We start from the raw sequence: 144,179 nt of genomic DNA, 5'->3' as shown, positions 1-144,179 counted from the left end.
TAACTGTATTGTTCACCATCCCCTTAAAAAGGGAGACAAGTTCAATGTCCAAAATTTATATAAGTAGGATTAAAACTTTAAATTCATCCTTCTTCTCGTAAAGGCTTTATTGAGTTACATAAAATTATTGGTATATTAGTGTTTGTCACTTGAATTTTTTAATTAAGGTTTGAGGTTTAATTTTCGACTTGAGCATGAAATTACAATTGAAAATATCATTTTATTTTAAAATATGTCGATTTAGTGGGAGGAGAATTCGTTAGGTGTCAAACAAAAAATCCCAACTATCCTTAATTACACAAAAAAAAAAGACTTTATTGAGTTCCAAAAAAAATCAATAGAACTTGTTCACATTTGATTAAATTTTTTTTTTATAACTTTTTAGATAACTCATATATATTAAATTATTAATTGTGTTTTAATTCAAACAATGTATAAAAATTATGAATTAAATTATATTTTTATTTAAATATAAAATTTTAACTTAGTAGTTTAAATATCATTATAATTTAAATTATTTAACTATTAAAATATCTAATTTATATTTTTAATAAATTCAAAAGAAGAGAGATCAAATTATTTAAAGAGTTAATCTTCATCTTCGTTATACATTTTCTTCTAATGATTCTAACTAGTAGCTCAGCATTTAACTATTACAAAATAATAATATTTATAAGAAATTTAATATTATTACCATAAAAGATATTAAAATATTCAAAATTGATCAAGTACATTTGATTAATTTTTCTTCCTGTTCTTAGTCAAAGTTTGGCCAATACAATAAAGCAACAATTGATGCAATAGGGTGATATTGAAAGGCATTTAACTCATTTGGAGAGAAATATTGCAATATTGAAATTGTAATAATTGATACAATAGGGTAATAATTTAAAGTAATTCAACTTATTTATTACAAATGTGTAAATTTAAATTTTGAAATGAATTAAAATTTTTACCATTTTAATTTAAATTAAAACAAATAAATATTTTTTTCACCATATATTAACTAAACGTTTTATTTTGCATTAAAAAAAGGGTTGGAACATTTTTTGGGTACAAAAAAAAGGTTGCAAATTAGTTTCTTAGTTAGAGTATATTAACAATTTATATCATTTATGTATTTTAAAACAATTTTTAGGTATGAGTACTTGTTAATTTACTCTGACTAAAAAATATGTACATTAACAAATCATTTTTATTATATTGAAAGTATAAAATTATTTAATACCTGTCTTTTAAGTTTATTAAAGTATTTAATAAAACATTTCTTTTGAGATAGAGATTCCTAAAAAATTTAATTTTACACTCTTTTATTACAAATCACTAAAATGAATATTGCCCCTTTTAATAGAATATTTTCTATAAAATATTTATAATATGTTTTGAAAATTCATTGAAAAAAAAATATTTAAAATATGATAATTATAACTATTAATTTTTTAAAATCACATTGAAAATATGGAACAATGTACACTATTAAAAGAAAATCTGAAAAAGTAGACACTATTAAAATATTGAATATCTAGCCATTGGAAGAAGGATGGTATAAATTCTAGACGTTGGAGTGCGATTGGGACTTGGGAGTCTTCCACATGAAGATATGTAAGAATAGCATATTTGCAAAGACGCAATAGCCATGACGTCACCCTATCTCTTTGACAGCGTCACTTTACTTTTTCTTTTCTAAAATCATCATCTTCCAACCAATCTCCAATTCCCTCTTTACCCTCAAAATCGTACCAATACCAACAATTTATTCAAGTTGAATTTTAAGTAATTTGTGATGCTTCGAGTTTTTTTATTTATTAAATTAGTTGTTTTCATTTTTGTTTTCCCAAGTTGTCTGGTTAACATTCCTTTTTCTCACTTTTTTTAATCTAGCTTTCTCAAGAAGGATTTAATTATCTTGTTTATTAATGTTCAATTGAGACTATATATATATATATATAAGAAATAATTATTGATTGAATTTTATTTATTTTAAATTAAACTTTAAATTATTCAGTGTTTTTCCTCCTGATGACCCAGAAAGTTAAGAAAATAAAATAAAACACTTACTATATAATGAGGGTGACATCATAAACCATTTGTTAAAGCAACAAAACTTAAAGATTAATGAAAGTCTTAAAAATTAATGATGTATGGTATAAAATCTTAATTTAACAATATTAACATTTTGGAGAGTTTGTCTTCTTTTTTTATACGTTGCTTGTCTTCTTTTAGAATAGCTAAATATATTTATTAGCTTAAAATGTTTGAGAAGTGATTTCAAAAATTATTATTCAATTTTCTATTATACCGTTTATTTATATTATTGATTAATTTTCTCATTACTTAAAAATCTTTATTTTTCTCTCTAATTCCACGATAAGTTGTGGAATATTAAAATTAGATAAAAATAAGAACATAATAAATAAATAAATATTAATATTATCTTAAATTATTTAAATGACACAAAAAATCAGCACTTGTAAGAAACAAAAATAATATTATTTATGATTATTACATTTATGAAACAACATTTTGTGGCAAAAGATTAAAGATTTAACAATTCAGTGGCCAAAAAAGAAGGGAGGTTACGTTAAAACAAGGGAGTAAATTTACTTTTTACTCCAAAAATTGATTCATACTAATTACCAAACTAAGAATACTTTTAATAAAGATGACATTAGTTGAGCAACCAACGTTGCACACCTTTTTTTTTTATTTTAGAAATATCTCTTTTATAATTATTGACCCTTCCTCTTTGGAGATTGGAATCTACTCACAATAAAGCAAGGAAGGAAGAATTCTTATCATCATAGTTAAATCAGTCATGATTATTATTTTTTCTTCTTGTAAAAATTCTTATTTGAGAAGCCAATTTTGTTTGAAACATAGTATTATTTATCATTCAAATCCAGTTTATATATCTTTTATCACTCACTAACAAATTGATTGAGATCTCTTTCTCTCTCTCTATATATATATTTAATGATGTTGAAGATAAATATATTTAATGTTTAATTTTGACATTTCATAGTATTGACATGAATTTTACATTGAAAGGTACTTACACGTACAGGTAATTTACATAATCCATAAAAATTAAATACCTTTTCCTTAACTACATAATTGTTTTTTTTCTTCAGAAAGTCAAAAATTAATCTTTCATAAATTACATATTTATGGAATAAACTTATTTGTTAACCATCACATACATTAATTATAATACCATTTAGTTGATTTATATCATTAAATATTTTTTAAGAAAATTACATGCTCATCAAAAAAATCATTATTAACTATCGTAACTAATAGATGAGAATGCTAAAATATTTTTAATTATGTATAAAAATTATTAAATAATATAGTAACACATCAGCGCACCATTAAACAAAACTACTATAATAAATTACATTTAAAGTAACAACTTTTTTTTTATGTGTACCAAAAGAAATAATATAATTGGTCAACAGTCTTCCCACGTTACTCACACATGCAAAAACAACAAGCAAATGCACAAATTAATAATAGCAACATTTTTTAAAACTCAATAATAGCAACATTTATTGTATTGTAAACATTTTGGATATTTAATAAATTGGAAAGAATAAGAAAATGAGTCGTCTAAGTGACAAAAAGGGTAAAAATTAATTCATATCTCGTGGACCAAAAAAACCCTGTATAGTATGTAGTCCTTGCTAATGCTATTAATTGTGATTTGGCCTTGTGGGATCTGAGTCACCATCATCGTTATGGAAGTGGAGAAGAGGAAGAACAAGAGGGTCATGAGAGAGGAAGAAGAGAGTGAAAGAGTGAAGAATAAGAGATTAAAGGGTGTAGAAGAAGAAGATGGTAGTGATGGTGTTCCCACGGAGGAGGAGGTGGAAGAGTTTTTTGCCATACTAAGAAGGATGAGGATGGCCGTCAAGTACTTTGACGACAAAGGGAGGGGCGGCAGGGAGTGGAGGGAGGCCCTCGAGACGGCGGAGCTCACGGTGGACCACCGCCACGACGTCGCCGCCGGCGAAGAGGATGACAAGCCAAAGAAAAAGGGTGGAGAGGTAATTATCAATGAGGGTTTTGACTTGAACGCCGTCGCGCCGGAAGCCGCTGAGGGCGGTGGCGCGTAGAGTTAATCAGCGTCTGGGACGCACGCGCCGTCGGTTTAACTGCTGTAAACTGAAGGTTTGTGTTCCTCAAACATGTTAAATTAGTTACCTGGTTTTCTCCGAACAAGAAAAAGAAAAATGAATCTACATGTCTCCCTCTCTCTCTCTCTCTCTCGTTGTTCTTTTCGGAATTAATTAGGTTGTAATAATAATAACAATATAGGAGGTTAGCAGTGCTATTGATTGACGAAATCTTAAATGAAACACAAGTTTGCTATTAACTGTTGTTCTTTTTCTTTTCTTTTTTTTCCTGGTGGAAATGACACATTTTTCCTTCGTGTATCTTCGTATTGAATTACCTTCTCTCCCCCATATATACAAATTGAAGGAGCCTATTTCCTCTTACGATATTTTTCTTCAATTTTTAATTTGTTAAATGAAGAAAAAAAAAATGTTCCTTTTTTATATTTGAGATATTGAAGCATTGTTGATACAAATTTGCATCCCCTTTTTAAATTTGTTGATTATGTGTATGGTGCGATAAATAGAAATCAATTGGATGGATATCAACGTGAAATCATGAAATGGAAATTCAAATCATAGTCTAAAGTTTTGTTTTATTGTATGTGAATAAGGGCAACATAAAAGCTCTATGCCCTTGTTGGTTTGAGCGAGATCAAATATTGAGTAAGTTTTTGTTTGACAATAGAAGGGGAATATATTGAGAGAGATGTTACCAACATAGAGTTAGATTAATTTGATAGTAAAAAAAATCATAAATTTAATTTTTTATTAATAAAAAAATTAATAATTAATAACTAATGTTTATCGATAAAAAATATATGTTAACAGAATACTCTCTCAGTGTAAGTCATATATTTTGCAATTTGCATGACGCTTGGAAATTGGAATCATATTCGACTTCACCTCTGTGCTCTTATAAAAAAACCAAAAAAAAGAAAAAAACTTCACCTCTGTGTTGATTGATTGTCTTTTTCAGTAGGATTAGGTGCAGGTCCTCTAGAACTTTTACTTTATTGAATCGTGGTCATTGAGCCGTGAATAATTTTAGGTGACGTTTCTTTGATATTAAAAAAGTAACGTGTTATATTGTGTTTAAAATTTTATATGAAATTATTTTTATAATGTTATAGAAATATAAAGATAAAATATAACTGTACAAAGTGGAATGTGATTTGACTTTTCAGTCCTATTTGGGTTTGTCAAGATGGGTAGGGTTGCTTAGCAGACTACAAAATGACCATAAAATAAGTCAAATCGAGATGATTCGAAATAGTATTAAATATTAACAATAAATATTATACAGTTGTTAACAGTAGAATATTATATATTCCAATTATTTATATTAAGGCTATCGTCCACGAATCTACATGAAAAATTAATCGGAAGTTAAAAGTTAAAAAATTAATAGTTAATTTTTTTTAAGTTAATTTATTAAATTATAAATATTCAATAAAAATGTGTATTGAAGTAATTGAAAAATATAAAATAATATATTTTTAAAAAATTAAATAAATATTTTAAATATAAAAAAATTAAAAGATAAGATTTTTTAAAATATTACTTATAGTTTAAAAAAACACTAGAACTGATCAAAAAACTTCTTTAGCAAAGAGGCAAACAAGTTTTTAAATTATTAAAAAAATTATAAACTAATTCAAATCACTTGTCGAATATAATCTAAATGTTTTTATTGAAAAAAATGTTAAATGTTTATATATGGCATATAAAAAAATGTTTTTTGTTTATGTTAGAGACCACTTAAGAATCAAATCCACTTTGAATATTTTTTGTTAAGCCAATAACGTTCACTTTAAGTTCATATATCATTCAACATCTTAATTCAAGATTTGGATTAAAATCTTGAAGCTGAGGAGAAGGATTCTGGTATGGGTGGTGTTGGAAGGGAAAAGAGGACCAAGAATACTGGATCAAAGTACTAATTGATAAGAAGCTAAAAGCTATACTAACCTAGATTACTGCAGACTACCACTAAAACTATGAAGATGAACATTAATATTTTCCATACCCATCTAGTATTTTGAAAAATAAAATACAACTTTTTTTAAAAAGATGAAATATTTCATTAAAAAAATTAGAATAATCACTAGAAGTGATCATTCAAATTCAAAATTTATACAGGGCAGAGCTACTTATAAAACGATCATCTAAAACCCTTGAGCTACTTATTTTTTTTCATCTTTTGATCCATCATACTTTCGTAGTCACTTTTTTTTTTCCTAAGGAACTTGAACCAAGATCTTAAAGAATCAAATTTAGTTTCACTTGAAGTCGAGTTTTTTTTTCTGAAAGATTAATATTAATTATTAATTTGTTAATTTTTATTATTGAGAGAAATTCAAATTCATGATATTTTTTTCTATGTTCATCTTTCAACCACCAAGTACCTTGAGTTATTTACATTGATTATTTTACATTTGATTTTTTGAAATTCAAATGAACAAGAATTGGTGTAAATTTTTAATTATTTTTTTTGCACAAACTTGTCACATTAATATTTATGTTACTTTTTGGTATTTTATATTTTAATATTTTTTTATTTTGATATGTGAAGTTTTAAAAATTTTATTTTGATCATTTATGTTTTTAAAGATTTTATTTTAATTTTTTTTATTTTTTGTTAAAAATATTAACATTATGTTACTTTTTAAATTTGAAATAATTAATATAATATAATAAAAAAAATAGTTGCCATTACCTGCTATTATATTAAATTCATTATTTTAAAATGATAAATAGTAGTAGTTTCTAACAAAGCAAAGTCCTTTAGGAGACACGTGAAATACATGGACATAATGTTACATTTATTGGGGAGAAAAATGTTGGATACGTTTAAAGCGGCGTACTGAACAGTCGCGCATATCCCTCAAGTCAATCTAGTCATCACTTTGAATCTGGTTTAATCTTATTTAAATTTAAATAACAAAAAATTTTAATTGTTCATTTAGTTCTTATAATTTTAAAATTTATTTTTTTTTAGTTTCTAAAGTTAATAAATATATTTTTTAGTCTCTAAAATTTAATAATTAAATTTTTTAATCTTTGAAGTTTATATTTTAATTCAAGGAGTTAAAAAAATTTAATGATAAAAACGTTTTGAGAACTCAAATGTAAACTTCAATGATTATTATTAAACTAAAATTGATAAGTTTACAAATTATAAAAACTAAATGGATAATTAAAGTAAAAATAAAGTTTAATCAATGCCTTGTTTTTTTTACTATGTATAGGTTGGTGTTAATATTAAAATGACGTCATCTTCATACGAATATATTATATTTTTAATTAATTAATTTTTAAAAATACCGATCATTTATACTTTATTTATTGGTTTTTTAGGTTAATTTATACTTTATTTATTTGTTAAACATAACAAATTTGATGTATGATTTTCATTAATCTGTTTTTCTTATTTTTGTTTCACGTTCAACTCTTCCTTTACCGTCCTCTCTCTCTTTTTCATTGTCAACATAGGATCTCTTCAACATATTTTTTTTTTAATCATTTTTCTTATTAAATTTGATTTATCTACTCACTTATATTTTAAACTAAATTGAATTAGAAGATCTGACAATACTTATATGTGTCATATTTGTTCTTAATTTAAACAATTTTGGTCTCATCTTATTATAATATAATTCTAATCAGACCTGTTATTCCCCAAAAGAGGTCTTCTTTGTCCTCCATCTACCATACGCAGGAAAAGTCCAAAGTGAATCCTAAGAAATAGTGAACCTTCATAGGATTTTTTTTTGTAGGCGTAAAGAATGAGTTTATGACAATAATTAATGTAGATTGCTTGATAATTTAAAAGATTAGTGTATTGATATAAGATCTTCACATGAATAAAATTAATTTATTTAATAAAAGAATTTGTATTCGATTCTAGTTATATATAAAATTTTCTTGAACTAACTGTAGATTCGCATCATAAATAAGATTAATCTTTGAGTTGAAGGACAAAGGTGATATCTGATGTAAGACAAAAAAAAATATATAGATTGGTTGTTCAAATAATTTATGGTGAACTAATGTGCTGTGACCGTTGGATTCATTGATTGAATATTGAAGGGTAATGATGCATTAGGGGTAATATGTTATGTTTTGAACGCAAATCTGAGCACGTCGTTGGTTTAGCTTTTTTGAGGCAGGTTTTATACTATAAACGAATGTGGATGTTTAAATTGATTAAATTAATAACTTATATGGAAGTTTTGAACCAGAATCGAAAGAGTAATATGAAGATATTGGGCTGAGTCCGAAATACTTAGTACAATAATCGAAGTTAAACCCAATGTTCTCGGCCCAAATAAAAGAAAAATAAAGAAAGGCTATCACTGACTACAATTTAGGGGTTGGCTTATTCATGGATCACTGGTGCATGTTGATGCTGTGACTTGGTGTTGAAAACGTTATTAAGGTGCAAGATTATTAGATTAGTCTATGTCCCATAATGTGTGATGTGTGATTGCTACGATGGAAGAGTGTGTAAAAGGCCAAGAAAATAAAAGAAATTGAGTGTTGTGTCAATAAGAGCTGCGTGAAAGAGAGGTTGCTGATTGAATGAGAGAGTTGATGATCGATGGCTCATGTGAGCCTACTTGAAGGTGAATGTGTGTGCTAGAACATCCTCTCGAGTTTTGTCGGAGTTTGTCATTGCTTATGATACTATTTAGGAATTTGGTAGGATGTAAACTATTTATAATCATTTTATGACATGACCCGTTGGGATCTTAGAGCCTACATTAACAACATGTTGGTTTTCCTTTATGATTGAGACTTTACCGTGTTTAGTTTCTACACTTTATCGCTTGTTTTGCTTTCTGTACTTTTTATTTTTATTGTGTTGACTAAATTATTCTTAATAAATCTCAACACTCTATTCCTCAAATGTTTCAACCCTATATTCTCCTTTCCTCCTCACATGTCCCTTCTCTTTTCTGCATCATCCCTTCCGTATCTTCTCTGCACGTTTAAAGGTGAAAGTAGAAGTCATATCCACAATCAAAGACGTTGAAGGTGTTTTGTCCATCTATGCACATTTTTTGTGAAGGTTGAAGGTGTTTTGTCCATCTATGCACATTTTTGGTGAAGGTTGAAGGTGTTTTGTCCATCTATGCACATTTTTGGTGAAGGTGGGTTGACGAAGACAAAAATCAAAATATTATTTCAGAATGGATTTTTTATAATACATGTCCAATCCAAGAATGTATTTAAAACACCTATTCCTGTTAGAGTTTTGTGGTCTCAGTTCCTTTGTCTCACATCGCTTGGTTTGTAAAAACTTGTGTCTCATTAGTGTTATATATAGAGACACCTTGTAAGCTTTAAAATATGCAAGTAATAAAAAGTTCTCTTAGTGTAGTCATGGACGTAAGTACATACATTGTGTGCTGAATCACGTTAAAACTTTGTGTTTTCTCTCTTTTTTCCTTATTCCTTTCTCTTCTTCTTATTGCTCTATACTAACAACAGGTATCAGAACTTTTGGTTACTCCACGGGATTTCCTTAGTTTAGAGGAATTAGTGGGAGTCTTCTCAGTTTAGAGGAGGCAGTGAGAGCAATGGCATTAGAAGAGGGGAAGGTGAAGATCGAGAAGTTCAATGGCAGAGATTTTAGCTTTTGGAAGATGCAGATAAAAGATTATCTATATCAGAAGAAGCTGTATCAATCCTTATCAGGGGATAAGCTAGATGACATGAAGCAAGAAGAATGGAACTTGCTAGATCGACAGGCTCTTGGCATGATCAGATTGACATTAGCCATGAACGTCGGGTTCAACATCGTAAACGAGAAGACTACTACAGGCCACGATGGAGACTTATTTTTGTTGAAGATCTTGAGATCAGAGAATCCAACATATATGTTGACTAAAGCTGTTACAACTGACAAGATGAGGCTTTGCATTGCCTCAGTTAGCCTTCGAGGATAATTAAAGATGAAGGAACACACTAGGTAAAGAGTCGATGAACTCATTTCTTACAAGGAGCTGCTAGAATTTGGAACTTAGACCCCAAGTGGGAGAATTATTAGAGTTTTGTGGTTTTAGTTCCTTTGTCTCACATCGCTTGGTTTGTAAAAACTTGTGTCTCATTAGTGTTATATATAGAGACACCTTATAAAAGTTCTCTTAGTGTAGTCGTGGACGTAAGTACATACATTGTGTGCTGAACCACGTTAAAACTTTGTGTCTTTTCTCTTTTCTCCTTATTCATTTCTCTTCTTCTTATTGCTCTATACTAATAATTCCAAATGATAAAATCTAAAACACTATTCTGGAATGATTATTCCAGAACACGTTTGGGGATTTACAAATATTTTATGGAATATTCATTCTATAATTCACCTTTAAATCTGAAATGTGTTCCAAACTACTTATTCTAGAAAACAAAATAAAATCAAAATTCTTGTATTATAAAATGGATATTTCATAACACGTTTAAGAATTTATAAGTTTATATTTCATAATACACTTGTAAATCTAGATCTTAACATAGTACTTATTCCATAAGTCAAAAAAATCAAAAGTTATGAATTATGAAATAGGTGTTTCACAACACATTTCCATATATACAAGTGTATTATGGAATGGATATTTGATAAAAGACCAGAACATCCCCAAATGTGTTACGGAACACCCTCACCAGAACTCAACACCCAGCACCCATTTTGTAGAAGCCGAACACCCACCCCTAGTGGACCACAACAGACCATAATGGATTTACCTTCACTGGATAATTGTATCTACACAATAAAAATGGAAAGTGTAGGAAGAAGGTGGAGAAAGCAGAAAGTATTAGCCGGAGTTTGCATATGGAAGCCCAATAAGCCCATTTGAACTTTTCAGAGTTCACAAATCATAACCCAATTCATAAACCCAAAGTTGCATGAAATTTTGCATTCTTCTCTATATGTTTCCAACGGGGAAGTTCCGGATTAATTCATTCCATTTCCTTCTCTCTTTTTTTCTATGTAGAGTGTTGTTTGTTCAAAATTCGTTCTAAAAATAAACTCTCACTTCGTACACTTGTTGTGATCCTAACAAATATTACTTTATCAATAAGGAATATGTGTTTTCAGCATCATTATAATTGCATCTATAGTATAATGTGTTCTTCGATGGCAGATTGCATATTCGAAGGTGTGGACTTTATTTTCAGTAAATAAAATAAACCACCCATTTAATCCCTCAAGTATTATTCTTTTTCTTGAATAGTCTTTAAAATAATAAAATTATATAAGCAGACCCTAAAGATTTGAGTATTCACCAATTTAGTTCTTTAGTTGATATATTTTACTAACATCCAAAAATTAATTTGAACAATTTTTGGATATTTGAGAAATTAAGTAGTATGATTTATAATATTTAAGAGATTACTTATATAATTTATTTATTTCAAAAAATATTTAAAGAGAAAAATACTAATAATTTAGGAATGAAATTAATATTTGTTTGAATATATAGCAATTTGGTTTTCGCAAAGGTACGAGGTGACATATAAAGAAAAAATAAAGTGGAACAACAAGGCTAATACCCAATGAAAAAAATAATAATGTTGAGGAGGTTGTAGTTTATATGTACAAACAATAAAGTTAGGATAATCATTAGAAAACTCAAAAAAATCTTTATATTATTAATACATTGACTATTTTCTCTATACATAGTATTATTATATTTTAAACCCTGGACTTATAATACGGATTCGAAGAGAGTGGTTAACAACAATACCTTTGACGTGCCATGCATTGCATGCATACACAATATGCTGCTTGCAATTTAATTTTATGTTTAATTTTAATATATTTTTTATGTAAATATTTTTATATTACTAATTAATTAAAAAATCAATTTAAATATATTTTTTTTATAAGAATTAATAGTTTTAATTATATGATTATTTATAATTTAATGATATTATAAAATCATTTTATTGTTAACATATTTTTTTTGGTAATTATTCTAAAAATTACCAATTTATAAATTTATCAACGTGTAAAAGTTATTATATCATTAATATTTTTATGTATAATGATGATAATAAGAACCAAACATAAATTTTCTGCTACTATTTATGTTATTAATTACTAATTATTACTACTATATTACTAATATATTTTAGTTAAATTCTGTTTTTCTTTATTACTTAAAATATGCATGTTGACGTGGGTTGTTTATCGGTTCATTTATGTCAACTTTAATGATTCCAGGGAACAACTCGAGGTGACGTAAAGATTAGAAGCATTCATTCCAAACAAAAGGAAAAGCAAAGTACTTTCTGCCCTTAAAAAAATTAAATAATGCCCCAGAAATTTTCTTTAGTTATTTTGTACTATGTTTTTGTAAAACATCATAGAAGAGATAAGATCATAGAACACCTCAAATAATTCGGCCAAAGAAAATATTTTTTCTCCCATGCTGCAATTAATATTATTCCGGTAGTCAGGAAGTCACAAAATCTTTATTAGTCGACATCACAAATTATTTATAAATATTTTTTTTCTCAATCTACTGCAATGTTTTTTATAAGAATAAAATCATGATAATTTATTGAATACATAAACCAACAATTCATGAAAACTCTAACCATGCCTATGAACTTTTCTAACTAAAATATAAAGATTTTATACGAATAATATATTAAAATTAAACTGGTGTGGAGGGAGGAAAAGTCAATGGCTGGTTTCCAGTGCATTATTGCATAAGATGATTATTAGTCAATAGAAAATCTATTTCCTCTATACACACTTACGTGGGATACACTAGTGTGTGCGTGTGTGGTAAAGTCAAATGGTTGATTGCTAATACACTACATAATATACTTATTATATAGTCAATAGAAAATCTAGTTTCTTTACACGATTACTAGGATACACCAATAATAAATATATTACAAGAGACAGAGAGAGGACGTGATTAAATGATATTAGTTGTTAATTATTATCAAAAGAAAAAATTAAAACTATCGATTTGATTGTTGAATTTAAAGTTTTTGTAGAATAAATCAAATTAAAAAATTAATTAACACATCATTATTTCACTTTATTTTAACATATGTACTATGCTTTTTAAAATATCAATACTTAACTATTATTCATTTGTATGCTTACAGATATTTAAATTATATAAATTTTTATATACATAATCATAATAATAAAATATCACATGATTTAACTGTTAGAATAATAAAACTTATGTCTAAAAAAATATTTTTCACTAAATGTGTACAGTTTGCAGCTCCTGAATATTGAGCACGCTATTTCTAACCTCTTAAAAAATTTAAACTGTCTTTTCTATTTATCTCGCCCTTAATTATAGTAGCTTATTTCATGTTTTTCTCTCTCTTTTCATCATTCGTAGAATGTAAGTATTATGTATTTAAGAATTTTAAGTATGAATAGCATTAATTTTTTCTAGAAGGAGGAATTTTTACTTCTATTTTTTTACTGTAAATTAAGTAAAATAAAAATTATATTTCAAAAGGAGCAAACATTTTCAGTAATTTCGAAATAATGAAAACCAAGGAAAATTAAGATGTGGTTTAAAATCAAATCTAGCGTGAAGAAATGAAAACTGAAAGAAAAATAATGGCTTTAAGACCTTTGATGGATATAGAAATTCTCACATGACTTTCAATTATATCCAAAAAAAAAATATTTTCAGTCCCTCAATTTTAATAATTATTGTTTTTAGTTTTTAAATAATTTTAAAGCAATTTTAATTCATATTTTTTTTTCTATTGACGTGACAGAAATGATCTATTAATTTGATGTATTAGCTTAGTGTCAAAATTATGAGTAAATTATTTATTTGTTAATTTTAGTTTCTCAAAAAATAATTTTTTTCAACTTTTATTGATTTTAGTTATTCTCATTAATTGTTAAGTGTTGATATGATAATCATACAACTTATAAATTTAATTATTAATATGATGTAACAGCCACATCATAAAACATTATTAGTTTAAGATATTTTTTTAAAATTTTCAGGCGCTACAAGTTTCCATCGCCTTATCGCATGGCCTTCTCCCTGTTGGATTGAGACTCTTAAAGAATATCACTGTTATAATAAGTATTATCTAAACTCTACACATTATTGTCCGTAAATTTTTTAAGAAAAAATCTTTCATATTTTATTAATTAGGGTGAAATAATGGGGTTCATGACATATGATTAGTAGTGAACAACTAAAGATGGAAAAGAACAAATTGTAAGACGTGGGCCAAGTGTTATTATTATGATATAATAAGGAACCAAGAGGTGCAATTGGAAGCACCACTACCCTTAAAACAAGATAGGGTCTCTTTGACTCACTCACCATCTATATTGTTGGAAAAAAAAAACTCAAATCTCTATCAACTAAAAATAAAGTTAAATTAAAATATAAAAATAAGAAATAATTCTCATCTTTTAAATTAATTTTTGAGATTGAAATATATCTATAGTCACATTCTTAATATTCTAGAACATGTTGTATTGTGGATTGTGAATTGTGATGCAGCTGAGAGGTAGTTTGGCCGTTGCAGTGCAAGTGGAAGGACAATCCAACGCACCAAAGTGTACGTTCTGTTTTTTACACGACCATTGGGAAAGCGATGGAGTGAAGAGAAATCAATCAATAAACTAGAGATCCTAAAAACTACAATCCTATAAAATATTCCACACAATTTGACACTTATATTCTTTAAACATAAATTATAATTCATCTCTAATTTAAAAGTAGATTTGTATCTAAAATCATTACTTTACACTTATTTGTGCTGATCTAATGACAAGAAAATTAGTTGTGTTAAAATAGAAATTTCATATTTTCTATTACACACACACAAAAAAAAATAACAAGAACTACAAAATGAGTGTATCGACTTACATATAGTTATTTTACTTTAAAATTTGGTCCCATGTTTGTACTCTTATTATATAAATGTGATAGATGTTGTGAAAGAGAGTTTTATGGTTTAAAATAATCTTACTTGATTTGATAAAAAATATTTTCAATGAAAAAAATTGTATGATTTCCTAGAGAAAAAAAAATAAAAGAAGAGTTAAGAAATATTCTGTAGTTCTGGGTTCAAACCTTATATTAAATACTTAAAAGGCAAAATTTTATCATCTAAAATAATAACCTTAAATAACTCAAGCAAATTTGATCTTAAAAAAAAAAAAGAAGAGAGAGAGTAAAAAGCTAAGAAATGTGTGGTGCATGATTGTAGTTGTGGACATGTGCTAATGGAATATGCATATGCAATCTTTCTATTTTTTTTTATCTGAAATTGCAAGCAAAACCGAAAGATGTTGTGAGGCCCACTTATTTTTGACATTATTAGCTGAATTGACTACCCCAACTAACGCTTGCTTGCTGCACCCTCCCATGCCTCCTTTAACCAAATATGCATCTTGGGGTTGACAATAATAGATATCTTTCTTATTCTAAAATTATAAATGCATTCAGAGAGATATTTCAATAATGACTACTTCCTAATCTTGTATAACATATTGGATTTTTTATGTGGATCCCACAAGTTAATTTGTCTCTTAAGATGCTTAGCTGCTAAGTTGTACCACTCAAATTTCTATTTTTAAAGAAAAGGAAAATTCAACTTGTTTTTTTAATTCTTGGTGCCCGCGGATACTAATTTAACTAGGGGAGGGAGTTTGTTGCCTCTTGTCATTCTTGGATTAATATTGGAAAAAGAGTAATATTAGCAACATGTTTTTTTTTTATTTCTAACACATTATTTTAAACGTACATTTTTTTAATAATTAGATGGAATTTTTTAAAAATAATAAAATTTTATGAATATCATGTTATAATTAATAATTTTCTCTCATAATTGAATAAGTTAACTTTTTTTAGATGATAAAAAAAATTAGGTGAATTGTGTTATAGGATTCATTAAGTTCAAGACAAGAGTAAAAATAACATATAAAACACTTACAAATTACTCATCAATAAAATCTTCACATTAATAGAAGTCGAATTCACATAATTATAAGATGTGAGTTCCTTTCTTACTAATTTTATCAACATTTTGTAGGTAATAAGTTGACTATTGGCCTAGAAGAGAAATTAGCTATTGTATAAAATTTAAATGTAGTGATATTCTATTATTCTAAAATCTCATTAATTTATATTTTTTATAGTGTCTTTTTTCTCTCTTTATCTCTCTCTATGTCTACTAAATAATGGGTGTCTATATATCCATCGTTTCCCTAAAATTTATCATTGCAAACACTTCACATAATTTAAAGGAAAATATTTTATAAACACCTATTGTGCTATGGTACACTTAGGAAGGGAGAAGAAAGAGAGATAAAAGATATATGCTTGATAAAATTTATGATGTGACGAGAAAAAAAGAGAAAAATAAATGAAAGATATTGAGAGAATATTTAAAATAGAAGATGCTCATGTATCATTATTCTAATTTAAAATAAACTTATTTAAATCCGAATTCAAATAATTACATGGTATGGGTTATTTTTATATAATTTGTTCAATAAGTAGACTAACGTATACAAAACAAATCAAACTTCTTACAACAGTATTTATTGTAAAAATTATAGAAAAATAAAAAAAATTAAATTATGAGCGACACAATTTTGTTATATGTATATCAATAATTTTGATTTTATAATTTTTTAACCATCACTCTAAAGATATTAATTAGTATTTACTTAAAACTAAGCACTTTGAAGAATCAAAATCTGGGTTACTCAATCAATTGATTTAGTTTGTATTAGCTGAAAAAGTTTGATAAGTCAAACAAAATGAACCCATAAACACACATAGGCCTAAAAACAAGTAGATTTGATTATTTTGTGTGTACTAGTCTAATATTTAAATAATTTGTGTCGGCACTTGGCAGAAGACGTGATACAATAGGGAACAGCGACCGTATCTTAAATTGAACTTTACATTTTGATTTTCCCTAAAGAGAGTTATACACCAAACCAAACACGTCACCCCCAGAAACTTCAATTTCATTATCGTTCCTGGTAATGGCAATTTCAGCCGAACTCTAGGGGTATATTCGTAGTTTGACATGACATATTTCAAATATTAATTGCTTTCAAGAAAATGTGCCTTTTTAGGGCGATTTAAACTTAGTTTTTTCTTTCTTTCTCATATTCGTAGTTTTTCTTTTCTTTTTTGAGACAGATATTCGAAGTTAACTATCACACGTTAGAGATATTCTTTCAAAAATTTGATTCGGCGTATTTTCGGACAGATTCTATATATACTTTGAATTATTTTAATTTGACCAAATAGTTTATACTTTTTTAAATAATGATTTTTTTTAACAATCTCTGTATGTTTTAATATCTAATTTGGATGAAAGCGTTTTTAAGAGTTGATCTTTACCAATGGCGTTTTTAGATTTTTTTTTCAATAAATTTTTTTTTAATCTTTTGTCTTTTTCATATTCATTTTTAAATTAAAATTTGATATTTTTTTAAAAGAAACTATCAATAATTAAATATTCTATCTTAATATAAATCATTTATCATAAAATTAAAATACAATTTGTATAATCAAAATATTTTTTTTTACAAATTTTAATTATAATATAATTTATACTTAATTACGTTTGTAGTTTTTGAAATTAAGGATAAATTCATTTTTGGTCCCCAAATTGAAAAAAGAAATCATTTTAATCTCTACAATAAATTTATTAATGATGTTTACTTTTAGGGACTACAAAAACATATTTTTGATATTATAGAGACTAAAATATTTTTTTTACACTTTGGGATGATAAAAATATATTTGTCCGAAATTTTATTGACTAAAAACATAAATAAACTTATAATTTATATATTTTAACATTACTTTTATTTTTACTGATAAAATTTTATATAAGATAGTATTATAATTATGATAAAAAATTATATGATATATTTTAAAACATAATTTTACCATTACTTATTTTAGAATTTAATTATCCATAATGTATAAATTTATACATTTTTTAAAATATAAATTAATTCAATCTTATTCTACACAATAACGATTTTAATCTAATCGGATATAAATAAATAAGTTTAATAAAAATTTTAAGTAGAACATAGTTTAAATAAAATATTTCTCATAACACCTTTAATATTTTCACTTGAAGTTTTATTTTTCCAAAATAATCTTCGTTTAATTGAAGTTGCATTTCCAACAACATTTTCTTTTATGTCCTATATAATTAATTTAGAGGATACTTTAGGAAATTAACTATTTTTTTTATAGGTGTGTAATTCAATTTTTTTCTTATATGTTAACTCAACATTTAAATATACTCATTTTCATAATTTTTAAAAGATTTAATTAAGTAATTTTTGAAAAATCAAGGGGTGAGAAACCGAGAAATTTATATTAATGAATATGTCATCTAGCATGTGAAATCTGTATTATCTGTCATCTATGCATACATTTACATGAGTAGTTATGTGAATGAATTTGATGTTATATCTTAATTTAAAATATTTTAAAATTTAAGTTATAAATTTTTTATTCAATGTTCAATTTTTTCTATTTGATGTGAAATTTTTTCATGTATCTAACACTAATCCATTAAAATTTATGAAAATAACTAATACATTATATCATAGGACACATTGACTCAAAATTAATTTTTCAATCAGTTTATATGCGTGATTCTACTCTTAAATAAATTTAACGTTAAAGAGTATTTTAATTTGATTTTTAACCATGCAATGTGAATGAAAACATGCAAGCAATCTTACCGACGCTAACCTTTTTTAATTACAGTAATTTGTTTGTCTTCGTAGTGAATGCCATCTCAATTACTGACAAGTCAATATCACCAGCACGTGACTCTGGGTCATTTCTGTACAGGTGTTATCCTCTGGCATTTCCTGTCATAAACTTTAATTTTTAAATCTGTTAAGAGTATTTTTAATTGGTGTAATTTGTTTTTTTTTTATTTTTTTAATTAATTCTCACAATGTTATAATATATAATTAGACAACTCATATATACTTTATTTTAATAATAAAAATATTTTTAAAGTTTATCTTTTTAATCCTTATGATTTCATTTTTTTTTTAATTTTTGTCGTGGTAAATTTTTAAATTTATAATTATTGTAAATTATATTTGTTTTATTTTTTCTTTAAGTATTTTTCTAAATCACTTTTTTAACGTTACATATTATTTAAATCATTTTAAGGATAAAAATAAAATAAATATAATTTATAAAGATTCAAATAAAATAAATTTGGAAAGATAAAAATAAAAAAATCAAATTACAATAACTAAAAATATTTAAATATTTTTAAAATTTTAAAAACTATTTCTTATAGAAATAATGATGTTTAATTTTAAACAATTCAACGTGCTAACGTATATTTTTTACAATAAAAAAAATATACAGCAATACCTTATAATAAACAATCATTAAGTAGTTAACGTTGGAGATACTCTAAAATCACATTGAAAATATTTGTAATTATTAATAAAATACTTCAATAAATGATGAACTATATTAATAATAAACGACACCATTATGAAAAATAAATATTTCAAAATTTTATGAAAAATTATAATCACATCCGCCACTTTATGATAATGAAATTCCAAGTTATAAATGATGTCATCTAATAAATATTTTTATTAATAATGCCACTAAATAGTAATTAAACGATACCTCAAATACCTATATATATATAATGGTATGGTAAAGCTGAAAACCTCAAACAACTATATTAAAATTAAAAATTAAAAATTAAGGAATTGGATAAAAATGATTAATGCGTTAAAATTAATATTGAATCATGTAGATAATAATTGAGTTCATTTTTGATGAAAATAATTCTTAATTAAATTTTACTTATTTTTTAATTAAATTTTGGATTAATCAGATTTTTTTTTCTTAATGAATAAGAGGATTATTAAGAAGAAAAAAAAGACTTATATGAAAACGTAAGCTATGACGTTTTTATATAAATTATAAATTTATGACGACTCTAAATTTTTAGTAATACGTATATCATATAATAAATTTTTAGTATAAATTATTAATTTTATTATATATAAAAAAATCATCGAAGAAATATTAAAGTATTCATACACGAGTAACACGACGAACACGATACGTGCTTTTTTAAAAAAAGATCTTTGTGATTTATTTGCTAAAAAATCGACCTTTTACAAAATTATGAAAATTAAGCTTACGCGTGTCTTGAGTTAAATTTATTTTAAGGGATATTTTTTTATTAATTTCTTGATAGAATTATTTTTTACATTATACACTAAGTTAGTATTGACAAAATAAAAAATTGTTTTGTTTTGTTATATTTAATAGTTTAAACATGAATTTAATCCTCGTAATTTTCTATTTTTTTAATCTCAGTCCATGTAAAATTCTAGTTTTTCACTTTTCACAATGGTAGTTAAATGAAAAATTCAGTTAAAAATATAAAATATAAATTTAATACATAGTTCAAAAATTTAATTAAAAATTACTTAAATAGTTTTTTATGCATACTTAAATAGTTAAGGACTTATGTACCCAAAAAAAATGTTTAAGGACTTACATAATAATTTAAAATGACAAGATAATATAAAAATCTGGTTTTAAAAGTCCTAATCGTAGTTTGATTTGATTTGAGGGTTCAGAATGCAAACACGTCACCACCAAAAAAAATCGTTAAGGTCCTTAAGGAGGTTCTGTCTCTCCTAAACCATGCATTGAGATTGAGCAATTAGTTTATGCAGTTAAGTAACATATGAGATGGAATACCAACATTTGATATATAATTTTATTATTTAAGTATGTGATTATGAATTTAATTTCTGATTCTTTGATATAAAAATTGATCCGTTAAGAAATATCATTTTTTAAAATAAATTTGAGTACTTTAAAGATTAATAATTGACTTTGGCTATTATTACATTAGTTAAAAAACGTATGAGAGAGAATATTTTGGAAAAAGAAAAGTAAAATTGTATTTTTTTTCCTTTTAGTTGTTTTTAATTTTTGATTTTTATCTTTCTTTAAAATTATTGATATATTTTGTCTTTCTTCTTTATTCAATTACATAATTTTGGTTCCCAAATTCAGATTTAGACGTTGATTGTTATGCATAAACATTAGGATCACGTGTTGTTATAATCTGATTTAACGATAACTCTCACATGTTATGTTTTTATCGTTCAATCAGAATGTGATTGATAATCAACATTTTTGTATAACAGTCAATGTTTAACTTTAAACTTGAGGATCAAAATTATGTGATTTGATAAAAAAAAAAAGATAAAATACGTGAATAATTTCCGAGAGCGAGCAAGATTGAAATTGAAAACAGGTAAATTTGCAATTTTATGAAAAAGAAAAGGATGGAGTGCGATGCGAGGGAAGCGGTTGGCACGTGTGAAGAAAAGGGCTATGAGTTGGCGTCCTGCATGGAACGAAGCCGCAGATGCCGACTCGTGTGAATTGCGAAAGCCGCCACGAAACGAAGGATCTTGTCGTATTTATCTTCTAGGCTATTATCAGCCATTGGATTTGGAGGAACGTGTAAACTATTGTGGCCTAGCTCCAACACAACCTTTGCACACGGTTGCGTAAAGCTTTTGTTTTCTTTACGATTTTTAAATTTTAATAGACTAATAAAGCATATTTTGAAGTTTTAACCGATTGAATTTTTAGTTGAATTATTCCAATAGTATTTTAGATTTATTCTTAACGAAAATAATTTTACTTAGAGTCTTCTCTTACAAATAAATAATAAATAGATTTTAGTAAATTTGTTACTGAAAAATATGATATATTTACATATTAATTAATGAGCTTATAACTAACTAAACAGAAATTTTTGACTGCACAAACCTATCAAATAAAGAATAGTTAAAACTACACAATCAAATTACATTCAAGTTATGTTTCACAAGTTATTTTAGTTAATTTTTGTTTTTTTAATAACCGAAAACCTTCTAGTGACTATTATTTTAAATTATATTTTTTAAAATGTTAATTTCTAATTTTTACGATTTCTTATTGTTAAATGATGGTGTTATAATGATAAAAAGTGATGATATTATATTAAATATTAATATTAAAACTCTTATAAATAAGTCAGTCTAAACTCACAATAGCCTGTCCAACTTAAATAAAATGTATTTTAAAATTTCTAAAATTGACTTTTTGTTAAATAGGTAAGGATAAAATAAGCTTTGAACGAATTATACGGTAAGTCGTCGGCAAAGAATCTAATATATTGTCAATTCTAATAAAGTAATATTTTAACTTCCAAAAAATGTTTGATTCAGTTTTTTTTTTCTCTTTTCAAAAGAATAAAAGTTGCAAAAATGAGACAAATACTGAAGAAGTAGAAGAGTAAACCAGCAAAAGAAGAAGAGTAGTTGCACGAAATTTATGAAACCACATGCATTTACTCAATTGGTTGCATTTTTTTTTCAGGGAATGGTTAGATGGAAATCATGTGAGATATTAGTAAAAGGCTTTTTTTTTTTTTAGTGCTATAAACTAATCAAAGGACTAATATTCTCCCAAAAATAATTGATGGGAGGAAATTTTTAGTAGTGGAGCGGTTAATTGTTAGTTTTCAAGCCTAGACTCATTAGTACAACTTTTCTTTAATGTGATTGCTATTAGGAATAGTTTGGCATAAAAACTTCAATGATGCAACTGCCAGAAAACTCTTTAAAATCTTCCATTTTTTTTTAAAAAATCAACTAGAAACCTAATCGAGGGACAAAAATCATGATTGTTATAAGCAATAAATTCATCTTTCATGCAAGCTTATGTATGCAAATAACATGGAAAATATAATACTTCTATTTTGTAAAACCCATCTTAGTAATTATATACTTAAAATCAATTTTGATTGCAAAATTAAATAACATTATATATCAAATCAAAATAAGAAAAAATAAGTGTCAAAATTGATTAACTCTATTCAAATGAAAATAGTTATAAGAATAAAATAAAATAACCAAAATTACAATAGAAAACTAATTAAAATATCCATATATAATTATATAATTAAGATTAACTCACACTTCTACTAAGTATTACTTTAATATATGGGTGCGAAAAAAGAATAGTTGTATCCTTTATTAGCTTACAATGTACTACAGTACAAGAGATCATATTATACTTACTTTTGTCCTTAAAAAAAGATTATACTTACTTATTTTCTTTCTCAATTATGTAACATCAAAATAGTTAAATATAATGGTTGTGATATTTTCTTCTTCTTTCTTTGAGTTTTATAAATCTGTTGATTTATAAACTTACAATAAATCCTTAACCACGTGCTTGTCCAAGGTACGACTAATCAAACATTTTATCTTATTTTTATAAATAAAATATCAATATAAATCTATTTTAGAATAATTTATCGATATGAAACTATATTAACTATTTATGAGTTAAAATTAATAATCTGATATAAATTTAAGAAAAACATGGAACGAGACATATTCTTTAACATGTGTTACATTTTCATTAAATCTATTGATTAATTTTGATATGTAAAAAGTGACTCATGTCATAAATTATTTTAAAATAAAATCGTATTTATATTTTGTTGATAACTAATTTAAAATTATCAATCACTCCAAAAGATATTATTTAAAAATTTCTAATTAAATTGAAATAATCTTATATAAATTGATCTATTCAAGGAACAGAAGAAAATAACAAACAATGACATTGTCGATCTCAAATATTATAAGGAAATAAAATGGTATGCAATGAACATAATTACGAAGATGTCTAAAAAAACATAATTATAATTTTTTTAACAAAAATATTAAAATATATTTTCGTGTTACGTATTAAAATGAAGGAAATATTATTATTTTGTGTTTCACATACCTTTTCAACAAAATTTATTTTGTATTCATGAAAGAAAGCAATTTTTTTTGGTCTGATCATGACTGATTCTGAAGTATTTACAGTATTTTTTGTATTGACTAATATTTATTTTTTCGACAATTGTCCTAATCTATTTTATTTTTTTTTGCAAACAAATTGGTCCGTGGTTATTCTAATTTTTTTAGAGAATCTTTTTTAGGTATCTCAGTAATATCAGTTAGAAATGAAAAAAGTTATTGATACAATTAATTTGTTATTTAAGTTTCTTAATTGAGGTTTAATATTTGGTTAAGAATAAAATTGTAATAAAAAATATCACTTTATTTCAATATTAACGGATCCCGGCCGTGAGAGAAAATTAGTTGAATGTTAAATAAAAAGTCCAAATGATTAAATAAAAAGAATACTAACTAATTTTTTCATATTTGGTTTAACAAAAATATTAGATTTAGTTTGTTATGTGTTTTATGATATTAAGGATCTATTTACTATCAAGTTAGATAGAATTAATTTCAAGAAAAAAATTATATTGTTTAATTAACCTTAGAACTTAAAATAATATCAATTACGCAATTTATATTAAAACATGTCTGATGACCAGATAAATTAATTCTAAATGTAACGAATAGGCCATAAAAGTCACACAACGAGGGTAAATAATAAAAAAAGAAACGCTTAGGTCGGTTGCCTATTTGGTTGTGAGGATGAAAAAAAAAACAAATTATATTAACACTTTCATATTTTTTTGGATTGTACACGATATTTTTTTCTTATTTAACGTTTACCACAATATTTTCAAACAATTAAAAAATCATTGTAACTATAAAAAGGTTTCCATAAGTCATATAATATTTTAAACATAAAAAGTTTAATATATAAATAAAAAGTGATATTATACGCAATTAAAAGGAACTTTTAAGACGTGTTTGATTTAAAGAAGAAAAATAAGAGACAAATTTTTAAATTAAAATAAAAGATAAAAGATATAAATTTGACATAATAAAATACAAAATTTATTTGATATATTATTTCTATTACTCTTCCAAAACCAGCCAAGTAGAAACTAGTCTGGAGTAAATTGAGTCCATGTTACTATCACAACTTGATAAAACTGACACGTGAGAAAGGAATTAAAGGAAAAATACAAGAAAAGTAGCTGGCCGAAAATCAATGTTGGATCCAAATCAACGTCAAAGTAAACCAGATCAGATAAAACTGGCAAGAGAAAAAGCCAAACAATTGGTGGTTCTAACACATAGTGTGTTTGGATCCGTGTAAAAAAAACGTGAATGAATCATAATATGAAATTACAGAGAGTAATTTTTATTTTATTTTAGAGTGTGTTGGGATGAAAGAAGTTAAAATGTTGAGAAATTTTAAATTTTTAAAATTTTAAATATTTTAATTGAAATTCTTTTATTTTTAAATTTTTGTGTTTTGATAAAAAAAAATTAAAATTATGAAGATGAAAAAAAAAATGAATGAAAAAAAGAAAAGATATAATTATTGTGTTAGTTATACGTGTTCCGTTCAGACCTTATCCATGTTTCCATGATATCATTGTTTATGATTTATTGAAGAAGTAAGTAAAAAGAGAATTTCAACTTCTCACCTTTTAAAAATAAATTGAAATTCCAGACTTTTAATTGTTTAAAATTTTATTTTAAAATTTTAAATTTTTCACAACAAAACATCCCAACAATAAATTCTAGATTATCAGAAATTCAAATTTTCTAATAAATTTATTTCCTCCATTAAAATTTTCTCTATTCAAAGATACTATTCTTAACTAAAAATAAACGTAAATCTTATGGGACGCGACCGGCAACCAGCTAACAATCCAATACCCATCTAGTATTACTTTGAAAAACATGCAACCTTCTTTTTCCTTGCCTTGCGTTTGATTAAAAAATAAGCAATAACTTGTCAACACAAAGCCATATCTAATCTTTTTCAAAAAATATTAAATAAATAAAAGATAGCAAAACGAAATCAATCCAAGCCAAGAATCTACAATAAAAAAAAGTGGTAAGTTAAAAAAAGAAATAAAAAACACACATGATGTTTCCTATGTACGTGGTCCCCCCACCGGACTCCAAACCGCTATTAACTTTAGTTAATTGCCAGAAAAGAAAAATCCGCTGTCTCCAATAATGGCCAACGGATCTCTCACGCTAAAAAGGAAATTTAGAATCACACACACAACATTAATTTTTAACTTTTATCGCTATTTTATTTCGTGCAGCTTTTTTAGATATTTGCAAAATTTTAAAAAGATAAATAGTATTTTTTTCTTAAATGTATAAATCAATAACCGTTTGATCTATGTAAGAACGTAGGATGAAGATTTTAATTTAGTTACTGAACATATAAAAAGTGCATCAATTACCACTCTTATATTTAAATAAAAAAAATCGTGATGCAAAAAATAAAAAACTCCTGATAAAAAAAGTGAACACGCTGACTTGGTAGAAGAAACAAAATACTTAAGTGTAATTAAACTTTACATCAATAAGTAATTTTATAATAAGTCAGAAGATGAAAATTAAGAATATCTTATAACTCTAATAAGAAATCAAATATAATTTAATTAGGATGGTTAAAAAAAAAATATTGAAAAAAGAATAGTAGTATTGTATTATCTTTGTCAAAAAGAAAAAACAAGAAAAGAAAGAACGAGAGGCCCGTGAAAGAAGTTGTTTTTATTATTTTAGCGATATGCACGCGCCTGTCACCATCTGGCATTACGAATTAAAGCAAACAAACCCTAACCCACTTTTCTTACCATTATATATACCATTCATCCTTTCTCTTTCCTCTCACCCAAACACTTCTCTTTTTCTCTCTCTACACTCTATTCAACCCTTCACATTTTCTCTCTTCTTTATCTTAAATTACTTTTCCATGGAGGAAAGCAAGAAACGAGTCCGGGACGAGTCCAGCTACTCACCCGAGTCCCAAACTCAGCTGGTCGACTCTCCCGAGTCTGAAAGTCAGCGGGTCGACTCACCTGAGTCTAAGATTCGTCGAGTTGACTCGTCCGAGTCTCAACTCGACTCGGTCCTTGACTCGGAGGTGCGTCTACAAGACGACATTTTTAACATACTTGACGACGCCGATAATGTGCCTGAGCGTGACTCGGTGCAGGGTCTTGACTCAGTGATCAAAAGCTTCGAAGATGAGATAAACGCTCCTGGTTCGGATTCTGGTTCGGGTGACCCGACCCAGGAACCAGACTCTGGGGAGCTACAATCTAACTTGGGGTATCTTCTAGAAGCCTCTGACGACGAACTGGGGTTGCCGCCGACGGTTGTTGACGGTGAGGAAACGGGTCGGGTTGGTCCGGAAATGACGGAGCTTGCCAGGTTAATGGGTTTTGAAGATGATATACCCAGTTATGATGCATTCGGGTTTGGGTCAGGGTTTGCGGCGGAGAGTGACGGCGGCGCCGGAGGTTTTGTGACGGTGGATGGGTTGTTTGACTATTCGGACCCGGCGGCGGATGTTTTGTGGCGGTCGGAGTCATTACAAGCTATGTAGGTGACCGCGGCGAGATTTTGCGATGGTTTTGGCAGAAGGGTGCGTAGGGGTGGAAAATGTAAATCTAGGAAAATATTGGGGTTAAAATAGGAGGAGGAAAAAAAAGGGTAGGGTAGCATAGAAACGTGGTAGGTAGATGTGAAAAGTTGTAGGGTTTGTTGTTTTGGTTTTTTCGTTGAATTCAATTGAAACAAACTGGACTACTTGATGAGCCGTTTCAGTTTTGTTTTGTTGCTTCATTTTCTTGCATGGTAGAACTTTTTTTTTTATATATTTAATTTATTTATCGTTCAAAATCTTTTACATTTAAAGGAGTGCTTAATGGTTCGGAAAAAATATCCTCTTTATATATAAAATAAATACTCTTTTTTCATTATTAAATTTGTTAGACGCCTGATAAATTAGTCTCATTATTTTACACATGGTTGCCTTAATCCTGCATTTAACTACTATTACTATTTTGATCCGAATTTAACATTTTTGTCTGTTTTAATAAATATATATTCTTTTCATTTTGATAGAAAAAATAATTGATTTAAATTAATATTGTTTATATTTTTTGGCCTAGACATTTTGGCTTAGAAATTAATATTTTTCAACATTGTCACATGAAAAACATTATAAAGATTTACTATTATTTAATTAAAAATTATTATGCCATTTAATAAACAAGCATCATATAAAGTACAATTAATAATTCTTATATTGTTTTACAAATAATATTTTAAATGATTTTTAATTAATTTATAAGATAAAAATATTTTTTTAAAAATAATTAGTAATAAAACTTTTACTATTTTGATACCTTAATATACGTAGAGAGTCAAGTCAGAAAAAGAATCCAATGTTAAAAAATCCGTATCATCAATCGAGGTCATTCAATATTACACTTTGTTTTAAGTTGTTTGGTTGAGGGAAAAAAAAATACAAGAAAGGAGAGAGAGAAAAATTACTTGATTGATATGAGTGTAGAAAAAGAAAGGATATTTTTTTCTCTTTTCTTATTTAACTTTAGTAGAAATGATGGATAAAAAATGTATAAAATATGCTTTCAACATAAAAAAAAAGAATCTAGTCAATATACTAAATAAATTAGGCTCTCAATACTAAAAAAATAAATAAATTGTAAGCAGGATGAAAAAGAGATTTAATGAAACGATTAAGACATCTCAATGTTTATCTCTCAAAAAGTATTTCACAACAATTATTTATTATTCGTTTATAGGATTTCCTCATTTTTCAAACCTGTGAGCTTTGTCTGAGCCTGAATAGACTTGTTAAAAGAATAGTTTGTTGTCCTTGGAGTAGCAATGAAAAACAAAACTTGAAATATTGCCTAGAGAAGCAAGTGTTAAAAAAAAAACTTGCTTACAATTAAAAGTAGAGATTCCTATAAATTTGTATTAGTAGAAATTGTTGTAGTTTTTAAGTAAATTATGAGAGAAAATCATTAAATGAGAAGTGTGACAAACCAAAATTAATGATTTTTTTATAATAAATTTCAATAAGAGATTATTAAATTATGTTAAAAATAAAATATTAAAGAAAGAATAACTAACATTTCTCTTAAGATAAATTGTTATGTGTGTCTTTTCTTCCCTTGTTACACTAACAATGAAGGGAATTGAGGATGTATGATAAACATTTTTTGTTTTATCTTAAAGATTCTTATGAAAACTAAACATCATTTATTAAACAATACACTGGTTTTGATGTATTGTAATTCGGAACCTTGGTTAAGCTTACAATTTGTTTTTTTTTCTTCATGTGTTTGTTAGAAAAATATTTTTCCAAATATTTTGAAAATACAACTGAACCCCTTTTATTGTTTTATTTTGCATGTCTTTACAATCTGGTATTTGAGTGTACCTTTACTAGTTGTGCACTTTCCAACATTAATGGAGAAAAGTCATTAAAAACTTCATTGTAGAGAACATTAATCAGTGGATCGTTGAGGGAGCCTCCACCACAAGGCCTCAAACTTTCTTTGGCTAGGACTACCTTACTAGTAAGACTTGATGAAAATGGTCAACTAATCTATATCAGGTTATAATGAAGGGAGGTTTTGAACCTCCTAAGACTGCTTGAAAAGTTCTCATTATAGTATTTTATTGGATTTAGGATGATATTGACAAAATGCAACTCAACGCAAAGACTAGATATTTGATCAAGTGCCTCCTATATATCAAGATAAAAATACAAGGTATTTGGTTGCAAGGATTCTAAGGAAATGTGGAACATTTTAGCTTCCACACATGATAGGGCAAACAATGTATATAGAGAATCAAAATCGATCAATCCTTTGAGGTGATACAAGTTATTCAAGATGATTGAAGGAGTGACTATAGTCGAAATGGTTGGATGATTTCAAATTGTCCTCAATGATTTTAGAGCTAAGAGGAAGAAGTACACCGTAGAAGAAAATAATATAAAATTTCTTAACAATCATCTTTAAAAAGAAAGACTCTAATATCGCAGTAATTTAAAAAGTTTAGGATCTTAAATCTTTGAGATGAATGAGTTGTTTGGATCGTCACATACTCACGAACTTTATTTATATTAAAGAAATGTTGTAAAGAAGAATACATTCATTTCTCAATTTATTTCTTTAATTTTAAAAAAAGATATAAAAATATTATATAAATATTTTCCTCTCTTAATTTAACTATAAAAGATGTAAAGTGATTTTACCCTAATCACGCATATTTTTTAAAACTAATATTCTCTTTGAAATTCCCAAGCACACTTGTTTAATAAAAAATTAATTACTTTACATTAATTATTAAAATTTTATGTATTTTTTCTACTCATTAACTATATATCTATGTATACCTCTTCTGGAATCAGTTATAAGTAAAGAAAAAATATTTCTTGAAAGAGAGGAGAAATAAGTAATTAATAATATAATATAATAAAATGAAAATAAAGAGAAAAGATAGTTATTGATTCAATATTTAAATTTTTTGAATATGAAAATATTTAAGTTTTTTTCCAAATTAACTTATGAAATGGTTAAAATCAGCTTCTCTGATAGACATTTTATAAATTAGCTCAGGCATAAACTAATTTGTATTTGTGAATAGCTTAATTTGTTTTACGTTCTGTTACAAATGCTTATTAAGAATTTTATAACACCCTCTTAGCCTAGATGTTTTATTCCAAGAGAACTGTTCTTGGGAGGTAATTTTGCATGAGCAAAATAAGTTAATTATAGATGACAAGGTCGGAGTATTAAAAGAAATTGTATATTCAAGACTAAGACTCAAAATTTAGATCACTAATTAAGTTGGATTAATATAATTCCATGCTCACTGAAGTTGCAGATAGTTTTGATTATGTAGTAGTGGTAGAAGGGATTATGATCTGAATTTTACATTTTAAGAGAATGGTGTTTTTTCGGATCTTAGTTTTGTTGCATCAATTGAAACAAACTAGAATCCTTGGTGAGCCGTTTCAGCAAAAAGAATCCAATGTTAAAACATCCGCATCAAAAAAATATCCAGGTTATTGAATATGAACAGTGGGCATGAAAAAAAGCCTGAATTACACTTTTTTTTAAACCTTTTTTGGCTATGAAAGAAATTAAAATTAGAAGAAAAGAAAGAAAAGTGAAAAAGCTAAAACTGAGATAACTTTTTATTTGTTTGATAGGAAAGTAGAAGAAAATTAAAAGAAAGAATAAATCTTTAACTAGGTAGAAAATGATGGAAAAAATGTATATTTATATAATTTTTGGTGTGAAATATGATTAATCATGGTGTCGGCTAATATCAATGAATTCCCACGTAGCAATTAACTCAAGAAAGAAATTGTGTTACAGATCACATTAAGGTCCTAATCACCCTATCCCCAAAATTGAAGGAGATCATGGGTCTCATGGTTTTAACCACTTATCTCATCGTGAACGTTGCTTCCCATGTTCCCATAAGCTATATATATATATATATATATATATATATATAAACGATTAAAACATTAATTTTAGTCATTGCTGTTAGATGATTATTTTTATGATTTTATTTATTTATGAATCTTATACATAAATAAAATGTTGATTACATATATGAATATAAGTATATAGATATTCAGTGAATGAAAAAATAAAAATAAAAATTGATGGGTATGAAAACGGATATTATAACACCCTACCTAAATCCTACCGATTATCGTTCCTATTCATTATTGGATACCAACTCATTGTCGACCATCCAATGTTGGCTGTCAATTTCTTATCGACTAAACTGTTTTGGTGTGAACAATAATACATGAATATTCTTAAATTAAAAAAAAATGTAATAAGAAAATAAAATATGCTTAGTAAAAAAATACACCTACTCATTACCCAGAATAAACTAAAACATGAATGATAAAAAAAATTAAAAAATATTTTAGAATCTCCATCTCTTTTCATAAATTGTTCTCGTGTTTTGTCAACAATGTTTTTTCTTCTTCTTCTTCTTTTTATCATATGATTATCTATCATCATTTATGCCCGTAGTTAGAATCTCTATATTAAAGATTCTCATAAAAACTAATCATCATTTGTTAGACAAAACGTTAATTAGTTTTGATCTATTGTATTTCTGAACCTTGGTAAAACTTACAGATTGTTTATTTTTCAATATGTAAGTTTGGAAAAGAAGATTTTCGCAAAGATTTTGTAAATAGAATTGACCCATTTTTGTGTTTTCTTTTGTCTTTACAACTTGGCATCAAAGTCCAGCATTAAGTAAATTTTAATTTCTTTAAATGTGATTAGTATAATTAAACAGTATAAATTATCTTTTTTAATTAATGTAAAAATTAATTATTGACTTACTTGCAAATTTATCATCTGACTTTAAAAATTCTGTGAATTTTATTACTTAAAATTTTAATTATTATGCATTTTATAGCTTTTGATGTATAAAAAAAAGTTAAAAAAAAATAAAACTATATCATTTTATTACCAATGTGACGATAAAATGGTATAAAATTTGTAACATGAAGAAATTTGTAATTTTTAATTACACAAAAAAAAAATCAGATTAAAAAGTAATTGTTGGCATTGACAATTTTTAATTCTGATTTAACATAAAAAAGAAGACAAGACAAGAAAAGAAAATCCTTGTGGATAGGATGCAATGAAAAGAGCAAACGTTGTTTGTTGGTGTGTTAGGCACCACGGAGGCATATCATCCTTATCATCATCTTCATAAAATTATATCTTTTGCGCGCATTCTCATTCACCAATGGCGTTCACCGTCGCCATTGGCAGTGGCGTGGCTATAATCCCCTGCGGCAACACCACCACCGCAATTCCTTACACCCGTGGTGGTGGTCACCGAACGAGAAGAAAGCTCCATCTCCATGTGGCGCGCGCGAAGAAGCCCCTGAACGGCGACGGCGTTTCCATTTACACTGAGCTCCTCAAAACCGAAGTTTCCGTTTTCGAAAATAAGCCCCTTGGCGACAACGATGCCGCTTTGAAGTTCGTAGAGAAGATAGACCGTCAATTTCAATACCCCGATTTCTGGGAAGGATCCCAGTGGGACTGGTTAGGCATCTTCGTCAAGTTTTCCCCAATCATTGGCGTCGCTGTTGCGGTATAGTGTTTTTTTTTTGTCGGCAAATGTTAATTGTCAGTACGGTTTGTTTTTTGTTAGTGGGGATTCACTTCTTCTAATTCTTGTTATTGTTATTGTTGTATTCCTTATACAAGTAGAAATGGATTAGGGAGTTATTAAGTTGTGTTTCGATAAATTTCTCAACAAATACTTATTATAAGTAAAGATTTTCTTATATATTAACTTATCCATAGGTTAAAATCAACCTCTGGAGAAGCTATCTGAAAGAGCTCTGGAAATTAACTTATGCATTGACTAATTTTGATGGTTCTGTACATAAGTAGAAATGGATTAGGGAGCTCTTAGTTGTAGATGTTTTATGTTAAGAGAACATACTTGTTCTTGTGAGACAATTCTGCTTGAGTCAAGTTAAATAACTGTACTGTAGATGACACAGTCTCAGTATTTAATGTAATTGTACATTTAAGACTCGAACTCTGGATCACTAGTTAAGTTAGAACAATTTCATGCTTGTTGAAATTGTAGATGCTTTTGATTATGTAGTAGTGGGAAAAGCGATTATGATCTTAATTTTAAATACTAAAAGAGAATGTTGTTGTTTTTACTCTTAGTTTTGTTGCATCAGTGTCGTGTTTGCTTCCTGTGCGTTTTGCTGCATTGACTTGCTTCTGATTATAAAACAATTTCTGTTAATTTAAGGGGTTGTACGTTTTAGCAGAGAAAATCAGGCCTTAATTTTTTCTGGGTGGTATCGAGTCAAACACTAATATCTCAATGTAATGAGATTTGTTTAGGTGATTGAGCTCTTCTAATTGATGTTATTCCATACACAGGATGAGACTCTTAATTTATTTACAAAATTTTGAAGCCTTCTTTGTTTTATTTTTTGAAAGAAAGAAAAAAAGTTAATGGAAATGGGGTTAGTTCTCACAAAGTGGGTACTAGGAGAACAGTGCGGAGTCTTGTCTGGAAATTTTGAGTGTAGTCTAGTCTCGCAATTTACACGTTGATTCAATCAAGGCTTTAAACGTGTTTATGTTCACTGGGATTGTAGGCATGTCTTGCTATCTACGGTTGCTTTACATTTCATGAACCACCAAAAGAAATGAGGGAGGCTGCTGAAAGGCTGTATTCTGTGCAGTCCGGCGTGGAGTCTAGTGCAGAGTCCGGTTTGGAGTCTAGTGCAGATTCCAGTGTGGAGTCCGGTAAAGTTATTGAAGAGCCTGATGCATATGACTCAGATGTTTTTGATTCCAATCCAACAGAGGTAGCACCTAGTTTGGAGTAGACTCTCCCTAGATACACTGCAAATATACCTTATTTTTAGCATTTAAACCCAGGTGAATGGATTCAAACCTTTACTGCAATTAATTTTTAAGGCAATGCTTCTGGTTACATGTAAACCCTCTTAAAGTGTATCAATTTTGAGACAGATCAAGGGAATTAGTTGTATGTGTAAATGTATGGTAGTTATTCGTTGCCCTGCATCTGATTACTCATATGTTGTCGTCAATCTTGTATATCTGTTCTAGATCAGAACTACTGAAATAGAATCTTTTACATACATACATAGTTCAGGGTAAAGGTTGAGTTCCAATCGATACTGGTTTTGTTGAACTAGAATTATGTGTTACCATCTCCTTCATTTGGTATAGAATTTTGCTATAATTCATTAAGTGTGAGTAGGAAATTGATAGTTAATCACACGATGATTGATTGTTTGTTTATAATATAATGACAACTAATTGTTACTTGGAGAAAAAGTTCATGAAGGCACAAGGGAGGAGGAAAAGTTGTTTTTTAATGTCTAAATAATAATAATAATAATACCTTCTATCAGAAAAGATGTTTATTTTTTTTACCTAAGAATGATAATCTAATCCGAACTCCCAATATAAATGACACTGCAAAGTTAACTTGAATAAATTTGTCAATCCTAGCCTGTTTACTAAATCACAATGAGGGAACATATGAAAACTAATAGTAGTACAGCACAGATGGGAACAATAAAATTGCTAAAGTTGGACCAACAACAAATCTGTTCCCTGTCTTCAAGTTAGTGGCTTTGCTACTTCCAAACCCAATCCCCATCATGATTGGTCTTGGTGGCACCGAAAATGAGGGAGAAGCTACAGATTCAAAAGAGAGATCATAAGAAGCATGATTTAATTTCAAGGACATTGGCAAAGGAAATTATTAGTAAGGAACATATAATCCGCGTTGCAATTAATATGGAAGCTAACCTAGCTTTTAAAGGTTTATATTTTCCATTCATTTTGAAACCTAAAGTTTCTCGTACCAATACAGAAGTCAGAGGAATGGATAAATGAGAATGGAAAAAGAGAGGTGATTGTTTACCAATAACGGTGGAGTTGTTCTTTGTCCCAAAGGAAACTTGTGATTGAGGAGAAGTTGCAGGCATATGCACTTGTTCCCCTGTGGCACAAAAAATGAAGGGAGAATTGATTCAATACTAAAACTACAAAACTCCAGAAGTTAGTAATTAATGTACACAGAATAGGCTAAGAACAAGAATGTGAAACCGGTAGGTTTAGAAATAACATGAAAAATCAAGCACAGGATACACTTTTGAAACAAGTCAATTATAAACAAATGCTAGATAGGTTTTAAGATTGAATATGACAGTTTATGTAACCTAAACAGGCCGACATATTGGCATTAACTTGAAGGGAGCAAAGAGCTGGCAGCTGCAAAGCAAGTGTTCTGTTGATAGGGAGAGACCTCAAGTTAGTGCCATTGAGAAAGAGGCACAGACAATGTGGCTCTTGGCTGTAGAGTTGCTTGAGGTTGCCACAGCATGCTGACCCTGGAGAAGGGGAAGTACCCTGCACAAATGTTGTGCAAGGAATAAGGAGAAGGAGGCTTGGTGTGCATTGAGCTATGGTGGGGCTTGAGTCTTGTGAAAGTATGTTGGGAAGATGGGAAATCAACAGCAAGAGAATAATCTGACACAAAATAGGAACAAAAAATAAATATTTAGGAGAAGCCATCATGTAATGTGATCTTGCGGTGATGGGGAAATATTTACCCAGGTGTCTAAATAGAAAATTGAGTGTGAGTTATTACATGCATGGTATGTGAGTTTGATCTGTAACATGTATTTCTTGTTTCTTCATGTGAAAAACTAACTCATTGAAAAGCTTAAAATGTTAGGTAAAGATACAATAGTTTAATTTTCATGATCTAATTTTTTTACCCTACCAAACCAATTAAAAATAACTCCATATATAACTTTTAAATATAGTAATTACAAAATTCAGCAGTTTTACTATAAAGTTTTCTCAATTTTGATTATAAGATATTTTGAATACAAAATAAATAAATAAACAATACAAATACTCACAACAATCCTCACTCTATCCCTACCTTTCCCCCTTTGTATTTACCTTCCTTCCTGTGCACAATTAGCATGGTATACTTCCAATTCCAAGATAAAAATGTTTCAGTTGTTATTGTTAAAATGAAAAAGATAAGAACATAATTGTCAAATCTGGAACAGAAATCAAGGGAACCCGTTCACAGGGTCCCTGGTTGGACAGCTGATCTGGATAGAAAAACTGCCTCTACCATAATAATAATAATTAATCTAAAAAGTACAAAAAAAATAGCGGGTTGACCAAATCTTGTTAAAAACTAGCATTCCTGGTTCGTATGGTAGTTGATGGAAGTCCGTTCCATAATGAACCCGGTTCGGATGCTGGTATAAAAAAAGATCTTGTTAATAAAAAGGTCACAAGATAGATACACATTTGTTTATTGAACGTTGAAATGCTGGGTAATAAACCAAAAATAAATAAAATCTTGCATGTTAAATAATGATAATTTCACAACACAAGCACACGATTTGCTTTATATTAAATTTTTTTGCAGGCAGAACACTTCATTCTAGCAGAAGTAAGATCTTTATGCCTTTTTTTTCAAAAGAAAGTGTGCTCTTCCTTTGTTGATGTAGTGGCATGGACAAAACGGGAACAAAGAAGTCGAGAATAATGTGACATAGTACGCTACATTTGCCTTCCTTGGCAGACCTATAGACACAAAATGAATCAGATTCAGCAATTAAAAGGAGCATCAATGCCATCAAACGGAAATGCTAACCAGCTCATTATAAACCCTTTTTGGCTCTCAAAGTTTTGATGTTGCTTGCCTTTTAAGATTCACTTTGCCTTTGCTAGCTCACTCATACTATTTTGGATTTTCAAATTCCTGTTACTATCTCTCTCTCTCTGATTGTTTTCATGACAGTGAAGGCAAGCTCTAATCATCATCTTTTGGTTTTTTTAATTTAGTTCTATAAATACCATTCGAATCATTTTTGTTTTCTTTGGTTTGCAGTACTTTTGCATGGTGATGAGGATCAATATTGATTGTAATGGCTGCTACAGAAAAGTGAAGAGAGCCCTTCTTGATATGCCAGGTTAGGCATCATGCATGGATCATCCTTAATTAATTTCTGCAATCTTATAGTTCTGAAATATAGAATTAAATTGTAAACTATTCTATATTTCTTTGACTATGCTATATATTGTTTTCTGCAATCTTATAGTTCTGAAATATAGAATTAAATGGTAAACTATTTTATATTTCTTTGACTATGCTATATATTATGCTAGAGTTGGATACCCATCTCCTAGAAAAGAATCAGACAAGGGTAATTGTGTGTGGAAGGTTCATTCCACGGGATGTTGCAATCATGATAAGGAAAAAAACTAACCGTAGAGTGGAGATATTAGACATACAAGACCTGAGTGAGAGCAATGCTGAAATGGAAGACCAGAAACCAATGACCAATAATTGGACACTTCTAACTACTCAGAATCAAATGGAAACATGTCTGGCTTGAGAGAAAGAAAGAATATTGTCTCATATTTCATCCATATATGTATCCACAAGTGAGTATGTGACTTGTACCATTTTTTTTAAGTATTCCTCACTACTAATCATTGTAATAATTCTAGACATTACTAACTTATAATTGCATCTATTTCTGTGTTTGATTGTAATTTCTTTATCAACTAAAATATTTAACATAGTATTTTAAAATTTTTTTATCATTTTTCAGGAAAATATAATTAGGTAGCTTTTGAATTAGGTTGGGTTTTAAAAAAGAGGAGTTACTGATGTACAAAAGTTTTGCCTGTGAAAACTAGTTGGAAAGTATCGTTATACCATCGATCCTTTTTTTTTGGCAACTCAATTTTTTAACATCTATGATTTATATATTTTTTCTTTTACTTTTTTTTTTGCAAGGATTATTATTTTCTTACTCAATCTTTTTCCCCCAATCTACAAGGACCACAACTTACATCGCTCGCTCCCCCTCTTCATATTCATCCGACTCCATTCAATCACCTGGTAAATTTATAACAATTGTCTCTTTTCTTCCCTTTTTCTCTTTTGTATGCATGTAAAAAGATACTTATCTTTTTAGCTTCGTACGTGTTAACGAAAAATTTTAGTTCCTATGTTAGGTTTTAAGAATCTAGAGACTTTAGAAAGGCTAAGAAAGAAAGAAATATAAAAGCTGGCTTCATTTCTAAATCCAAAAGTGAAGAAACCTGCTCCACAACCGCGTAGGCTTAAGCCCAATAACTCTCAACATATATATTGGCACAACATCAATGCCTTTATTATGCTTTATATTTCAGCCACGTATATGAGAACCCTTACATTACATGCATACATTTTTTATTCCTCTATATAATATACTATAACCATATACTATATCCTCCAAGTACATATGTAGCAAATTTATTCAAAGACAACAATATTATATATATACTATATGCATGCATGCACGATGCATCTACTTGTCACTGTGTCCTCCAGGAAGCTTCTCCTTAATCTTGTCCAGTATCCCTTTCTTCTCGTGCTGACCACCATGAGATTGCTCATGCTGACGATGCTCCTTCCCATACCCTGCTTCAGTGTGCGCACCCCCAGTGTTGATTCCATAGCCAGTTCCACTTCCATAACCAGTGCCACCAGCTGTTCCATAATCAGTACCACCAGTGCCTCCATAACCGGTGCCACCGGTGTTTCCACTTCTAGGACCGGCTCCTGTGTCCGCGGTGTCGGTTCCATAGTAAAGGCCACCTGTATTCCCATGCTGCCTTCCAGTGTCACCAGCATAACCACCGGTAGTCCCATGTTGTTGGTTATGGGTGTCTATCCCGGGATTGACACCAGTACTTCCATGATGTCTGTCGGTGTTTAGGCCATAAACACCGGTAGTCCCATGATCTCTACCAATGTCTATTCCGGGATAAACACCAGTAGCATCATGTTGCTTGTTAGTGTCACCGTCGTAACCACGACCAAAATGATGTCTACCGGTGTCTTTTTCGGGATAGACACCAGTAATATCATGTTGCTTATTAGCGTCATCATTGTAGCCACCAACACTTTTGGTGGCTACATAAGTGACACTAGTGGCATGAACCGGGTTGCCATATTCGTCAGTTTGCCTCTCAACATTGCCATACTCGTCGACCTTGCGACCCTGATCATCGTAGTGCTTCTGATAACTTGCCATAGTTGTTGTTGGTTTTGGTTATAAGGAGTAGTTGTGTGTGATGTTGGATGATGAAAGATGGATGCAAGCACGGGGTTTATATAGGAAACCAAGCATAAAAATCCGGTGAAGGAGACTTAAAAGTCTGACACGTGCCGTGTGGCGTTAAGGATGTAGCTGCCACTGCATGGACACGTGTTGGTGTCTTTTTTGAGTGAAGCCCGTGTCGTGGCTTTCTGATTCAAGGTTTGACACGTGCGGCCCAAATGGATAAGTCTTTAGCTAGCTGGGCCCTGGATGGATTTGAATTTAAGCGGTGTTAGTGACTCTGGATTTTGTGTCGCTGAAAGGGCGAAAAGAACGTGGCACCTGTGACAATTTGACAAAAGATACAAGAATCCCGAAATAGTCACAAAAAAAGTTTAGTGGCAAACATGTTAAATTTTGATAATTTGTATTTTGTACAAGTTTTAGCATGCACATCAGAACAACCAATATCAGTAATTTAAAATAAATATCAATCTTATAAAAAATATTTGGACGTGAGTATAACGTTTACAATCATAGTTAATTGAAGTTTTTTTAGAAGTTAATTGAAGTTTTAAGATGACATTAAAATAAATTTAATGTAAGATATTGTAAAATAATAGTAAAACTTATATCAGCACAAACTATGATGTATAAACTGTGCATATAGCCTTGGCAGTCGGCAATACAGATAATTAGGCATGACAACGAGATCTTGAATTCGTGAGGTCTATTCCGGACCAGTTCCGATTTTGACAGGAAAAATTCAAATTGATCAAAATCGAAATTAAATTTTCCCCAATAATCAAATTGAGATTAGGGTTTGAGGATGAAATTCTCAATATGGATCCCCAACTATGAAGTATATACTGTCCATATAGCTTTGGCCGTCGGCAATACAGATAACGGTAGAATAATGAAGCGGGACTACTTGATGTAACTTGGGTTGGGCTATCCTAACCAGGATAGTGTTATGAGTAGGGTAGGTATTACTTTTGGGAGTTGCTAGGTGCACCCAGCAATATTGCTGGTGCACCCAGCAATTTTAGTGAATGGTCATTTTACCCTTTAAGTTAAAAATTTAAAAACGCGCTCCTCTTCTCGGAAGACCACTGCTACTTCTTTTCTTCTTCCATTCCTGTTGATCCTCCGTGACACCGCGAGCCAAGCTTTCGTCTTCTTCCGGACACCACGAGCCAAGCTTCTTCTTCTTCTCCGTCTTCTCCGCGAACAGCCTTCGAGGTTAGTCTCCCTAACTCTCCATTGCTTTTACTATCCAGTATTGATTCAGCGTGGAACCTTAGGATAGTAACCTTAGGGTAGTAACCTTAGGGTAGAAGACGAGCGGGGAGAAGACGAGAGTACGCCGGAAAAAATGGCGGAAAAGGATGACGGAGAAGTCTTCCGGAAGACCCGTTAGGGGTTCTTCCGGACCGGAAGAACCTTTTCCGGAAAGTTTCCGGAAGAAGTGTTCTTCCGGAAGTAACCAAACGTCTTCCGGAAGAACACTTCTTCCGGAAGACTTCCGGAAAACGTCTTCCGGGAACTTTCCGGAAGAAGTGGTTCTTCCGGAAGAATTCCGGAAGACGCGCACTTCCGGAAGATCTTCCAAAATTCCGGAAGACCTTTCCGGAAGAACCCTTCTTCCGGAATGTTTCCGGAAGAACCACTTCTTCCGGAAGTGGTTTTTTTGTTTTTTTTTTGTGTTTTTTTTTTTAAATTTTTTTTAAACAGAAATTGTTTTTTTTTTAAATGAATTATTTTATTTATTTTGGTTATTTTGTTTTTTAGATTTTATGAAAAATGAAGTTTGGGTTTTTGATGTCATATTTTTTTTATAATTTAAATTGTGTATTTTTACTAAATATTAATTTGTAAATTAATTTTTTTTTATAAAAGTAGTTGTGTTTGTTTTTGTTTATTGTTTTTTTTTAAATTAGTGTTTTTTCTTTAAAAATGAAGTTGTCTATTTTTATAATTAAAGTTGTGTGTTTTGGAAGTTTTATAAAAATACTAATTTTTTATAATTAATTAGTTTATTTTATTATAAATGAAGTATTTTATTTACTAAAAAAATTGTGGATGTTTACTAAATAATTTTTTTTTACATTAGTTGTTTAATTTTTTTAAAAAATTAAGTTGTGGATGTTTAGTAATGAATTATTTTTATATTAGTTGTGTTTTGTTTTTATAAATGAAGTTGTTTATTTTTTTTAAAAAAAAATTAACTTGTTGATGTTTACTAAGTAATTTAGTTGTGTTTTTTTTTATAAATGAAGTTGTTTATTTTTTTTTAAAAATTAAGTTGTGGATGTTTAGTAATGAATTATTTTTATATTAGTTGTGTTTTTTTTTTTTTTATAAATGAAGTTGTTTAATTTTTTTAAAAAAAAATTAAGTTGTGCATGTTTATTAATAATTTTATTTTACATTAGTTGTTTTTTTTTATATAAATGAAGTTGTTTAATTTTTTTTTAAAAAAATTAAGTTGTGCATGTTTATTAATAATTTTATTTTACATTAGTTGTTTTTTTTATATAAATGAAGTTGTTTAATTTTTTTTTTTAAAATTAGGTCGTGTATGTGTGAAAATGATTTGATTTAAGTTAGTCTTATTTGTTTATAAATAAAGTTGATTTTTTATAAAGAAAATTGTGTATATTTTGACCGAAAAAAAAACGTGTTCGACATGATTTACAGATCATGGCCAGAACACGAGGTTTAGGTCGTGCCATAGGTAGATTTGTAGGCAGAGATAGAGCTGCTGACGAGGATGCTGGCGATGTTCCCGAGAGGCGTAGGCCTACTGCCTCAGCCCGTAGGCTACGCGTTCATCAGATGACTACGGAGGGACGTGATATGGCTGAGGACGTCGCTGACATGACTGATGATGTCCCTGAGCAGCCTACGGAGGCACCTGAGATGCGTGCGGACGCACAGGGTGCTGATAGTGGTGAGGGGTCAGATGGTGATGATGCTGCAGAGGGATTCCCTGGTGGTCCACGTGACCCGTCAGTGCTCACATCATTTGCCGAGCATGTTGCACATGCCGTGTGGAGTGGACAGGTATTTTAATTTGTTAATTATTTGTCATTGTTTATTTATTTGTTTATGATTAATTTTTTTTTAATAATTGTATAATTTGTACTTCAAATCAGGAACGTCCTGATTTGAAGTTAGTGTCACATGGGAGGAAGCTGACACTGATTGGGAGGCCAGTGCCTGAGATTGAAGGCCTGGTGGCTGCCACAGGATTAAGTCCACTGATAGATTGTTCAGTTATTACTGGCGATCCTGGACTTATATCCGCATTTGTGGAGAGGTGGCACAGTGAGACTAGCACCTTCCACCTTCCAGTAGGAGAGCTGACGATCACATTGGATGATGTGTCGTCCATTCTACATTTGCCCATCACTGGCGCCTTGCACAGTTTCCACGCTCTTTCTACGGAGGAGGCCAGATTCTTGCTCACGGAGTTGCTGGAAGTGTCTGCGGAGGAGGCCAGAGCCGAGACAGCGCTCACACGTGGAGCATATGTACGATTAGGATGGGTTCGTGACATTTATGAGACCAGATGTCAGGCCCGGCGGTGGATTGTCGCAGCTCGCGCTTATTTGCTGCACCTTGTCGGTTGCACTCTTTTTGCTAATAAGAGTGCAACATACGTGCATGTGGTCCACCTTGACGCTTTCCGGGACCTCGCTCATAGTGGTGGTTACGCTTGGGGGGTTGCCGCGCTGGTTCATATGTACGACCAGTTAGATGAGGCTTGTAGGACCACCACCCGACAGCTTGCGGGGTACTTGACGCTATTTCAGGTAAATTTTGTGTTTATTAATATGTTAGGTTCGATTATGATTTAAACATGTTTTTATGTTATGTTAACCTCAATTATTGTGTAGTGCTTGATCTATGAGCACTTCCCTAGTGTGCATCAGTGCGTGACTGACGACACATACCAGGAGACGTCCCCACGTGCTTCCCGGTGGTTGACGTCGAAGGCGCACATGAAGGGCATCACAGGAGCACCCTACAGGGCACGTTGTGATGGTTTGACCGTCACAGATGTGTCCTGGTTGCCGTACACGGAGCATCGGGGTGTTAGGGCGTTTCAGGAGATTTCATCGTTCCAGGGTCAGCTCAGATGGGGTCCTATGATCGTCGCAGTTCGACCGGAGAGGGTGGTACGCCAGTTCGGTTACATCCAGAGCATCCCTCCGCCGCCTGTTAGTGCACGACTGTCACAGGATCAGATAGATGACATGTGGATGGAGTTTGCGGATCACTTACTACCTGCGGGTCAGCCTTGTTTAGTGCCTGGGCAGGTATCTGCGGATTACATTGAGTGGTTTTTCCGCATATCTCACCCTTTCATGACACCGACCCAGGCAGCTGACCAGCAGAGGGATGCACCAGCTGCAGACCCTGAGGACTACATACAGCCGCCCAGCCCCCAGGTTCCAGTGGCATTTGACCCCCCTCCATATGTGGTAAGATTATTTGCGCGTTTAATGTTTTATGAGTTGTTGTTTATTTTGAATTTCATAATAAATGTTTTTACTGACTTTGACAGGATGATTACGAGGGATATGAGGCGATTGCACAGAGGTTGGAGCGTGTGCTCAACCTTAGGATAGTCACTGCAGGCACAGAGTTATATGACATTATGCAGGACTGCCTGACGATCGCGAGAGGGGGACCCAGTGCTGATGGGACGGTCAGGGCTCGTCAGAGACGCCGCACGGACCATTGATCATTGTATTTATTTTGTTGTGTTGTAGTTGACATGAATATTTGTAATTATTACAGTTTTTGTTTAATATAGTTGACGTGTTTTGCACAGTTTATTATTTTATAATATAGTTTGTTATTCCGATTGTTTGTGGCCCTTAAGCGAAGTTTACGGTTGTTTTAAATTTATTTTTAAAAAAAGGGAACTTAGAATCATGAGTTTTGTTTGTAAGAATTACATAAAAAATAAAAGTTTTTAAAATGATTAATAATTCATAAGTGAACCCTTTTTCCATGTTCAAGTACCGATGTTTGTAAGAATTACATAAAAAACATAAGTTTTTAGAATCATGAGTTTTGTTTGTAAGAATTACATAAATGAATCTTTTTTCCATGTTCAAGTACCCATGTTTGGGATTTTTTTGCGTGGGTGTGCCTGTGCCCTGAGACAATGGAGGGCGGCCATTTCTCATGTTTGGACTTTCAAAGAATCCAAAAAAAATAGTCCCGTTCCCCAGTTCCGTCAACTAACACGTCAAAACAAAGCGTCAAAATCCAAAAAAATAGGAAATGAACCCTTTTTTCATGTTCAAGTACCCATGTTTGGGATTTTTTTGCATGGGTGTGCCTGTGCCCTGAGACAATGGAGGGCGGTCATTTCTCATGTTTGGACGTCAAAGAATCCAAAAAAAATAGTCCCGTTCCCCAGTTCCGTCAACTAACACGTCAAAACAAAGCCTCAAAATCCAAAAAAATAGGAAATGAACCCTTTTTCCATGTTCAAGTACCCATGTTTGGGATTTTTTTGCGTGGGTGTGCCTGTGCCCTGAGACAATGGAGGGCGGCCATTTCTCATGTTTGGACGTCAAAGAATCTCTCTTGTCCTCAAAATCGAATCAATCGGATAATTAAGAAAAAAATTCTTAAAATAAAAAATTAACTCTTAAGAAATGTCCTATGCACGGACGATTGAATAAACTATACGATTTATATATACTCAGAAATATAATCATTGATGGTTACTTCTGCAATAAGTTTTTTTATATTTTAATTAAGGCGTGCGGATTCACGGGCTCCACTCACTGTTACTCACGCAGGACAATCGCGTCCTTTCCTCTTCGGTCTTTTTTATTCCAATCTTTCTTTACTTACTTAGTACGTGATTTTTACCCTCTTAACGTTGCAGTCGGTGTATGTATTTTGAGCTTTCTATTCCTTGATTTCAAGTCTTGTTAGTTGCATATTCACGTTTAAGATAATCGCGTCATTATGTGCTATTTTTTTAAAAAAGTTTTTTAATCGGTGTATTTTGAGCTTTTCTATTCCTTGATTTCAAGTTTTTTAGCAAGTGTTACTTGTTGCATATTAGCGGTTAAGACAATCACGTCTAATGTGGTTATTTTCTTTGGTCACTGTTTATGAACTTGTTCCCTTTTCAGTTTTGGTTTTGCGTCGTGGTGCATTTGTATTTCGGAAGTTGAACGGTTTGCATGTGAGTAAATGGGCGTATGCGTTTGACGACCTAATCAGTTTATACTTGTCTAGAAAGCAGAGTGCTGCAGCTGTCCCCTCAGAGTTCTTCTTCCTTCCGCCACCGCCACCGCCACCACCCCCTTCATCTTCCTTCCGCGACTCCTCCTCCCCTTCCCCTTTCTTCCTCCCTCCCCCGCCACGCCCAACGTCCACTCAAGGTATGCTTTTTTTTTTCGTTCTTCCTCTTCTGTTACTCGAACGTAGTACTCCTAAAGATCTGAAAAGGGTACAAGATCTGGCACTAAAGATGCTGTTAGTGCTTTGGATGGAAAAGGACCGCGTTTACAAACCTAGCTTTTTTAAATTTTGAGTTTTTAAATATTCTCATCGTGTAGTGTGGCTTATTTATTGTTACTATTCTTTAACTTTCATTTTATTTACATTTATACAGATGGTCATGCCCATTATTCTTCAGAAAGATAGGAAAATTATAAGCGCCGTGAAGTGCTTAGACCCGCCTTTTGAATTGTATGGATTTTGTTCTTTCTTAAATCATATTTTATTTATTTATTTTCAAAAAAACTTTGGAAACTGTTTTTTATAATGTAAATGGAATTTATGGTGTGATATGTTGACGTCAAACTATTTGCAGGCCACAAGAGTTGAACATAACTTCTCTAGTTTCAACAAAAAAGATATCTAACCTTTCAAAACTTCTCTAGTTTTTTATAATGTAAATGGATTAATTGGTATGATGGATACATAGTGTGTTTAGTCTTCATAATGAATACAAATAAATAAACAATGAATGTTTAGTCTTCATTTAGGTCTACATAGTGTGTTTTGAATGACATCAAGCTTGTGTATTCCTGCATTCTACTAATATATGGAATTGCCCATTGCTTTGCCTGAGAATAACAATTGGTTGACCACAACAGCGCTGGGGGCGGCAACGGACAATGGTCTTTCAAATAAACCTGTTGTACATGAACAAACATTATATCATGCGCTGACCGTGCCAAACGAACAAGCGAAGTCATTGCATAATTGTTACACTAACTATATTCAATGTACCTGAACAAAATGATTTCCAAACACGTGACCGACACATATGATGCGGTGGCCAGAAGAGTCAGGTGGTGGTTGACTTCTAAGAGGGAAAAATGTCATGCTTTGTTGTTGGGACAACGATACAAGGATTACGTTATACCGTGAAGCAATCACATATCCCATGTCTGTTATATCCATCCACTTGTCCACACTAATCTGAATGAACCAAACATACACATGTAAGTAATTTAAACATTGTTATTAAAAAAAATTAACCTAAAAACATACCTTTGAAAATCCATCAACAAGTAGGGACAACTTTAATTGTTCAAATCTCTCTGTGCCACCGAAGAGGTTCATGTACTCATGCGACCACCTGCCAAGTTCTTTAAGCAATTCATTACGCACTAACGGCCACGAATCTTCCCCCATACCTAATAAAGCGCCAATGGACCGATATCCACAGTTACCGTCCGCTTTCACATCCACAACGTCACGAATGAAACCTTGAAAGAATGACGCAAATTGATCCAACATCGGGATGATCCTTGTTGGCTGACGCGGTTGAGAACATGATGCACTTCGTTTCACTGGAGAGTTGCTGCTTTGAACAGAATGAAAAGCATCAACATACTCCCAGTAAGACGGATCACGCTTTGTGGATGTTTGACTTCTTTTCATCGGTTTCTTCGGTGCACCTTTAGTGTTCACCTTTGATGGAGGAGGGCACATAGAGTTATGATCAGGGTATGCGATTTCTCGAAGTTTACTCTTCAGATTTACTTTGCCAGCCACATCAAGTTCATCAAACCTTTTAGATATGACCTCTATTTCTTCCTTGATGGTGACTTCCGTCTCACATAACCCTTGGTCTGAAAAGCAAAGTCTCCTCCAAAAAAGATGGACTGACTCTAATGGGATGCTGCTAGCAGTATACCTAGAAAGCTCACATGCACAAGGAAGCCCGTGCGTGCTTCTCATCACACAACCACAAGAAGAGAGATTGTTGCCGAGATAACGTAGACGGTCAATCTCAGAAGCAATCTGATTTAAAGCATCCCTCGAAACCATCCCAAGAAGCCTCTTGTATAAGGTTTTTTTATATACATGGCCAACCACATGCGTACTGGTTTCAAAGGATGCTTTAATTTCGACGTGTTGCAGCGTGATCATGTTGTTCATGGCATCCCAAACACTACATAGGTCTCCAACGCTATTTTGTAGTACTCTTTTGAGAGCCCAATGAGCTGATTCAACCCTACATTTAAAATACACAACAAACATGAAAATATACAACAATTAAATACCATTTAATATTAATCGTTACTAACAAATAAAATCAGTTGTTAATACCTGTTTGTTGTTGTGTTGCCTAGGTGCATGACCTTATTCGTCCATGCTGTAATAAATTTTTCCTTGTGGGGGATAATCCATGTGTCGTTAACATAGTCAACGAACATCGGCCAAGGCGAACAAGCAACTTGAAACTTCTGATGTGACTCATGGAACTCGTATTCGGACGGACAATCAACCAAAGTACCCCAGTTATCCATTACATAGTCCCACGCATTTTTTTCCCCGATTAAAGATTTGCACTTCGCCTTCACATTCTTATCGATATGAAACCTGCACAACAAATTAGTAGACTCGGGAAACACAGTTTTCACTGCATTCATCAGTGCTAGGTCTCTGTCAGTGACAATAACAAGAGGGAGGCGATCGTGTCTTAAAAATAGGCCTCGAAATCGTTCCAAAGCCCATACAATATTATTAACACGCTCAGCCTCCAGATATGCAAACCCAGCAGAGAATGTCATCGCCGTTGGTGTCACTCCAACAAAGTCAAGTAGTGGGAGTCTGTACCTGTTTGTTTTGTAGGTACTGTCTATAAAAAACACCAGATGACATGCATTGCATAACTTTACTGCATCTGGGTGACACCAAAACAGATCACGCACCACAACTTCATCCTTCAATCTATGCCAATGAATGTATTGATCACGTTCGAGAAGCTTCATCAGATGCTGCATTTCGGTATCAGCTCCTCTTATTGAAGAACGATATGCACTTCTTGCATTGTAAATTTGCTTTATCGTGGTGTAACTGTCGGCATTGTGTTCCTTCAACGTTAGCAAGATGTTTTTCGGTTTCACCATCGACTTTGTCATATCAGCAATAATTTTCTTTTCTTCCTTAGTCAATCGCCCAGCGTATGGATGTCCAACTAAGGACTTCGCCAATTCATGATTATGAATCCCACAGATCAACTTCACCATCCAACCTTCCCCTCCACGCACTGGTTTCCCACGAAGCCTGAAGGGACAACCACATTTCCTACTCCCGGTGTCTTTTCTAACGAATTCTTTATTTCTACACTTGTACGTACCACTCCTTTCACACCCAATTAACACAAATGAACTTCTTCCTCTGCTACCGGTCTCTGTGTCAGATCTCATAATCACTGCAACAAATCCATTTTCATGGGCAACTGTTCGAGCCCATTGCAAAACATCATCTCGAGTAGCGAATACCTACAACGCAACCGTAACACATTAATTTTCATACAAACCATCAATTCAACCAATGACTCAAATTATCTATGATTACCTGAGATGTATTAAAAGCATTTGAACAATCGACATGTGGTTCATTCACTCCACATTCTTCTTGATTATCATAATCATAATCCATATGAACTTCTTGTGACATCGCAAAGTCATACCTCCATTGATCTTCGTCCATCTTAAGGACATATGCATCATACACAAGTACATTCAAATTATCATATAACCACATCCAAAAATTTACTACACCTTAAATAACAAACATATTAATAGGACATATGCATCATACACGACTATATTAAAATTATCACTATATTCTAAATTTATAACTACATTATTTACTTAAACTAAACTTATCACTATAATAAACAACTAATAAAACATTTTTGTACCATTATACATTTAAGTTACCTAAATCATTTAATATTATACCATTATACCTAATTAAATTATCCACAACATATATAAAACAGAAATACAAAAAATTATAAAACAGAAATATATATATATATATATATATATATATATCATTATAAAACAAAAAAATTATTAAATGAATTTTATTGTTATAAATTTTAATGTCCACAATATATACCATTATACCTAATTAAACAAATAATCCATTATTAAACAAATATATATATATAAATTATAAAACATAAATAAAAAAAAATCTAATAATTTAACACTTCCGGAAGACCGTCTTCCGGAAGTTTCTGAGGCCTATTCCGGAAGAAGTGGTTCCGGAAGTGTCTTCCGGAAGCACTTCTTCCGGAATGGGCCTCAGTAACTTCCGGAAGAAGGTCTTCCGGAAGTTACTGAGGCCTATTCCGGAAGAAGTGGTTCCGGAAGTGTCTTCCGGAAGCACTTCTTCCGGAATGGGCCTCAGTGACTTCCGGAAGAAGGTCTTCCGGAAGTTACTGAGGCCCATTCCGGAAGAAGTGCTTCCGGAAGTGTCTTCCGGAAGCACTTCTTCCGGAATAGGCTTCAGTAACTTCCGGAAGACCTTCTTCCGGATGTGTTTTCCGGCAACACTTCATCCGGAAAAGGCGTCAGTGCCTAAAATTTCTTCCGCATACACATTTTTTTTACTACTTTTCTTCCGGAAAAGAAAAAAAATACCCATAAAAGCGTACCTCCGACAAACTAGGAAGAACAGCCACTAACAAAACTTCAAATACCGAACACGGGACCACCGAATCTCTAAATACTTCACGGGACCACCACCAAAATAGCGAAAGCGCAACCGGAAGAACACCAAAATAGCGAAAATGCAACCGGAAGAAACAAAGCAACCGGAAGAAACAAAGCAGAAGAAAGCGAAAGGCAGTAAAAAGAAGCGAAGAAAGCGAAAGCGCAGTAGAAAGAAGCGTTTACGCGTTAATTTAAAGAAAATTACACAAGGGCAAAATCGTCATTACATACGCATTAAATATTATTTAATTTTTTTTTTAAAAAAAGTTCAGTTCCGGAAGAAGGTTCTTCCGGAAACTTCCGGAAGAAGGTTTTTCCGGAAACTTCCGGATGAAGGTCTTCCGGACGAAGTTTGTGAGTACTTCCGGAATTCCCAAATTCTTTTTCCGGAAGAAGTCTTTTTCCGGAAACTTTCCGGAAAAACTTGTTCCGAAAAGTTTACGGAAATACTTCTTCCGGAAGAAGAATTATTGAAGGGCAATTTTGCCACTTCACTGTTTGCTGGGTGCCCCAGCAATAATGCTGGGTGCACGTAGCAACTCCCTTACTTTTGTTGTTATAAGTAGGGTAGGTCTTACTTTTTGCAGTCACTTTTTACTTATACATTTCTTTAAATTTTTTTAAAAAATGTTATTTTTCCAAGATTAATTCTAAAACTTGTTTTTTTATAGTTAATACATACTTTTAAAAAGTAAAATCTAAAAGAAGACTCCCCACGTTTTAATTTTAGTGAGCTATAGTTGTTAACATAAAGAAGGGATTGCTTGGGGTATTTGGTTTGATATGAATCAATGTGTTTTTAAAAATAGAAAGCTAGATTGTAGCCAGGTGCTGAGCAAGGTGTTTAGCCTCAAAATATTATCACCTAGTCTGAATAGTCAAGTTCATGTTGAATGATAGCATCATTAGCATGGAAGAAGTCCCAGATGGTCTTCATAAAATCAATTTTGATGTTGCAATTAGAAAGGATACATGAACTGGATTGGGTTTAAATGTGCGTGATGCTCAATGAAATACCCTAACTTCAACCACAAAATATGAGTTGTTACTTTCTACACTTTATAACTATTGGCATAAACAGTTTTATTTGGATTCCAGAATGAGTTTTCCAAATACAATATAAAATGCATGAAGCAATAATGGAAATGCAGAGTTTTACCCCAAAATATATTCATGGTTTGTTATTCATTAAGAGATGGGGCAATAAAACTACTCACCATTTAGCTGCTTTGTCTTTTACCTATTTAGATGATTGCTGAATTGAGAGAGTCTCCTACCAGTAGGACCAAATCATTTCATATGATGTGATGTATCTCCTTTTGATTCTCATTAATAATATCCGGCATTTAATAAAAAACTAAAGAAGGAATTTATGAAGCTTTTTTGGTCCACCCACTCATGCTACTCATGCTATTGTTTTGTTTACTAAGCACCATGTGTTCAACAACCACTACAGTCATAACCTTGCAAGTAATCATTTCTCGTTCTAATCGAGTATTTTTTTCTTGGATAGAAATAAAAAAAATTCATCGATATTAGAGATACAGTACTTTTCCAAATAAATTTTATCGGATAACCAAACTCAATAACCCTCTTAATTTTTTAGAATTTATTATTATCATTTGCAAAAAAATGCTGAATTTGGGGTAATATAGAGTCTAACACCAGTGTTTGATTTACTGGAAATAAAGAAATAAATGATAGATTGTAATTTTCGTTTTTGAATATGTAAACTATGAATAAATTCGTTTTTAAAAGAAAAATTTAAATTTTAGTCTAAAAATTAAAAAAGAAATATTATAAATTTATTCATGTGACATATTTAAAGATGAAAATTATTATTTACCTACGATATAATTTAATCTTATTTTTCTTCCTTTTTTAATTATTATAAACATAACATTATAATTATACACTTAAAAAAATAAAAAAATAAACATAAATTAAAATAATAAATATAATATTAATTAATAATATTTCTATTGATTAATAAACATATCCTTTATTTTTATCTTTACGTCTTTTGACCTTAAAAAAATAAAAGAAAGAAAGAAAGAACACGGACTAAAAGTTTCCAATGAATGATGAATCCATCTGCCAGCCACTTTCAACTTTCAAGTTTCAATATAGAAAAGTTCAAGAACTCATCACTTTCATAATTTGGATAAGCATGTGCAATAACTCAGTCACAACTTTCGAAAATGAAAATCTATTTGTTATTAGCTCGAATGGAAAACTAAATGTTGAACTTCAAAAGAGGCAGCTGTAAAATGTGGCAGCCACATATTCATATGACAATTTTGAAGTTGCCCCATAATGGAAAACAAAACGTCGACTTCATAATTTAATGACAATTTATAGAAAATTAATATGATGACTTTTAAATTTCTAAGTAATTTAAAAATTTGGTACTCTGACACGTACATATTTTCTATAAAAAAATGAAGTGGTTAAAATTGTTAACAAATCACAATATGTAATAAAAAGATGAGTTAAAGTATGTAACAGGCTAAATGATTTAGTCATTTATTTTATTTTATTTTCGTTTTTTATATTTTAAAAATGTAATTTGATCTTTTATCTTATTTTTTTTAGTTTAGTGTAATCTTTTATCTTTTTTAAATAAGTTTATATTGGTCCTTTATTTTTTTTTTCAATTTTTTTTGTGATTTTTTGTTTTGATTCAGTTTGATTATTTTTTTTTTGTGTTTTAGTTTGATCTTTTAAACTATTTAAGATTGATGTTATTAATAATTTTTAAAAAAATATTTTTTGTTCAATTTTCTCCCCTTTTCTTTCATTTCATTTTTAACAAAAAAAAACATTCTACTAAAAAAATAAAATAAAAAAACAAATAAATTATTTGATACTAGAACTTCGTCCGTGTCGAAGCTCGGACTAATAGTAATATTTGATATTTGATAATATATGTTGGCAGTTTAATTATATTAAAAAAATTACAAATAATATCATCGAAGTAAACATTTGAACAAAATATTATATCCTATATACATATTGTGATGACATATTATATGGTATATCATATATGATTAACACAAAAATAAGTTTGAATTACAAACAATATAAGGTAATGGTTTGGAAGTTTGATAAAGGGGATAAATGTGTATTGATACTTCTTCAAAAAGTGAGCATGTTGAAACCTATAAAAACGGTGACAAAGTTAAATATGTAGTACATTATAAGTTGCTGAAATGGAAATTAATATGCTGAAAAAGAAGTCAATAAAAAATTAGATGGCTACTAAACCTAGGATGTCTATACGCATGTTTCTTATAGTTTTATATACAAAATGAATGACATTAATGGTAATGCATATGTAACAATAAGAATTTGGGAAGCATACCTTCTCTATAAGTTTGCAAAGACTTCTTTGTATACTACATTAATAGTAGTATTTTTTGGAGTGTCTTCTTTATCATGAATAAGAAATATGCAGTCCTTTTTTACTTTGCACTCACGAAAGTGCTATATATAGTTGGTCATGAGAAAATACTGGGTTTGGTAAATACGATCCAACATGTGCCAAAGATTGTCCTTGAGACTTGTTAATGGTCATTGCAAATAAAACCATACATGGAAATTGCCTTCTAATTAATTTGAATGACCATGGAGAATCAGAAGGAGACATATTCATTCTTGTATGTATGCCCTATGTCCTATATTGGGGCCAGTAATAATCTCTGATTCAACCACATGTGCACCAAGTCTTGTGACAATGATAAGTCTAGTTCCATTGCATAACCCATCTGCCTGGTCCAAATTTTGTAATGAGTAATGATCAACAATAAAGCTTTGGTTGAAGTAATTTTTTTGATACATAAAATTAACAAATGACTCTTACAACGTCGTTGCGATTTTGGTGATGTGTGTGACAAAATTAGTTTATTACAAGTTAGATGAAATATAAAATTAAGCATGGTCTTTCATTAGGAGAATTCATTGTTAGTAGCAATGAAGGTGGAGAAGCCACCAACAATAACTTGTATAGTTAGCAAAGGAGAACAAAAATCCAATGAGAGAGAGAGAGAGAAAGACGAAGCACAGGGTACACCTTGTTCTAGGGCATTTTCAACTCAGAAGAAAAATAAGGTCTTTTATTAAACAAAGATGGGCTATGCAGAAGAAAAATCATCATTGGAGCTCGGAATGCTATTTGTGTTAATGTTATACGCCGAGAGGCTTCTAATGAAGCTTGGAACTATGACAAAAACTTAGAGAGAGAATGTTATTTGTTTCAAACATTTAAAGTGAAACTGGGGTTTCTATTTTTTAAAGTGAAACGGGTAGATATAGGGAAGTACTACTTCCCTATATCTACCAATCTAGCAATAGTAGTAACATAATACTGTTTCAGAAGAAATAATGGTACGTGAATGCCTGTATGGATCAAATAAGATAGTAAAGTATGGTTTTTGAATATTGAGTCTAACATATAGTAAAGTGTAAAAAGGAAGAAACTTTCCTTCAAACTTAGGTGGAGAAGATATGTGTTTTGTTCTTCATGTTGGAGGTAAGTTGTCATCTTCAAGAAACTGTGCTTTTTGCCCTCCCATTTCGTCCATTATTTATCATCATCCGGCTTATATATGTTATTCAAGGAGGATTCATGTTGTTGAAGATTTTGGATATAGTTCACCATTGATAGTGACTAGAAGCTAGTGAAGAAAAGGAAGAATGGTGAGTTGTGCATTCCCTCTTGTTTCTTTCTTTCCCACTAAGCCTATGATTAAACATTTGTGTGGTTTAGCCTCAGACTTCCTACCAACTAGAGTAATTTGCTACCTACTATTGGTTACTTATGATAATAGCTAATACAGAATGCAATTTACACTCATTTTATTTTATTTTATTTCAATTTCTGATTGGTTGAATACTTTGGTTTCCTATCAAATGATTACAATTATTTATGTTAAAAGGTATTATTAATAAACTTCTTGATTTCTAAACAGAAAGTTTTAGATAGACTGTTTATAAAATTCTCGTTATGTATTACATTTAAAACGAATTTGAAAAGAGTGTTTTCCTTAGTGATAATTTGTCAAATATTAATTTAGTGTACTTGTTTATAGAATTTTATATATATGTAGGATGGATGTATAGGAATGGTTACCAAAATGGTACCGTTCTGAGTGTTGATATATGTAATAACCATTGATAGCAGTCCATGTTGCTTTGCATTGCATAATTTAATAGTATATATCAAAAATCACGTTAAATGTTTAAACAATGAGTAAATAACCATATACGACTGCAAGCTTGTTCATATAGACCAAAATATGAAAAGCAAACAATGTCTCCTAAGGTTAGGTGGTTCAATTACAACATAATACTTTAGCAAGGTCCACATAATAATTTGTCAAAAAACAAATCTAAACATAAGTTAATGCAGTGTCGTCTTCAATCAGAGTCACTCTCATCCCAAGCTACCTGTTTTCTGATTACCAACTTCCATAATTTTTTATTAGTCCTGAAATAGAAGCATATCTCATCTCGAGCACTAAAATCATTGTGTCTCAAATATTGGTACCACGGCTCAGCAACACATTGTGAAATATTTGGTATATATACTACATACGGAGTCAATACAAGTGAAAGATAGAAGTTAAGGTATGAGGAAAATAGTAAAAGGAACATATCCTTAACATATACCGAAGAATATGATATACGTTGTTTGATAAGTGGAGGAAGTAAACACTAACACATGCTAACGAGTAATGATCAATAATAAAGCTTTGGTTGAAGTAATTTTTTTGATACATAAAATTAACAAATGACTCTTACAATGTTGTTGCAATTTTGGTGATGTGTGTGACAAAATTAGTTTATTACAAGTTAGATGAAATATAAAATTAAACATGATCTCTCATTAGGAGAATTCATTGTTAGTAACAATGAAGGTAGAGCAGCCACCTGCAATAACTTGTGTAGTTAGCAAAAGAGAACAAAAATCCAATGAGAGAGAGAAACACGAAGCACAAAATATACCTTATTTTAGGGTATTTTCAACTCAGAAGAAAAACATGATCTTTTATTGAACAAAGATGGACTTTGTAGAAGAAAAATCATCATTGGAGCTTGGAATGCTATTTGTGGTAATGTTATAAACAATAGACTTCTAATGAAAATTGGAACTAAGACAACAACTTAGAGAGAAAATGTTATATGTTTCAAACATTTAATGTGAAATTGGAGTTTCTAATTTTTAAATTCTATAAAAAATACTTTAAAAAAACATATATAAGACAATTTTTAATTGATTAAGTATATAATTTTCTTTTGCATTAGTTAGTATATTAAAAAATGAGAAGAATAAACTTAAATTTGGAGAAACAAAATACAATTAAGTAATAAGCAAGTACATGTGCTCACGTTGTGTGCCATGTACATGACTCAAAGACTAAATAACCAAACCAGCGATTCTTAATTCCTTTTTGGTCGGCACGTTTCGTAAACCCAGCGATCAAATATGAATAACCACACAGACAGAGAAACAAACACTCCTTAACACTTTTCACGGTTCCGCCGCCGAAACCGAATCGCGTTCACGTTTAGTAAAAAGTTCTTAGATTCTCTCGTTTGTGCGTTCCAGAAAGCACAAGAGGAACACAAGGAACGATGATGGGTTCAACGGGGAGGGTGGCGAAGCTGGGTTCCTTCCGCCACAGCTTCGCGGAGAAGAAGGAGAGGCTGCTCTCCATGAAGGGCGGCGGTTACTCCCAAATAGGGATAGGGATTGCGCTGCCGGAGTCCGACGAGGAGGACCAGTCGCCGACGCGGAGGAGCTGCTGCTCCTACCGCGCCGTCTCGGACGGGATCGTCGGCGCGTGGAAGACCGCGAAGCACGTGGTGGCGAGGGCGTGGGAAATGGGTCGCTCCGATCCCAGAAAGATCATATTCTCCGCCAAAATGGGACTCGCTCTCATTCTTCTTTCGCTTTTGATATTTCTGAAACAGCCCTTTGAGGACATTAGTAAACACTCCGTTTGGGCCATTCTCACTGTCGTTGTCGTCTTCGAATTCAGCATAGGTATCAACCTTTCTTCTTTCTTGGGTTTTTCGAATTGCATACATCATTTCTCTTTCTTAACTTATTCTGTAATGATTATTTTAATCTTTTTTGGACTTTAACTTGCTAAAATGAGATCATCAGGGATTCAAATCATAACCGATTTAAGGTTCCAATTCTGCTGGGAGAAATGAGGCCCCGTACATGAATTTTTATACATCTACTCCAACCTAAATGATTATATATGATTGAATGATCTAAATATTTTTATATTGTTCTTATATTCAAATTAAATTCTTATTATATGTGTGTATGATATTTATAACAATCATAATGCTGTTTTTTAACATCTAAAGTAGCATGTCTACACTTTATTTTTTTCATCATTTTGGTGTCTAAAATTGCACGTGACGTTACTTAATTGGGTAAGATTGCACGAACTTATTCCTTTTATTGCTAAAAGTAACTTAAAAAATTCGGAACATGTGATGCAGAACCAAACTGTTGATCTCATTAGGGAATCTCCTTTTTCTTTTTTCCATTTAAAGGGTCTGATTAGTATAAATTGTTTTCCGAGACCAAATTATTGTCATCCGTATACGTGATGGATTAAAATGAGTGTTAATTTTTTCCCCTTCTCTTTTGGGATTTTAGTTCCTCTTCTTCAAGTGGAATAGGCGAAGAATATAATGTGGTATTTTCATGTGGTCACGGGGAATAATTAGCTAGAAGAAAATTGGTTAAAATATTTGACCGTGGTATAGTGATGTGTTGGTTCTGTTAAGTTAGTTTGTTGGGAAAATCAATGCCAAGTATGCTAAGGAACAATACTTTTTGACGAGTGTAGTGTCTTAAGGGAAGTGGTTAAGATACATTCAGTAATTTTATTAATTTTTTTCAATTACTTAAAATGTAAATATTAAATAATCTGTGTTTTTAACGTAATAATGTTTTCTTTATCAAATCAAATATATTTTATTTTTTGTTTTCCTTGATGATTGTCTCAAGGATGCTCGGTAGAATTGTCCTATTCAATTTATAAGGACAAGCAAATGCCATTCTAATTTTAATTAGAGAGAGGAAAAGAAACCCATATAATTCTCCCTAGTTTCTTCTGCTTTGTAATGAATGAAATCATAGGTTATTAGTTTGTCTGCTGCATGTTCCAAGGCCACTGCTTATTAATTCAATTGTGTTCATGTACTTCATCTTTTATTAAATCCAATATTTTGATCATAAACCATTGGCTGAAGTAAACCATTCATTTGTAAAATCCAAGTTTCAAGCTTTCCATTTGGTCAACACAGGAACAAGTATCACTGTTTCAGTTATAACTTATAAGCAATAATTGGTCACAATGTACTCCTACAGGGGCAACTCTTAGCAAAGGGCTTAACAGAGGATTGGGGACTTTGTTAGCTGGGGGACTAGCTTTGGGAATGGGACTTTTATCAAAATTGGCTGGAAAATGGGAAGAAACCATTATAGTTATTAGCATTTTCACTGCAGGTCAGGATTTTGAATCACTTATATTTCTTATCATGTTGATAAAGATTCATTTGACACTTATTTTTTGTTTTTTTGCTCATGCCTTGTTCTCTGACAGTATTGTGATGTGTTAATGGCAGGATTTTGTGTCACATATGCAAAACAATATCCAACAATGAAGGCTTATGAATATGGTTTCCGTGTGTTCTTGATCACCTATTGCTTCATTATTGTATCAGGGTATCGTACAGGAGAGTTTGTTGAAACAGCTGTAGATAGATTTTTGCTCATTGCACTGGGTGCTGCTGTGGCTCTGGGGGTAAATGTATGTATATATCCAATCTGGGCTGGTGAGGATCTACACAAGCTTGTGGCAAAAAATTTCGTGGGCGTTGCAGCATCATTGGAAGGTTGTCTACAATATTTTCTTTATCCTCACATTTAGTTTGAAATCAACTAATAATTACTACCATTTAGTTGCTGCTTCATAATCTTATTTTCTGTGTTGAATAACGTTGTTAAGCTTCTTTTTCAGGTGTTGTAAATAACTATCTTAATTGCATTGAATATGAGAGAGTGCCTTCAAAAATTCTCACGTACCAAGCTTCTGAGGATGTGGTTTACAAAGGCTACAGATCAGCTGTTGAATCTACAAGCACAGAGGATTCATTGGTATACTATTGTCTACTACATTTTCTGTCTGTTTCATTTTCACAAAAACAATAATATTGATAATCTTTTTTACTCATTGTTATGAACTTCTTATTGAAGATGGGTTTTGCTGTCTGGGAGCCACCTCATGGTCGATACAAAATGCTTAGATATCCATGGCAAAATTATGTGAAAGTAAGTGGAGCATTAAGGCATTGTGCGTTTATGGTCATGGCTATGCATGGATGTATACTTTCTGAAATACAGGTACTTGTTGCAACTTCTGTTACACACAGCCTTTGAGTTTATATTTTTGTGTTTTCTTCTGGGGGATGGTTTTTGGGATTTGCTTTATGAAAATCTGGTGATGCTCTGTCTTCTTTTGATTTTGTTTTCATTCTTGATTTATTTCCATTTTAGTTTGTTAGTTCACCGGAACTTGTTAGTTCTATTGAATGTTTTTAAATTTGTTTAATATTTAGAGAAGTGGTAATTTCAAGGTTGAACCATATACTGCTGTAAATAACAATCGTTAATTTATCAAAATAGGTTGTCAGAAATGACTCTGGTTTTAATTGTTGTGTTTGGTGCTAGCAATGTGAGAGGTCAAAACTTGAGGATTCCAAGGACAAAACTTATTTGCAGTTCCTTAAGTATTTGTAGTACTGTTCTCCAATCAAAATTAGAGTTTTATTATGGTAATTCGTGTAATAACAAAGCTCGACATAGGTTATTGAGGTGAACTTCCAATTCTAATTACAGAACAATACCAAAAACACTTGACAAATTGCATCTAAGTTTTGTCCTTCTTCTAAACTGAGTTTGGCCATCAAATTTAGCCATTTGGCTTTATATAGATTAGAGAAATGCCTACTGAATGCAAACCTTAGACTTGGGATAAAAAATTACTCTGACAAGCTGAAATTTAGCTTCATCTTTTGTAATCCACTACCAATCCCTCTGGTCCCAATGTTCAGAATATTAATATTGCTTCGACTTGTCTTCACTTTTGTTATCCACTATTAACCCCTTCAGTTCCAAATCTTCTATTCTTAGTGGCTTAATTAGAGATTCTGCCAAGTCTTAACCCAAGATACTGTGATTTAGTAGATTGTTTCTGCCTTAAAAAACCTTTTTCTGTTATTTTCGACATAAAAACAGATCACCTTGTATGTAGTCAGTCCTTCATATTTGAAATGCAAGTCCTTCTGTGCTGCCTTTTCTCATCCCTGTAGATTGAGTCTGGTCACTGAAGTCTTTATGATGCTAACTTACCATTTTATTTCTTGCCAAAACAATATATCATTGTAATGTAGTCCAGTTGCACTACTTTTTACTTCCACAAGTGATGTTATGGTTCCTTAATCACATAAAGTAATTAGAATACTGCTAGGTGGTACCCTCTGCATTGCTTGATAATACTTGAAGTTTGAGCGAAATAATTCATCAATTACTTGTAAAAGTAGCTTACTGGAACAAGATCTGCACCTGAAAAACTGGGATTCTGATATATGAAAGTGATTATCCTTTAAATCATCCTCTACTTTTACTTTGTATTTTTTGACTTACACACTAAATTAGTCCTTTTTCCCTGGAGTTGTAAAAATTTCATTTTAGTCCTTTAAATTACCAAATGTTGATAATTTTGGTTCTTATTTTTGTTGTAATTTCAAGGACTAAACTGTTGTTCGTTAATGTTAGGGACTAAATGACCATCAGTTGATAATTTCAGTAACTAAAATGACATTTTTATAATTTTAAGGACTAATTGATCCAATGCTCATAATTTCAAGGGATTTCGTGCATTACTCTTTTGTGGTTATTTCCCTTGGGATAAAGGAAGCTTCTAATTTTCAGATATTTTAAGGTTAAATAGTTGGAAAATTTTCTGTCATTTCAAGACTTTTAGTTTTTTTTCCCTTCATTTTTTTTAGTTTATGCAAATACACATATAATCAACCTCCTTTTTACTAAATAGGCTCCACCTGAGAAGAGGCAAGTGTTTAGTAGGGAGGTTCAAAAGCTAGGTTCTGAAGCAGCCAAAATTCTACGAGAACTTGGGAACAAAGTAAAAAAGATGGAGAAACTAGGCGAGGAAGACATTCTTTATGAAGTTCACGAGGCAGCAGAAGAATTGCAACAGAAGATTGACAAAAAATCCTTCCTCCTTGTAAATTCAGAGAGCTGGGAAATTGGAAACCGTCCAAGAGGGGAGGGTGATCCTCAAGACCTCTTGAACATGAATGAAGAAAGACACTTTTTGGAGTACAAGTCTCTCAGTGAAGCTGTGCTTGACCTCAGAACTGCCAAGGTTCCAAGAAGTTGGGGAGAACTAGCAACTCCTGACAACAAACCTGCAGCACCTATAGGTGTTGGTGATGAAAACTTGTTCAAGAAACAGATATCTTGGCCTGCTCATATTTCATTTAAAGCAGATGCAGGGACAAGAGAGGAAGAATCTAAAACCTATGAAAGTGCTAGTTCACTGTCTCTAGCAACATTTACATCCCTTCTTATTGAGTTTGTGGCTAGGCTCCAGAACCTTGTGGATTCTTTTGAAGAGTTAGGTGAGAAAGCAAAATTTAAGGACCCTCTTGAGCAAGCACCACCAACATCTGGTGGGTTTTGGAACAGGTTGTGTAATTGTTTGACATTCAAGGACTGAGATATGACTGCATATACATATCATGGACTGATCTAAATTAAATGCCGGTATCCCAAAATCTGTGTGTGCTCTTCTGATTCTTTAGATAATCTGAACTCTTCCTCAGAGTATTTATTCTTCATGGGCTTTGCCTGCCAAGGACAACTCACCTCTTGTTAAATCAACAACTGCCAAGCGCTATTACTGATACTAACTAAATTTTGACAATAAAACCTGGTTTAAAACCCATTGTTTCTTAAATAAACCTTCAAAATTTGTGTATCCATATTTCAATTTTGTTAAAATAGGGTTTAATTTTTGTGCACTCTAAAGTAAGTTTTTTTTATATTATTGGCTAATCAAAAGTTATCATTGGTATAGTTTTTAATGTAGTTTGATGGCAGCATAAAATTTCTTTAAAATGTATATGAACTATTTATTCAATTCTTTAAATTGACAAAGATTATTTAGCAAAAATATAAGAGGAAGGGGGAGTACATTATCAGGATGTCTTTTGATGGCATATCGTGAAAACATAATAGGCAATAAAGAACAGTTCTCCCCCCTCCCTTTTTCCTCCCTGGTAGTTTTGGTTACGTGGATTACAGATACCATAGTGTGATTCATATCTACAAACAAATCATCATAGTTGGAATATTTTTTAGGCTTAAATGTAATTTTGATTATTTTTTTCAATTCATAATTTTGTTTCTTCTATTTTTAAAATAGAGATATTTAATTCATTTATTTTAAAAAATTTCATGATTTTAACATTTTATTTCAAAATAAAGACATTTGTTGTTATTTAATAAATTTTTTAATTTTGATTATGTTTTATTTCTTTTATTTTGTTTCATTTGAATCTTATATCTAGCATATTCATATAAGGTATCACAAATAAATAATTTAATTAATTATAATGTAAAAAATAAAAGAAATAAAGTGTAAATGAAATAAAAAATTAAATTAAAATTGTAAATTTTTAAAAATATGAGGGTTAAAATTATGAATTTTCTTAAATAAAAGGATCAATTTTTTTTTAAATATGAGAATTAAAATTATGAATTTTTTAAAACAAATGTATCAAAATTACAAATTAAACAAAATAGGAAACCAAAATTACATATAAGTCTTTTTTATTTTATAATTTCACCTATTCTTATTTTTGTTTCTTCTATCTTTCTATCTTTAGTGATTAAGTCATCTTCTGATTTATTTTATTTATTAGAGCTATGTTTCTTTACACATGTCTAAATTGTTAAAGGTAAATTTTTACCTTCTTTATTATAATATTCCAATTTTCTCTATAATGTGTATCTTATTTTGTCTAATCTGTTAAGACATACAACACATTATTCTCATTCTTGCCAAACTAAATTTATACTCTTATTATTTGTTTTATGGTTCAATACTCAATTGTATACAACTTCACGGGTTTTGCACTTTTTATGCTTTCATATATTTTCTTATATAAGTTTTGAAGGCCAAGATAAACATTTTTCTTTGTTAAGTTATGGATTAGAAATAATTTGTTTTTAATATCTGTTACCTAATCAAAGCATGCTGAATTAGATTTGACTATTCGTCCCACATAACATGCTAGGGGAAATTACTTGAGATTGTTTGGAGACTTTTACGGGTTTCATACTTTCATCATTTCATGTTTAATATATACTAGTCAAAACTCGTAACAATTATGGTTAAATTAAATATTTTTAAGCTAAAATAGTTTTCGAATTAATTAAATAAGAAAAAAACTTTTGACTGTTGAATTCCACCAGTTGGTGTAAAATTAAATGTTATTAGAGTATTCGTAAAACAAAAAGCAACAAAATAATGACATTATCAGATTACAGTTATTTTAATTTTCAATGTTACTAAATTATGATCATTTTAGCATGTTTGTGCTAGAGTCCCCTCACATAGTTTTGTTGGTAGATTAAACCATGATGAAATTATTGGATAAATATATTGAGAATAAAAAAAATAAAAAATAAAAATAAAAACTTAGAAATTAACATTTTTAAAAAAATTTATTCAAATAATATTTAAAAAACACTAAAAATTATTAAAAAACTTATTTATCAAATAATTAAACAAATTTTTTAACTAGTAAAATTAAATAAAATATATTGTCCAACATTACATAAGACATATGTGTTCGGTGATAGCAAAGGCTTTTAATCGAGAGAAAACGGAGAAATACAAAATGTTCTCTTATTTCTTGAAATTACAAAAAATAAAAACAGTGACCTATTTCAAATACTCAGATAATATTTTAATAATTAAAGAAATTAAATTAACTAGTATTAATAAGTTTTTCACTATTAATACATAAACTATTTTCTCAAATAATACTTACCCTATAACCCATATTATTTCGAGTCGGGTGCAATTATTTTTAAAGAAGAAATGATTTTGTTGAAAAGGAAAAAGAAATAATATTTTTACAACAATGTTTTATAATAGTTTCTTTTACAACTATAAGAAATAAAATTGCAGCCAATGATGAAGAACATACAACTACAAGGGAAAGAAGCAGTTATACACCCTCGAGAATGGTGAAATTCCAGGCAAAATTATAAAACCATTTTTTTCTCTCCGTCCAAACGGCAGATCCGATCCGCGCTACAATCCCCTCTCAGGTGCCACAACAACACATTTATTCATTTTTTCCCTCAAATTTTCAATTTCTCTTTGAACTACGCTCCATTGCTTCAGATCAAGCATCATATTGTAGATTTCGAGGTTTTCCTATACTTTTCTTTTTGTCGATTTGTGTTTGAAATCGTTGATCTCTGATTATTGGATTATTGCAGTTTTTTCTCTCGAGGATCCGGTGAAACGACATGGCGATGGTGGACCAGCCTCTGTATCCGATTGCCGTTTTGATCGACGAGTTGAAGAACGAGGACATTCAGCTGCGCCTGAACTCGATCCGGAGGCTCTCCACGATCGCGCGCGCGCTCGGCGAGGACCGCACGCGGAAGGAGCTGATTCCGTTCCTCAGCGAGAACAACGACGATGACGACGAAGTGCTTCTCGCAATGGCCGAGGAATTAGGCGTCTTCATTCCCTACGTCGGAGGCGTCGACCACGCCAACGTGCTTCTTCCTCCCTTGGAGACTCTCTGCACCGTTGAGGAAACCTGCGTCAGAGACAAATCGGTGGAGTCGCTGTGCAGAATTGGAGCACAGATGAGGGAGCAAGACTTGGTTGAGCACTTCATTCCTTTAGTTAAGGTAGTGCATGTTCCTAGTTGCATTGCGTTTTCATTCGTTGTGCTAAGGGTCTGTTTGGATGAACTTGTTCATAAGTATTTATAAGAGAAGAAAATAAAAAGATAAAACGTATTGAGGTTCTCCATAAGCTATAAAATTAATTTATGCACCTTAGGTTTTGGAGAAGTTGATGAAAAGAACTTCTATGTAAATGAAGTGCATAATTTGATTTGAGCTTAAGCTCTATTCATTTTACTTGTTTATGGAGAAAGTTATCCACACATGACCTTATGATGAGCCTGATTGTGGTTAGAGTGGCATTCATTGCGTTTGTTATTTTGCTTGTTGCAGAGGCTGGCTGCTGGTGAGTGGTTCACGGCACGGGTTTCGTCGTGTGGTTTGTTCCATATTGCTTACCCCAGTGCACCAGAGTCGGTGAAGACTGAACTGAGAGCCATATATGGTCAGCTGTGTCAAGATGATATGCCCATGGTTAGGAGATCCGCTGCCACAAACCTGGGAAAGTTTGCCGCAACTGTTGAAGCTCCTCACTTGAAATCTGACATCATGTCTGTGTTTGAGGATCTCACACAGGATGGTATGTGAAGTTTATGTGATACCACTAATTCCAGCACCGCGTCATGAATCTGTTAAATAATAGTAGGATAAATGCAACAGTTTTTGTGTCTGTATTTCTATTTTAGTTCAATAATTTTGTTGCTTAGATAAGTTGAGGAATGAGGACCCCCATAGTTAGGTAGCTGTGAATGATATTCCTCAAGTTGTGGCATTGTCAGTATATTGGACTGACTATGTGAGAAATGAATACAGTTTGAGTTTGTCATGTTCATTTGTTGAGTAGTGTTATTTTACTGTGTTTTTTAAGTTGATCCGCTGGAAGTGCATACATTAACTGATGATTTTTTTATCCTTGTTCCTGTAGATCAAGATTCTGTTCGGCTACTTGCTGTTGAGGGTTGTGCAGCTCTGGGAAAATTGTTGGAACCTCAAGATTGTGTGGCACATATTCTTCCTGTCATAGTCAATTTTTCTCAGGTTTGTTGGCCATTAGTAATACACTGATACTATATATGTAGAGATTAGAGATATATCCTCCATATCCATTTTGTGGCCAACACTAATGAGGGGATGTCTTGACTGCAACATTTGGGTTGCTTTTCCGTTAACTATATACCTATGAGTACATTGATAGGATGAGACCAGGTTTCTTTATTGCTCTCCAAACATATATACCACCATGCAAATTACTATGCTTGCATAATTTTGGACACTAATATATTTGTTTCATTTCATAGGAAGAATATGTATCAGTTTAACATTTCTTTTTTCTAATATAAATAATGGATGTATGGAAGGATAGCAAACACTTATACTGCAAAACTATGTTTTTGTGGTCTTATAATATTGTTTCAGAGCTTAAGTGCCAGTTTAGCACATACTAACAGTAACACAAATGCTTATAGTATTGAATGTTGGGTGATGATACAATGCCAACAAAAGCCTAGTGTTGCAGAGATGATAGAATGCGATAGAAGAATGGACTAAAAGGAATAAGAGTTTGTGAATTAGAGAAAATTGTACACCTACCAAGTATGGGTGTATGATATGTATTTATATGCAGTAAAATGGGTTAGTAGTACAAGACAATGCAAAGGAAAGAGTTATCCTCAAGCATATGAAACACATGCCTAATACTCTGCTTTTAACAGAGAGAAAGCAAGGATAGTACTTATTAAGTTAAAAATGGTAGAATTGCACCTAAGATAGTATGGTCACGTGAAGAAAGACCAATGGAAGCTGCAGTAAAAAGAGTTGTTCGAATGGAGGATAGTCTATTAGTATGAGGTAGAGGAAGACCAAGAAACACTTAGTAAACCATTAAAAGTAACTTGGATTTATATAGCTTCTGTGAAGACTTGGTTTTAGAAAGAACACCATGGTGTAGTTTGATCCACATAGTTTATCCTACCTAGTGGGAAAAGATTTGTTTTTGTTTTTGTATGACATTATGCCAAAGGATTCTTTATTTCCCCTTCATAGCTATGCATTTTGTGCATGGTCTTGTCTTATTTATTCATTTTTGAACCGTACACTTGTCACGTACAAATACAAATTTTATTGAGCTTTAAAGTGGTATGGATATGATGCAGTCAACTCAGATATTTGTGGTGGAAGTATGATAATCTTAAATTACACAAGATTAAAAGATTAAAGTTGGAAATGGACCTACTTGGTCATGCAGTCATGCTTGGGTTGATAACAATCCTCACACGCAGCTACATATTGAATTATTTGGGAGTTGCATGAGTTTGCTAGGTGACCTATGAGCAATAAATAATTACATTAGGAGTTATTTGACAGTTGAATGAGTTTAATCCTGGGATGCAGTTCTGTAGAAGGTGGATTCTCTTGTGGTTTTACTGTTGGTTGTCTGCATGTTTTTCATGTTCATAGTCCCATCCTTTTTTCATTTTGAAATTTGAAGAATGTTGTCTTCTTAATAGTTAATACCAATATACAAAAAGTTACATAGAAAAATTAATTTTGCTTTTGCTGTCTTTTATTGCTTCAAAAAATGAATTTCTACATTTTGTCACATAGTTGAATTACTTCTTATCCAGGATAAGTCATGGCGTGTTCGTTACATGGTTGCTAATCAACTATATGAGCTATGTGAAGCTGTTGGTCCTGACCCCACCAGGTAACCTTTTGTACCTGCTAAAATGATTGGTTGGTTGTCAAGATTTTCTGAGCTTTTTTCCATTGGTGCTATCTGAAAATCTGTTTTCATTAATATTAATCACTAGACATTTTTCAGTTGGTTAAAAAACTCTCATGTTTCATGATTGAAAGGTATAAAAGTGACTTCATACTAATTTCTTCTTGGTCTATGACATGATTTATAGTGTATTTGTTTCTCACATTCTAGTTGACTGTTTATATGATGGTGATGCACTTGTAGGTCAGAATTGGTCCCTGCATATGTTCGTCTGCTGCGTGATAATGAGGCTGAAGTACGTATTGCTGCTGCTGGGAAAGTAACTAAGTTTTCCCGCATTTTAAATCCTGACCTTGCCATTCAGCATATTCTACCATGTGTGAAGGTATGTAGTCACAGTAAAAAAATTGGGATTCTTACAGGTTAACATTTATGATACTTGTTTGATTACAACTGATCAAGTTTGCCTACTATAGGAGTTATCAACAGATTCATCTCAACATGTTCGCTCTGCACTGGCTTCCGTTATAATGGGTATGGCACCAGTGTTAGGGAAGGTAAATATCACTATCTAATCTCATTATTTATACTGACATAAATTTAATACATTTAAAAATGTGTCTATACAAATGTTTCAAAAGGGATAAAAAAATCATATGGCTTTGGTTATTATATGGATAAATGGTTTAGCATATGACGAAGTATTTCCAAATTTGGCTTAGGTTATTATATGTGTTGTGTGGGAGAAAAATGAGCGGTCATGTGAATGAATCTGTCTTGATTACACAATGGAAACTCTTATTTATAATTATAATCTAAATGTAATGGATAAGCTTTACAAATTATACAGCTGATAATATCCCTATTTGCACAATACATTACATAATTACTAGATTTCTAACAATATACATCAAATAGTTAACTAGATTTTGTTATACTTTCTTTCTGGTGGCAGATGTGTGCTAGGACTTGGGGCAAGTGCCCTCTCTACCTTAAAATTTCTTTTGGAATATGCATTATTGGTCCACTACATATTTTAAATTGCCCTCACTAATCAATAAGTTATATAAACATGGAAAAAAAATAAAATTCTTTTACCTGTAAACTACAAGATAAAAAATTATATTGTTTTGAACCCCAGACCTAAGAAACCCCCTTACTCTTTTGTCTATTTTGCTTTTGGTATGTGAGAGTCATTGCCATGAAATAATTGTGTCCTCGATCCATTCACCACCTAACCTAACCTCTGTCACTTGAGCATGCCTAGATAACTCAATTATATATACCTTTTTATCTTGCATAATCATTTCTTGAGGTAGAAAATTGATTTTTGGGAAAAAAAAAGACTAGCCTTTTTTTTTATAAAAAAGATGTACAAATTAGTTTAAAATCATATGTTCTTACTTATACTTTTCTCTTGAACTTAATTCCTTTTTCCATAAAAAATGGTGACAATTATGTTTCTAATCCGATGCCTCATTCATGACATGTTTTCTTTATTTCTTATAAAAAATTTCTTTATTTATATTGATATAAACGTTAAAAGTATTTTTTATGCCTATCTATTGTTTTTTTCCCACTCAGTGTCTAAATTTTCTAAATCCTGCATCTGTCTCTTGCTATGGCATAGACACCAAATTATATATTTATCATTTGTCATTATCCACAAACATATCATGGGGTGAAAAATATATACTTTTGTATCTCTACAATACATGCCTTAGGCAGGGATTTGGTCTATTTTCTTTCCAATGAGTAAACATAAACCTTAGCCTAAAAAATAGGAAATTAAGGCTAGTCAGTATTTATTTGAAATTTCAGAGCTCCTTTTTTGAGTGTGTATTAGATAAGCAGATTGACATATTTTCTTCAATATTTTTTTTCCATCTCTTCAGACAAGCTTTCCCTTGTTTCCATATGCTCATACTCTATTCTCCTGCAGGAGCAATCTTTGCTTCTATTCCTAAACTCTTGAAACTGTTCCCATGTAAAAGTAACTCAACTCTTAAAGAGAGGATTGATGCCCCTTTTCGATTTTAAAAACATTTTTGTGGTGGTTGCAGGATGCTACAATTGAGCAACTTCTGCCTATTTTCCTTTCTCTTTTGAAAGACGAGTTTCCTGATGTCAGGCTAAATATTATCAGCAAGCTTGATCAAGTGAACCAGGTTTGTGGCTTAAAATTGAATATTCCTTCAGATTGACCATGTACATTTCAAACATTATTATTTTTCATATGCTCCCTCTATTGAAGCTTATGATTACACATGGATTGCAGGTTATTGGTATTGATTTGTTATCTCAGTCTCTGTTGCCAGCCATAGTAGAACTAGCTGAGGATCGGCACTGGAGAGTTCGACTTGCAATCATAGAATACATACCCTTATTGGCAAGCCAGTTGGGTGTTGGTTTTTTTGATGATAAGCTTGGAGCTCTTTGCATGCAATGGCTAAAGGACAAGGTTTGTGAAGCAACTAAAATGATATTCAAATTTGTTCTACTCTTATTTTTGAAGTCTATGTTATCAAAAACAAGTTATTTTATCTTGTACTAACATGTTATATAAATTTCATTAATTATTTTAATTTGTTTATTTGGTAAATAACTGTTTAGTTTATGCATGTTTGAATTAGCTTTTTTAATTAAAAAAACATAGCAGAAATATATGAAAAAGCTTTTAACAGAAAAGTGTTTTTGAATACAGTATAAATTAATGCACATATTTGCGTGCACTTTTGATTTAGTTTTACATATGTAAATTGTGTAAACATGAGTAAAAAAAAACGAACAATGTCATTTAAATTTATTTTTATCATGTTACGATAATTGATTTTAGAGAGCTAGAAGACCAATTTAAAACAAATGTTAAATTGTAGTTATTTTCAGTTTAATATGCAATTGCAATTTTGTTGTTGGTTTAGGCTGTAGAAGGACTAAAAAGAAAATGCCACTCAAAGTTTAATAAAGGTCCCTAGTATCATAATTCATAAAGTTTAAATTGAATCCTTCATAGACTAAGTTGGTTATAAAAAAATCTTGTAAACTCATTTAGTCAAGAAGCTGGCTATGCTTTTTTTTTTTTATTATTATTATTTTGGAGGGGCGGGATCAATGCCTTTCTGTTTTTTTTTTTTTTTTTAAATTTTTATTTAGAGTAAATGTATCATATTGACTTTTTCCAATGTAGGTATACTCAATCCGTGATGCAGCCGCTAATAACATCAAACGCTTGGCAGAAGAATTTGGACCGGATTGGGCAATGCAGCACATTATTCCCCAGGTTTTTATAGCAGATGAACTTAGTTTCTTGATGTATATCTGCAGTATATTTTACCTCAAACTTCTGAAAAGAATTCCAACATCAGGGATATCATAGAACATCCTCTAAACCAATGTTTTGAAATTGTTGACCCAAACCCTTAGGGCCTGTGTACAGCAGCCAATTTTGCTTAGGTCATGAATTTTATTTTTCCAAAGATCAATTAAAAATAATATTGGGTATCTTGATCATTTCATAATTCAAAATATTTAGGCATTGGCATCTTAACCTAAGTATATAAAGCCTTGGGTTATTGGGAGGGATGACGAGTTTGAGTGTTTCTTGGATTGTGGATTATGGTTATTGGCTTATTACCGTTTGGTGGCAAGGATTTTGTTTCTGAGTGATGAAGTGAAGGTGGTGCAAAAGGATTTTCTGTGTTGCCTGTTGCCTGTTGCCTTTTAAAAACCTATGCTAACAAGAAAATGATCAGCATAGTAGCTACCCTGTACGTACAAGAAAAAGAAAAACCAATATTCAAACACTCATCATTTATGTATAGCAATGCAGTAGTAAAAAGGTATCGAAGACATCAATTAGAGGAGCAGAGATAAGTTTACCATCTTAAATTACTAATAAAGAAACAGAGACTTTAAATTTACTTTCTGTGCTTATAACGCTTTCAAGTTACACTCTCGTGTATTATTATTTTTGAGAAAAGGAATCATGACCACTGCCCAGTATCATGCATGCATCGACTCAATCGGATTCCATGAAATAAAAATATTGATCCACATTATCTGAACAAAATTATATGAAATTATATGATGATTCAGGAGGACCATGGATTCCATGAAATTATATGCTCTCAAAGTATTTACTATTTATCTAAACAAGTATTGTATCCTTTGCAGGTTTTGGACATGGTTACTGATCCACATTATCTGTATCGGATGACAATTTTACAAGCAATTTCTCTACTAGCTCCTGTTCTGGGCTCGGAGATTACTTCTTCAAAACTGCTCCCTCTGGTCATTAATGCATCAAAGGATAGGTAAAATTGTGCATTCCTTACTCCTTTTGTGTGTCTTCATTTGAGCCAGTGCTCATAGCATGTCTTGCAGGGTACCCAATATCAAATTCAATGTAGCTAAAGTGTTGCAGTCTCTCATCCCAATTGTTGATCAGTCTGTAAGTAGCTTCCATTTAAGGTTTCATCTTTAGTGCACTTCCCTAGTTACTTGGATTATAATAATATGGATTTCTAAACTATGAAACTTCTTTCTTGAAAATTATTTAGATGGGCTGTATGGTTAGTATTAATTTGGTCCAGAAATATCGATGCTAGATTATTGTGGATTGGAATAAATTTTATCCTACTTTGAAGTTATTGTTTGCTGAATTCTTCACCACAAAAAGTATTTTAAACTAGTTGCTTGCCAAAATTGCTTGGCTTAACAAAACCAGCTAGTTAAAATCTAAGCTGGCTGTTTGGTAAATGGTAGTAATATCACTTGAAAATCTGTCCCAATACTTCTCACGAGGCTATTGTTTGTTTTTGATAAAGCTTTGTGACAGGAATGATATGAAATGCATTGCAATTTGACAGAAAACTATTGAGTCTCTCCAAATGCATCATTCTTTTAATATCTCTTAACTAATTATCGTTTAAATAATGAAGGTTGTTGAGAGTACCATCCGTCCCTGTCTGGTTGAGCTCAGTGAGGATCCAGATGTTGATGTTAGGTTTTTCGCCTCACAAGCACTACAATCTAGTGATCAAGTCAAGATGTCTAGCTAGATCAGTTTGCATGTGGTCTTTAGTTATTTTTTTTTTCTTATAAGATTTCCATTTTCTTGTGTAATTGGCATGACGCCAACTTGCCCCATCCTTTGTATCACATATAATTGTTGTGATCCTGCTTTGCTTTCATTTTATCCGTACCTATGCTACCGGGTTCTTTGTAGTGATGAAACATTGTTCAGAAGTGAGATGGGTTTTGACGACCACTAATTATATGGTTTACCAATGTGAAGATTTTGTATGAAATTTTGATTTACCAATACAATGAATATATTCCATTATCTGCTTAAAAGATGTATATTTATAAATTTCTGGTGCTTGTTTGTGTTATGAAATGTTCGTGTAAACAAATTTAGAAGATAGTGACTAATGAAAAAACGTGCGATCCTGCTAGACGTGTTACTGGATCGCATTTCTGTTTGGATTATCGGGTAGGTTATCTTAGAAAAGCAACCGCAACATACGTTCATTTGGCAACGATATAAACTGAAACGAGGGATACTGTATATCTTGGTGAATCCATTTTGGTTCAAAACCAAGTCTAATCAGAAATTGTTTCTTTGTTCCTTTGTCCTTGCTTGGGACACATTAATCCTTAAAAGAAAGAAAAAATCACTCTCTAATAAGCAACTTAATTTTTCTTTTTTAAATATCTCCCTGTCTGCTTGGTTCTACGATAAATTTCTTAGTTGATAATGACTTGAAAATGACGAAAATAACTCCCCAAACGTGAATCTATGATTAACTTTTTATTTTTTTATCAAAACGTGTCCATCTCAGCTCTTAGGTTGGCTTCATCCCAACTAGTAAACTTATCACCTGTTTAATTTCCAACAACTGCAGTATTCCCACAAAAGCATAAGCCTTTGGTGAGGTTACTTATTCCCACCAATATGGCAGTAAAAGGAGCTTCTGTCGGCGAGTCTTCAGAATAAATATGCTGCTTATTGAGTAGAAAACATAATTTCAAAATTTTAAAACTTGTTTATCTTCCATTGAATGTGGAATAGACGATTTGAACTAGTTCCTGAATTGGTAACCAACTTAGATCTAAATATTTTTCATTTATAATCATAAAATAAGAGAATGCAGCAGAGCCAAATCAATTTGTTCATTATGGAACATCATCGGGAAAAATGGCTAACAATGGGGAAAAAATGGTCAGAAACTAATTGAATTTAACAGAAAAATGTGTTTAATACAGTTAACTGAGCACGGAGGTATATTCTCTATAAGATGCTACTAAGAATTTTCCTTCTCAGCCATAAGGCCATTTTCCGCTTCATTAAAGTTGGGTCTAGAAAGTTTTATGTTAGCAATAAGAGATTCAGCAGCACTACTTAAACCCTTCCTCCCAACCAAACTCACCCCAAAATTGCGGTTTAACATTCTCATCCTGTTCTCATCTCCCTCCACCTGACTCAACTCAATGACCCGCTTCTTTGAAAGCCAGGCATAAAGATAAAGACTGCCAGAGTCCAACACAACTCCTCCAATTTTAACCCTCAGTAATGAACTGGAATCATGATCATTCAAATTTAGATCAAACAAGGCAGAGAAGCTCCCAAATGTCAGATCAGGTTTCACAAATAATTTGTTCAAATCATCATTCTCCTGGTTGACACTTTTTGTTGTATCAATAGTCATCGAAGACCTCCTCTTTGCCACTCTCAAAATGTTTGCAGCCTCTCTCATTCCGCTGAGGAACGCGCCGTGCATAGTCGCAGGATACTGTTTGCTAGTTGCCTCTCCAGCGAAGAACACTCTCCCATCTCCAACACTCTCTGCAAGAATATCGTAATCATCTCCTGAAGATCCAACCGCAACATAAGAGTAAGATCCATATGCAAAGTGATCCTTCCCCCACCGAGTACAAACCGCCTGAACTGGATCCGGAACAACAATCCCCTTTGGATTAAAAATATCCTTCAGAATGTCCAACACCCTCTTCACAGACTCCACCGGCGACATCATTTCAAACCTAATCGCAGCCTCCCCAGCAACAAGCGCAACCAGAAGCGGGCCCCCAGACACCGAGGAGTAGCTATAGAACAGAAAAAACTCCCCTCTCATACTCAAATCCTCAGTCAAATGACCAAACGTGTCAATGTCCCCACCCCAGAAATTATAAGGAAACAATATTGCAACCTTGTTCAACAACCCAAACCCCAACCTATGAATAGCATCCTTCTTCCTCTGAGGAAGCTCAGGCACAAACTCAATATCCCCCTTCTTTAGCACCCCCAATGGCACGGTACAAAGCGCCATGTCCCCCCTAAACTCCTGCCCAGCAGCACAAACCAGCACCCCATCACTCCCATACTTCACACACTCTACAGTCCTCCCATAGAAAATCGGCAAATCCTCCGCCAATGCACGAACAAATTTCTCATTCCCCCCAGGAATGAAGCAATGATCACCACCCATCTCATAGGGATCATCCTGATCCCAATATGCCATCGACAAATTCGACATGAGAGTTGCATTCGCATACTCCAAATTCGCAAGGTGCCAATTCAGCAACATCCTCTCCTCCTTATCCTCAGCCACCTTATAAACCCTTCGGAATGCCTCCAATGCCGTCCCCAACGGCACGTCCACCGACTTCACCTCCTCAATCATCGCCTGTCTCAGCTTACAAACCCTCTCCAACAACTTGTTAAACGAAACCTCAACCCTAGAGTCAACCTCAGAGTCAACACTCCTCCCATCAGCCAAATAGAGAGGGCAAATATCCCTCACCTTATGCAAAGGCAAACCCAATTGCCTAGCAAGAACCCCAAGAGGGTTCCCATTTATTCCAGTGAGGACACTCCCACCGAAATCCGCTGCAGCCTCAACCCCATCACCACTCATCTTCTTAGTCTTAACCCTCCCACCGGGTCGGGTCCTACCTTCCAAAATCACAACTTTAAACCCCATAAACACCAATTGTCTCGCCGCAACCAAACCCGCGAACCCGGCACCGATCACAATCACCGTTCCTCGGTCGGACCCATCGAAAGGTTTCTGCTTTAGGGTTTTGATCTCATGCGCGAGGCCGAAGTTTATGTAACCGTGCTCCAGCAGGAACCGGTAAGCGGTTTCGACCAAACCCTTGTGTTCGGACCGGATCGACCGGAGGGCCTGGTCATGGGTTAACCAGACCGAAACGTTGGACCGCCAACGCGCCAATATGTGGTTTCGGACGACGATGTAGTTGGATTGTTCGGAGCCTCCGACGGTGGAAACCACGTTTGCTTCAATCTCTTCTTCCGTTAAAGAGTCCACGGGGAACCCTACCGAGATCGCGATTAGGGCTTCCACGTCGCAGTCCTTGGCGACGTCGTTTCGGCGCGTAGAGGTCCCGGTGGTGAGTTCCGTGAAGAACTTCTTTCGACGGCGTCGTTTCCGCGGAGGTGGATTCGGGTCGGGTCGGGTCGTGGTGGAGTCCGGGGAGTCTGGAACGGCGGGCTCGGGTGTCGTTTGGGTGGGGAAGGAGGAGTCAGGGTCTTCGGAGGAGTTTTGGAGGTCGAGGTTATGGGGGGACATTGCGACGTCGTTTTCCGGTGAAACGGATTGCGCTGGTGGTGGTGGTTGTGGTGGTGATGGTGGTGACGGGGGTTCTGCCATTGTTGGTGGTGGGGGGTTTGTGTTAGTGTGGTCACTGATGGATGCTGATCTTTCGCACTCAGCTCAATATTTTTGTTTTTGGACAAAGAAGTATTAAATTTCTTCTTTGACTGTCCCATATGATTTTTGTTAATTATGATATAAGTAAACACGTATTATCAAAGTTGATTAACATAGTTATTAACATTAAATTTATTTATAATTTATATTATTTTTTTAATAATTGATGTGATAAAAAAATGACAAAAAAGTAATTTTAATAAATTGGTAGGGTAAAAAAATTATATAGTTAACCAAGTAAATTATCTTTGAAATTTGATTTCAAATATAAGAAAAATCTTTCAAAATAAATCTCTATTAAAAAAATATTTTAAACATAATCTTATCAAATAAAATAAATTAAAATTTATAAAATCTAGGTATATGATTTTTTTTTTCTTTTTATATTCAAGTTGCGAGAGAGTTCCAATAAAAATATATTGCATGGATGTATTAAGACAAATTTAAACATTAAATATTAACATTAAAACAAAATATGTTTTTTAATTAAATTTTAGTCTCATCAGTAATAACTTCATTAAGAATGAAAGAATCAATAATCACAATCCACTAGAGTTGGCTTAGCGCTTAGCGGTGAAGGATTAGAATAATAACATTGAGATTATAAGTTTTAATTTTAGTACAACTATTGTAAAAACAAAAAATAAAATAAAATTGAGAGCATCTTTAATGCCAATTGAAAACCTGTATCATAGATATATCAATACCTTAACCTAATCACCATCCTCATGAGTGTATATATTGGGCAAAATTCCCTCAAGGGTGCAAAACCTAAAGTGACAAAAATACCACAAGATGGTTGAAGCTGAAAATACAAAATTTTCACACAGAAATTTAATACAGTGTTACAGATTTGAAATGTTTTAATTTCTTCATAGCCTTAAAAATTGCCTCTTAAAGCTTTGAAGAAGACTATTGTAGTGGACTCCTCACTGCTGTCACACTTTTAGAACAAGTGAATTCTCTTTTCTGATGTCAATTTGACAACAGACATAACCATTCTTAGGTTCTATCATGAGGAACCTTTCTAAGGTTCTATTATGAGGAACCTTTTTAATAGGTGTTTGAAAAATCATTAAAATAATCATTTTAAAGTTTACTAAAAATGAATCTATATTTTATTAGACATCACTTAAGTTCATCATCCTTTTAATTTATATTGGTAGTGATTTGTTATAATTAAAACAAGTACGTTTTTTCAACAAAACCAACTCAAAACAAATCAACCAAACTAAAAGTTTGTACTAGGAAATCGGTTCAGGAAAATATTTTAGCCAATAAAGTAGCAAGATGAGTAATATGAGATATAATTGTAAATAAAAGGCATTCTTTTATTTGAAAAAAAAGGTTAATAAAAAACCAATTGTATTGCATTTATATACAGTCATATTTTAGTTAAATATAAAAAATTAAATGAATAAAAAAAATCTCACATCATTATAAAACTCAGTTCTTTATTCACTTCTTAACAAAACGATTGAGATAAATTAAATGTAAAGTCCTTGCCTTTTGGTCATGCGTTCATCAATAAATTTTTTTTTTTTTCGTACATTTTATATTTCAATTTATTAATTTCATCTTGGATTTAGATGGAGTGCCTAGTCTAGAAAGTGATCGTTCAATTGAAATATTTTGTTATATAATAACAAGTCAAATAACTATTGATGCATAAAACTATCTTTGGTGTCGATTAATCGTTCTTCTAAGTTCCCATATTTTGGCTGTAACTGTACATAGGCTGTTTTACTTGTGGATGGCATCTTATATTTTAGCATGAAAAAGGATCAAAATAATACAAGGTATAAAATCTTATGAACGCTTTGGTAGTAAATTATAGCATACTATCTGGGATGAAATTATTTTTCTTTCTTAATCTACTGCTTGGCATGCCACAGTCTGCTCGCTTCCAACCAATTTTTTGCTTCACATTATCGTACACAACCGAATATCCTCTCAATGAAATGTCTGCAAAGGTCATAATCATTAATCAATGAGGGCATAAAAAATCACCCAAGTTCAGCAAAAGAGAGGAAAAGACATGATGCTAGCCACACTGGAGAAGTTGAAATTTCACTGCTTACATAGCCTGAACAAGCATTTTTAATAATATTATATAAGTAGGCCAGTGAAAAGGTGCAACATGATAAGTTTGTAAATTTTTTATGATTGCAAGAACCAAGGTGAGGTTGATTAGGGAAGAGGAAGGACCAAAAAATTATAATGCCAGTGGTATATTATAACACCAAGTGCTATACATATTCTAGCTAGTGTTTCAAGTTCAGGCAGTGGCGATCAAGGATACAGAGAGTAGGGACCAAAATTTATAACAAAAAGTATAACTACCTTAGAATATAGTCAAATGAAAATATAATTTTAAATCCATCTAATAATTTTCAATATTAAACAAAGAAAGTGTTAAATGTTTTTATGCTTGCAAAACAGTAAATACATCCACTTTTCTTTTGATGTTTTCTTTATTAAGTTTTAGTAGTATAGAGGGAGTATTAAGAGAATATAACTAGTAGTTAGTGACAGATGAATCAAATCATAAAAGAAATATCAGAACTGAAACAGCCCATGAACTAACTTATCATAACTCTGATTACTATAATAGAGTGATAGAATCTCAGTTTCAAAGGTGGCTCAATCAGTAGCACTACTTCTGCTGCACATATGAGCTGACTAGTTGAGTTATTCATCATGAAACACACTAAATGTATAAAGGTTATTAGGCTAAGTGAAGTAGTGCGGGACACGTGATAAATTGGAGATGACAATAAATGGCTAGGTGAAAATTTCACAGATACTTCATCAAGGATATAGGGAAAGAAAATAACCCCTTATTTTGAATCCAATCATTTACAGTTATACCATTAAAAGGGTAAACAACAAATAAAATTATTATAAAAAAAATAGAAAGCTTTCAGGTTTTCATTGAGAATGAGAGTACTACCTCCAAGTATAATTGAGGATCCGTCATTTACTTTACTACCATCAAGGATTCCCAAGCACACATGGCCTTTGTTCTGCAGCATAATTGTTTATTAGAGGACATGACTATGACAAAATCAGTTGGAAGAAAAAGTTGTATTAGAAAGAGAGGATTACACTAATGATCAAGTAACCCTCTGGAGGTATCTGAAACAATGTGGACAAAATCCACCACTTGCTTCCGAACCGAAGAGTTAAGGTCTTGAAGTAATCCTTGACATCTTTGATAGATCTGCATGCATTTAACATGGATTTTAGAACAGCCAGCTCCATTGTGATCAGTCAAACGGATGCAATAAAATAATAGACTTATTTCATTTCTCCATAACATGACCAGTGAAACAGATGATAGAAAATAATGATATTAATTTTATTTCTCCAAACATAAGGTATTAAAGAAGAGAATCATCTCATTAAGTTACTTGTTGGTTATTAAAGACAACGTTATAAACACAAAAGCTAATTGTACCTTGAGTAAATTCTCTTACCTGATTTGGAAATTTGCTTGCCAGCAAATGGGTAAAGTAGTATCTGAATCATCTTGAACAAGTCCTAACCCAGAAACTTCATTAAGCTGCAACATAGATACATAATTAATAAATATGTGGTGTTCAATACCAGACTCAGAAGAAAAAGGTAGAAAATGGTTCCAGATGGATAAATGTAAAAACTCACAGAAGCAACAAGATCCAAGTATGCCTCTTTTGGGAAATATGTATAAGAACTGCCACTATCAAAAAACACTTTTCCTACTTTGCTTTGGCCATCAAATTTGAGTTGACGATTTCCATAATTGATTCCAAGAATCTCAGTTTGGTATAAATCCCTAGAGTAGATTAATATGCCACATATGAGTTAAAGAAGAATCAGAACAAACCTTAGAATAACAAATACCAGGTGCTCCAAATGGAATGATAAAGCTTGTCAGTAAAAAAAATGATACATAAAAACATTAAAATAATGGAAGTTGTCAAATGAAAACAATATAAAACACAGTATCAATTTGGGTATAAATCTTGACATTCTCACTGTGAAACTTATCTTGCAGTTTCTCCAAAGAAAAACACTCACTTCATAATTAATAGGGAAAGAAACACATTCTTAAGAAAATCATACTCACGTAGTAAGGGTATAGGCCATGGGTACCCAATTCATACCCCAATATGGCACAAAATCATCACCTAAGAACATGTATCCACCGCCAGCTCCATCATTGCTAAGGCAATGACCAACCACATTCTTAATAAGCCCTTTACTAGCTAACTGGTAGGGTAGGCTGACTTTTGCCCTACTCAATCCCATGATTCCGTCTGTTTTAGCCAATGTGTTCAAAATTAAGCCTTCTTGATCATATCCACACCTTAAAACAAAAATATTGTGTATAACATATCAGCACTATCTTATAATATATAACCTTTTAAAGAAAAAGATAGAACTGCAAAAAGAGGATTCATACCCAAAAACAACATTTAGCTTGGTTTTGGATCCATTAGTAGTTACAAGATGAAGCTCATCTCTAACAAGAACCCCCAAGGAAGAACTATGATCTGCATATTGAATTTCATAGTCGCACTGTAGCAAACTTTCATCATGATGTCCATTCTTCTGATTTTTCTGAACATCCAAACAGAGAGAGTCCACAGATGATACTACATTGGATCTTGTTGGCTTGTATTGAACATGTGCTCCCTGTATCAATTTTATCCTTTGAGTAAACACAGTTTTTCAATCACAATAATCCACAATGGCAAAATTTCATTAACATATAGTAAAAGTTTATATCTATAATGCATATTGCTGAGAGGCGTGTTCTATCTTTCAACTTACTTTTACACAGGAATATACATAAAAAAAAGAAAAACGTAACCTGATGCTATATTGATATTCCACATGCATCTAACTAAGGTGGATTGATATTTGATAAATATAAAAATAATTCAAATTACCTTCCCACAGCTTCTGCATGGAGCATCACACTGCATCCAAGTTAAATCACTCCCTGTGTCCACATCAAGAAAATAACTTTTTGGAGGATTTCCAACACGTAAAATAGTGAAATACAACCTGCAAGGAAGAACAAGTTGCTAAGCCATCATAGTGATACAAATACAATATGGGGAATTGAAGTTGTTACAATACAAATCAGGAGCAGTTCCTAGCTTAATTACAGAAATTGTGTATCATTGGGAAAAATGTTGCTGATGTGGCTGCAATTAGTACTGAAGCAAAACTTCAATATTAATTATTGAGGCCCATTTCGATAAACTCCTCAATAAATATTAAAAAATAAAAGTCAACAATCAAATTAGCAAAAGCAACGATTTTGATCATACCCATCTGGATAAACATTTCCACTGACTGGAAAAACGGATGAAGAGTCAACTGCCACAACCCCAGAACCATCATCACCAACATCTCTTTGCGTCAAAAACTTCTCTTTTTGAACAAGCTTCCCCAGTTGGAGCTTCAAATCCTTCTGCCCCAAAACACCAAATTTCGGAAACAAAGGGAACAAAAATGAAGTGGCTTTGTCATCATCACCATCATTCTTGCGGCCACGTAGGTCCACAGTGGTGGTTGAAGAAACAGAACCATAGAGAAAGAGAGCAAAGAGAAGAGTACCAAAGAATGAGAAAAGCTTCACTGGGGTGCTGTGGAAGAGTCTTCTGAATGAAAAACTAAGCTGAGGATTAGATGGGTAGGACTGAAGTGGAGGATCAGTGTTGTGTTGAGCATTGGGGTGTGTTTGTTGACTTTGGTGTTGATGGGGTTGAATAAAAGGTTGAGGGGGAGGAGAAGGGTTATTAGAGAAAGCAAAAGCAGTGATGGTTTTGCCCAAAGAAGGGTTATCTGGTGGTGGAAGGGAGATTATAACAACACCTTTGATCTGAGTAGATTGATCATCTTCCATCTCTTCTGTATCAGAAAATAAGAGCAAAAGAAGAAGAAGAAGAGGGAAGAGATCAATGAAGATTGTGTCCCAAGTCTACCAAGTAGTCTTTAGTTTACTCTTTCATGTTATGAGACTCCGTCAATAGGATAGGACGATCCGATTCATTGATTCAGCACTGCGAAACTTCCAAGCACTAACCACCTTTGAAAAATGGTACCGGACTATTGAACTGATAATATTTTCTTAGATTTTGATTTTTTTTTTAAAATAGGCTTAAATGTTTTTTTAAATGCAATTATTACTTCTTTTTTTTTTTTCAGCCTAGTTTTTACAAAATGTATTTTTTTTGGAATAATAAAAGCCTAGTTTTTACAAAATGTATTTTTTTTTGGAATAATAAAAGAAACATTATTTAAAAATACGAAAAATAAAATAAACATATTTTACGAAAATTAAAATATTTTTTACAAGAACAAAAATGAAAAAAAATATATTATATAGATGAAAAAATTTTAAACTTTTAAATTATTATTTAGTCTTTGTGTTGTAACAACATTTTCTTTTTGGTCTCTATTATTAAAACATTTCATTTTATTCTCTAAGTTTATGATATTTTTTTTTATCGTTTTGAATCTTATTATCTTTGATTATCCTATTTTTTTTATAAGAAACAATTCATACTTATATCTTAATAAGATGAGTTTATTATGTTTTACTTCATTTGATTCTTCATATATTATGGTTAATATGTATCACATTTGTTTTGCACTTTTTGCACTTATGAAGTTATGAGATGAACTTAAATTAAATGAGTTATATCACATTTGTGTCAAAGAAAAAAATTTATTTTAGAAATTACACTAATAAGTCCAAAATGAGATGCTTAGAGATTAAAAGAGAAAATTGTTGCCAAGACTAAAAGAATAGTTAAATTGTTTTTCTTTATTCAAATGTATCCCGTAGTCTCATTTTATTTTATTTGTTACTTTTAAAATATTTTTTTCTTTCTAATAATATTCTCAAGAAATAAATGCACTGTTTGATTTTTTTTTAACAAAAAATGCACTGGTTGATGTTCAGCTGTGACTATACGATGTTTTATAGTCAATTTATTTTTTGTTAGATACGGATGTTTTATTATGAGAACTGGTAGAATTAATTTTTTTCATAAAATGTGTAGCTTACCTTAAACAGTAAATAAAACTAGACTGAAAGAGTATTTAGTATGCTTTATATAGGATTCTTCTTCATCAAACTAAACCATATCAAATGAACTTTTAAGTTGAGTTCTAATAGATGAAACTTGCAATTGTCAGCATATAGAAATTTGCCAAAGATGATTTTCTTTAGACGATTTGCAATACGAAGAATATTTACTCTTTCTTTAAATATGTTTGTCTTATGCATTGTTTATCATCATTAAAATTGAGGACTGAATTGTCTTAAACTTAACAATTTTTCCCCTTTTGTTGATGAGAAACAAATATAAGAGGAAAGGCTATGCTTCTCCTGTATAAGACAAATTACTAAGACAAAATTTAAGCAACATTCTCGATAATAAGAAAAATCTCATTCAGAACATAGTAGCTAGCTAAGGCTATTTGTTAAGACCTATCAGATCATGTCAACCAATTTTGTGATTTGGAGTGCTATACAGCTGAAAAAGTTGAAAAGTTTGATAAATGAACTTGAAGTTGCTCAAACAAATAGTATTAATGTATTTTGTGACAATCAAAGTGCTGCGCACATATGCAACAATAACACTTATCATGAAAGAAACAAACACATTGATATTAGGCTACATTGGAATAGAGACGTTATGTCAGATGGAATAGTAGTGCAAATTAAGAAGATTCATACATATATTTTTTTAAAAAAATAAACAAGTTCAAAGAATCTTAAGATTAAAAAATAAATTGAATAAGACCCCTACTCCATTCGGTTGGTTACAATAATTTAAACCATAAAAACGTGTAAAATAAAAAATTCTATGATTTAGTTATGAGTAAACAGTAACTAGGGTGTAAAAAAAAAAAAGTAACTAGTGTCAGCTAAGGACGCATAACAAGACCATAACTAGCTAGTGTGTTTTTTTTCGTCGGATATCAACGTAGTTTTGTATGAAGATTAGTTTAAAGATCATGACATAGTTATTGCTAACTAACAAAAAATTATAAAAAAAAATAATGCCTTAATTAACTGGAAAAAAACTACTGGTGAACTTACAAAGGAAAACGACGAAATTCCAAACCACAAACTATGAAGAGTAATTAAGGTGATAAGTTGAAATCATCATACAAATTAACACTTATACTATTTCTTTATCATTTTCCCTTCTAACTTTAATTGTGATATGAGGGCCTTTTGACCAAAATGGGATTTTTTTTTTTGAAATTTACCCAAAAGTGTTTGTATAATATGAACATTAATATGACTTATTCCCATTTAAAAATTAATTCAAAAATTATTCTCATTTTGGTAAATTCCAATTTTTTTTTTATTCCTTTTGGTCAAAAGGCCTGATACGAGAGACCCTCCAACATAAATTAATTCCCCAACGTTTCATGTAGTAGACGATAAGTTGGTATCACAAGCAAATGCCTTGCCCTTGGCATCGATAGCCCAGATTTCTCATTCATATCCAATTCATCAGGACCAATGCCACAAGGTAGCTCCCACTTGAAGCAGTGAACCAATTGGGTCAAAACCAACTTAACTGTGGTCAACCCCATTACAATTCCTGGGCAGCTTCTACGACCAGACCCAAATGGTATAAGTTGAAAGTCTTGTCCCTTAAAATCGATATTGCTATTCATAAATCTTTCTGGATAGAACACTTCAGCATTTTCAGACCACACTTTAGGGTCTCTCCCTATAGCCCATGCATTTATTATAACTCGTGACTTCTTCTTGATGTAGTAACCTTCAATCACAATATCTTCCATGGATTCATGAGGGGCTAGTAGGGGCACAACAGGGTGTAGCCTTAGGGTCTCCTTCACAACCATATCTAAATAGCTTAATTTTGCTAAATCATTCTCGTCCACCATTTTGTTTATTCCAACTACATCTTTTAGCTCGTTTTGAAGATTTTCCATCACTCTTGGATGCCGCACAAGTTCTGAAATGGCCCATTCAATCACATTACTAGACGTTTCGGATGCACCGATTATCATATCAAACACAATGCCCTTGATGCTCCTTTTATCGATTATAGGTGCATGTTTATCGTGGGGATGTATTGGTTGGTCCTTTAAGGAAAGTAATATGTCAATGAAATCCTTAAGGTGCCCTTGTGCTGGAGGAGCAAGTTGATGCTCCTCAATCATCTCATCTAGCATTTTGTCAAGTGATTTACTGATTTTCTTTGAGCGTCGTGTTAATCCCTATTAATTTAGGGGCCACCAATAACAAAATACAAGGCATAATTAGTTGTTGAAATAATATTATAAAGTGGATATATTAAAAATTAAAAGTATTTTTTGCTTCATATTTCATTGATAAAAGAATTTAAAGTAAATTTTGAAAAATATTCTTTACATTTATTTTATGTACATCCTTGTACCCAACTTTTTAATTTACTCTTGTATTAGTATAAATTAGAATGTGCAACTTGAACAACATGTTTGGTTTCTCATCACAACACTCTTTCATGTCAAGATAAGAACTACTCTATACAATTTCTAGTTTTTTTTCTTATATATTGATCCACATCTTTTGTTTGATGTTGAAACAAACACATAATAAAGAGTGAAACTCTTAGTCTCGTCGCTCTCTTAGCTAGACATTCTCGATATTTTTTATATCACAATTAGAACATCATTTCATACATTACTCTAAAAATATTTATTTTCAACTATCTAAAAGTATCTTCCTTTTATCTTTATCTCTTTCGTCGTTGTCATTAAAATAAATTTCAATAGTCTTTTTTTTAAAAAATAAAATACCAATAGTTAGAACTTATTCTATATCACAATTTAAATTATTTATTATAAAATTTAATCATTATACAATTCATATATTAAAAATTACTTATTATAATTTTTTTGACCGCTTTTTTATATAAATTTTAACTATATAAAAAAGTAAACACTAATCTTGTATAAATGATAAATTAAAATACTAGTCAATAGTATAATTTATCTTTGTTATATTGCTTTCAATTAACCATTTTTGTCTTAATAAAATTACTATATATATTTATCTTTTGAGATTGTTGATTATAGTTTTGATTATCGAAGTTGTTTCTTGATTAACACACACATACTAGTACTAACCTGAAGATCAAAGAGTCGAAGCCAAGGCACATAATCAGCCAAATTGAAAGCTCCCGAAACACTCATAGTCTCCACAAGAATACCCTTCAAGTCAAACCTATCATCCTTGTTGCGTCCCAACACCATCTTGCATGCCATATCCCTCAACACTTCCCCCACTCTCTCACTAACGTCCACCACTTCACGCGCCATTGCTGCTTCCTTTAGCGACTCCACCATCGCCCCAATCTCCCTCTTTCTCAAACCATCAAACGACTCTACTTTCGACGCGCTCAGAAGGTGCGTGGTGCACACCTTCCTCACGTTGCGCCAGTACGGGCCGTACTCCGCAAACGCCACGCTCTCTGCGCCGTACGTGTATTGGGCCGTTTCGAACTTGGGCCTGTTCGCGAACACCGTGTCGTGGGTCTTGAGGAACAATTCCGCGGCTTCCGGAGACGAAACGACGACGGTTGGAACGTTTCCTAGTTGTAAAGACATTATAGGACCGTAACGTTTGGAGAGGGACTGGAGGGAACGGTGTGGGAGTGTTCCTGCTCCTCCTACCATGTGGAGGTTTCCGATGATCGGTAACCGTGGCGGTCCCGGAGGAAGCGGTGGTTGTTTTTGCCGCGACACGGTGGTGGTGCATAGGATGTAGATCAATGTGACAAGGGGGACCATGAGAATGACTAGTGTTAGAGGAGACATTTTGTGTTGAAGTGATCTTAGTTTAGTGTATGTTGGTTGGAATAATAGTAGTTACATCTCCTTATATAATACTCCATGCAAGGTGTCGGTGAGCTATTTTGGGCCGGTCACGTGGCTCAGGACATAGTTACATAATTCTGACTACCTCAAATTGACTTTTTTACTGTCTTTTTTTTATTGTCTTACTGTTCACTTAATTTATGTTAATATTTAATTTTAAGATTCAATTTAAAACGATGTGATTTTCAGGGTACAACACGGGACAACAGAGAAGTTAGATCCGTAATTACCTACCTTTTCTGTTATTTATTATTTCCTAGCATAAAAAAGTTATAGTCTAAAATATATTATAAGTTGTACTCATCTAAACCTTCTTCTTATCACTCACTTGAACGCTAAAGTATTTATTTGCATGTTTCCCTTTTCACTAGATGCTTATGTTATCGAATTATTTACTAACAAAAGTTTTAAAAAAATTATTCGTCGTAATATTTATTACAACATAAATTTTTTTAGGTACTTATGATCGCAATGCAAACCAAAATTTTAATTATGTCTGCTGCATTATATCTAATTTCCTATGAAACCATGGAAGGTGACAAAACTGTGACAGCGACCATGACTTACAACCTTGGGTGTTTGTATCCTTGGTGTTGGTGGCATATTTATCGAGGTTCAAAAACGCGCGGGATTTGTCTCACGTTGCGATTTGGGACTATTGTACTTCAGATAACTCTAATTGTTTGTATTGAACATTTTGATGCTTGTGGATTTTTTACGTGGGAAATCAGATCGCGTATCTTGTTGGTATCGAAGAAAAATCCTCTGTGGATTTGATTCGAATCTATATGAAAGCCAAGTAAGCATTGGTAAAATAAATTAGGGTTGACCTGGTCGCTCCTTTGAATTTGATTAAAGAGCACTGAAGATGAAGATATCAAAACATATCGTTAGAAAATGACAATCGTTGGACATGAAAAGAATGCTTGGTTGTTTTTTGTTTTATTAGAATTAAGAATTTCTTTATCTTTGATGCTAAGAATTAACGAATTATGTGTCTTAGGAAATCTTGTGACGTCAATTGAATCTCACCCTTCGTTTTCCACCTTATGAACGACATCATGATTGACTTCTTTTTGTGGATTCAAATGTGACGATCGAATTATTTTACATTTATCATGAGATAGATTATTTTTCAGAATGCCTGTTTTTTATATGCCATGATTTCCAAACTGAGTGAATTCGTTTATCCTGTAATTTCTTTACCATAATTTGTTGCAGTGCTGATTTTCTTCTCCAATTTCGACTGTTAGAATACTGAATGGTTCAAGCATAGGGTACCAAAGGCAGAGTCATCACAGTAATCAAGATTGAGATTTGAATGATGTATTATTCTCTTCTGCGAAAGCCACAAATATAAATTACAAAACTATATAAAAATGCAATTTCAAGTTCATATCAAGAGACAATTATGAGGTTTCATGCAGATTGAATAAATAAATTATGATTGGTAAACAAGGAATTGTCTCTCCAAGCACTCAAGCATTGTAAGTAACAATTATCCAAATATCGTGTATACTGTATAGCATACCACAATAAGTGAATGCTATTTCATATTGCTAAATCTGCTAAGCATGAAAGTTACACAACTTTAAACCATCTAAACATTTCTTAACACACCACTGGCAATTGTTTGCTTCAGCTATTAGTTAAGCAATCAAATCTTTTTGAACTGACCAGGGAATTTTAGCAATACTAAGAAGATACGGTAGTTGTGAGGTGAAGTCTTTTATCTGTTATTTTTTTATGGAACCATTGGGAAGCCTGTTATGACCCTTTCATACACAGTCATTTGACCCAGTGAGCATACTGACTGGTGCAGGAATATTGTAATAATCACAATCTGTTGAACAGAGCCGATGTAAGAGATGGCTTGGCCTGCGCTCATGTTTTGTTTAGCTTAGGAGTAAAATAGAGAGAAAAGAAACGATAGAAATATATGCTAAATATACTCTTAGGGTCAATTTAAATAAACTTATCAATAAATACTTAGAAGAGAAGAAAGTAAGAGTTGATATAACGTGACAAAGAGAAAGATACGCATAGAAATGAGTTGAAAAATAAGTAGAAGTACTGGTCAACCTTTTAATATTACAGTTTTGTTGTGTACCAGTGACACCATTGCAATCAGTGCATTGGGTTTGATCCAATTGCTACAAAGAAGCTATAAGGCAGGGACCAATTCTTATTTTAAGAAACAAAATACAAGTATCATTTCCTAATTTAATGATAAGTAAATCTTAGCAAACCTAATATATTTTAATTTATTCCTTTCCAACTTCACCAGCTAGCCGGTAAGTTGGCACAGCTAGCAAGTGATTACTTCTTGGAATTGTGAGGCCAAATTTCTCAGTCATGTCCAAGTCATCTGGGGACATGCCTAATGGAAGTTCCCAATTGAAGCAGTGCACTAATTGAGCTAGAACAATCTTAACAGTAGTTAGACCCAAATGAATCCCAGGGCAGCCTCTACGACCAGAACCAAACGGTAAAAGTCTAAAGTCATATCCCCTCATGTCCACATTGCTATTGGCAAATCTCTCAGGATAAAACACCTCAGCATTATCTGACCAAACCTTAGGATCTCTCCCTATTGCCCATGCATTTACTATGATCCTTGACCTTTCCTTTATGCAATAACCATCAATAGTAATTTCTTCTCTACACTCACGAGGTACTAGCAAAGGTGCAACCGGGTACAATCTTAGTGTTTCCTTCACCACTAAGTCCAAATAAGGCAATTTTTCCATATCACTCTCCTCCACCTTTCTATTCATCCCCACTACACTTTCCAACTCATCTTGAAGTTTCTTCATCACCCTTGGATGCTTTAGGAGTTCTGACATAGCCCATTCTATCGCTGTAGCAGATGTGTCAATTGCTGCGACAATCATAGTCATCATAATAGCTTTCATATTTGTTCTATCAAGGACATGACCATGTTCGTCCTGAGGATCCAGGGGTTGATGCATAAGTGCTAGGAATATGTCCACAAAGTCCTTCTGGCGTTGGCTTTTCTGTTTGTTATCAGAAGATTGTTCATGGTCTTTGATAATCTGCTCCAAGACTTCGTCAAATGATTTACTTACTTTCTTTAATCGCCTTACTAGTTCCTAATGTGCAAGTGATTGAATAACACACATAATATTTCATTATTTCAGGGTAAGTACAATCATTAATGAAAAATAGAGTGAATAATGAATGGAAAGTCACATCCTAAAATTAAAGCAGTAGTGGAACTCATTCTGCATGATTGTCTAATAGTTTGGATGTTAGGAAACACTTAGATGAGAAGAATATAAAAACAATCATGAAGAGATAAAATGAATCATAAGTTAAAATTATGGTTAAAATATAAGTTTGGTCTCTGTATTTTTAATTTCAGTTTGGTCTTCTAAGTGTTAATGGTTTCATTTTGGTTCCTTATAATGTCTATGTTCGACCAAAATAGTTATTTCGTTTCTTGCACTAACTGTGTTAATTTTGGCTGAAATGACAAACATTCATTGACCGTTGTAATCCAATAAGGATGATTAGCAACTAACTAACTAATTTGTTAGTTGGTTATAACAACTTGCTCTTTAGTTTTCTGTTTTACTTTTCCTTGTACGTATAAATATACACCCCGCAATGTAAATGTGTGTGCAAAAAACAGTTTACAATCAAAAATACTTTCTGTTATCTTTCTCTACCAATCTTCTTTGTTTTACTCTGTATCATCTGTTGTTTGCTTGTATAGTCTTAAGACTCCATCAGCTGGTTCTCCAACACATCTGACGTGACATCTTTCATAGTTTGTCATGTATCACCAAGTTGACCAAATTAGTGTAAACTGGTGTCATGATGAGGGTGAATGATCAATGTAGTTAAATAATCTAATAGAGACATTTCAAACCAAAGTGAAACTTTAAGCTTAGGAGACCATATTGAGACCAAAAATTCAGATGAGGGTGAATGATCGTTAACAAATTATGAAGCATGACCACTTGATCAGAATCAAAAGTAATATGATACGGGATATGCTAAGTGTTTACTGTATCTAGCTGAATTTCATACCTGAAGATCAAACACGCGTAGCCAAGGCATGTAATCTGCAACATTGAAAGTTCCTGCCAAGTTCACTATTTCATGAGCAAGGTTCTTTACATCAAATCTATCGTCCTTACTGCAGCCAAATATCATTTGAAAGTTGATATTCTCAATGAGATCCCCCACCATATCGCTGAGATCCACAACCTCACGTGATGATGCTGTTTTCCGGAGACACTTAACCAATTCTTGCAACTGCTGACTCCTCAAAGGAGAAAACATCTCAACTTTGGATGCAATCAGAAGTTGTACTGTGCAAAGTTTCCTCATGTTGCGCCAGTAGGGACCATACTCAGAAAACACTAAGCCCTTGCCACCATAAGAAATGTATTTGGATGAGATAGACTTAGGTCTGCTAGCAAAAGTAGTGTCATGGGTCTTGAGGAATAGTTCAGCAGTTTCAGGGGAGGAAATCACAATGGTTGTGACCTGTCCTAGCTTTAAGGACATTATAGGTCCATACTGTTTTGCAAGGGATTGAAGGGTGCGGTGTGGTAGTTTCCCTAGCATGTGGAGGTTGCCAATAATTGGCAGGGTCTTGGGACCAGGTGGATATTTCTCATTTTGTTTTGATTGCAACACAACAGCAGATAGAATAAATATGAATACCACAAAGAGTAATGCAGGGATGGCTAATGTTTGAGGTAACATTTCTGATTGTTTTCTTGATTAGAAATGGAGAATGTTTTGAGTATTCCTGGTACAAAAGAGAAATGGAGAATGATATGGAGTGAATGCTGACAAGGAATGTTAAAATAAAAAACAAATCCATGTGTTCATTCAACCAATAAATCAGACTTGTTAGACGAAAATTGGATGACTCAGAAGTTCAATACATGTTTTAAGTCAAATGGAGTTGATAAAAACTCATTCAAATGCCCTCTAAATAAGCCGATAAACAACCATGACATTTAAACAAAAATAACCCACCTTATTTAGTGATGGGGAGTAAAGTCACCAAAAATAAAAACAAAATACGGTAAGTGGGTTGCTTGACAAGTTTGCAGGCTAACTCACTAAAAAATAGTAATAAAAAGAAAAATAAAAACAAAAATACAGACATGTAAATAATATCTAAGATATTTCTAATAAAATTCAGACATAATAAAAAAATCATAAAATACTATATTACTAATATTTAAAAGTAAGTTATCATCAACCAAACAACAGAACATTGTTTACAAAGTCAAAATAAATAAAACAATAGTCCAAAGTATGTTAATCCACTTTCACAAATTTAAAGTAAATAAAAACTAATCAATCCAATATTGATGATCTTTAAAAAGAAAAAATGATAAACTGACCCACCCACCTCAACTTTTTTTTTAAAGAAAGATGAGTCAAAATGAGGTTACTGATTATTGGTTAAATATCCCAATCCAAGCAGGCCAACACCCCCTCAAAAAAAAAAAACAAAGGATTATTAGCTTGACCTAATGATCAACACTGCCAAGATGTTAATGGTGTATCAAAAGTCAAAGCAATATCTCTTGAAGTCCGAGTGATCCCCACAAACATTTTATGATTAAAATAAATAGTTTTAAAATTAAAATTATTTTCTAACAAAACAAACGAACGACAGTCTAAAAAAACTAACATGATAAACAAATTTCAATTTTAGGAATCTATTTATTTGATATTTCCATAATTACAGATACTAAAATACTCAATAGCTCACAAACTCATGGAGTAAAATAGAATTTTCCTCGCTTTTATTTCTCATACTTAAAAAGTGAACAAAATCTAAGCCATTCAATCGGTAGTGCAGGATTGTTCGTTCATCTGAAAATCCGGTTTCCGAAACACAGCATAAACTAGGAACAGTTAAGCAAGCCGCGTCTGAATTCAGATAAATAACACAGTTTTCTGATTATTGTTGAAATTAGTTAAATTCCAAAGCCATTGCCTTGCAGAAGTTAACATAACAGAGCAAACTTCTGAGCCAAAACAGTAAATGGTTGACTTTGCATTTACAACCCATTACCCAAAAAGATGAAAATAACAACATGTAGATAGAATCAGAGAGAGAGAGATAGTTACTGTTATGTTATGTGTCTCTTGATGTATCAAACGTTGTTGTTGGGCACCACGGAGTCTTTGGTAACCTCGCCAGAGACTGCACGACACAGATCAGCAAAACTAAACAAAAGATAAGTTAGAGAATGAAACAAAGGAGAGTAACATCACATGTAGCGATGAAATCAGAATTACAAGTGGGTATTTATTTATTTTTAGTAATGAAAGAAGGTGATGTTGCTATTGACTGGAGTTGACTTTGGATTTTAGTTTATGTGACTTTGTCATCTCAGATTATTTGCTTAAACCTTATCGGATATTTCAGACATAGACAAGAGTGCACGGCATGCCAGCTGAAATACTCCTTCTGTCCTTATATGGAACTTATTTATCTTTTTGATAATATTATTTTTAGGGAAAACGATCATTTTGTGGATGAATGTATAAATTGCTAACAATTTTATTTATGAAAAAACTACAAATTTGTTTTAGTCCCTATGAAAAGTGTAATAATTTGTTTCGCTATTAAGTTTGTGTATTTTATTATTAAGTTATAATATTTAAGAATTAATTGTATTTTTCAAACATCAATTTGATATAAAAAAAATATTTGGTGCACACTCATATATCATACAACATCTAGAAAGAGTAAAAAGGAGAAATATAGATATGACAGGATGAAAAAAAAAGATATTGATAAAATGTATAAAATTATGAATGTTTAATTAAGTTTTTCATATTTGAAATATAATTCATTTTCAAAAAATTATCTAGTATTAATTTTTTTCTCCTGCTATCAGAAAATATTTGCGTTTCATCTTAGTATTTATTATCAAGTTACATCAGTTACTAACCACATAAACCTCTTCATATTATTAATTTTTTTTTTAATTTAAAAAATTGTAAAATAAAAATGATTAAAAACTATCACTATCTTTATTTCGATCCTATTTATCTTCTTCAAACCAACAACATAAAAGAATTCACTCAAAACTTTCAAGATTCAAACTCAGATCAAAATAATGCACAGTAGACATTTCAGATATGCTTGTAGATTCAAACCCAAATGAACTTTTGGAAGAGCCTCCCCCTCTCATCGTGGCCTTCGACGTTGTGTATGCATTGAAGCCCGGCCTCTGCACCACCACCTACAACGTTTGATATTAGTTGTAAAGTTCAAGAATAAAATTGTTTATGTATCACTACTCATTTGATATTAGTTTTAAAGTGCAAGAATAAAATTGTTATTAAGTTGTATAAAAAAAATATAATTATTGCACTTTTTATATATTTAAAAATTAAATTAGAATTTTTGTTTTCTATGAAATAAATTATCACCAATTTACACATTTAGGGACTAAAATACTCATTCTCTCTTATTTTTAAGTTGTTTTTGGTATTAATTATTTTTTATTAAAATATTCTTAATTACATTGCAGTCTACTTCATTTTCTTTAGATTACTAATCTATATTACTAGTTAGGTGAAAAATAATTAAGAGAAAATAGTAAAATGGTTAGTTTCAATAATTTTAAGGATAAAATTTTAAAAAATAATATAAAATGTTCATAAATTTAATGTTATTAGATAAATTAATCAGCTTTCGGAAAGTGGATTAACTAAAAGAGTCTTTTAGGAAAAGATAGAGGTAATATAAGGTATACGTTTTATTAAATGAGTTTAATTTCTATATTATTAGTATAAAAAATAGAGAAATATTAAAAACAGATTCTCTGATATATTTTCTTTGTAACACACTTTATTTTATGATAAATTATTGAAAACTAAAAATTTAATAAAGAATAATAAAATAAGATGTAGGACTTACAAATGTGGATGATTTTTAATCAATTTTAATGGTAAGAGACAGGATGTGAGTGAATATATTTCTAGTATTTCTTAAAAAAATAATATTTCAATCCATTAAAAATTATTGTTAAATTAAGGAATTTATCATATGATGGTTTATAATTAAATGATAAGTTATTTTCTTATTTACTCTTATTAAATACATACTTTGTCATTATTTTTTATTTTTTTCTTTTTAACCATGATAATAATATGAAGTTATTTTTTCAAAAAACAATGATTAATTTTTATTGAGAACTGTGAGCACACATAAAATAAATATTTTCATCCCAACATGATTTATTCATTGTCATTATTTATAAAACTAAAGTTATGAAAAATATTAAAATGACTATAATAATTAGTGGAAAGACACACTATCGCACCTATCTATCCATGATTTTCGGAATAGCCAAATAATCAATTTATTCATTTATTTTATTTTTTGTTTATTTTAGTTATTTATCTTTTAAAAACTTTATTTTAACCATTTGTTTGTTTAAATTGATTTAAAATGATGTCCACCAAGGTAAAATTGACATGTTGATATAAGGTTAAATTATAAATTTAGTTTTTCTATTTGTCTCAGAATTCGATTTTGGTATCCCTATAATTTAATTCACGAATTTAGTCCTCCATTTTTTTGCAATCACGTTATTTCAGTCCTCAAACCCGAAATTAGACGTTGACTATTAATTGCTTACCTTGACCGCCAGATGTCGCACTTTTATTAGATATTGACTGTCACGTGTTGCAATTTTATTGGAGGTTGACATTAATTAAGTGCACAAAATTAACGTCCAATAAAAACGCAACACGTGACGATCAACATTGACAAGTAGAAGTCAACGTTCAATTTTAGGATTGAGGACAAAAATAACAGGATTACAAAAAATTGAGGAAGTAAATTTGTAAATTAAATTTTAAGGAACCAAAATTAAATTTTGAGACAAATAGAAGGACCAAATTTGCAATTTAGCCTTAACATAATTAAGATTATGGCAATTTTTAATCGTGCCCGTAATATTTATAAACTTTAAAAACACACCCTCTTCCCCAAGTTTATGTACAACTGTCATTCTCCCATCTAAATTCACAGCCTTAATATTGAAGCACACGATGCGTTATCAATGGATTTGGCACGACAAGGCATGACAAGGGGGGTTGGTGGAGTGGACTCGCAGTCGCAAGCGAGGCAGAGTGTGACGACAACAGTCTTATGGGTGACGTGTGCGAAAAGAGTGTGTGCGCCAACAAAAAAAAAAGAGAACCCTCATTTTTTGGAATTCTATTTTCTTGTGTTTTGTTTCTCTTCTGCATCCTTTAGGATAAAGTGTTTGGATTTTTTTCAAGTTTGGATTTGGGGGTTAGGTTTAGGGTTTTATTCAGTTGGTGAGTGCATGGCGTGCAATTGGGATGTTCTGATAAATACATTTGGGTAAATAGTTTATGAATTTTTAATTCACTAATAAATACATTTCTAAAACATGAAAATATACAATTTAGTCATTGAAAGTGTAAAAATTACGACAAATATAGTTGACTATTAACTTTTGTCTATCATCGTTAATAAAATAACTTACGTGACACAAAGTGATGAATTTATCACTGAAATGATTGTTAACGTGGTCATGCTGACTAGATTAGATGAAAATGTTAGTAAGATACAATTTTTGGACATAAATGTTAGTAATTTTTTATCGGACAAAAATGTCATTATTTTTTATTGGAGGAAAATGTCAATAATTGTTTTTTTTACCTAAATGTCAATATATTTCATTGGATCAAAATATCAATAAGTTATTATTATCGAGCGAAAATGTCTGTAATTTTTTATTCAACTCAAATATGAGTATGTTTTTATTGGACTAATTTGTTTGACCTAAAATTTTCGTCATTTTTTATCGTTACAAACATAACATTACAATAATCACTTAAAAATATATTGGTTTTAATTCATTGGCAAGTGAACCAATTTGTCTCAAGTAGTAAAGTACTCAGAAGTCCGAGTGTCGAGTCTATAGGGACTTTGTTTATACTTAGATTGATGCAAACCCAATTTACAAGCAAGAGATAAGAAATTAAAAATAGAAGATAAATAAAGATAAAAGATTTAAATTAAAAGATTATAAAGATAAAAAATAGAAGATAAAACATATAAGAAATTTAAAAATAGAAGATAAGAAAAATAAAAGATAAAGATGATGATAAAAAAATTCAAAATGCAAATATGTTGGGACCTAACATGCCTTATTTGCCTAAGATGTATTGTTTTAGATTTTTTTTTCTCTATCAATTTGGTGTATTTTTCCTACCCACATCTATTAGAATACTTGCCCATGATGTCTCACGATGACTAGTCTATCTTACCTATCTATCTCTCGAATGTCTTTGCAAATACTCAATAGATAAAATGCATTAAGTTCTAATTCTAGATGTTTGCTTTGATGCATGAGTATAATGCAATCACTCTATGTCTAGTAATGATTTTATTAAGATATTATTTCCTTTGAGTTCTATTAGAAATTACCCTCTTTCGAGCGACTAATCCCTAAAATTGATGCATATAAGACCTTCCTTGTATTTCTACTAGGTATTACCCTCTTTCGATTTCCTAACCCCTAAAGATGATGCAAAGATGAATGATACATGAAATTAAAATAAGAAAGGATAATAAGAAAGAAAACACATGTTTGCATTAATAGATATGAAGCATACAATACATCTTTTGGATTTTTAGGCTTGCTAGATCCTAATTAAGGGAGTTTAGCCTCTCATAGCCATGAGAGACTTTACAATTTAAGGGCTAATGTGGATAAAAGAAGAAGGATGGATAGAAGAGGAGAAGGGGATAATGAACATAGAAAGAAGATTCTCCTATTAGAGATACTCAGACTTATGATGTATTCATTAAAGAGTTTTGAGTCTCCGGGGTGGTTTGTATGGATTGGTATCTCGGTGTGTAGGTTATGTCTTCCCCTTCAACTTCTTACTCCTTTTATAGGCCTAAGGTAACTTAATTTTCATGAGACCTCGTGCTGAGCGCAGACTTTCGCGCTAAGCGTGTTTTTGGACTTCCTTGTGAGTCTTCTTCGCACTAAGTCTGAGCTTTCCCGTTTAGTGAGGGTGCGCGCTAAGCCTGGATTGCGCGCTAAGCGGACTATCCAATTCTTCCAATTTTTCTTCAAGGTTTTTTCTTCCAATTTTTTCATCAATTTTTCTCCAAAGCACTTGAAATCTTCTTCTTTTAACTTCTGCTAATAAAAAAACTGCAAAGATATTAATTTCTTTATTAGTTCATTAAAAACAACAATAGAGTAAAGAAATTGCAATCATTCTTAAACAAAATTGACTATCAAATTAACTCAAATTTCGCAGTTATCAACTGGTAAACATAATTTAAAATAAATATAATAATAATGATAATATTTATTATCAACCATAATTTGTCCAAATTATAATAATTAGTGACAATCTACTATAAATAAAAGATAAAGGCTTAATTGCAAAAATAGTCCCCCTTTATTTATCCCTATTCACTAAATCGGTCTCCTTACATTTTAATTCATTGTTAGAGTCCCCTCTTTTTTTTTCTCCCCAAATTGGCTATTTGAGTCCCCATGGCTAAAATTGGAATTTTGACTGTTAACAAAAAAACGTTGACTATCATGCGTCATTATGTAATTGGTCATTGATTGTCACGTGTCATTAATTAGATAATGACACATGGTTTTCAATGTTGGATCAAGTGGCCTCGGAAAAATTAAGAGGGGGGGTTGAATTAATTATTAATGTGTCTTCACTAATTAAAAATCTATCCTTCTTAATGTTACTAGATTCAATTAGACTTTTACTACTAAGTTAACAAAGTAAAGAACAGAAATAGAAAATTAACCAAAAGTAAAAGCGATAATTAAAAGTACACAACGAAAGTTAAAGAGTGTAGGGAAGAAGAAAACAAACACAAGATTTATACTGGTTCGGCCACAAACCGTGCCTACATCTAGTCCCCAAGCAACCTGCGGTTCTTGAGATTTCTTTCAACCTTGTAAAATCTTTTACAAACCAAAGATTCACAAGGAATGTACCCTCCCTTGTTCTCTTTGAATAACCAAGTGGATGTACCCTCCACTTGAACTGATCCACAAGAGATGTACCCTCTCTTGTTCTCAGTATAACAACCTCCAAGTAGATGTACCCTCTACTTGTATCACAAAGGATATACACTCCAATGTGTTGGGACAAAGAATTCTCAGGCGGTTAGTCCTTTGAATCTTTGTAAGAGGAAACAAAAGATATCTCAGGCGGTTAGTCCTTTGAAATCTTTTGCTTAAGGGGAAGGAAAGAATCAAAAGAATTCTCAGGCGGTTAATCCTTTGAATCTTTTGTAAGGGAGAAGAGAGACACAAAAGAATTCAGGCGGTTAGTCCTTCTGTTCTTTTGGCAAAGGGAGAAAAGAATGAAAAAGATGAATAACACAAGTTTTTTATCAAAGAACTTTTCTTGGAAGAGAAAGTATTGAACAAAAACATTTTAGAAAGATGAAGAGAAATGAATTTAAAAGTTGAGTTGAAAGTGTTGAAAGAGATGAAAGAAGATATTGAAATATTGATTGAAAGAGATGATGTTGTTCTTCTTAAAATTCATGTCATGGTCACATATTTATAATCTCTTGATGACTCAAGTTAAAGTTTGTGACTCTTGGCAATTTCTTTAAAACTAGTTACTTTAAAAAATTGTGACTCTTTTGAAAACTAGTTACTTAAAAAGTTGTGACTTTTGAAAAAATCTTCAAAAACAAGTCACTTGAAGAATTGTGACTTTTGGAAATTTATTTTTCGAAATCAGTCACTAGTAATTGATTACCATTAAAGTGTAATCGATTACACATCAACAGATGCGACTCCTCAGTTTAAATTTTGAAAATCAAAATGTTTAGAAGCTCTGGTAATCGATTACAAGTATTGTGTAATCGATTACATAAGTTTAAAATGATTTAAAACTGTTGAAATTTGAAATCTAACGTTTTAAAACACTGGTAATCGATTACTACCTTTTGGTAATCGATTACCAGAGAGTAAAAACTCTTTAGTAATGATTTTGTGAAAACTTATTGTGCTACTCAATATTTTGGAAAACGTTTTTAGTACTTATCTTGATTGAGTCTTCTCTTGATCTTGATTACTTTTGAATCTTGATTCTTGAAACTAGATTCTTTAATCTTTGGAATTTGCTTAACTCTTTTCTTTGGCATCATCAAAATAACCTTGGAAGGCATTGCTTTCACAGTCAACGGTTTCCCTTAACGGTCAAGGTCCAATTTTTGCTCTGAGGACACAAATATTCAATTTGAAAAAAAAAAAGGAACTTTGATAGTAAATTAAAATATAAAGAGACCAATTTAGTAAGTTGAGAAAAATAGGGGAACTATTTTTGCAATTAAGCCAAAGATAAATATATTTCATATTTCACTTTTTCGAATCTTGGTTATTTTATTAACAATGACACACAAATGTTAATGACTGGATATATTTATAGCACTTTTTACACTTTCGGAGACTAAATTTTGTATTTTCATCTTTCCGGGACGCATTTGTTAGCAAATTACATATTCAGGGACAAAAGTGACTATTTACCCATTCTTATTCCAAGAGAGTGGGAAGACAAAACATCAAAAAAATATTATATGACAAATATGTCCCTATATTAGCGAATAGAGATGACCACGTTCATTTCAATAACAAATTTGTCCCTCTGTGTTACATAGGCTATTTTATTAATGGTGACGGTCGAATATATTTGTCATACTTTTTACATTTTCAGAGACTAAATTTTATATTTTCATCTTTCAAGAATTCATTTGTCAGTAAATTACACATTTAGGGACAAGAATAACGATTTACCCAATACATTTTGTGATCATTTTTAGTTATTAATATATTTTTATTTCATTAACGGTGTCAACTTTATACGAACATTGGACCATTTTGAATCAAATTAAAAAGATAAAAGACTAAAATAAAATTTTAAAAAAATAAAGAATCAAAGTGAATAAATAAAAAGATAAAAGATTAAATTGATCATTTGATCTTTTGAAATTAAACTTTACATGTAGCTAGTGTAGTTTTATTCCCATATTTTTTTTTGTTGAGTAGTTCAATTCGGGAAAAGTAACTAAAATTAAGGATATTTATAAATACGAGTGACTCATACATCTAATTTGACCCAAATTAATATATAATATTTTGGGTTGAGTTTGAAAACTCAACCCAACCTAATCAAATTTATAGATACGACTCATGAATCCATCCTTGGCTCGTGAACCTAACCTATTGACTGATAGATTATTTTTATTATTAGTTAATAATAATACTATTATGTGTCTGTATTTTATAAAATTAAAATAATAAAATATTATTATTAGTGATTAGTCGCAAGAACTCTATGAAATTCTTTAAATAAGTTTTGTATAAGGTTAAAAAAGATTTCGAGGATAGAATAAAAACTCAAATTGCACATAATGTTTCAAATTAATTAAATAAATATAATTGGTTTAGGTGTTAGAATTATCCTATATTAAGATATGTTTGATAAAATTAAATGAAAAGTTAATTGAAAATTGAAAGTTACTCAAAGCCAAAAAATTATTTTATTGAATCACGAATATTTGATAAAATTATCTATTGAAGTAGTTGAAAAATATAAAATTATATAAATAAACATAATTTTTTTTATCTTAAATAAAAAAGATTAAAAAAAAAAACTAATGTTGAAAGACAAAAAAATATAAATATAAAAAATCAGAAACTAATGTTTTAAAAAACATAATTTTAAATAATGTGTAGAAAAAGTTAAAAATTACTTAAATAATCTTGTTTAATAAAGAGTTAAACAAATTTTTTTGACTAATAAAAAAATTAAAACTATTCTTAGGTGGACGTGTGCATTCATTGTTTGCTCCGAAATTATTATTTTTTTGTGTTGGAATGTAATAGATGTGGACGTGTGCATTCATTGTTTGCTCCTAAATTATTTTGTACAATCACATTAATTGTTTATTTAGGCAACGTCAAATTTGAAGGCTGACTATTGCGTTGATTTTGACGAGATTTAAGGGAAGGGAATAAGTTGAATACGAACAAATTTGAATGGAAAAAGGGTAGAGTAGAATAAATGCTAAGGTGGAAGATAGTTTGCAGATTAGAATCTAGAAATCGATCGCTTCGGTCTTCTGGTCTAAAAACCAAAAGAAAGATATTTAGAAAAACTAAAAACTAAAATTAGAATTTAGAACCACCATATGGAGACTTTAAGTAAAATAGAATGAATTATACAATAACTTTAATTGTCACATAACGGATAATGATAACATAATAGTAGTGATTAAAAAATTAAATTGTCAAATGAGTCAACTTAGTTTATCACAAACTACTCAAAAGAGAAATCAACTTAATCCAATTCATAAAAAAATTAGCCCGACCTTACCCACAACAGATTGATAAGTTAAATGAGTTGATCCGTTTAGAAAAATCACCTTTTTTGAAGAAAAAATATGTTCCAGATTATATATATATATATATATATATATATATATATATATATATATATATATATATATATATATATATATATATATATATAATACAAATGATAATCATCCTCAAAGCATTAGTTAATGAATTAAAATAATTGAAAGAATTTTTTTTTATTGAGGTGTTATTATAAAGTTATGCTGCTCATAATAAAATATTTTTTATGATTTTTATTTGTTTAAAATTATATAATACTTAAAAAAATATGGACTTGCATAAAATTTTCAAAAATATTAAATAAAATGACTACTCAATTTTTTCTATTACTATTTACATAATATTTTTGAACAATCATACAAAATTAAAAGTTGGATTATTATTATTCGTGTAGTGACCTCTCTTTGTCTCCTTGTGGCTTACTATACTATTTTATAAATTTTAAATTTAGACATTCTAAAAAGAATAGTAAAAGTAGACTTAAATAAAGAGATTGAAACATAAATAAATTAAAAAACAATCAAATAAATTTTATTATGTATTTTAATTTTTTTGAAAATTACATAATACTTAAAAAATATGGACTTGCAAAGATTTTTTAAAAATAATAATTAAAAGTGGTTACTCAAATATTTATAACAATACTTTTCTATTATTTACGTAATATTTTTTTCTACAATTATATAAAATTAAAATTAGGATTTTAATATGTTATAAATGTCTTAAATTTATATAGACCCCTTCATTCAGAAATAAACATAGATTTTTTAAAAATAATAATTAAAAGTAAGGACGTAAGATTTGACCTAAAGGGGCTTATTAGTGAGGCTTTGCATTTGACTGAATGTTCAATATGGCAGATTACCTTGGGCAGGCTTCTTTGATACTCAAGTATATATGAATTTCAACTACATAATTTTCCGCAACCCCTTATACCATCACCTTCTCTGTTTGTAAAGATAAATATTACAATAAGAAGAAATATTAAATTGTGATTTAACTTAATTATTGAAATTTTTTTCAACTCAACAAGGTCTTTTTTTTTTATGTAAAGATAACTTTTTGTGAGTAAGAACCTCTATTACAGAAATTTTTCAGACGATGAGAAAATGAATTTACATAAACACAATTTATCTTAAAACGATTGGAACATAATTTAGATCCAAGATCAGTTAAAAATAGAGAGAAGGCAAAAAAAATAAAATAAACAAACACATGGAGAAAGTAAAAGATAAAAAGACCCAAGGTCATGTATTTCAAGAAAATTCAAGAACTAATTTTATATAGTTTAGCATGATTAAAGGATTATTTAAAAGAGAGATGGTAATACTTGAAAGATCAAATTGATGGTTTATTCCAATATATATATATATATAATCATGCTGCAATTTTTTTGTTTGACCTTTCACTGTTTAAATTTGATTATGCTTCTATAGTGGATTTGACTTGGATTGTACATGAGTCAAATTTTGTACGCCTTTAGGAAGAGTAATAATACTGAGCTGCTGCTGAGTGTGAAGTTTATTACTACTATGCATGCCACTTAATCATTTAGACAATCTACAACAGGGACTAAAAGAAAAAATGAAGAAAACTAGTAAGGCATTTGACGAAGTGTTTGAACAAATCATAAAAGATCGACCATGAGGATCCTTTAGATAGCGACTAGAAAAGTGTCCACTCTGAAGATTTTGTGGACATACTGCTATCACATATGCAGCAAGCCATGGATCAGCAAGAGCAGAAATATGTATATAATTGGTAGAACTAATATCAAGGCTATTACACTGGATATGATTGCAGGATCATTTGACATATCGATCTGCTATTGCAGTTGAATGGGCTATGTCAGAACTCTTAAGGCACCCAAGTGATATGAAGAAACTTCAAGAGTTAAATAATGTAGTGGTGGTCGAGGAGTCTGACTTGTCAAAGTTGCCTTATTTGAACATGGTAGCTAGTGAAAGAAACCCTAAGGTTATATATCCTGCTGGACCCTTTCTGGTACCTCGCGAGTCCATAGAAGATATTACTATTAATGGTTAATTGTCATATAAAGAAGAAGACGAGAGTTTTAGTCAATGCATGGGCTATAGGACGAGACCCCCTAAAGTTTGGTCAGATAATGCTGATATGTTTTATCCAGAGAGATTTGTGAATAATAATATAGACATTAGAGGACATGATTTTCAACTTATATCATTTGGTTCTGGTCGTAGAGGATGATGTCCTAGGATTCATTGGATCTAACCACATTTGGTCTCTTTTTTTGGCTCAATTAGTGCATTGCTTCAATTGGGAACTTCCATTTGGTATGTCTCCTGATGACTTAGATATGAGTGAGATATTTGGCCTTTCACTACCAAGAAGTAAGTCCTTGCTAGCTATATCAACTTTTCGTCTATTTAACAAAGCCTAAGTAAAGGTTTTGAGCCTATAATTAAAGTGGCAAGTTATTTTAGTGAAATTTTTCATCTCCAAATTAATTTTGGCTGCTTGGGACTGATGAGCTTGTTGCAGGAATTAGGATGGGTCTTGATGTTATTGTAAAATCAATAATGTATTGATATATTGATTTTATTTTCAATTATGGTCTTCAATAATATGCCACTGACAGCAATGAAAGCCTCATCCACGTGTTGTGTAGCAGTGTCCCATATGATTGCTAGTAGAACCATATCTTATTTAATATTACAGTTTTTAATAGCACTTTGATAAAAAACAGGCATCTTTAAATGCTATACCCTGACTTTTATGTTTTTCTTTTATTAAAAAGAGTAATAAATTAAATAAATTAAATAAATAATCTCACTAAATTAACAAACTTTACAAACTGAATGAACAATAATAATATTTACGAATTTAGAGGGACTAACATATATGGGATGAAAATTTTTAGAACAACCAATTCTAAGTTTCAAATATTTTAGAGGAACTAAAAATATACTTTACTCATTATTTATCTATGAAAAAATTAGAATAAAAATTTAACGATTCATTAACAATCTTAAACATCAAAAACACCACTTAATATGAAACCTTACTTTGTGTTTAAATATCACTTATTTTTAAAATGGAGGAAGTATTGAAATCTATTTTTAATGCATTAGATTTTAATTACAAGAGTTTACTTACACTCTGTAAAAAAGAGAGTTTACTTACATTTAAGGATAAAATAAATGTTAGATATATAATTAGAATTCATGTAGAGAGTTATTTTTCTATGTGGGTTATAATTATAATCAATATTAAAAGTCAAAATTATTTATCTTTATTAAATAGTTTTTAAAATCATATATATAATTTTAGCAAAGTACTTTGTTTGGTAAAAAAAAGTCGATATAAATGGACACTTCCTTATTTGAATATTATCTCTAAAATACCAAAAAAATTGTTTTGTCTATAGCTCTTTAAATTTGTCTCTATTTTGTCTCTAATAGAGACCGAGAAGGCCCCCTCTAAATTCCGTCTGTATATTTAGCTTTTCTAGCTCTTCGATTGGGAGGAAGATTACTTTTATGTTGAATGAATGCATTTTTATACATGGAATCTTGAATGAAAAATATTATTAAAAACTTTTGATAACATTATAAAAATATCTTTAAATATAAATAAATATTATTAATATGTTTTCACAATATTTGAATCAAATGTAATATGTAGCTTATGTGTAGTAGTGATGCATTGAAGTCGATGAAGCGGCCAAGCTAGAGAAATTTATAGAAACTAATATAAAATTGTAGAATACATAGAAGCATATATGACACATTATAAACCACCATTTGTAATAAAATCAACATCAATACATATTTACAATCATATATTCATTACAACGACTCACACATAAGCATCAAAGGTCATCCTAATCTCTTAGGTCTGATCTTATTCCTGCAACAGATCTAGAGAAGCTCAATGCACAGCATCACCAATTAATCCATATCAGAATTTATTTTTAACTAAAATGACCTGCCACTATAAATATAGTTTGATTTTTTTTCTTCACAACAAAGATATTATATATATTAAAGGAAAGTGAATTGGTGTTGACACAAGGTGTGGTAAAACCAACCACTGCAGTACATTATGTAAGGCACAAATTAATGCTAATAAAGGACCCGAGAAGTTTGAAACCTTTTGTTAAGCTTTATTAAATAAGCAATACGTTGGTATAGCCAGCAAGGGTTTACATCTTGGTATTGTGATGCCAAATGTCTCAGTCATGTCTAAGTCATCAGGAGACATGCATGCCAAATGGAAGCTCCCAATTGAAGCAATGCACTAATTGAGCTAGCTAAAATAAAACCAACACTAGTTAGACCAAATTGTATACCAGGGAATCCTCTACGACCAGAACCAAATGGTATAAGTTGAAAGTCATGTCCTCTAATGTCTACATTGTTATTCACAAATCTCTCTGGATAAAACATCTCAGCATTTTCTGACTAAACTTTAGGGTCTCGACATATATAGTAATAATAAACTTTGCAGTAGCTCGGTATATATTATATCACTTCCTAAAAACCCATACCAAATTTGAATAATGAATAATCCAAGTCAAATACACTATAAAAGCATAATCAAATTTAAGCAGTTAAAGGTCGTAAACAAACAAAAAAAAAAGCAGCATGATTAATTTTTTTTCAAGAAAATATCCTTGATCACCCACTGCTCTTCTGGACTCCGACAGAGAAAAAGATAGTAAAAAAAAGGTAAATACAGATGCAAGAGAAATATTAACAAAACTTTGTCCAATATATTCTTTTGAACATATATATACTTTTTATTATTAATTATTATTTATTGAAAATTAAAAAAAATAGTCTTTTTATTTAATAGTAACTCTTGGTTATGATTTTATAATTTTTAATAAATATAAATCTTAGTAAAGTGTATGCTAGTAACACTTGGTAGATGTAATTAGGTAATAAGAAGATTCCGATACAAAGATATAAATGAATGTTTTACAAGTGTCATATATCACCATTATCATTATTTTTTTTACAAATAGAAATTTTTTAAAAATTAAGAGCATCTTTAATAAGAGATCTTATAAGAAAATTTTAGTCTCAAGATTTAATCTTGTTAAAATTCATTTTGGAGTAGCATGCTGGATCTCCATGTGAAAATTCAATTTTTATAAAAAAACGGTTAAGATATCCATTTAAAAAAATTTGATTTTTTACTCTCTCTTCAAAAAATTGATTTATATCTAATTCTTCTATGATCTAAAAAAAAAGATTTAAAATCTTAAAATAAGATTTATTATTGAAATAAAAAGTGAAGGAAATCTTAAAAGTGATATGATACTATGAGATAAAAAAAATACTAAGATCTCAAACTTCTATTTGAATATTAAATGTGAGTACCTACAAGTGTTAAAATGCTTTGGGATAGATCAGGAACATGGACACGGGTGGATAGCAACCTAGCTTTTAGCCTTTTGCGTTTAGTTGTTATGGGTGAATCAAAACTAAATACCTTCATGGTTTTGTATTTTGTGATGACAACTCCTCGCCACATCTTGAGCTAAGATGAGAGTTCAATTTTTATTGATAGAATTATGTTTGTCTATAAGAAGTAACAACAGAGGAATATTATATAAGGGTTTGGACAAGTATTCATGGACACTCATGCGCTAGCTATATGAACATCTTGAGAGAAGAAACAAAAGTTTAGATATAACAAGTGATATAATATGGTATGATAAGAAAAGCAGAGATAAAAGAGAAATAAGAGGTGTTAAATAACTATTTGTAATAAATAACTACCAAATAATGGTGTAGATATTTGACAATTGACGCCACATCATGTATAGTTGAAGTTCATACCTGAAGATCAAAGACGCGTGCCCTAGGTACATAATCTGCCATATTGAACACTCCACTCAAATTAATGAAGAGCCTGATCATGAGTTAGCCCCTTTAGGTCGAATCTATCGTCCTTACTGCGGCCAAGTACCATTTTACTAACAATATTCGACATAAGCTCTCCAACCTGCTCGCTGATATTCACAACATCACGTGAAGCTGCTGCTTTCTCAAGTGACTTGACAAATAGTCCTAACTCCTCTCTCCTCAGAGGAGCAAATTAACATGCCAACTTTTTATGCACTTAGAAGTTGTGTGGTGCAGAACTTTCTCATGTTGCGCCAATAGGGTCCATACTCAGAAAAAAACTATGCCCTTAGTGCCACAAGATATGTATTCGGATGCTTGAGTTTCGGGCCTGCTAGTAAAGACAGTGTCGTGGGTCTTAAGGAATAGCTCAGCAGTTTCTGGGGAGGAAACTACAATGGTTGGGACTTGACCTAACTTGATGGACATTATGGGTCCATATGTCTTGGCTAGGGCTTGAAGGGAATGATGTGTTCTATCATCTTGAAGTTGTTTTGGATGGAATACAATGCAAAGGTTAGAATCAAAATGAATGTCACAAGGAGTACTGCAGGGATGGCCAATGTTTCAAGTAACATTTTTTATGTTGTTAATTTGCTTGATGGAAAATAGAGAACGATGTGGATATTTATACACGAATAGGGTGTTTATACATTGAATAATGATGTAAGAGATGATAACATGAAGCGATAGAGATGATAATTGTGCTAAATTACGAACATTCTAAAGTGCCGATAATATGCTAACAATGTTACGTAATGTAATGTAATGTAATATAATTAGTCTGTTTATTGTAGATTTCCTCATCTATACGGTTAGGATGATTATTCTTTGAATACTCCTATTGGGACCACTACCAAGTTTGCTCTTTATGTTGGATATATAAATGTGTTGAGATGAAGCAGCCAATAGGGATTCGTCTAAACGAAAAGCCGATACCACGCATTAAAGATCATAATAAGCAGCAGTAATAATAAAATTGGTCTTGCGAATCAGCGATATCTTCATGATATTGATTAATATATTAAAATAGAAAATATTATTATAAATATCATGTGAAAACATAAAAAATTAACATTAATTTACATTAGCCTAATAAAATCAATATCAATATATATTACAATGATTCAGACATAAACATGAAAATCATCCAAATTCCTGCAGCAAAGAAGCTGAGTGCGCGCACACATCATCAATCCTGACCATCAGACAATTTTGATATGAAAATTTTCGCTAAAATAACTTCTTCCCACTTTATTTCTAAGGTTCGAACCCTTACTTATGTTTTATTAAATAGGCGATGAGTTGGTACAGCTAGCAAGTGCTTACTTCTTGGTAATGAAAGGCCAAAATTCTCAGTCATATCTATGTCATCAGGAGACATGCCAAATGGAAGCTCCCAATTGAAGCAATGCACTAATTGAGCCAGAACAAGGCTAAAAGTAGTTATACCCAATTGAATCCCAGGACATCCTCTGCGACCAGAACCAAATGGTATAAGTTGGAAGTTTTGTCCTCTCATGTCTATATTGCTATTAAGAAATCTCTCCGGATAAAACATCTCAACATTGTCTGACCATACTTTAGGGTCTCGCCCTATAGCCCATGCATTGATTAAAATTCTTGACTTTTTCTTTATGTAATACCCATTAATAGTGATATCTTCTAGGGACTCGCGAGGCACTAGCAAGGGTCCAACTGGATATAACCTTAAGGTCTCTTTAACTACCATATTCAAATAAGGCAATTTTGCTAAGTCAGACTCCTCCACTGGCCTATCTGTCCCCACTACAATATTTAACTCATCTTGAAGTTTCTTCATAACCCTTGGGTGCCTTAAGAGTTCTGACATAGCCCACTCAACCCCAATAGCAGATGTGTCATAGGCTCCAGCAATCATATCCAACAAAATAGCCTTGATATTAATTCTATCAATGACATGGTGTTCTGAAGGTTGGTGCATAAGTGACAGTAGTATGTCCACAAAGTCCTTGGAGTGCACATTTTCCTTGTTGTTATCAGAAGGATGCTCGTGGTCTTTGATGATTTCCTCGAACACTTGGTCAAATGCCTTACTTGTTTGCTTGAATTGTCTTTTTAGTCCCTGACGTAGATTTTTGAAAATCATTAAGTAGCGTGTGTGTATATATATAATCATAATAATTGTAATAAAATAGCTCCTATTATTTAGGAATGACAAAAGGAATTGAATCTATAAGGTTAAATCATAAAAAATGTTAGAACAAGTTAAATGACTCAATCCACTAATTCGTATACACCAACCTAATTGGTTGATGATGGGACAAGCATATGACTGTCCAAATTCATTGAGTTGATTCACCAAACATTTCTTTAAGTGTCCAAACTCATTGGGTTCACTCATCAAACATTTCTTTAAGTGAGATGAGTTATATTTTTTAATCTCTTGTTTTTGTAGGTCAATCTATCTCGTCCCGCTTAAAGTGAACTTAAAGTGGTGAGGATGGGTTGATTTTTTCACTTTTCACCTGTACTATTATTACTCCTCCCAACAGGATACGAATGATGTTCCACAAAAAAAATACAAAGGAAACAAAAGTTGAGTAATTCATTATCCAAGTTAAATCCACTGAAAAATGCATGATCAAATTTCAACCGTGAAAGGTCATAAACAAAAATGAAAATAAAAACGCAGCATGATTATATTTTTTACAATCAAACATATACAAGCATTTATATTAGGGGTGAGAATAGGTCAGGTCAGGCTTTCTAAAAGCCTGAGCCTAGCTACGATGAATTTTTTGAGGTCTGAATCTGGTCTATAGCCTGTTAAAATCTTTTATTTTGGTTCGGCCGAGTCTTTTTAATAGCCTAACCTGACCTGATAACTTTTTTAAAAACCTTCTTCACATTAAACTTTTTAAATATTTATTTGCTGGAGTAAGAACGTAATAGGAAATGAAACGTTAACAGGAAAAGGAAAGCCAATAAAAATAATGAGAAATATAAAGGGACACATGACTCACACTAAATTGTAATTAAAGTCTTACTTGATTATAGGAATGAATTTAAAAAAGTCTAAGTCTAACATTTTATAGGTCAGTCCAGACCAAGCTTTATGTAAGCCAGGTCGTAGGCCCGGAGCATGACCTATTCCCACTCCTAATTTGGACCGGATAATTTAGTCGAAGTTCATACCTGAAGATCAAAGACACCTGCCCAAGGTACATAATCTGCCACATTGAATAATCCCAGCAAATGCAGATAATCATGGGTAAGCCCCTTTAGGTCGAATCTATCGTCCCTACTGCGGCCAAGTATCATTTTACAGACAATATTGGATATAAGCTCCCCAACTTTGTCGCTGACATTCACAACATCATGTGAGGCTGCTGCTTTTTCGAGTGACTTGACAAGTATTCCTAACTCCTGCCTCCTCAAAGGAGCAAGCATCTCAACTTTTGATGCACTTAGAAGTTCTGTGGTGCACACCTTTCTCACGTTGCGCCAATAGGGACCATACTCAGTAAACACTATGCCCCTAGTTCCATAAGACATGTATTTAGATGCTTGAGTTTTAGGCCTGCTTGCAAAGACAGTGTCGTGGGTCTTAAGGAATAGCTCAGCAGTTTCTGGGGAGGAAACCACAATGGTTGGGATTTGACCTAACTTGATGGACATTATGGGTCCATATTTTTTGGCTAGGGCTTGAAGGGTTCGATTTGGGAGTTTTCCAAGCATGTGAAGGTTACCAATAATTGGAAGGGGATAAGGACCTGGTGGTAATTGAGTTCTATCATCTTGAAGATGGAACAAGGCAGAGGATAGAATCAAAATGAATATCACAAGGAGTGCTGCAGGGATGGCCAATGTTTCAATTAACATTTTTTTGTTGTTTGCTTGATGGAAAATAGAGAATGATTTGGCTATTGATACACGAATAAGTATTTATTTAGATTGAATAATGAGGTAAAAGAGAGAGAAATATTTTTTTTATAAAAAAAATAGTAGCACGTGTAAATAGGATACAAGAAAAAAAACATGATAAAATAATATTTATATATCATATATGTACCATGATTCTTGAATTCTTAAATAAGACCAAGACATTATTAGAGGTGGGAATCTTAAACATGACATAAAATAGTCTTGGTCGGCCATTAGCAATAGTTGTTGTTAGATGGCCATGAAAAAAGAATCAATTTTCCTGTAGGCGATCGAAGTTGGGAAATAAAATACTCCATCATAAGTAATTAATTAATTGTTAGCTGTCTTGGGCTCAATAATTTCCGGTTAAAATGTTAGTTTTTATATTGGTTGTTTTAAAAATCATCTTAGAATATGTTATTTTTTAATTAAAAATGTAAGGTTTTAAAGACGATTTTTTTAAAAATTATTCTAAAAAATACTAATGAAAATTGTTAAGATTACAACCTAGAAAGTATATATTCATACACAAAACCATGATCCAACGTTATATGTGTAAAAATTGCATATTATGTGTATATAGAAATTTTATTCAAGTGTATAATTAAGTTGGCAACATACCAAATTTGTGAGAGAGAATCTACCTTTAGTTATTGCAAATTTGTGAAAATATTTTAAAATATGAGTAGAAATAGGTCGAATTGGCTAAGGCTATATTATGTCTAAGTTAGATTAGACTTTTTCAAAAAATAAATCATGTCCAAGCTTTTGTTAAAGTTTATTTAGTTAAACAAGTCAAGTCCTATGTTATTTAAAAAATATATTATTCAAAAAATCTTTTAAAAGATCAGGGATGTTCGCGGGTTGGTTTTGGCCAAATTTAGGACCTGACAAGTTTTTTTTTTGAAACCCAACCAAACTCAATTCATTCATGAACAATTTGATTCGATTCGGACCAACATATTACCTATTTAAATTTGATCTTTTTTTCTTAGAACTATTATTTTATATTATAATTCATTCAAATATCCAATACAATTAATACAATATTATCAAATGCCTAAATTAAAGTAGTATATAAAATTGATTCATTTAATATCATTAACATAATATTTTAAAATAGACTAATATAAATTAAAACAAAATATTCTTCAATTAGACTTACTATAATAATATAAAACACAACTATTTTCTATAAATTAATTTCTTGCGATAAAATTTGCTACAATCAGATTTACTACAACCAGATCTGTTGAAACGAATGAACAAAATATGATTCATTAATATTATAAACATGACACAAAAAATAAATATGAAAAAAATGCAAAACAATTAAATAATAATGTACCTGAAAGTAATACCTTAAGAAGTTTCAACACTAATATAGTCCCAACACTTATAGTTCCAACACGAGTAGTCCCAACACTTGGAGTCCCCATATTAGTGGTATTTAAAGTCAAACCAAACAACTCTAAACAAAGTTTGATCAGTTCGATTCGATTTTGATCGGATCTATAAATCTAAATCCGTAACCCAACTTGTACATAAACGATTTTAATCGGTTTGATTCAACTTTAACTCAAATACATAAATGACTCAAGTCAAATTGTTGGAATTAGTTTGAGTCAATTTAGGTTCGCAGAGTGATTCGTACCTATGAACACTCCTACATTAGTACACCCTATTTAAAAAAGCATAAATAAATATTTATTGTTAGTATTATTTTTATTTTAAATTTATTATAACACATTAAAATATTACATTTATTTATCTTTTAAAATGTTAAACATATTAGTTTACATGAAGAATAAAGTTAAATATATAATTAAGTTTATTGAAAAATAAAATCATCTTATTAAATTTTATTCTTATAAAGTTTGATATGTATAGTTTTATCAACATCCTGATAAATTTTTTTTATCACAAACTAAATTCTTAAACAAGTTTATAAATGAAGTGAAATTTTTATGTAAGGCTAAATTCATAGCTTAAAAAAAAAGTCTTTTGACATGTAAATAAACTAGGCATAAATCATGTACTTTTAATAAAGACCAGCCCAGACTTTTTGTAAAGTTTACCTTTACTCGGTGTACTTCTATCTCTACCTTAAGATCTCACAAGGAACTAATTAAGCGCGGTGATTAAAAAAATGAATTATATTTCCGATTGCTTAGTTATAGAAAGTAAACATTTGGATCAAATGACAAATTTAAATTATTGGTCTCGTGGATCTGGACTTAATTTTAAAAACTATATGTATTTTTATTATTCTCTTCATTTCCTTTTTATTTGTCTATTACAATTGATTAATGACACGTATATTAAAAAATATAATTAATATTCTTTACTTTGAAGGATAATTAATATTCTTATTTCTTTTAAAATATTTTTTTATTATATTCTTTATTTATTGTACACTTATCTTTCTTCATTTATAATTGTGATTAATTAATCTCTCATTTATTACTCAAGAATTAGGTGAGCATAAAATTTGAAATTCTAGTAATATGTTGAAGTATTATTATTATTATTTAAAATATATAATTTTAATATTTTTTTTAAAATAGACTTAAATCCACCTTTGGTCACTATAAAGTTATTATTGTGAAATTTTGATCCCTCCAAATTTTTTATTGAACATTTATTTTTATCACATTTTTAAAATTTAATAATTTTGAACCACCTTTAGTTTGATGCAAACTTTTTAACATTTAACAAAAAAAAAATATCTACCTTTTAAAATAATTTTGTGAAAAAATATAACATGATAAATGATATGACAATGTAATGCATATATGATAAATAATATCACACTAATATTTCATTTAATGTCACATCAATAGCTTAATTGTATTGTGTCATGTCATCATGTGTTAGAACCAAAATTGTTAAATTTTAAAAATGTGAAAATCAAATTATAATAAAAAAAAGTTATTAAAGATCAAAATTGCACATCGGTAAAACTAGTGGATTTATTTAAAAAAAAAACTTAAAATCCTTCCTGTCCACTTTCTATCCTTTCTCTAGTTCTCTTTCTTTTGTCTTTTTTTTTTTCCCTTCTCCTTATTCAAATAAAAAAATAAAAATCTCAAAACAAATTTTAAAAAGAAAAAAATTGATGTTTTCTTATCTAACAAAATTTTGAAAATGAAAAAAAAATGATTAGTTTATCTGAACAAATGAATGAAGGAATTATCGTTGATACAATTTTGAATCTTAAAAACTTTTAAATTCTTTAGATCAATTCTCAAATGATTCATCCAAACGCACGCTCAAGAAATTCAATGAATACTTGCGTACTGTAAAATGCACATACTAAATTATTCCACTAAACACAACCATCATATAATAATCGCATTGCACCAATTTAATGGATGAATAAGTCTATTTACATATTATTTAGCTAGTAAGAGCATTTTTATTTACCTGAATTTGGTGGTTTTTCAACAAAGGATGTTTAAAAGCTGGTTGCTTGTATATGCCGACGCACTCAAAGTCACTGTTCATTGTAGAACACACAATGACAATGGAAGCACATTTGTTAGCAACAACGGATTCAAAAATATACTTTAAAACATAAACAAAGAGAGTTAAAATTATAGTACAAGAATGCTCTTCAAATTTAGTGATCTGCTAAAACTCTATTCCATATCTGATAGATTTTTGCTCCTTGCATTCGTAGTATGATATGCTCATACCAAGAAATAAAAGGAGAAGCAACGCCATCAAATTAACAAAGCAAATGATTTTTCGATATATGTATATTTCTTTCTCTCTTTTTTTTTAGTGTGTACCTATTTATATATGTGTATGCGCATAAGTAAAAAGGTCAAATTGTTGAGTTTGAGGATATTCAGTGTTCAAAGAAAGTTAATAAAATATACAGAAAATTTGAGTTAAAAAAATTATCAAGTTCATGAATGAGTTGGATGAAAGTTAAGGATATCAATATATATGAATTGAAATAAATGACATTAAATAATTTATGGAAAAGCAACCGTAAAGAAACTCCCTCCATTTATGTAAATTTATACACAAAAATCATACAGTATTAATTATACAAAAAAAAAAAATACTCTATCCGAAAAAATATTTTTCTTGGTCTCAAATATTTTTTTTTTTAAATTAATTTTATTTTATTGAATGCTATTATATTTAAAATATTTTTTATTTAATTAATGTTTTAATTTCAATAAATAATTTTAATTAATGTTTTACTTTCAATAGTTATTTTTTATTCCTTATAATAAGTTCTAATGAACAATAAGTTTAAAAAAAATTAATTGAAATTGATATAATTAAATATAATTAATTAATTTTTTTAATTAAGGTAAAATGTGATTATGTTATATATTTTTTTTACATTTTTTATATAATTGAAATATGATTTCATTGTAAAAATATATAATAAAATCATATTTACGTTGTGTTGTGTTGGAGGAAAGTGTAAAAAGAAATACATAATGGTTGTTTTTTGGTGGGTTATAATTAAGGTTGAGCTAAGAGGTAGTAGTACTTAGGCATCGGAGCATGGGATGCATAAGCAATAATAATTGGGGGATATGGTGTTGGTGTTGGAGCATGGACTAAGCCTGGCAAGGTTAGTAATTAATCTATCTTTATTCTATTGAGAAAGCAGAAAAGAAACCTACTGGGCACATCTTTATTTGTGATTTACAACCAATCAGATTCACAACTAAAACAAAGTTATAAGATTATGTGATATTAAGCTAAGTATTATTTTAAATAGTCCTAAAATGAGGTCATATTAAGCAAACCGGTATAATTTTTATAATTAACTATTCTGACACCATTACTAAATTTGCACCCCATATAAATGGAATCTAATTTTTCCATTATCTCTCTTTGTAAAACTATATCATTTTAATAATTTTTAAAATTAAATGATATCATTAAATATTAATATAATTATCATGTAATGTTATTTTTATGGGACAGAAATATGCAAAGAAATAAAAAAAAATTGCATTACTTGCTTAGATTGTATCATCCAAACACAGGGTTAGGGTTACTGTTGACCTGAATGTGGATCAATGTTGATGTGACGAGAAAATAAAAAATTAGAATTGTGTCAATCATTTGGTGGCCAGAAGACATAGATGATCCACCCAAGCTATATTAAGTGTTTAGGGTCATGTAATATACTTAACATCATACATAACAATATGTGAACACCTATTTTGACATTCAAAACTATACTTGTCGTCATATTGATTCTCCATTTGTCAGTGACAAAATTTAATTCTTTAATAATAATTCATGATATTATTTAATTTAGTTTCTTTTTTAAATTATGATGATTTTAAAAACTAACTTATCCAAAATATAATTTCAAAAGAATTAATACGACATATATTTTCAAATACTAATTTAATTAAATATATTTATTAATTAATTTTAAGTCAATTTTGTGTACATATATTTAGAAGAGAAGAATAGACATTCTCTTAGCAATTCAATCAATAAAATTTTATGCCAAACTAAAAGGCACAAATTAACCAATACCCGTAACTACAAGGTGTCAACATATCTTAGAAGTTAGACCTCGATAGCACTAACAATACACCACGGGCTCAACAATTCCAAACCCCCCAAAATAATGTGGGCTCCCAACTATTAACACCTCCAAATAGCTATTTAATCCCCAATACAATAAAAAGACACACATACCTCATCCTTCCCCACCCCTACCCCTCAATTAAAACACCCCTTGATTAAAACATCCCTTCATTCCCTATGCCTCGCCCTTCTTCCTCTCCATTCCTCACCCCATTTATGTTTCTAATGATTGTTGCAACCCTTCTCTTAGTTTCCACTCCACCGAGTTCTACCTTTGTCGCACTTCAAGCTCCTTTGACTTCGACTACTCAAGTGTGCATTTCAAGCTCTCTTTTATTCCGTCTTAAAGTTCTGACAGAAACTTGTTTTTGCTGCATACCTAATTCAGGTACACAGCGGAAACTTGCATATGAGCATGGTGTCAAGCATCAGGGGTATTTTTGTCAAAAAACATTTCTGAAAAGGTGAGGAGTTCAAATAGTTAATTGAAGAGTGCATAGGAATGGTAAAAATGTGAACCTAAAGCCCAAAGGACCAACTCGGCCCAACGATTAGGAGGAAGAACATGTCTCCTTCAAAACTGCACCTGTTAAACATACTTGTGGATTATGATAAAAAAAAATTGTCAAAATTATAGTCTCCTTCAAAATTTGGTTTCCTATTTGTTTCATAATTCAATTTTGATTTTCATATAATTTAATTCATTCATAAATTTAGTCTTTAGTTTGTTGTAATTCTATTATTTCAATCTCTAATCCCAAAATTGAATGTTGACAATTAATGATTTACCTTATTACGTGTCATGTTTTTTTATTATACTGATATTACATGTCATGTTTTTATTTTATTATATTGAAATAACGAGATTTCAATAAAAGTGTAACACATGACATCAAGTATCAACCAACCGTCAACGTTTAATTTTAGGATTGGAGGTTGAAATAATGAGATTGTAAAAGATTAAAAATTTAATTCGTGAATTAAATGATAAAAGAATTAAATTTATAATTTTAAAGGAAATATGAACTAAATTTACAATTTTTCGTAAAAAATTTATAATGATATCAAGTATCAACCCAGCTTAACACTTATTGACCAAACAAAACATGAAAGCAATTAAGCTAAGTTAATACTTAATTTACTTCGCAAATATTCAGATCCCACATTACCGCACAAAAGAGTTTTACGTTTGGTGAATACAAAACAAAACCCGAAACAGAGACAGAGAAAGAAAATACAATTCCTTCAACCAATTCAGACACTGCACCAGAAATGGAGGCTCCACAAGGTGGATCCGGATCCGGACCCGAGCGAGACAAATCCACCGCTCCCTCCTCTTCTCCGATCTCCGTCGTCTCCGCCTTCTGGAAAGGTAACACCGAAACTTCACTTTCACGTTTCGCTCTTTCCAATTTTCTGTCGATTTTCATATCTTTCATCTTAGTTCGTGTTTCTCTGTGTGCTAATTGACATGACGATCTCTAATCTATGATGTGTTGCCGCATTGTTTCAATTGCTGCAATTGCGATGGTTTCGTGACTCTGTCTTTTCGTCTTTTCAGATTTTGAGTTGGAGAAGGAGAAATCTATACTGGATGAGCAAGGGCTTCGAATTGCAGAGAACCAGGAAAGCAGTCAGAAAAATCGCCGCAAGCTTGCCGAGAACACTAGAGGTGTGTGCTTAGTGCTTTTGTTACTCTTTCCAAATTATGCTAGAAACATGGTTATTAGAATTATAAACATTTATTGTGAAATCAGCGTTCAGTATAGGCTTGACAATTCACTTGGATATGGATGGCTTACCTGTTAGGACATGTTTTCACTTTTCACTGAAATTGGAACAGCGGCAGGAGCATAGCTGCGCTTTGTTTGTTTGTTTGTTTGTTTTTTTTTTTCATGCTCTGCGAGTTTTTTGATATAGTTTGGGGTAATAAATGGATGCGTCTGAGAAATTGCATATTATGCTGCTTACAGACTTCAAAAAGGCTTCGCCTGAGGATAAGTTAAGTTTGTTCAATTCCTTGCTTAAGGGCTATCAGGAAGAGGTTGACAATCTTACTAAGAGAGCAAAGTTTGGAGAAAATGCTTTTCTCAACATCTATCAAAAGCTCTATGAAGCTCCAGATCCTTATCCAGCTCTTGCGTCAATTGCTGTGAGTTCTACCATTTCACTTAGGTGCCCTGTTCTTTTTATTTTCAATTTTTTGCACTATGAGGATGAGATAAGACTTGTAATTTTATTGGATGTATTACATCACCTACATGCATGATTTAGATATGGATAATGAATGCATGATTCTCCATTCTAAATAAGTAGATATACTGATGTAGTAATGCTCTTTTTAGCAATGAGCACTGGACATGTCCTACCATCTTGGAATGCATGCAACTTTACGGGTGTTTCCTTGCCATCAAACCTGTGTTGGGATGAGATTCTGTTTCTAGTAGCTCTTTTGTGTTCTGCCCACAATTGCTTTAATTAAGGTGTTTTCATCTCTTGACTTTTAAAAAGATTGGCAGCCCTCCCACCTTTTCAATTTGCATATTTAAAGATTACCAAATTAGGCCTCTGTCATGATTATTAATTTATTATGCTTCTAAACTGTTCCATTTTTATTACTTACTAAATTGTATGATACTTGTGTGCATTGGTGCTTATATTTTATGCATGTAGGGAAACCATGTGCATATTTTTATTTGCTTGTTCCTGTTCTGATATGTTTTCATTGTGCAGGAGCAAGATCTCAAGATATCTGAGCTTGAATCTGAAAACCGGAAAATGAAAGTTGAGCTTGAGGAGTTCAGGACAGAGGCAACTCACTTGAAGAATCAGCAGGCTACAATACGACGACTTGAAGAGAGAAACAGGCAATTAGAGCAACAGGTTATTAATGCTTCTGATATTGTGTGTTTGATTACATAATGTTACAGTTTCTTTCATTTCTTGAGGAAAATACCTGTTGATGCCTTTATATGATGCTTCCTGTTTTCGGTCTTGTATGCACTGGTGTATTGTCAGGATCCTATTATGATCGCTTGATTTCATTTCTTTTATGAAACAACTACCCCAAAAGCTTAAGCTTTTAGGTGAAAGCACAACAATCAGTTTTGATATATTGCATCTCTAAAATCACTATCCTAATCTTTTATCCTTGTTTCTTATCCAATTTGTTTTTTTAACAATTTAAGGATGAATAAACTGGTGTAAGTAATTACAACTTACTAGTACAGTTTTGTCTAAAGGTTGATTTATGTATGTGTTTTATCTAATAATGTATCCTATAACTATCCTTAAATCTATTTTTTGCATTAGATAGCACCTTGGCCTTATAAAAGGAGCAAAATAGGTCTTACCAAATTGCTGATATTGATTGTACCCTATTTTCAGTAAAAGGTTTCTCATGAATTGCTAACTTCTGAATTTGAGATGCATTTGCATGTTTCGTGCCTGTTTTATTGTTCAAATTGGTGAATGTGCACATGCATTCAAACAAGTACAGAATTTTTCTATTTGTGATAAAGAACTTTGTTAATTGTGGCGACTGCCCCCTTATGTCTACCAATGAATTTTGGCAGAAAGGTTTTAACTGTTTGCATTTATGACATGCAATAAATAGATTTCCTAGCTTAACTGAATTCAACTCCCTACTGTCAAATTGATAAGTTCCTTTCAATCTGTGTTGATATTTTGTTTTTTTATGGCATATTTGCAATGTGTAGAATTCTCTAGATCCCCGACATCTTTAAAATTCAATTACAAATTAGACCTAACTGTCTTTCATGATTTTTACTTTGTCATTTGAATTTATGTGAATTAGATGGAAGAGAAAGTGAAAGAAATTGTGGAGATTAAGCAACGCAGTCTGGCAGAAGAGAATCAGAAAACATTGGAAGTTTTGAAAGAAAGGTATCTTGTAATCTTGTCTGCTGTGGCAAATTGTTTGCTTATTCAGTTTAGTACATGTGACAACTGCCTTAGATATATGTTTGTAGCATTCTTAGTTTCTTACCATTGCCAAGGTGGACTATAGAAAGGAGTGAAACATGGGATGGACACCCCATGTGAGCCAAATAAGCACTGGCTCCAAGCACTACCTGCACACATGGCAGGGTAGTGGGAGGAAAGAAACCAAATTTGTTAATAGTGTGAAGTATAAGAAGGGCGGGGAAAGCAAGGACTGAGTGTGGGATTGGATGGGGTGCTAAGGTCTCTTGAATGACCTTGACTTTCTTTTTTTATTCTTTTCTTTTTGTAAATGTTTCCATTAGCTTTCTGTTTGCTGTGAGTGAGAGGGAGAGTCTATTCTTGTGCGCCTGTTTCTGCAATTGGAAATTGTTCCCACTTTTTCTACATTAAAATATAAAATACCAAGGTTCCCATCACTTTGTCTCTCTTGCTCTGTATTGATTGACTACTACTACTCTATTGGAACTGTCCTTCTCTGCCTTGGCATTGCTTACCTAGTCTGTTGATCTCTTTATTCTATGCAGGGAACAGGCACTGCAAGATCAGTTGCAGCATGCCAAAGACAGTGTCTCTACTATGCAGAAATTGCATGAACTCGCACAAAACCAGTTGTTTGAACTCCGTGCCCAATCTGGTAAACAAATAGTTTTCATTTCAATTTTATTCTTACACTTAACTTGAATCTGTAACATCAGTTCTTACATTATTTTATAATATGCATATTAAGAGTTAAGACTGATTCTCCTAATATTATTTAATATTGAAGAAAATGATCCCCTGTTTTCTTGAAAACTTCAGAGGAAGAGAGGGCATCTAAGCAATCAGAAGTCAATCTTCTGATGGATGAAGTGGAGCGTGCACAATCAATGCTTCTTAGTTTAGAAAGAGAGAAGGTACAATTTACAAATTCTTATTTGATTTTGAAGTGTGGTTATTTGTAATTGTGTGTTTGCCTGTTCAGCCAAATTCTTCAATTTTTGCTGCTTTCTATCTATTTGTTTCAGAATTTATGAAATATTATAGTCCACTGTTTTTAGATCTATTTAAGCGTAGTGAAGATGATTAATGTTGAGGTGGGATGATTGGACAAAAGATCAGAAATATGTATTTGAAATAAATTTAGAATGGTACCTATTCTGAAAAGAGGACAAAACCTCAACCAAGTTGGTTCGGTTGTGTGAGGAGTTGACTAAAAGAGTTATGGGAAAACTTTTGAAGATACTCTTAAGACTTTGCTCTAAATGCATTTTTGAAAAAATAGTTTTGATAGAGCCTGGTAGTAGAGTTTAATCCTCAGTGCCAACCCTTCCTAGCGAGACAGGTTCTGAGTTTTGTTTTGTATCTTTTCTTTGCTCCATATTAGGTGCTCTGTGGAGTTATAAGTTATAACAGTTTGTTTCCTTTATCCTTTACAAAATTTATCACTGCTGCAATCAATTCATATTCCATATACATATTAATTACACAGCTGGGAGTCTCTTACAAACCAACAAACCAGAATTGAAGAATAGAATGAAAGATAGAAAGAACAAGAATGAATCTGTTATTGGAGAATGGCATTTGAACAGAAAAGGGGAGAAATCTCCTTCTAAGGGTTTCCCCTTGACAAAGAGTTGCCTGTTTCAGGCTTTTGGCTTTCACATCTGAGCTATTGCTCTGTTTTCCAATACTAACAATTCTGAATTCCTAAGCAGTGACAATTAACAATTCTAACCAATAAACCAATTTTATTACTGACTCTGACTACTATTAGCAACTCTAACTAATCCCATAACTGTTGTAACTACTTTTCTCTGAGTCCTATCAGAGTGCTTCTATTATGTGTCAAGCTCAAAATAGGAAAAAGTATCAGGGAAATTATTTTAATTTTGAAATAATCTAAAAGAAACAAAGTATTGGTAACTAGGAAGATGGTTTCTTAACTCTAAATCCCTCTTTAACTATTCCCCATGGAATTACTTGTGCTTGAGTATTCAACTATTAATTGATTCTTGTAGTGATTGTCACTCTTGGGATAAGGCTAGGTTTTTATTATTATTGTCAAGTTTCAAAATTTGTTTCTCTTTGTTAAATTTTCTATAACTATTTTAGCATAACCTTATAATCAACTTTAAATTTCTATTGACGACCTACCCCTCAACCTCGTATACTGTTCTGGTCTCACTGACAATGTTCTTCCCACCTGTAGGTATAAAGAATGGAATTACTAGATTACATTTTTTGCAAAGGCTGTTATCAATGACTGTAAACTGAATATAGTTTGTGATTGTCACACTGAATGAACTGTGTATTTGTGTAGGTGTTTCTTGGGTCTTTATGATGTAAGGATACAGTTTTTACTGTTTAGTCCATAATCAAATCTTAAAATAACCAAGTCTCTGTTTGGTATGCAAACTTTGGGTGAGAGGGGAAGGAAGAAGGGGAACAAAAGGATTGGCCCTTGTTTGGTATCAGTTAAAGGGTAGAGAGGAAGAGAATTGGATGAAAGAATTTAAATGGACCCACATATTTTAAATCCCTCCATAGCTTCTGTAACATTAAGTGGAATGAATCTTGTCTCAAGCTGCTGAGTGCTGATGCTTTTCCATGTTCAATCAGACTTGCTGTTTATTCTAGCGATACTTCTGTGTCTATGCAGGGGGTTCTCCGATCTCAGTTACAAACGGCAAATGAAGAGACTGAAACTAAGAATAGGTGTGGTGGTCCTCTTTGTTTTCTATGTAAATTAAATATTATTATTATTATACCCAAACTAAGCAGTATTAGTTGGACATATTTACACATATTTCCCTCTCTAAATCCTATTTATGATTGCCATCTGCATTTTAAGTTTCTAACTTCCAAATTCTACATACAGAAACATTTTTTTTTATTGGAAGTTAAACTAAAGCAATTTATTATAACTATACTATCCATCTTTAGCATCCTTTTAAGTTGAATAACATTTCTGTTCTGCATTTCCCTTAAAGATCCTTTGGGCTTCATTCTTCCAAACATGATAATTAAAACCAGTCCCAGTTCAATTAGTTTAAAGATTTTCTGGATGAAATCTTTTCATTCTTAATCAAGCAATCCAATTTTATTTTTATCATCATTTTAATTTGGTATCTTTAGCTCCACGTGTTATTATTTTGTACAGCTTTAAAAGCTTGTAAAACAAACTCTCTTTACTTGATAAAATTCAGAGCATGGTGTGTGAAACAAACTCCATTCTTCACCTTCGGGTTTATCTCTTTCTGTTAATGGAAGCAATTATTTGGATCCCCGAACCTATTAATCTCTCCTTGGAGAAAGTATTGTCAGATAAGTATAGTCTCCAAAAGAAATAAGACCATGTTTTTGTGTGAATGAGAAATGCTAGCAACACATTCTTTTGAACACAGGCTGAAATCTATTGGAAATTACTATTTTTTGTCAATCCCTCTTATTTAATTATTCTCTCCTGATTTTATAGTTTTAACCAATACTAGAATGATATAGAGTGTGTTGCTATTTGCCAACACTCCTCACTCCTCTAGTGTGAAAACATCATACAAAAAGTTATTCAGTGATGCAGAGCTACTTGACTTATTTGTGTTTCCTGTCTATCTTATCTTATATCCATATATGCATACTCACTGTGATACTTGACTTATTTCTTATCTTTTACACTGGATCACAGTCTTCAGATTATTATTTGTTTTTGTTTTTCAGTGATAATTTTGACTCAAATAGTGCACTTGAGAATTCTTTAAATGCCAAAGAAAAGCAAATCTCTGAATTGAACATGGAGCTACACAATATTGAAACAGCCTTATCAAATGAAAGAGATCAACACATTAATGAAGTCAAGAAACTTACTGCAATGCTCAATGAAAAGGTAATATTTTGGTTGGCCAAAGTCTACTACAGATTTCCTTCGTGTGATACTTGAATGCATTATAAGTGATTGTGATTTGTGAATACCCGGCCAAGTCCCACAGTAGATGCATTGCAGTTGATATATTAACAATTACAATCCATTTGCTTCATTATATGGCACATAATTTTGTTCTTCCATGTTCATGAAATTTTAAAACTATTTTTTATCACCTTCTCTTAATATAGGAGGCTGCCCTTGAGGAGATGAAGAAAGAACTTAAAGCAAGGCCAACAGAAAAAATGGTTGATGATCTGCGCAAGAAAGTGAAAATTTTGCAGGTGGTTTTATTGTTCCCTGTGTTCTCTATTTACCATTTTGGTGAACTCTCTTGTAACATCACTATTTGTGTAACTCCTTGTGAACTATACTTGCAGGCAGTGGGTTATAATTCAATCGAGGCTGAAGACTGGGAAGTGGCTACAAGTGGGGAAGAGATGAGCAAGATGGAGTCTCTTCTTCTTGATAAGAACCGTAAAATGGAACATGAACTAACACAGTTGAAGGTAAGAATGTAACTTGTTTAGAAATGGGACATCCAGTCCACCTGCCCCCCATAAACAAAGAAGACTTCGAAAAAATCAGAATGGAAGAAATAATCAACTAACATAACACTAGCCATTTATATAATGTAGCTTTCAAAGAAAGCAAGACCAGTTAGGAAAGGATCCTCTGTACTTCCTTCATTTGAGCAGTGTTCATGTTCACATGTTGTGGAGTCAATAACAATTTCATGTAGAAGGCTGCTCTTTAAGATGATATGCCAGTATTATTGCTGTGCATTTTGAAAAACCTCTTTTATTCAGATGAAGTTCTACCATTTTCAGGTCACACTTTCTGAGAAAACATCCTTACTGGAAACAGCTGAACAGAAGATAGCAGAGCTTACAGCAAAGGTTAATGAACAACAAAAATTGGTACAGAAGTTGGAGGATGATATTTTAAAGGTTTGGAATGATTACCTGCATTACTTCTGTTACATATTGACCACTTTAAATAGAATCTGAATTGCTCTCTTTTGCTAATCTCTGTTTATGCATTTATGAATTATGATGAAATTTTATGCTTTTTATTTATCAATGCATTTAGTAACCCTTTTGATGCAGGGATATAGTTCGAATTCAAAAGACCGTAAAGGGAACTTCCTTGATGATTGGGATCTTTCAGAAGCTGGTGGGGGTGAGGTTTCTGAGGTAAATTCCTCTCTTGTGCTACCATTCTTTCTGCATTTTATTTCTTTCTGCAGAGCAGTCTTCAAAAGAAACAAAGTTTCATTCATTCAACAATTGGAAAGAGATGATGTCTGTCTGAAGTCTTAACTGTTGTTTTCTTTAAGGTTAACAAAAAATCAGTTCTCATCAATAATTTGTTGGGTGGAGTTGGGTTGAGTGTACTTAACAATGGAGAAAAACAATTCTAATTTCAGATGCATCTGTAAGAGATATAAGTAAAATCCATCACAGGCCTTCTCTTAACATCTTGTGCTTGTGGGATAGTTAGTTCATGGCATGTTGTCAAAGCTTCTTTGACCAAGTAATTGATAGATTGATTCTCATCATTCCCATTCCTGCATCCAAATTTAGATGAACTTTATACATTCTTCAAACTAACAATTGAAGGGATGTGCATCATTATTCAACTTTTTCTTAACAGCTTAAGCTTTTGAGACAGATGGTTTAATGATGCAATCTATTTTCTTTGATTTTTTTAATGATAACTTTGGGTATGAATGTTGACTTTCTTACAATTGAACCCATGCATTTAGAAGATTAAGATTTTGAGAACATTGAAAAAATTCTTTTGCTGGATAATTTTTTGATTGATTAATAACACACCCAAATATTCTTCTGTACGTAGCATTTCTGTATAGTAGATTTAAAGAATTCTTAAATTGGCTTCTTTTGCATCAGAATACAGACCAAAGGCAAGTATCCTTAGACCAAGATCAGAGCTCAATGCTTAAAGTGATTTGTAATCAAAGAGATCGATTTAGGACCCGCTTGCGAGAGACAGAAGAGGTATGTTTATAATCAACCAAATTTTAGATTATGGATATGGCAGTGTAACGAGTGTTGACTTGGGTGAATTTTTCACTTTTAATAGGAAATAAGGCAGTTGAAGGAGAAGATTGGGGTATTAACAGTGGAACTGGAAAAGAGCAAAGCTGATAATGTCAAACTATATGGGAAGATTCGTTATGTACAAGACTATAATCATGAGAAAGTGATTTCTAGGGGTTCTAAAAAGGTTTTTAATGTGTTCTTAAAACATCATTCTATTTCAGTCTTCAAGATAACCTTTTTCCCTTTTACCCTGAACTCAAGATTTGTTTGTGATTATATGTTCAGTATGCTGAAGATCTTGAAAGTGGTTTCGCGTCAGATGTTGAATCTAAATACAAGAAGATATATGAGGATGATATAAATCCTTTTGCTGCATTCTCAAAAAAGGTGACTTAGCTTGGCTGCTGTAATGAAACACGACATTTTAAAAAAAGTTTCATGCATTATAAGTTTGTATGTATTAGTGTCACAGCTTTACATGTGCATATGTTGAAACTGAAGTGTCTTTCTGTCCAAGATAACTAAAAGCCTAAAACCGCAGAAGATCCTTGAAGGAATTTTCTTTCTATTTTAAGGTTGATGCTGTCAATCTCAACTTGTTCATAACTGTTTGTGTTTGTGAAATAACTTTAGTTTTCAGATGTATTATTACTGATATTAAAAAACAGTATATGTCTGGTCAGTAGGTACAGGGAAGAATGCCTTTTTATGTCCTTGATTGAAAGTCCAAACTTTGTTGTTTAAACATGCATTTAGATAGTTGTTGTTGCCTGTTGGAGCTATTGAAAACTGGATTCTCCTTACGTATAGATCTCCCTCACCCATTCTGCACATTACCTAGAAAAGTGAGGGCAGATTAGGATTGGATGAAAGATAAGGAAGTAACTGGTTAGAAACATGAAAAAGTTATCTTTCACTGTGTTCTCTCTTCAATGTTATTTAATTTTAATTATGAACTGTTCCATCTATTTTTCATGTAATTAGGAAAGGGATCAAAGATACAAGGAGTTGGGATTCAGGGACAGAATTACACTTAGCAGTGGACGTTTTCTCCTTGGCAACAAGTATGCTTGAAGGCTTCTGCAATATTTTAGACATTCTCCAGTGCTCCTGTTTTCTTCTGCTTAAATAATTTGTTAACTCGTTTGATAATCCCATTTTTCTGCTTAAATAATTTTCTAAACTTCAATAGCATTTTATTTGAAGTTTTAACTTTCGACTTGGGAAGATCAAGTGTATTATTCCTTCTTCATTCCTACACATGTTACTGTTTAATTGATAAAGAATCCTCCTTTTGCAGGTATGCCCGAACTTTCGCATTCTTTTATACCATTGGATTGCATATCTTGGTCTTCACCTGTCTCTACCGAATGTCTGCTCTCAGTTATCTTAGGTAAAATATCTGATGACTAATTTCACTGTTATAACTACTGTACATGGATTTCAGCCACTCTCACCCTTCTCTTTTCCTGCAGCAATGGCCCAGAGGAATTCCTTGTTGGAGAGAAAAACGTTGATCTTCCGCGTGGACCCTAGTGGATATGCAACTCAGTTTTCAGCTGTTGATTTCTCAAATTGAACATTACATGTGGTCGAAATGCAACCTCTTTTCAATGGTCATTTTCAACTCAATTTTCAGTGATCGATTTCTCAAATTGAACGGTGCACATGGTCGGTGTGCATCCTCTTTTCAGTGGTCTTTTTTAACAGATGGAACGATAGCATATTGTCAATATTAAAATATCAAATGTGTTGTACATATATGACTGTTGTTTTACTCTAACAATGTTGCAATGAAATATAGAGGCATTTTTTTTTTCTTGAACACGACAATGGCAAAACACTGTAAAATCGTTGTTGACGGACCCACGAAAGAAGGATGGACTGAAAATAAATTGACTTGCATAATTATATTAATTAACAAATTATAAATGACTTTTATGGGTTTTTTGACTAATTGAGGTTAGGTATTAAATTCTGTAAAATTATACTTTCAATAACTTTTTATAAAAATAAATTTTATCAATTTAATTGTTAAGGAGGAGGGTTGTGTTAGCTGTTTGATAGTCAACGTGAAACTCACCTTTATACCAAACATGGATTATTCATCACAAATTTTTGCTAAAATTGTGCTGAATGGGTCGACTTTGTTAAAGTTTTCATGAAATGGGACGTACCCCTCCCCCAATAAAATAATGGACAAAACGTTCTATTGTTCATCTGTTTGTTTTTCTAAGTCGTCTCATGGTCCTCATGATGAGCATATCTTATTGGTACTAGTAAGAGTTAAAAATTAAACCAAATCATTTTTAAATCGCTAAATTGATTCAAAATAATTGAAAATCTTTAATATTGAAAATCGCAAAAATTAAAAATCTAAAAAATCACATATTTTTTATGGTTTGATTTGATTTTTTGACCTTGTTATAAAAAAATCAAACAAAATCACAAAGGAACTTAACCAAACCAAAAAAATTGATAAATTGATTTGATTTGAATTTGATATTATATTTAAATTGAACTATATTTTTATTTTATTTTTGGTTCATACGATTTTATTTTATTTTTGACTAAAAATCGAATAAAATCTCACCTCCAATACTCCTAATTTGTAGTACATTTCATTGACCGGGCTTCACGCAAATTAAGCAAAGAATTGAAGCGTTAGTGTCTTGGTTCTTACCGTGTGGTCCAAATGTTTGAACTGACAAAACGTTCCTAGGCACAAGGATAATGGTTCTAAACAAATTAAAATACGTTGAGTGGAATCAGTTCGTACTATTTGGCTGCAGGGATTTGATAAAGATACAACGATTGTCAAGACTGCCAACAAGATAGCATATATAGTAAGTTGAGTGGTTGTTGAATTTCAAACAAACAGTGTCTTCTTGCAAAGTGATTTACTAAAAGGACTAAACTCCATTTCCAATAGTGAAAATTGATAACTACGCTAAATGTTTATTTCATGATGACCTCGGTAGTTTCATATTGAGGAGACCAACGCTACTTACATGCAAAGAATTCTCCTTAAGTTAAGTGGGTACACCTCTGCCTATTGTAACTGAACCATTCTTTTTCTGAGAAGACTTTGGCAAACATAAAAGCAGGTCAATAATGTTTTTATGATACGGTGAAACAAAAAAATAAAAAGATTTGATTGATAGCTCTTGAAGTCACACTTCAAAGAAAGTTTGTTGTGTTATTTGTTGAAAAAGTTTGCGACGTGGTAACTGTTCTATTGATTTTATGGATGGTTCTACACTTCAATTGGGACTATATAGTTCCACTTTTGACCATACCCGAAAAAAAAGGTAAAGAAAGAAATATGTGCAAGCTTTGCTGTCATGTTCACCATGTTGCTTATTTGCAATGGAGTTTATGCCTACCCTAACTTCTGTGTGAAAATGAGAATTGTCAACTTCCTTCAGAAAAGGTTTGATATATTAAGTTAACTTATTTTGAACAAAAATTGCTTAAACTTATTCAAGGCAAAAGGCTCACAATCTTTCTCTTTATCAAGAATTGGATGTGTGTGAAGGAAGCAGTTGCCCATTACGTCAAGTTATCTTCAATTAGTTTCGGGAATAGAATAGAACAACAACTATATTTAGGAAAAGATTATTGAACAATAGTCATATAGTTATAATGTGATTAAATTAATTATTGCTATTTTTATAAAGTGCTTGATTTTGAAATCAAACTGTAACTAACCGCAGCTTTTACTCTTTTTTTTTACTTGCCGTCCTCTTTCATACTCTTTGATTATATACCTCTTTGAATGATCCCAATGGGTAATAAGTGGTCAACACACAAAATTTTCTTGTTTTAGACCTCTTTGATTATATACCTCTTTTTTTTAAAAGTTTTTCTTGTTTTAGAATCTAGTGATTTGTATTATGCACCCCAATTACGTAAAGCGATTTCCCAGAATAAAAACTACTACAAAGTTGCAAAGTGAACAACACTCCTTAATGTTTTTATCATAAATCCATTATTTTATTAGCAACATGATAGAAGCAAGAAGGAAGGGTGACCCATGCTAAAGGAAATGATGGATGAAGAAAAAAATCCATGATTTGAGGCTTGGTTAGTGGCATAACACGTGCAACATTTTTACATGTGAGGCAACAGATTTTGAGACTTGCACTTGCTTTTTGCAGCATTTGTAGATTGTAGTTGACCAACCTGCATTGAAGCATTTTGTCAATGGCATGATTGTGAGAACTGAAAGTCCCTTCCTTGCTTTCACTCTGCTACAGCATTTGCTCTCCCAACAACTGCCTTCAATTTTCTGATACATTTTTTCTTCTTCCATGCATGCACGTACATATATATATATATATATATATATATATATATATATATATATATATATATATATATATATATATATATATATATCGTTATGCTATGATCAATCACTTTTGAAAATCACATTTTCTCAAATATTACATTAATATTTATTTATTCTCTTTATTTAATTCTTTTTTATCATCTTATATCACTTATTATATTTATATTTTTTTTTCTTTTATCTCTTCCTCACTAGTTGTCAAATACATTTATGGGTATCCAAAAATTACTTTGATTCGATTCACTATGTTAGACATGTAAAGAATTATCTCTTTCCCGGATCTTAAAGTTAACATCATAAAACATGAATGAATATTAGAAAAATAAAATATTAAAAGTTTCAAGTTTTAAGGATGGAATTTATATTTTTAGGAGCATTTATATAAAGTTTGATATCATAATTTTCTATATTAATTAAAATCATATTACCAACTTTATAATAAAAAAAATTAATTACTTGAATACTGTGAAGATTTTGTAATTTAGAGTTACCTAACGCTAACCTGGGACCCTTACTGTAGTTAATGATACCTGCTGAGGTTTTATTTAATAGGCCGTACTATTTTTCATCTACTTTCAAGAGTAACATATATCAATCAATACTTATAAAGATTTCGTACATAGCGCAGATATTATATTTGTAGTTAAATTCAATATATTAAAAAGATAAACTAAAAAATAGTTAAAAATATTAATTTAATTGGTGATTTGATTTATTAAAAGTATAACTTATTTAAAATGAAAAACTTTAACTTAAAAACATGGAAAAATTTGTTAATTGATCAAACTTATATTATTGTGATCTAGTCTTTCGTATTATATTTGATTTTAGTAATAGTTTTAAACATTAACTAGAAATTTTCAAATTATATTTTTAATTAACATTTAATTAGAGATAAAAATACTAATTTAATTTAATATAAGCATTCAGAAAACTCAAGTCAGAAAATAAAAGAAAAAGCATAGTATATCTCCTTTTCAAAATAAATTTAAACTTATTAAAGACAACAATCTAATCATATATAGGAATCTAAATGAATGATCACACAAATTTTTCCACATTGTAAATATATTCTAACTGAATGAATTATAAGAGATGATTCTTAAAAATTTTAAAAATATAACATTGTTTTTTAAATAAAAAATTCAAGCATATATAATTTAAACTATAATTTCCTTTACTTTCTTTTCCAATAGAACTTACTCCGTATAAGTTAAATTAGTTTTATTGCGTTAATAGTACTAAATAGAAATTCATGTACTGATGAAAAAAAATAGTGACTGATAAAAAAAAATGGAAATTCATGTGGCAAATAACATGGTTGGTTAAAGTAATAATTAAATATAGTACTATTATTTTTTGTAAAAGAGAAAAAGAGTTGAAGGTATTCGTGAAATGAGAAATGGGGAGTGGGTGCTGTTGAAAACGCCATAGGACATGATAACAGTTAACAAACTACACACCACCAGCCCTATTTACTACCATATTACCATGCATTATTTCACCGACAATCACGGATACTTTACCCCACTATTTAATGTTTCCATATTGCTATCTATCACCATTATTCATACACACTTCAGATAAGTACCCATAAACAGGCCATGCAGATTGAGAAGAAAAAAAAAATTGGCAAAACTTTCTTTTTGCTGTTTGATTAATTCAAATAATGTAATAAACAATCACCATAATCACATTACCTTTATCACCTAAGCCCAAGTTGTGGGTTTGTTTATTCTAGTACATCAAAGTTTAAGAATAAGAGAATCATAATCCCCTCATAATTAATATCCAAACAGCTCCAGCAAACACTCAAAAATTATTGTCCTTATTTCTAGCTAGCTGGTACCAAAAAACATTTTCATCAAAGCTTGTCCTCCTCTCGTTACTTACAGGAATCAAAAGAAAGAAAAGACTTCAGTCAAATGAGTTTGAAAATTTTAAAAAATAAATAAAATCAAGAGACAAACATCCCTCAAATCTCCTTTATTTTTTTATTTATCCAAAATAAAAGAAAACCATAATAAAGTCTCTCTGCAATAAGCCCATGTGAATTAATCTCATATCATTGTCACATTGTTTGCCATGTGGCCTACATGCAAGCCTTTACACCAACACCACAAAGCAGCACTACACAGCAGTTTGAAACTCCAACCTTCAAAACCTAAATGGCCTCATAGCTTTCATCAAATTTCCAAGCCATGCCAATCCATCGGGTATTCAATTCAATTGCATACAACGCTACACAATCCAAGGGCAAAAGCAAAACCTTCTCAAATTTAATTGAGTAGATCCCCCCCGTTAGGCTTTTAATAATAGAAACCAACCACGACAAATTGTGGATTTCTTTTAGAAATTTATTCTTAAAAGAAGTTTGTTTCAAAACTTTTTTCGGAGGGAGTTACTTGTTGGAGGCATTTCGCCAGTTATATTAGCGAGTTGGACACGTGACGGGTGGTGGGAAACTCGTCAGTGGAGTTGGCGAGACATGGATCACGTGACATATTCCGCCATTCGTAATGGCGAAATGTTTGTACAGAAAATTTTTTGAACTTGAAACGGGTATAACTTTTATAGGAATGTCCGTTTGAGATCCATAATGTGTTAAAATGCTTGAAATTGAACGAGGAATCCCCTAGCTAGGAGATTTGGTCAACTCATTTTTTTAAAAAAAAAACACCTCTAAATAGCTCAAAAATAACATTTCAGATAAAAAAAAAAGGTCAAAACGGAGGCCCAATTATCTGAAATGCTATCTATCACCATTTTTTTTTATCTGAAATGCTATTTGATAGCATTTAATCCTCAAAACGGAGGCTGGTCTACCTCTATCTATATAAGAATAATGACTGGTCTACCACTCTTAAATAAATACAGAAGCCAAACCGTGTGCAGATTTTCTTGCAAATTTAGACCATCATTATTCTTTATCTTTTGTTCAAAATCTTCCCTCTATGTTAGTCCTCATTGCTGCAGAGGATGTCTTATTCTAGAAAATTATTAGTAGGAGTTGTAGTTTTTAAAAATAATTACTTTTTCAAATTTAAATATAATAGCCCATTTTTTTTTATAAAAAAAAACACGATTTACTTCAAATAAATATTACCTCGTTAGACGATACCAGCCCACCAAAATTATTTCTCTATTCCAGATCGTTGTTCAACCCAACCTGTGCCATTTTATGTTTGTGTAGATATTATTTCCATGACTACGAACGAGTAGGTTCTTTATATGTTTTGGGTTAATCTATTAAAAATATATAAATGATAGTATTAATTGTGGTAGGCACTGCTTGTGCTTTGGTTCAGGCTTTATTTCCCAATTTTAGAATTGTTTATAAAAATGTATTTGATCACATGATAGGGTAATTCATTACATCATTGGAGGATGTCATCATCCATTTCAATGCTGCCAAACTAAAACTAGCAAAGTTACTTAATACTTAATATCCTTGTTATATAAGGTTGGGTTGAGAGTAAAGGGTGAAAGAATAGAAGGATGCGTTGTGGGTTTGAATATTTTTATTAAAAAAAACTAATAAATTAATAATTAACATTTAATGATCGATAAAAAAGATGTGTATGAATTAATTAAAAGTGTCATATATAAGGACTGAGGTAATATCTTTTAAGTTTCAACAAAATTTTACTTAATAACTTTTTTAAAATCCTACATTATTTTTAAAAAAAATTACACAATATAAAACTGTGTACTCTTTTCACTACATAGACTTTTCTTGATTTTTTATACTTTTATATGATCGAAAAATGTTAAAGTAATTTCACAAAAGAGAGAAACGTCAAGCATAATTTTATCAAATCTTAGGAAGTGTGAATTCACAAGCCTTCAGGCAGGTTGTCAATGAACATAAAAAATAAGTATAATCATAAGCCCTTAGATATAAAAAAAAAGTTAGAATAACGACTATTTAAGAAAAAAAATGGTAGAATATTACTTTAGGTGGTTCCAGCATGTATAATACAAAATTTCCATATGGGAGAGTAACCCTATAGATAGAGGTAGAGGGGAAATTGATAAAAATTATAGACAAAGTCATTAAAAAGGGGCCAATAGTGTGTATATAAACATGATTCATAATACAGCACTATGACATTGTTTGATTTTGTTCTTGCTTGGGCCTCTGGCTCAATCCACTGGAATAGGCTGCTTAGTCCTAAAAGTTGAACCAGCCCAAGTAATGAGTTGACCAAAGTCACAGCAAAAGCTCATGAATAGTAGATTGAATCTCTGTTTGTAGTAAAGTCATCTTGTGGAGATATAAGATGACTTGTATGATTAATGGAGAAGGAAAGAGAAAAAAAGTTGCAGATTTGATCCCTTCTCCTAATAAAAATTAACATTCTAGCATTTGTTGATATAAAAAAAAAGAAAAAGTAAAGTCCTCTCGTTACTACATCAAGATAAGATAATATTACCTCTAAAGGTACCTTTAGTCTTTCCATAGACAATTCAGCATAATTCACACACATGAAGTGTGTTATTGGATTGAAATGATGGAAATAGAGAAAAGATATTTAAATTAAAGTAAAATATAGAAAATGTAAAACACATGTGGGACCCACTCTATTTCTCTCCTTCCCCTCTCCCAAACACACTCAAATATAACCAATGTGAAAGCACCGCACACTTTGGTCAATTTCAACCAAAATTTGGTCAAAACTAGAAATCTCATTTAGGACACATCATATTTATACAACTCACTCCACCTAAAGTGAAAAGTCTCGGTTGATGCGGTTGTTGTATGAGCCCTGACAGTCATTGCCATTCTTGTTTCTAGATTCTCTTTTATCTTTGATTATATTTTTACTTTTCACTGCTTACTGAAACATAGATTGCAATCAACCTGGATTTAACTTTAGGGTAGTAACTCATGTTGTACTAATGGATAGCCTTATCTGTTTGCCTTTAATGCTGCAAACTTGAAGATTTAAAATATTTTTCATATAACTTCTTTTAGGAGTATACATAGCACTGCGAGTTAAAGCTCATTCCCTGCTGATATTTTATACAATTAATTCTTTTGGGGATGGATGTAGTATTCTAGATAAGATAATCAATTGGTGCTTGACTGACTTCGAATTTTTCTTGAGTATCAACCACCATCTTAATCCAAGATATAGACATTAATTTATTATTCCCATGTCTAACAAGACAACCAATATTATAGGCTATGTTCAGGTTATTGCTTATATAAGAGGCTTGCTTCAATGAAAGAAGTGGAAATATAGGGACTAATGATAGTATAACACGTTAAATCCAAATAATGCCACTGGCTGGCAGCAAATTATGTCCTGTATAAGTACTAACTACTAACTAACTAGCACTATCCCTTTCCTTACCTAGTCAATAATTTTCTATACAACCATCTTCAGTGGTTGGAAAGATGCACATCATGGAAATGTGTATATGATGTCACTTCTTCAATGAAACTATTTGGCCAAAGCTCATCATGTCAATGGTCTCTCTATGTATCAACAACCACCACCATCAGCTGGCTCAATAGAACTTAAAAGACCGTTTCCTCTTAACTGCATGCAGTGATCTTCAGCATCCACTTGAGCACATACTATCACCACTGCTAGTCCATTATAATGTGCCTCCTGCATGATGTTAACCGCATTATCAATGGTCATTCCTGGTATCACCTTCATCAACACTTGCACAACATATTCTCGCTTGTTGAAGTTGTCATTGTGCAGCAAAACTCGGTAGGGTGGGGATGTTTTCCGCGATTTCCTGGCAGAAAACATGTCATGAAGTTAAGGATTGATCATTCTCTTTTGTTTTATAACATGCGATGAAATGAGACAGGAATAAACAAAGAGAGAAGAGTCAGCACATGCAGAAAGACAAGAATAAGTTTCCAGAAAACAGACTTGCCTAGTTGCCTACTTCATAATACAAATCTTTTCCAAAAACAAGTGAAAGAAACAATTCAATCACTTTTCTTTTGACAACTATGCCTTAGCTCATCTCAAAAGTAAATACAGTAGTGGATCTCTAACAAAATGTTAAAGAGGAAACTACAAGAAAGATTTTTACCCTCATTATTAACATGCTATAGACACACCTTTGGCATTTCATTACTTTCACCAAGCTCAATTCCAAAAATCCAATAGTAGTATTGCCTTGATTAGTATTGTTCAGTAGACAAAAACAGGTCTAAAAACTAAACTTGATATCTGGCTGTAGTAGTTTAGTTCAATTGAAGGATGATTGTGAAATATGAACAAGTAATTGTTCTTAGCCCATAAGAGAAACCTCTTAGCACATCTTACAGTAACACAGTGGGAAATTAAGGGTCCAAGTCTGTACTTCAGTGGCAAAACCTATGTTTTTCAAATGGTTTAACAATTATTAGAAAGTAAAATGAATGCAAGAAACAAAATGAAACGCAAATACCATATCAGTGCTTCTACTTGGCCTCAGTTTAAGAATAAAATCAAATGCAAACAAGAAGATGGACTAAAGATGAGAAAAGGAAAAGGTTAGGGGGGAAAAGAAGGAATTGATATACAAGAGTTCAATCCAAACAGAGGAAAAGATACCCTTTAGATGAAGTGATTCTTCAATTTAGATAGTTGTGACATAACATATTTCCCTTTTTATATTCTTCAATTTAGATCCCAAAATATAATTTGCGTTGAGTGTTGACAATAAATTAATTTCTGTCCTTGAACAAGGGATTACAGTTTCTCAAATGTAGCCTACCCCAAAATTCCTTTTCTGATCTAACAATATATTTGAATGCATAATAACTGGGGACTTAAACATAACAGCTCAACTATCTAAATTGAAGAACAAAACTTACCTAAAAGCTTAATCTGTCAGACAAAAGGTTCTGATTTTTATTTCCAACAGAGACTATTTTAGTTTTTAAGAACCAACTCACAAGAGCTTCTCTTAATTTTATATGAAGCATTTTCAAGATATTTCCTCAATTCATCAATATAATGCTAACATAGTGTTAGATTCCTCTCAATTGTGCAGATGTTGTTGGTTACCTCAAGTCAAATTCAGATTCCCGACCAGGTGATGTTGTCTCTATGGTTGGCCTCTCCAACAACCCACCACCTTTCCCTAATATTCCAGTGGCTGCCACTGTCATTACAACACTCCGATCTTTGCTATATTTCAAAGGAACATTTTTATCTCCTGCGATTACAAAACTAATAGCAATCAAAATATGAACCCTTTCGATTTACTAAGGGTGCATAAAATGAAAATTATATCTAGTAACACGAAATCTTAGAATTGAAATATATGGTCGAGTATAATCTCTTCCTCAAATTTTTGGAAAAATAAATGTCATAAATATAAACAACTAGTACAACATGTTCATTAAAATAACAGAATGAAAAGTAAGCAAATAAACAGTTTTGAATGCAACCCCTATGTTAAAAAATAAAAAAGGAACATAGTTAGAAAGTGGACATGGTATAGTACCAGGATTTGCTGCGTTGAATACTTGGTTGGGTGAAAGAGCAAGTGCACTGCATAATGCAGCTTCCATTGCTGTTCTTTCAGTGTCTTTTGTGGTTGTTGGCAATTAGTAGTTAGCACCTATAACAATAGAAGGGTAGCATGTAGTTCTAGTGTAAGAGAAAAAATCCAATATTGTCTTTGTCGTTACCACACTGATTTTTTGGGTGGGTGAAAGAGATTTTGTAAGGTGCACACTGAATTTGGTTTTACACGTTAATATGGTGACACGTGTACATCCGAATTTTTGAGGCTAGTATAGTGCTCTTGGGATAATACAAATTGTTTTATGGTCTGAGAAGAAGGGACATAAAATTTTGGAGACCTGCACAAAGCCACCAAGGCACGAGCTAATATGGCTGAAGAAATTACTTCAGGGGTTGAAGTTTGGACAAATTGGTCTGTAACACATGTACAATTAAAAGACCATTATTTTGCCACAAAATGGTCATTTTGTTGTCATGTAATTCTTCGGGTTGTCTATAGTTTTTCGTAATTTTTACTTGAATCTTTATACTTTAGTTTGAATTTGTAAATCCTTGTAATTTCAAAATTATTAGAAATTGATTCACTGCTTTGTAATGATCTTGAAATTATTGAGACTACTGAAATTCTAAAGTATAAGAATTAAAATAAAAAATGAGAAAAAATTATAGGTATTAAAAATATATTTAAATTAATTTTTTTTGTATATATAGCAGGAGGATAGAAATATAATGGTAAAAAAAAGGAAAATTTGCAACAAAAAAAAGGTTAAAAAATGGAATCGAAGTTCTGCTTATAAGGAATTTCTAAAATCCTTTGCCCGTTTAATAGCAAAAAAATCCATTAGAAAAAACATTAGGAGAAAGCTTGCAACGCACAAAGTAGTGAGAAATACTTCTATCCCAAAGAATTTTGTGGGTAAAAATCTATAATCGATAATTCTTGCTCAGTGCTCAATCCAAATTCAAATCAATCAAGCTAAAAGAGCATGCTTTCGCAGTTATGCTCCTTTTTAACTCCACAACCTCTAAAATTAATAGTCACAAACAGCATATTTACCCGTAGTTGCCAATTACTTTCAAAAAAAAAAAAAGAATAGAAATCGTGAATCTATTTCACTTCTTGCGCTTATCAATAAATACCCTTTTTTGTCGATAAAAAAGAAAAAACTTTCAAATAACAAAAAGAAAAAAAGAAAAGAAAGTGCTAGTTCATTTTTAACACGTAAAGGTTATATAAGACCCACTTGTGCACTTGCGAAAAAATCACGAGCAGACAATTACTTAATGCATTCCATTTTTTGTTTGGTGCACCCCAAATTCTCTAATATTCCATTTTTATCCTTCTTCTATGCAGACACCTTCACCGAGCCACAGTAGTGGACCTACAGTCATGTGAGGGTGTGTACTTGCACCCCTTTATTTTTTAAAATTCACTAAATTTGTAAATAAAATCTTATATTTTTATATTTTATTTAATCTATATTTATATAATTGAACTCATTAATTTTATTTTTTATAATTTGCAGTTACTGATTTAGGATCTTGAATCCGTCAATGTCAAGCCACCTTCCCTCATGTCTGTGCGCGTGTCACTTAATCATGACATTTATCGCATGCACAAATCTGGGTGATGAAGAGGTGACTATAGCATGACTAATGGTGTCACAGTTAGATGACACGCATACGTAACTTCAGTTTGTTACCTCGGCGATATGGTTACAAAATAAGTAATCCATAATAATGATCTTTAATATTTAAATTTAAAAACATGTGGTGAAACATTTTCTTTAGTGTTTACTAGTAAGTTATATTCTTCTCAACTCTTGTTAAAATTGCAATGCATAGGTATACGACCTTGTCTTGCGAAAAAACATGTGAATAAGATAACCTTTTGTGTGTCCCTAGTAAGCATGTCCAGGACTAAGGACCTGTTTTTTAAAGTTTTTTTTTGTTTTTTAAAATACCTTTTTAAATAAAATAAATACTTTTGTACATTTTTTATGTATTTGTCTAAATCATTTTTTAATAAAAATAAATTTCTACTTTTTTTAAGAAACAAATGTTGTATACTTTTTAAAAAGTATTTTTTTAAGATAATTTCTTTTTTAAATTTACAAACTGACCCTAGATTAAATAAGTAAACACTTAAAGTTAAATCTTAAATCTTAATGTAATTTTATAGAAAAAATCCTTAGTAACACCTCCAAGAATTCTCGTACAACCCTATAAGTCATGTAATTTTCTAAAGTCTTCTATGATACCGATCTTAACCCTCGATCATAAGTTTAAACTACATTAATAGCATTAAATGTTAGTAGCCTAGTATTACCTCCAGACTCAAATATATACAAAAGTTAATTAATTTTATGTTAATTAAAAAAGTTGATTGAAATCATTTAATTCTTATAATTATATTTTTTTTCTAAAGTATCGAAATTTAATATTAAAAGTAAAAAGGAATCATTGAACTATAATTACACTTAATTCAAGGATATTTTTAGAATGTTATTACAGGTAGTTAAAAAAATTATATTCGAGTATAATTTTTTTATTTATATTTAAGTCACTAGACATGGCAACGGGACGAGGATGGGTATTGCCTTCTCAGTCCTCGACCTTGACTTCCCAACATATATGCATACTCGTTTTTAGTATCCGACTGATTAAAATTTATTACCTCATTTCGTACCCGTCGGATATCGGATATTCCCGTCTCCTATTTAGATTTGTAATTTTTTTTTTGTAAAAAAATTATATTGAAAATTTGATTTAAAAAAATTGATTGTTACACGTTTATTTTTAACTACTTGTATTTCCAAAGCATTTGTCTACAAAAATCATTAAGAAAAGAATCTTAAATTATGTAAAAATTATAAAAAAAAAAATAGTAAGTAATTAATAAAAGGTACGGGAATGAATATGAGACGGATAGTGACATTCTCGTCCCCGACTCCGACCCCGATTAAAAAAACCGAATAATTCCCAAATCAAACTCGTACCTAATCATCTTGAATATTCTCTGTCAAAATTGGGACGGATTTGAATGGATACTCATATATATAATTTAAGTCCATTTTAATATCTTGAAATCAACTGATCAAACAATCGAACTTAGATATTAAGAATCTAGATTCCATTAGGTAAATTATGGAGATCAAAGTGACAAAGTCAATGCTGGCTAGTATGCTGCTTTATGAATGAGATGAATTATTATTTTTATAACATGAATGAGATGAATAATTAAAGATATCTCTACCTGTAACCGCATCAAACTCTTCTGTACCATGTTCAATTAAAAAAAAAAAAACTCTCGTGTACCATTCTTGCTTCTTTTTTTTAAAAAAAATTAATGTGTATTATTTAATTGACTTTAATCTAATTGGAGGCTAAAATGAGTTCTTTCTTTATTAATTTTCAACTTGTCTTATATTTATCTTTTATATCATTATACGTGTATCA

General features: G+C 31.3%; 12 protein-coding genes, 2 long non-coding RNA genes and 2 pseudogenes across 18 annotated transcripts; 8 read left to right on the top strand and 8 right to left on the bottom strand.

Moving 5' to 3' along the window:
• The first annotated feature begins 26,798 nt into the window (after positions 1–26,798).
• LOC114418603 lies at positions 26,799–27,768 on the top strand. The gene has a single exon (XM_028384035.1). It carries the CDS (start codon positions 26,894–26,896, stop codon positions 27,527–27,529), a length of 636 nt encoding a protein of 211 aa, XP_028239836.1. The 5' UTR covers positions 26,799–26,893; the 3' UTR covers positions 27,530–27,768.
• Positions 27,769–32,656: 4,888 nt separating this feature from the next.
• Positions 32,657–34,664, top strand: LOC114418600. Of its 2 annotated transcripts, XR_003668058.1 has the most exons (3): positions 32,657–33,114; positions 34,151–34,454; positions 34,489–34,664. XR_003668058.1 is itself a non-coding variant. In XM_028384033.1 (2 exons), exons 1-2 carry the CDS (start codon positions 32,761–32,763, stop codon positions 34,382–34,384), a joined length of 588 nt encoding a protein of 195 aa, XP_028239834.1. In that variant the 5' UTR covers positions 32,657–32,760; the 3' UTR covers positions 34,385–34,662. The 2 variants fall into 2 exon arrangements, 1 of the variants encoding a protein (XP_028239834.1); XM_028384033.1 differs by having other exon boundaries at positions 34,151–34,662.
• On the bottom strand, positions 34,623–36,293 carry LOC114418601 (protein YLS3). The gene is made up of 3 exons (XM_028384034.1): positions 35,753–36,293; positions 35,455–35,532; positions 34,623–35,225 (listed from the first exon to the last, which is right to left on the bottom strand). Exons 1-3 carry the CDS (start codon positions 36,108–36,110, stop codon positions 35,074–35,076), a joined length of 588 nt encoding a protein of 195 aa, XP_028239835.1. The 5' UTR covers positions 36,111–36,293; the 3' UTR covers positions 34,623–35,073.
• Positions 36,294–37,446: 1,153 nt separating this feature from the next.
• Positions 37,447–38,112, top strand: LOC114418602. Its single transcript, XR_003668059.1, has 2 exons — positions 37,447–37,534; positions 37,731–38,112. It is a non-coding gene; the product is annotated as an uncharacterized LOC114418602 (long non-coding RNA).
• Positions 38,113–38,625: 513 nt separating this feature from the next.
• On the bottom strand, positions 38,626–39,698 carry LOC114418599 (dehydrin DHN1-like). Its single transcript, XM_028384032.1, has one exon. The coding sequence runs from the start codon at positions 39,650–39,652 to the stop codon at positions 38,924–38,926; it is 729 nt and encodes a 242-aa protein (XP_028239833.1). The 5' UTR covers positions 39,653–39,698; the 3' UTR covers positions 38,626–38,923.
• Positions 39,699–45,494: 5,796 nt separating this feature from the next.
• On the top strand, positions 45,495–46,574 carry LOC114417822. Its single transcript, XR_003667937.1, has 4 exons — positions 45,495–45,580; positions 45,829–46,080; positions 46,314–46,390; positions 46,515–46,574. It is a non-coding gene; the product is annotated as an uncharacterized LOC114417822 (long non-coding RNA).
• Positions 46,575–57,090: 10,516 nt separating this feature from the next.
• Positions 57,091–62,694, top strand: LOC114418598 (aluminum-activated malate transporter 9-like). Its single transcript, XM_028384031.1, has 6 exons — positions 57,091–57,718; positions 59,069–59,206; positions 59,326–59,595; positions 59,721–59,857; positions 59,957–60,103; positions 61,815–62,694. Exons 1-6 carry the CDS (start codon positions 57,307–57,309, stop codon positions 62,499–62,501), a joined length of 1,791 nt encoding a protein of 596 aa, XP_028239832.1. The 5' UTR covers positions 57,091–57,306; the 3' UTR covers positions 62,502–62,694.
• A 2,280-nt stretch (positions 62,695–64,974) lies between these two features.
• LOC114418597 (serine/threonine-protein phosphatase 2A 65 kDa regulatory subunit A beta isoform-like) lies at positions 64,975–73,796 on the top strand. Of its 3 annotated transcripts, none has more exons than XM_028384028.1 (13): positions 64,975–65,125; positions 65,301–65,722; positions 66,053–66,299; positions 66,645–66,757; positions 68,344–68,423; positions 68,685–68,826; positions 68,918–68,998; positions 70,505–70,609; positions 70,720–70,902; positions 71,629–71,721; positions 72,615–72,754; positions 72,825–72,891; positions 73,382–73,501. In XM_028384028.1, the coding sequence occupies exons 2-13, from the start codon at positions 65,330–65,332 to the stop codon at positions 73,499–73,501; spliced, it is 1,764 nt and encodes a 587-aa protein (XP_028239829.1). In that variant the 5' UTR covers positions 64,975–65,125; positions 65,301–65,329. The 3 variants fall into 3 exon arrangements, with proteins under 3 accessions (XP_028239829.1, XP_028239830.1, XP_028239828.1); XM_028384029.1 differs by having other exon boundaries at positions 64,983–65,228; XM_028384027.1 differs by lacking the exon at positions 64,975–65,125 and having other exon boundaries at positions 65,330–65,722; positions 73,382–73,796.
• Positions 73,797–74,597: 801 nt separating this feature from the next.
• On the bottom strand, positions 74,598–77,227 carry LOC114418595 (lysine-specific histone demethylase 1 homolog 1-like). Its single transcript, XM_028384025.1, has one exon. It carries the CDS (start codon positions 77,114–77,116, stop codon positions 74,747–74,749), a length of 2,370 nt encoding a protein of 789 aa, XP_028239826.1. The 5' UTR covers positions 77,117–77,227; the 3' UTR covers positions 74,598–74,746.
• A 1,584-nt stretch (positions 77,228–78,811) lies between these two features.
• LOC114418596 (aspartyl protease APCB1-like) lies at positions 78,812–83,208 on the bottom strand. The gene is made up of 9 exons (XM_028384026.1): positions 82,501–83,208; positions 82,114–82,231; positions 81,624–81,856; positions 81,288–81,527; positions 80,843–80,993; positions 80,656–80,741; positions 80,285–80,399; positions 80,130–80,202; positions 78,812–79,141 (listed from the first exon to the last, which is right to left on the bottom strand). The coding sequence occupies exons 1-9, from the start codon at positions 83,076–83,078 to the stop codon at positions 79,008–79,010; spliced, it is 1,728 nt and encodes a 575-aa protein (XP_028239827.1). The 5' UTR covers positions 83,079–83,208; the 3' UTR covers positions 78,812–79,007.
• Positions 83,209–85,303: 2,095 nt separating this feature from the next.
• On the bottom strand, positions 85,304–94,522 carry LOC114418594 (cytochrome P450 CYP736A12-like). The gene is made up of 5 exons (XM_028384024.1): positions 94,217–94,522; positions 92,144–92,873; positions 90,371–91,200; positions 87,338–87,929; positions 85,304–86,446 (listed from the first exon to the last, which is right to left on the bottom strand). The coding sequence occupies exons 2-5, from the start codon at positions 92,825–92,827 to the stop codon at positions 85,607–85,609; spliced, it is 2,946 nt and encodes a 981-aa protein (XP_028239825.1). The 5' UTR covers positions 92,828–92,873; positions 94,217–94,522; the 3' UTR covers positions 85,304–85,606.
• Positions 94,523–104,422: 9,900 nt separating this feature from the next.
• On the top strand, positions 104,423–105,988 carry LOC114419768 (annotated as a pseudogene).
• A 3,403-nt stretch (positions 105,989–109,391) lies between these two features.
• LOC114419763 lies at positions 109,392–110,669 on the bottom strand (annotated as a pseudogene).
• On the bottom strand, positions 110,525–113,373 carry LOC114418592 (cytochrome P450 CYP736A12-like). The gene is made up of 2 exons (XM_028384021.1): positions 112,641–113,373; positions 110,525–111,567 (listed from the first exon to the last, which is right to left on the bottom strand). Exons 1-2 carry the CDS (start codon positions 113,325–113,327, stop codon positions 110,743–110,745), a joined length of 1,512 nt encoding a protein of 503 aa, XP_028239822.1. The 5' UTR covers positions 113,328–113,373; the 3' UTR covers positions 110,525–110,742.
• A 6,743-nt stretch (positions 113,374–120,116) lies between these two features.
• Positions 120,117–130,767, top strand: LOC114418591 (protein CASP). The gene is made up of 19 exons (XM_028384020.1): positions 120,117–120,321; positions 120,511–120,621; positions 120,923–121,101; positions 121,683–121,832; positions 122,767–122,855; positions 123,440–123,549; positions 123,714–123,808; positions 125,554–125,609; positions 126,609–126,774; positions 127,002–127,094; positions 127,191–127,319; positions 127,641–127,760; positions 127,920–128,006; positions 128,724–128,831; positions 128,917–129,060; positions 129,162–129,263; positions 129,861–129,940; positions 130,177–130,269; positions 130,352–130,767. The coding sequence occupies exons 1-19, from the start codon at positions 120,222–120,224 to the stop codon at positions 130,410–130,412; spliced, it is 2,073 nt and encodes a 690-aa protein (XP_028239821.1). The 5' UTR covers positions 120,117–120,221; the 3' UTR covers positions 130,413–130,767.
• Positions 130,768–138,433: 7,666 nt separating this feature from the next.
• Positions 138,434–140,885, bottom strand: LOC114418590 (ATP-dependent Clp protease adapter protein CLPS1, chloroplastic-like). 2 transcript variants are annotated; one of them, XM_028384018.1, is made up of 3 exons: positions 140,698–140,885; positions 140,256–140,406; positions 138,434–138,987 (listed from the first exon to the last, which is right to left on the bottom strand). In XM_028384018.1, the coding sequence occupies exons 1-3, from the start codon at positions 140,762–140,764 to the stop codon at positions 138,723–138,725; spliced, it is 483 nt and encodes a 160-aa protein (XP_028239819.1). In that variant the 5' UTR covers positions 140,765–140,885; the 3' UTR covers positions 138,434–138,722. The 2 variants fall into 2 exon arrangements, with proteins under 2 accessions (XP_028239819.1, XP_028239820.1); XM_028384019.1 differs by having other exon boundaries at positions 140,256–140,420; positions 140,698–140,863.
• Positions 140,886–144,179: the final 3,294 nt, after the last annotated feature.

The sequence above is a fragment of the Glycine soja genome, chromosome 7 (assembly GCF_004193775.1).
Source record: "Glycine soja cultivar W05 chromosome 7, ASM419377v2, whole genome shotgun sequence".
Lineage (NCBI taxonomy): Eukaryota > Viridiplantae > Streptophyta > Magnoliopsida > Fabales > Fabaceae > Glycine > Glycine soja.
This window is presented reverse-complemented; position numbering and strand designations above follow the sequence as displayed.

Coding starts and splice junctions, on each gene's coding strand:
- LOC114418603 (XM_028384035.1), top strand. CDS start 26,894: ATGGAGGAAAGCAAGAAACGAGTCCGGGACGAGTCCAGCTACTCACCC.
- LOC114418600 (XM_028384033.1), top strand. CDS start 32,761: ATGGCGTTCACCGTCGCCATTGGCAGTGGCGTGGCTATAATCCCCTGC. Junction 33,115..34,150: donor TCATTGGCGTCGCTGTTGCG/GTATAGTGTTTT, acceptor CTGGGATTGTAG/GCATGTCTTGCTATCTACGG.
- LOC114418601 (XM_028384034.1), bottom strand. CDS start 36,110: ATGATGGCTTCTCCTAAATATTTATTTTTTGTTCCTATTTTGTGTCAG. Junction 35,533..35,752: donor CAATATGTCGGCCTGTTTAG/GTTACATAAACT, acceptor TTTGTGCCACAG/GGGAACAAGTGCATATGCCT. Junction 35,226..35,454: donor GAACAACTCCACCGTTATTG/GTAAACAATCAC, acceptor TTGAATCTGTAG/CTTCTCCCTCATTTTCGGTG.
- LOC114418599 (XM_028384032.1), bottom strand. CDS start 39,652: ATGGCAAGTTATCAGAAGCACTACGATGATCAGGGTCGCAAGGTCGAC.
- LOC114418598 (XM_028384031.1), top strand. CDS start 57,307: ATGATGGGTTCAACGGGGAGGGTGGCGAAGCTGGGTTCCTTCCGCCAC. Junction 59,207..59,325: donor TATTAGCATTTTCACTGCAG/GTCAGGATTTTG, acceptor TGTTAATGGCAG/GATTTTGTGTCACATATGCA. Junction 59,596..59,720: donor CGTTGCAGCATCATTGGAAG/GTTGTCTACAAT, acceptor CTTCTTTTTCAG/GTGTTGTAAATAACTATCTT.
- LOC114418597 (XM_028384027.1), top strand. CDS start 65,330: ATGGCGATGGTGGACCAGCCTCTGTATCCGATTGCCGTTTTGATCGAC. Junction 70,610..70,719: donor AGCTTGATCAAGTGAACCAG/GTTTGTGGCTTA, acceptor CATGGATTGCAG/GTTATTGGTATTGATTTGTT. Junction 72,892..73,381: donor TCCCAATTGTTGATCAGTCT/GTAAGTAGCTTC, acceptor TAAATAATGAAG/GTTGTTGAGAGTACCATCCG.
- LOC114418595 (XM_028384025.1), bottom strand. CDS start 77,116: ATGGCAGAACCCCCGTCACCACCATCACCACCACAACCACCACCACCA.
- LOC114418596 (XM_028384026.1), bottom strand. CDS start 83,078: ATGGAAGATGATCAATCTACTCAGATCAAAGGTGTTGTTATAATCTCC. Junction 82,232..82,500: donor GGAAATGTTTATCCAGATGG/GTATGATCAAAA, acceptor TCTTCCTTGCAG/GTTGTATTTCACTATTTTAC. Junction 80,400..80,655: donor CAAGCAAATTTCCAAATCAG/GTAAGAGAATTT, acceptor AAATGCATGCAG/ATCTATCAAAGATGTCAAGG.
- LOC114418594 (XM_028384024.1), bottom strand. CDS start 92,827: ATGTTACCTCAAACATTAGCCATCCCTGCATTACTCTTTGTGGTATTC. Junction 91,201..92,143: donor TACGCGTGTTTGATCTTCAG/GTATGAAATTCA, acceptor CTTGCACATTAG/GAACTAGTAAGGCGATTAAA. Junction 86,447..87,337: donor TTCGACTCTTTGATCTTCAG/GTTAGTACTAGT, acceptor CTAAATTAATAG/GGATTAACACGACGCTCAAA.
- LOC114418592 (XM_028384021.1), bottom strand. CDS start 113,327: ATGTTAATTGAAACATTGGCCATCCCTGCAGCACTCCTTGTGATATTC. Junction 111,568..112,640: donor CAGGTGTCTTTGATCTTCAG/GTATGAACTTCG, acceptor AATCTACGTCAG/GGACTAAAAAGACAATTCAA.
- LOC114418591 (XM_028384020.1), top strand. CDS start 120,222: ATGGAGGCTCCACAAGGTGGATCCGGATCCGGACCCGAGCGAGACAAA. Junction 123,809..125,553: donor TTAGTTTAGAAAGAGAGAAG/GTACAATTTACA, acceptor GTGTCTATGCAG/GGGGTTCTCCGATCTCAGTT. Junction 128,832..128,916: donor GCTTGCGAGAGACAGAAGAG/GTATGTTTATAA, acceptor CACTTTTAATAG/GAAATAAGGCAGTTGAAGGA.
- LOC114418590 (XM_028384018.1), bottom strand. CDS start 140,764: ATGGAAGCTGCATTATGCAGTGCACTTGCTCTTTCACCCAACCAAGTA. Junction 140,407..140,697: donor ATTCAACGCAGCAAATCCTG/GTACTATACCAT, acceptor TTGTAATCGCAG/GAGATAAAAATGTTCCTTTG. Junction 138,988..140,255: donor GAATCTGAATTTGACTTGAG/GTAACCAACAAC, acceptor GTTTTCTGCCAG/GAAATCGCGGAAAACATCCC.